The sequence below is a fragment of the Schistocerca piceifrons genome, chromosome 3 (genome assembly GCF_021461385.2).
Source record: "Schistocerca piceifrons isolate TAMUIC-IGC-003096 chromosome 3, iqSchPice1.1, whole genome shotgun sequence".
Lineage (NCBI taxonomy): Eukaryota > Metazoa > Arthropoda > Insecta > Orthoptera > Acrididae > Schistocerca > Schistocerca piceifrons.
Window position 1 is genome coordinate 275,583,972 of NC_060140.1, and position 104,382 is coordinate 275,688,353.

General features: G+C 37.8%; 1 protein-coding gene across 1 annotated transcript; it reads right to left on the minus strand.

Annotated features, from left to right (window-relative positions):
* Positions 1-6,990: 6,990 nt before the first annotated feature.
* Positions 6,991-80,426, minus strand: LOC124789712 (BUB3-interacting and GLEBS motif-containing protein ZNF207-like). The gene is made up of 11 exons (XM_047257163.1): positions 80,274-80,426; positions 72,112-72,238; positions 65,119-65,260; positions 44,560-44,803; positions 44,346-44,469; positions 41,174-41,271; positions 40,880-41,009; positions 33,413-33,505; positions 25,297-25,510; positions 17,127-17,240; positions 6,991-7,984 (listed from the first exon to the last, which is right to left on the minus strand). The coding sequence occupies exons 1-10, from the start codon at positions 80,312-80,314 to the stop codon at positions 17,131-17,133; spliced, it is 1,323 nt and encodes a 440-aa protein (XP_047113119.1). The 5' UTR covers positions 80,315-80,426; the 3' UTR covers positions 6,991-7,984; positions 17,127-17,130.
* Between the last annotated feature and the right edge of the window lie 23,956 nt (positions 80,427-104,382).

Here is a 104,382-nt window from a genome sequence, read left to right on the forward strand (position 1 = left end):
GAAATTATTCACAGATAGAGAAAGAAGCTTTGGCTCTCGTGTTTGGTGTTACTAAGTTCCATGATTTCTTGTATGGTCGTCACTTCCATCATCACAGACCACAAACCGTTGACATCGCTTTTTCATCCGACCAAGCCTGTACCTCCACGTACAGCGCAGAAATTCATTCGCTGGTCTATTTTCCTCTCGCAGTACCGCTACGATATATTGTATCGGTCCACTGCTAAGCACGGAAACGCCGATGCGTTGTCCCGTTTGCCTGTTGCTGAGGATAAAGCATTCGATTCTTCCGAACTTGCTTGCATGTTCATTGATTCGGAAACCGATGAAGTGGTCGAATCGTTTCCGATTGATTTTCGTCGTGTAGCTACAGCCACAGCTGCTGACCCTGTCCTTGCTACTGTTTTACGTTTTGTTGCTACGCAATGGCCTTTGTCAAAGTCTCGGATCGAGGATCCGTTGGTTCGCCGATTTTTTGCTCACAAGGAGAGACTTTTTGTTCGACGTGGTGTTTTGTTGTTGCGTTCTGATAATGATCAGTCCAGAGTCGTGGTCCCACGTTCGTTACAGTCCTCTGTTTTACGGCTTCTTCACCTAGGACATTGGGGTATAGTGCGAACGAAACAACTTGCTCGTCAGCACTGTACTTGGTTCGGAATCGATGCTGCGATTACGCATATGTGTTCTTCGTGCCCGGCGTGTGCCGAACAACAGTCCGCACCGCCGCGGAAAGTCTTTGCGTGGCCAAAAGCCACTTCCCCTTGGCAACGCTTGCACATTGATTTTGCTGGTCCATTCTGGAATGCTCGATGGTTGGTTCTGGTCGACGCCTTCAGTAATTTTCCTTTTGTTGTCCGGATGTCTTCCACGACGTCCTCCGCCACCATCCAAGCGTTGTCTGCTATCTTTTGCATTGAAGGTCTTCCGCAGACTATTGTTTCCGACAATGGCCCACAATTCATGTCCGCAGAATTTCAGTCATTCTGCCAGGCCAATGGTATTCAACATCTGACATCCGCGCCGTTTTCGCCTCAGTCCAACGGTGCCGCTGAACGATTGGTCCGGACTTTCAAGTCACAGATGTTGAAATTGAAAGAGTCGCATTCTCGGGAGGACGCATTGTTGCTCTTTTTGTCTTCGTATCGCTCTCAGCCCCGAGATGGGCGCTCGCCGGCTGAGTTGCTCCACGGTCGTCCTCATCGCACCTTGATGTCTTTGCTGCATCCGCCGCATCAGGTTCCTGTGCAGCGGCAGACTCCTGCTTTTGCTCCAGGCGACGTTGTATTTTATCGCAACTATCGAGGTTCACGGCGTTGGCTCGCAGGGCGCATTCTTAGCTGCCTCGGCCGCGCGATGTATTTGGTTTTGGGGGCCTCTGGTGAGGTGCGTCGGCATCTCAATCAGCTGCGCCTCTGTCGTCGCTCGGGTTCTGCCGCTCCCCGTCTGCTTTCAGCGACGGTGCCGTCCGGTCGGCGCCCTGGGGACCCATCTACTGGCTCGCCTCATCCCCAGGTGTTACCGACGATGCCATCCATTTTGCCCGATGGCGCCGCGCCGCCGCCGCTGCAAAAGCAGCAGCCGCCGCCGCCGCCGCCGCTGCTTGTTCTCCCGCCGCCGGCGCCCGCGTTCGACGCTTCCTTGCAGCCGCCAGGCGCCTCCCAGGGTCACGCGCCGCCGTTCGCTTCCCGTGACCAGCTGTCCTCCGCCATGGAACTCCCGCCCGCTCCGGACCACATGCCGTCATCGCGCGTCGGCTACCCCGACGCCATGGACGTCGACCCTTCTGTACCTCCTGTCTCTTTACGGGCGCATACACCGCATGTTGACGTGCACCCTGGACTAGTTTTGCAGGCGTTTCCTAGCTCCCCTCGGACCGGATGGCCGGGTGCGGGTGGCACAGCCTCGCCTGTTGTTAGGCTCCCCACCTCATCGCATACGTCAACATGTGGTCCTCCCCACGGCGGGCGGAAGCCTTATCTCACGACCGTTCGCCGATTTGCGGGGGAGGAATGTGGTGTCACCGCCAGACACCACACTTGCTAGGTGGTAACTTAAATCGGCCGCGGTCCATGTAGTACATGTCGGACCCGCGTGTCGCCACTGTGATCGCAGACCTAGCGCCACCACCTAGGCAGGTCTCGTGATACGAGAGTGGACTCGCCCCAGTTGTACGAGAACCAAGCTACCGGCCCGTTGTACGCGAACCTAGCTATCGCCCAGTTGTACGAAGCCTTTCTCTCTCATTAGCCGAGAGACACAATAGCCATCAGAAGTTAATGGCTACGAACTAGCAAGGAGCCATTTGTATCAGTGCCTATAGCGTACGAGTATTCCAGAGAGATGTATTCCAAGGATAAATAAAAGTTAAGTAAAAAGCATCTACATACTTTTCGTCTTATTCATTCATAAGTTTTTCTGTTCCAGACTTCACGCCCGTATGTTTATTGCCGTTCGTGCACTATCGGCCACAGCGTTAGTTTAGCATTCCTTTTCAGCTATCAATATCACGGTGTCGGTCCAGCAACCGATACCACAACACTTTCCATGGTGGTGGCACTGTCCACTAGCTTAATCTATCCCTGCATGTCAAGGCGAAGGCACACAAGAAAATTTTCCAATATGAAGACACATTCAATCTTCAGCAGGGTAATTACATAATTAGAACATGTAGTTACTGGATCCTAAGCTTTTCCCACCAAATAAACGTGAGATCAAGCCCCTGCAGATTAAATTTTGTAAATGAACAGTATAGCCTATGCTATATAATTGAAATTCTTGTCATGAGATCCTCTCTCTCCAACAGAGATAGTAACTTAGAGCCCATGGCGGAATCCAACCTTAGTCAGGAATCTGTCTTGGCAAGAGTTCCCGCATGCATTGGTATTCAACAGGGCACATGTTTCGACAGGAATTTCTCAAGTACTTTTGTTCCGGGATTAGCGTGGCATCCAGTGTGTCAGTCGCAGGGCCCAAGCACGCTCTCGCTTGGGTTGCGAGGTCCGGCAACATGCACGGGTGGTGGTGTCGTGCAGTGGACGGTGAATGCTTCGTGATCGAACAGTTTTTAAAAGTTTAATTATGTGTGATGTGTGTTTCATGATGGTATTCCTTGCACTGTGCGATTGGAATGAAAAAAGCGATCGATTTAATTATTTCTCTACAAGTCCTGCATCTTCCCAAACAGCAGAGAATGATGAGCAAGAGAAATCCAACCCCCACAAACTGATTTTTTTAAAATAAATAAACACTATGCTTTCTGCTACATAATTGAATTTCTTGTCGTGAGATCCTTCCTCTACAACATGGAGCCGCCGATTTCCAGATCGGGGAGGGGAGAGGAGGGTTTACCAAAGGGGTGTGATTAATTCATCGATCAATTTAATTAAGCAGTCAATAAAATTGATTAAGTGAGGGACTATTCAAATAACCAAGCTATGGAAGTTTACCTGTATCAGCGAGAGAGAGTTGGAGGTTCCCTGAGGGGTTGGGACGAAGGAGAGGGGGAGGGGTGGGGCAGCAGTACGTTAAGGACCTGGCACTCAAAAGGATTATCACCAGGGGTATGAAGTACCTGGCAGCACAATGCACCTAATATGAAAAACGTATATTTTTTGGGGTGTCCGGATACTTTTGATCACATAGTGTATATACGCAGTCGAGTGCGGCAGCCACCAAGCGAATTTTGCAGCTGCTTCGTTTGACGCTGAGCTAAAAAACAAAAAAAACGTAACCTTTGGGACCGAGAATCAGAGCAGTGTCTTAGGGGGTCCCTTGCGCCTTATCCAGCATTAAGGCAGACTGTTACTGAGAAACTGACGTAGTTTTTAGTGCCAGTCTGTATGGTTTTACACCAAACGACGCCTAACACTCGCCAGATGGTCGTATGAGGCATTGCCATCTCTCTGCTTGCGCAACGAGTATACTTTTTTTCATGGACTCCGCTCAACCATTTGCCGAATTCTTTCCACGATGTCATCAGACGTGCGAGCTGACCTTTGCGCAAGCATCCTGTCTCTTAAAATTGGCGATACCAACGACGTATGTTTTTTTATGCAGACGGGTCAATACAGAAACGCCAATGAAAACCACAGAAATCACTGACTCACTCTTTGCGAGCTGCAGTACACCATAACGTCCTCTGCTGAGCGGACGGCCTTTCTTCTGACAGACTGCAAACTGGGGGGAGGCATTGACTGACATCTAAAGGCGAGTTTCTGAATCTCTAAGCCACGCCCATTCAACATTCCACTTCCTTACTGGCATGTCCCGTGTTTCGTAACTATTACCGTCCAAAATCAGGTAATTCTTTTTGAAACACCCTGCAATTTGATTATTAACTGTGTCTGTGCACTGTCCTGAATACGCCACAATGTTAGTCGCGATCATATCAGTGTTCTCTATGTCGAAGCTAAGTGAATCTGAACGGGAGTAACTTGATTGTACTCGTATGTCGAGTAACCAAGGGAGCCGAGGTCTTTGGTGGAGAAAGCGTCATCCAGTAGAGTACGACGCGGACGAAAGTGTGTGTTGAGTGATCCTGACAGCCACTGAAGAGGGCTGCAACGAGAAAAGACGACGACAGCTGCTAAAAGTCACTGCAGAACCGAATGTTGCACTATCAAACCGTGTGAGCACCAAAAACGTCATAAAGGAAGCTTCAAGCAGGGAATTCAGAACGAGCTGGAATTCCAAAATCACTCACTAATGATGCTAATGGCCATTTACAGGAAAACATGGCGCCAACGCCATAAAAATTAAACTATGGAGCAATGGAATAAAGTCATTCGGTCGAATGAGTCTTGTTTCACACCGTTTCCAAGTTCTGGCTGAGTTTGCGTAAAACATCTCACGGTTTCATTGATAATTCGTGAAACATCGCAGGTTTTCATTGATAATTTGGGCTACCATATCACTGTATTCCATGGGTCCCATGGTCACTCCTGCAAGGTCGCATTAGTACCCAAGGATTATGTGAGCATTTTCATTCATGAGATCTGTCCCATGGTACAAAGTTTGTCACAATGGTTACCCTGTGTTCCAAGATGACAGGACCCCTGACCACAAAGCTTGCATCATTCAGGGCTCATTTTGTCAGCACAAGGATGAATTGTCACATCTTCCATGCCCACCAGTCATCAAATATCAAAATTATTAAGCCTTTATGATCTACTTTGGAGGAAAGGCTGGGTGAAACATCATCGCTACCAGAACTTGCCACTGTTTCGCAGGAAGACTGGTATGAGATTCCCTTGAAAACCATACAGGACATGTATTTATCCATTCTGAGATGAGTGGAAGCTGTTTTGAATACCAACAGGTTTCCTATGCTACAGTACACATGATAATGTGTTGTGTTTTTGGTGTTTCCATATTTTTGTCCAACCCCTGTACTTTCATTTTTTGCAATCAAATGGGGGCCTACTATTGCAGTCACAGTAATGTGTTATTCTGCAGTGCATCCCAAGCCATAACACGACAAATAATTCATAACTGGAAGAGAGATAAAATGAAAGAGAGAGAAAACAAAGGAATGAATATATTGCCATCCAGTTAATACTAAAATACTTTTATCTCAGATACAGATATAATTACAGTTCACTTTCCAACAGAGCCAGTCTTTTCAACTGCTCGTGGATAGAGTAGTACATTGACACAGCAGCCACTACAGCTAAGCTTTCTGGGAAAGAGGAAAGGAAAAAGTCTTAATTGTGATGCTAGTCAGCCTGCAAAAGTATAGTTTCATCACATCCGTCTAAACATTATCCTAACTAGCCTAAAACTGCACTGTGCAAGCAAATCTCAGCCTCTCTCTTTTTCCCTTAATGGTAAATGATAGACTGGCATCTACTGTACCACTAAAATATTTTCACCATATTTTGACACCCACGCTCCACTTAATAAAATAATTGTAGCTGAACACTTACCTTACTGCAATTTTTTCCCTTTAAATGTGGAATTATGGAGCCACAGTAGATACCACAGTGCCTACACATGCTGGGGCAACCACTGCAACCACCATCATCCCACTATTGATGAAAAAAGTGTGAAAGAGACTGCAAACCGATACTTTAACTCCCTATCCTGGAGTTTTTGTTGTTATGAAACTGCCAAATAATTATAACGTCATGTGCATGTTTTGTATGTCTGATGAAGGACTTAGTTTAGTAGCAGAATGTATCTAGCATTATTTTTCATTACACCTGTCTGTAACTCAACACCTTTTATGAAAGAGTTAAAGCACTGCCTTATTGTGGTTTTCTACTATGTAATACGAGTACATATCTAACTTTACTTTCAAGGATTTCACTGTCAACAGTGTAACTCCATCCCTTGTTATTTCATTTTCTTAGAATAAGCTTGTGGCCCCCCTTAATGAAATGCTTTTGGCAAAACTGTTCTGTCACTTATAGACTGTTACTGTACTTTTGACAGATGTCAATTCTTCACAATAAAAGTTTAAAAATAGGAAATATTAAATGTTACAGCATGATTTGATTTGTATGTAGCAAAGCTTTTTAGTATATAAAGATGTCACCAACACATTATAGTGATATTAAAACAACTCACAAGTGACAATTTTGCATGTGCTAAAAGGAGTGTTAATGCCACCACATCACACATTTACCACTGATGCTGGACATCATATGCTTCTATGTACTGATGGCATGACTACTACAGGATCCACCAACCAACCAAGCTATTTGTGGTGTGAAGGGACAGTTTATTCACCACTGACAGCAGAGAGAAATTCTGTCATCTCCTCTCTAGGGAAGTAAATGTCCATTTGGCAAGTTATTTTAATAACACTATAAACATTAGTGTCCTATTGGATCACAAATTTGCACACTGATATAATTGTAAGATTTTTGTCCACATAAACAACCAGGTAATACGACCTTCTGACAAAACATCTACTCTGCAAACCATCATGAAGTACATGGCAGAGGAACAGATAGGGGGAAAAAAACACATAACGGACAAACAGATTTCTGAGTTTCTAACAAAATTTATTTAGAAACAGTGTTTCTACAAGTCTTATACAATGAATATGCACAACAGTGAAAACTGAATATTGTTTTGAAATGACTGACAGCAGCAATTAAATTATAAATATGTACTTGCCTTTCATTTTGGCAGTTAACACACATCTTCTTTTCTTAACTTTTCAAATCAAAATCATTTAATACAAACTATCAATCGCCTGTCATGAGACAGGGGACTTAATAGTCCAACAGCACTCAGCTGTGATTGGTCAAAAGCAATCGCCTGTTCATAACAGGGGACATTTCTGTCCAACAGCTGTGAGCTGTGATTGGTTAGATAATATGAAAATAATCACCTGTCGGAAAGCAGGGGGCAATGTCCATTAGCACTTTAGCTGACAATTATAACTGAATGAAAGATAATAAAGACAATCGCCTGCCTAAATAAGGCAGGGGACTTGGAGTCCAACAGCTTACAGTGCTGTGATTGTTGCTACTACCTTGTGAGTGGAATGTCTGATCTTTGCCACCACCACCATTATATTACTATTTAAATAATTATTCCCTCTAACAGGGAATAGGACTCCTCAATCTTATTTTTCAGCACAGTACAATTTCACAAACGTGAAACATTAAGTTAATAAAATTTAGTTCACACCACAAAGGTTTCAATCCAATTTGATCAAAAACAGTGTTTACTGGAACATAAATGCCGCAGTAGATGAATTTCCAGTAAACTGAGTGATACACTTAACAATACAAAAATAGTGTACAGTGATTTACATATGAGCTACACTGTATATGATAATTAGGTAACAAAGGCTGCTTATTTGATACTAACATCACACTATAGTACACGGAGTGCTTCTAATATTTCACAAACACACAACAAATAAGATAAAATGGATTTCCTGGTGGCTAGATGCTTGAAGATGTAAGTTGGATTAAGTTGATCGTTTATTCTTTTTATTGTTAAATCTCCAGGACTAAGTTTGGCTTGGCTGGAAAAAAATGGTAAGATAGCATTTGAAGTTAGCTTATCAGTTTTTAAGGGATGTTAAAACAGAAACACAATATGTTTTTGAAAATGAGTAAATATATTTCAGTCTTTGAGAAAATAGAGGAAATTTGTTATTGACGTGTAAGCTGTTAAAGAATTACTTGAAAACTGTTTGGTGCTGGCAAAAGTAAAAACTTATTGCAAATGCAAGTGAGAACCTACCACAGTGTTACAAAATAAAATTTGGAAGTAAGAAACAATAAAGCTAAACAAAACAGAGTGTCCTATTCCCTTAGTATATATAATGGCAGTCCAAAGTGTCAAAAAATTAAAAATGATTCATAAACATGTAGCATGACAAGAATAAAAAATAACAACAATACAGATGGGTCCATCCATGTTACACTGAAATTTTTACTATTATGAAATTTTCCTCTTTATACACACACAAATTAGTCTTAACATTAATTATATTTTTCAGTTATCACTCAGTGGGTGACAATTGCCTACTTTTTGGAGGTACAGTGACAAAACTGCAAATTTCATGAACAATTTGAAACTCTATAACTCAATTTATATTTTATGACACAAAGGACCCCAATATCTAGATAAATGATATACACGAGCAGTAATGTAAGCTTACCTCAACAGTGGAGATAGCTGAGGTTTTGTTTACTGTTTTGTAAACTAAAAATACAGAAATTTACTATAGTGCAACAAAAGCTCTCAAACAACTGCAGTAATAACAGAGACAGAATACAAAATATTACTTCAAAAATTTTAAATGCTGTCTAAAAATGGCTGTTGGGTGATGTTACTGCAATTGAGTACAACACACAACTTACTCATACACGAGGACACAAACAAGGAGAAGTAAGCAGCTTCAGACAAGTGTCAGCCACAACAGAATTTAACATATACAGGAAACTAAAAAGAGCTCATCATCTGCTTTAACCAGTTTCAACAATGCATCAGACTTTATTTTCAACAGGAAAGGAGGGCACTTTGATGAGTCTTGATAACAGTCTCTCATAATTCAGCTATGTAACAGATCAATAGCCCCTACTGTAATGACATCAAAAGCTATGAAGTTCTACACTAACACTTTAGGGTAATGCTTTGCTACAAAGAACTATGACCAAAACACCTATATGTTGACAAACATATGGTTGATTTCTGTAGCCCTCTGTTTTTGAATTCCACCCGTTTCTAACAAAACCACATAAGCTTCCTCAATTGCACATTACACATAGGAATAATGTCATACAAGATCTGGACTGATCATTATTAATCTCTTGTTAGCTATGAAAGATTTACTCCTCTGCAATTAATATCTGTTACTTATCCTTTTCTTCTCACTACTCTGTCAAAATGAAAACTACATTCTTCATTTCTGCTTCAGCAGAGCTAAAATGATTTCTTCTTTTGCCTTGCTGCTTGCAGAAATTATCCAAACACTAATGTCACAATTTTTATCACGTATCAACTTCTTGCTTACAGTGAAAAAAAGTTTTTCTACTTAACATATGATAACTGACAAGAAATAGGTCAACAGTTCTGTAGTTAGTACTACAAAAAAATCAATTCCTATGCACATTTAAAAGAAGCTGCTATAGACACATATTACAATGCTAACTAGTGAGTGTATGGATAGTAAATACTACCCACGGTCAATAGTGATGACAATCAGTAACAAAACTCCCAAAAAATTCTTCATATTCTGCATTAATCAAGTCATTAAATATGATCCTTGTTGTTGTTCTGTGGACTACCTGATAAAGGGCTAGGAGATGGAAGTCAATTCTCCAAACCTTAAAATTCACTTCTCTGTAAATGCCAATAAGAAACCTATTTTTCAAGTTTTACTATAAATGCTTGTGTTGTCATTTTCACTGTAGCTATCACACAAGCAAAGTGCTAAATATGGACACCTATTGCTAATGTGGTTTAAGTGGCTTCACTGTGCTTTATGCACACAGCTGCTGCGCCATGCCTCACTTGTTGCTTATAAAAGAAATTGGACTGTATTTGTGCCAAGGTTGTAACTGACATGCAGAGCAATATACTTAAATGTTTCATATACCTGAAGTCGAATTTGCTTTATAAATTGACAGATGTGCAAAAGTAGTGGTTTTGCTATGACATACAATAGAGTTCTCACAAAAATACAAAATTAAAAACGGTAAGGATCAACAAAGAAGCTTTAGCTACTACTATGCTAAGAGTATTGATCCTTTGTAAAGACTAGCAGGTGCTATATCAAATATACTATGTACCCGGTGGCCTCTTCTTTCAACTCAAAGGCTTGAGATAAGAATGTGACAATGTAAGAAGTATGCAGGAGAGAGGCAGGTGAACTCTCTTTTACTTGCCTCTCCAACAATCCCCTCCACTGCTGCTTGTACCAGGAGATAGTGCTCATGAGTATGGTGTAACAGTGTGTGTGTGGGGGGGTGTGGGGGGGGGGGGTGGGGGGGGGGGGGGGAGGATCAGCAAGAGGGAGAGTAGACAGTGTACAGGGTCAGCCAACAATGGACTGAACAGGTAATAAAATAATAGGACCCTAAATCCCAAATAATTCCCATGGGTAGGAAATTTAACACTTAGCATGCAGTTGCATAACCGCAAATTACATTACAACTATTCAATTAAATCTGTATAACAAAACATGCCTCTTACATTATGGAAATTTAAAAGAAAAAAAAAAAGGTTAAATGCAGAGCTCACACACACCTCACAGGAGGCTCAAGAACAAATGAAGCAGAAAATTTGTGACTTTGCAATGAGAATATCTGTGGGGTACAGCCAATTCATCAAAGTTACACTGATCAACATACGCACACTAGTTTCCATCTCAATAAGCAGAAAGGGAAATATTTGTCACTAACTGGAATTGAAGCTTGTAGGACAACTCAAATTATGACCAAGGACCCCGTTTTTTTAAGTGCTCAACCATGCTTGAATAGAGGGAGAGAAGTAGCGAAGGAAACAAACGCTATACACCTCCCTTAAACTAATTAATAACTACTTCATCCCATCACAGTATTTCCCTTCAGTCCACTGTGACAGTGCACTGTATAAATTATCTGATACAAACCCCGGTAGTAGAGTTTTGAAAGAAATACATATAGTGACACAATTTGTTCCTTTTTGCAAAAGCATAACAATGATAGTGATCGGATAAAACAAAGCAGTAATGTGATAGTGGAAAGAGAGAAACATGTAGTCAGAAGAGACACTGGTTGGAGGGAAAGCGGCGTGTGTGTGTGTGTGTGTGTGTGTGCGCGCGTGTGCGCGCCCACGCGCTCGTTTAATCACTAAAGCTATCCAATATGTGGTTTCTAAGTGTAATGCAAAATCCTTACTAGCGGTCTTGCTCTATTTTTACACGCAGGGAGCCAATTTAAGCAGAATCAAGGGTTTCCCATTAGAAATCCCACCAAACGGAGGAGACAACTGACCAACCCTAGCATTATGTTTTCCTTCTTTTGTCCAGTTCCTTTCTTCCTGGAATTTGATTCAAACTCTGTTCTTATTCTCTCCCGTTCTTCACTCTATGCAAACACTACTTCCATTTTCACCTCTTATGTTTTCAGCACATTTGTATATTCTGTATGTACTGTCTTCCCGTAATACAGAATTCACACACATCTCATAGGAGGCTCAAGAACGAATGATGTACGTAACTTATGTCTTTATAATGAGAGTATTTATGGAGCATTTCATGACTGTCCTTCACACGGAAATACCTGTTTATATAATTCCTTACACTACACAGTTTTCATATACTGGCTGTTACAAAACTCACTCACACACAGACTGAATTTTCACTCTGCAGCAGAATGTACACTGATTTGAAACTATCTGGCAGATTAAAACTGTGTGTTGGCACATGGTTTTCAAATGCCAGGAAATTTCAGATCGGCACACACTCCATTGCCAAATGAAAATTCATTCTGGAAACAATCCCTTCAACTGTGTCTAAGTCGTATCCACAATAACTTCTGAGAAATTTGGAAGGTACGATCTGAGGTACTCTCACGGCTGTAAAGCTGGGAGGGCAGATCATGTGTCATGCTTGAATAGTTCAGTTGATTACGTACTAGTGCGCGAAAGGCAAAGGTCCTGGGTTTGAATCCTAATACGGCACACAGTTTCAATCTGCCAGAAAGTATCCCCTCACCCCTAGCCCTCAACATGTATCTCCTCTGTGTGAACACACACACACACACACACACACACACACACACACACACACACACACACACACACACACACAAGGGGGGGGGGTGTATTAATGGTTTACATACATTAAGAGACCCCCTAAAAAAAATCTTGACTACTGTGCATGTAGATGTATGCTATAATGTACGAACAACAGATCACGTAAATGCATCATGGATACATCAGCAGCCACCTTATTTCACTTCTGCAGTCAACTCTTGCAGGTGACTGGCTGATACTTGGAGGAACTTTTTTCTGTGGATGACTGACTGAAGTGCATAACAAAACAATGTCAAAACTTGAAGGAAAGATGTGCATTCGACGAATTTTTCTAGCTGTTTTCTAGCAGCAATAACAACCAGGATAATCACTTCTTACATCAATATCTGATAGTCAAATATGTGGACCTAAACCAAAGTGAACTTACAAAAAGTTGATGAAGGAAAATCATATTGTAAATGCCATACAATGAGATATCATTTAAAAACAAACCTATTATCAATATAACTTGGGGGTCCAAGATTAATAATGGTCACATAATGTTTTTGTGTTTTCATGCTGTAGATAAGATACCCGTCATTCTTCATTCTATGCATCAATGAGAGTGAGGTCGGTGTCTGCTTTATTGCTTTGCTCTTTTTTAAAGTATAACATCAGGACGTATGATTAACAATAAAAATAAGTATACATAATATACTGATAGTTGTTTTCATTGAGATACATAACACGCTAGGATAAGACTCTTCTAGATGATGATGCTCAACTGACCTGCATCGTGAAAGTAATGCCACTGAAATGTACCTAGATTTATTTGTTTCTGACAGCAATAGAATTTCACTGCACGACTTCAAAATTATGCTATGTCACAGCAGAGCACAGAATTACAAGACAGAGTGGATGGCATCAAAATTCATGCACTGTCTGTGTCTATCTACAAGACAAACTCTCACAAATAGATGATCAGTTAGGATCACACAATAATATACTTATGGCCTATTTTTATACTAGGTATCATAATGAAAGTAACTGTCAATACATTGCGTACACTTTAAAAATACTGATGAAAATATAGCGACGACCAAGAATCAGACACTGATCAATGATTTGGTAGTCGAATGCCTTGACTACTCGACGGCCGAGCTTGCTCTTGTACATGCCTAAGAGTGATGCTTACCCTATATACAGTATCAAAACACAAAAGTGTTAATGACTCTAGATTATTAACTTTGGAGCCCATATAACATTAATAAAAATTGTTTTTTGACAATCTTGCAATGTACTGCACTGAAAATACAATTTTCTGCCATCAAATTTGACCTCGTTTTGTTCAAAAACTAGAATGTCTTACCAAAAAATCAAAACACGTGTCCCTCATTTTCAATACAGATCGTCCTTGCAAATCTTGATCAAAATCGCTGATACACGTCAGTCTCTCCCCTTGTCAGTAATGCACAATTTCTTGTAAACTATAAACAGTAGTATGTAATAAGCACCATAATCTGATAGGTTACATTTGGAATAAACTATTTATGAATCTTATACCATTGCTGTAACAATAATTTTCCTATTATTGGTTGACTTTGTTATTTGTTGTCTTGTTTCTTGGAAATGCACTGCTAAACTGTTTCTAAGTAGTCAGAAAACGAGGCAAAAGGTAAAGTTCTTTACATAGTGACAGTCAACTTTTATTTTGTTGTTAAATTCGTAACTATTTTACAAGGTGAAAGTAGGTGTGTGTGTGTGTGTTTTGGGATATAAGAAAGATCTCAAAATCATGGACTCAGTCCAATATATGATGAGCACATCTTATGGACTTGCATCTGTATTTGTATCTGAAGTATTTGGGGTGGGGGATGGGGGGGGGGGGGGGGGGGAGGAGAACAGCTACAGAAAAAGGAGATCCCTAAGGAATGCAACAATTAATTTTACCACAAAACTTAACTCTGTCAAAGGAGATACACATGTTATTTTGAGTGAAATTCCTCACAGGCCAACAGTGTTGGAAGTAAACGTTCATGAGAGGTTACAACTTTCTGCCAGGCTGGGACTTGAAGCAGTCTCTCTAAGACATGATAAGCATTATCACTATGCCTACCTTTACGCACTTAAGCTTCCTCATTTTCATGTTAACCAATAGAATGAGAAATATACGCAAATAACGGCAGGCTCTATTCAAGACGCTTCATTAATTTCAAGCATGTAAGGTGGTACGCAATGCCCGCAAATTTCTTTTCAAGTTCCAGTCCAGCACATGGTTTAAACCTGTCCTGAAGATTCAAAACCTTGATATTTCTAAACGTGATAGGATATTCAATGCGTATTCCAACTGCCAATAATTATAGTAAATAATTGAATTATTGCAAATGAAGTAGAGAAGTAAGTTTACTGGCTGAAAACATAAACTAGTATCTTTGACATTGTTTGTACATATGACTATGGATCTCCCTAATTGTATTTGATCTTCAAGGTATATACAGTTAACTATTAGATTTATATACTTAATTAATACACAGGTTTTCCTTGTCTTCAACTTCTTTAGTTATTACTCATTATAACACAAATGATAAAGGCCATTTCTGGGATTTATAATAAATGAACAGAAAAATTACACAGGGTTTTAAAGAAAAGTGGCCCTTACCTGATCCGTTTTCATTTAAACTTGCAGCTTGCAGACTGTATAAAAACAATGTTACATTTGTTACCTGATATAATTTCTCCACAGTGAAGACAAGAGAACCATGGATTCTACATGCGGCTCTCCCTTCAACACACAAAACTCGTGCGTACATGCCCACACTACAGTTGCTGGGGCAGCTAATATATCAGATTATTCTCTTTCAGCATATGGATGATTTTTTAAGATTTCATGATGCAATGCCAATACAAAATGCAAATGGTGCAAGCGCACAACAGTAAAGCAAGTGAGGGCTTATTTTTTTTAATCAATAATCTTCTCGTGGCATAGCTTCTGCTGTATGATTACAGACCAAGTTTCTAAACATGAAACAAATTTACACTGTTTTTGTTTCAACTGCTTAAGAATTGCCATACTTTGAACAGTTTATGAACTTCTTTTGTGTCTTAAACACATTATCTCTGGGATTTACTGAACTCTTCTGTAGCTGAAATACTTCAAAATTCACATGCACAACATGCACATGGCTAACCAATACAGAGTTGCTTCAAGGATTTCCAAATCTGTTAGATATGTGTACTCTAGAAGTCACCCTTGTGTATCTAAGTAGCAACAATACATACAAACACTCCATAAAAACTGTGCAAGATAATTCTTGAAAAAACATTTCAATGATTACAGATTCAACATTTTAAAATTTTTCAGAAAATTAAGGTACATAGCTATATTACAAAATGTAAGAAAGTTTTACAATACCAATCAAACATTGTCAAAATAGTAAAAATTTCTTGCATCACTGAAGAGTTCAATAAATATAAAATAGTTTTACTGGAAAACAGTGCAGTCAAAGGAAAGGACCAATACAACCACCAATTTCTATGGAGTTTTTCAGACAGTTGTTCCATCTAAGCAAATAAAAAGAAAGAAAAAAAAAGGCACAGCAAATTCACAGCTGATACCGGCGCGTGTGTGTGTGTGTGTGTGTGTGTGTGTGTGTGTGTGTGTGTGTGCGCGCGCGCGCGCGCGCATATGACGCATGCGTGAGTGAATAAACATTTTGGTACAACAGAAACATATGGATAAACTGTTACCCTAACAATAATGACGTAGTTTACAAGAGTTCCATTTCTTTCCCTCAATTAAACATGCAGAGAGGCTCAGATGGGAATAGTTACACTTTCTTGAAGCTCTACTCATGATGAAACAGGGAAGTTTTAAACCACCACAAATTATGATGGAAAAACAAACCACTTTAATGGAATATTTTTGGGCTATTTTTAACAGTCTGCACTGTATCCTTTCTTCTTACAATTAAGAGAGGATTGGTAGATTTTGACATAGTGTCGACATGGGAAGGTATGCAGATGAAGTTACTCAAATCTGTATGTGAGAGACTAGAGACCGTAATCACCTTAATGGCAGCACTGAAGCCTTAGTCTCTCCTTGTAGCTATCATAAATGATTTATAGGCTTCATCAGCAACTTCGTGAATTATACATTTTATGCAGTTTTTGTGAATCTCTTTCTGGCATAACTACAAGCAAAATTATTGAATTTCAAAATTTCAGTGCATATGTCTATTTCATTATTTACTGCTATAAAACAGATACACGTTTTGAAATCATGGCAATTATACACCAAGCACTGTACAGGTTTTAAAGCATCATTGGCTACAAAGTATTCAGTGACAGCAATAGAATAATCTTACCTCCTCTTTACAATATTCAATAAGATAACTCGAAAAAATTGTTACACTGATAGTGTACGTGAAAATGCTCCCATCATCAATTTGTACCATATACTATGACACAATTATGCAATTACCTTATTAAAAAAGTGAGCTCGCGTTCTAGCATTGCCAAATGTTTTTAGTTCACAAAATGGACTAATGAAATCAGACTTTCCTTCTACATATCCTGGAAATATAAAATAGATTACATGGTATTTCACAATGAAAGGACACACACACACACACACACACACACACACACACACACACACACACACACACACACACACATTGTGCCATGTTACATTTACCTTGCCTAGATGGACAACAAGTTTATGGAATGTATTAATTGGTCCATTCCTTATGTGCAATAAGATTTACAACTCGTGACAGGAAAGAGAAAAAAATGCATATAATTATGCCTTTCATTTCTGGTGGCTAGCATGCTGTTATCTGCTTACAGGTGGTTTCTTTCAACAGGCACACAAATGAGCTGAAGGGAGGGGTGAACCTAAAGGCCACCAGACCACAGAAGCCAGAGCCCCCCCAACAAACCTGATCATCTGAAGCGTGGATGCATCATCGGAGTCAGCATAGGTGGACCAGGAAATGCCATAGGTGGCGTTGCATATGGGTGCATTGCTCCCGGTGGAAGTGCTCCAATGATGCCTTTAAAATGTGCACAGAAAATACTATTACTTACACTGTTAATGAGAAAAGTGCTAAAGTAAGCATATTCAAGTCAATAAAATACACTGCTGAAAGTGACAAGAGAATGAATCTGGAAATAAGTCTTTGAACAACCATAATATACGCAAAACTTTAAATAAGCTCTCATGAAAGATTCACACTGCTTTTGCTGAATGAGTACGTCTAAAAATATTCTGTTGTTACTGGATACACGATGAATCTCCTGACAAATTAGATCTTAAAAAAATGTTACTTTAAACCAGAACCTTAATTTAAAGCACTATACATCATTGCACAAGTCTTCACCACAAATCAACAAAATTAGTTGCATTTACTTTGCACAATCTTTCTGTGAATTTCATTATTACAGACTGTACAAAATGAATTTTTTACAGAGGAATCTGGTTAGTTCGTTCCTCATTACCATGTTTTTCCACATAGTAAGTCCATTTTTGGAAGTTCCAATCCCAGTTACATTAAGTGCATGTTAATATGGTTGGTTGATTTGTGCGGAGGTTGAAGGGACCAGACTACATGTTAATATGACTCATTTATATGTTCAGCCTTCCCATTTAGGATGTTGAAATTCAGTGTTCTTTTTTTTTCAGTGTTGGCAACTGTGCACATCGTAAGTTATGGTAAACATGACAAATTTGGCACATAGAAGTATAGTGCAGTACTGTAGTTCAGATAGGCTGGCAGCAGCACCAAAGACTTGCAACCTATCGACAAGTGCAGGTCGGAGGCAGGAGTGATGTTGCAGCGGCCATATATAAACGATAAACCACATATAAATCAGTTGCTGGTTGTTCTTTGGTTATGTATGGTATACCGTGAATGGATGTTTGGTTACCTCTCAGTGTGCGATTTTCTTTTTTGTGTCAGAAAGTGTACGGATACATCATGGATAAGAAGATAGTGAGGCGATTCATTAATGAAGAGAACTGGAACATTATTCAGAAAGTGGACAAAACTATATACATGAAGCATGTTGATATTCCTCCGTCAACATTAAACTAAAATAGTGAGCAAGCAAATAATAATTGAAGCTGCATAGTCGGAAGGAGGAAACAACAAAAGAAAACGAGCACAATTATCAGTTTCCAGAACTGGGAACTGCCATACTGAAGTGGTTTAAACAAGCTGGCACAGCAAAACATACTAGTTGATGGTACTATGGTTTTTGCTAAAGCTACATATCAAGGCATCCAATGGTTGGGTCGAAAGGTTTAAGAGCCGACACAATTGAGCCTGTAAATGTGATCGAGGTGAGGCTGGAAGCGTGAATATTGAAACTATTGAGTCACAGAAAAATATTCTTCCATGTATCATTGAGAGATACAGTTCCATTGATATTTTTAATGTAGACAAAACGAGCTTATATTTTTGCCTTTTGCCCAACAAAACTGACGAGTTCAGAGAATAGAAATGCCACAGTGGAAAATTAACCAAAGGCAGGCTGACTGTTCCATAATGTTGCAATGCATGTGGAACAGGAAAGTTGGCGCCACTAATAATTGGCATGGTGGGAAGTCCACTATGTTTCAAAAATGTGCTGACATTCCCATGCAAATATACATCTAATACAAAATCTCAGTTAACGACAAGTATATTTGAATGATATTTGTGCTTTTGCGATGCAAGGTTGGGAGTCAAAAAACAGGAAAATCATCCTCTTTATTGAGTACTGTGAAGCTCATCCTCAAGATATGTTGTATCTTTGTAATATAAATGTAGTGTTTTTTTCCTACCAATTGCACAAGACACCTTCAGCCACTCGACCAAGGCATGAAATAAAAACACAGAAAATTCTTCTACAGAAGAGGCTCGCATATTTTCATAATAACAAGTAAAAAGAGACAATCTCAGATGCTAAGCATTTTGTAAGAAACGCATAGGATTCCGTGCTAGAACTGTTTTCAGAGGGCTAGCTTTAATGGATACTGGCACTCACAGGAGGGATCACATCATAAAACAATGAAATCGCAGAAGAAGACATCAGGTCAGAAAACAATGAAACTGCAGCTGAACAGTGGCAGCAAATAACGTGGCAAGAAGGAAATACTGTGAGCCTCTTGCCATCTGTCATTCCATAACGAAGTTTTACAGTTGCAGATGGCAGAGAAATGAGAGGTAAAGATAGATATGAAACAGAACCTTCACCAGTTCCTACACTGTCAAAAGCCATTGACGCCGTGGACACAAACATCATGAGTTAAGCTTTGAAATTGATGAAGTTGTGGTGAATGCATTAATGATGGACAATATGGTATCAAAATCAGTAATGACTGGCATGTTCTTCAAACACCTGTAAAGACAGGGCAGTGTAGTGTAGTATAGTTAGGTTAATATGTACAGTGTACCAATAGTTTTATCAATGACTATCTATATTATCAGTGGTGATTCACTAATGGCAAGAAGTGAAATGAACGACTTTTCTTTCTGTTAAGAAAATCTGTGTAAACTCTGCCTGACTGTGTATAAATTCATATTTTGTATTTATTTATTCAAACTGTTTTGGGTGATGGTATTTTTATACATAGTGTTATGTATTATGAGACACAGATAGGTATTGGTGTTACTATCCACAGTAAAACTGAAATTGGATGTTAATGTGTTACTGTATACTAAGGGCAAATATTCACATATAAACAATCGACTCACATAATATATACACAGATACATATTCACATATAGACAATCAATTCAAATTGAAATTAAATGTTGATATATAAGTCTTTTAGATAAGTTCCTAAAATATAGGTTTGTATTTTGGAGACTAGAGGCTATGATCTCAGTCACATGCATCCCGATTGGCTGTTAGCTTAAGTATACATGTCCGGCAGCTTGGATGTCGCCAATGTCACTATATTTAAAACATTTTTGGTTCTTGTATACTAATGGCTTGAGTTTCTTGGTGTGATATTCCAAATATATTCTCGAAAAAGAGTGTTTAAAATTATAATAGAATTATAATTTATGGATCTAGCATGTCAGGGAGTGTGCTGTTATGGGATTGCACATTACCCCAAATTACGCATTTTCAGTCTCGAAAAAAATCAAATTGTTACCAAATCAGGTATTATTTTTGTAGTACGTCTTCCCACTTATGACATTCAGGGCATGTGGTTCTTTTAAAAACATATTAACGAGACACCACTATATTCTTGATACTTAACAGAATGTAGCAATACTGATATTCAAGTATTTCTACAGGATGCTACATCTATTCACCCACTTATCAATATTTGGAACACGTGGACTGTAATCTTCTTCAGTAAGATTTCTTTCGTTTTGGGGAGAACATTTGAACATTCAGCTAAAGCAACTGAAGAGTATATACACATCAAATATCAAACATCTCCGCAATCTATAACCTCTGTGGTCTCTTGATGAATGCATTCTACATTTACTGTAGATAAGCAGCAGTCTAGTGACCCTGTTCAAACTTTAAAGTTCTACAGAATACCCACCAAACCAGGCATAAAAATTAGAAACAATTGCTGATACAACATTTGAAACCAAGAGTGCCAAAATGTAATGCTGTGTCAGTAGTTAAAATTAAATTCCACAGTGCAAATAGACTTCACACAGATCTAAGAAATAAGCTGCATTTCATCAAGAAAGTACTGTCTCCAGTTATGCCATTTTCGTTGTGCCACTTGCAAGTGAGTATAGTGACTATTTACTTGAAACATATATGCTTGAAAATATCCCCTTAGTAACTAACTCTTATTCTTAAAGAATCTTTGGTGTGCCTTTTCCCTCCCAAACACAATGTCTTCAATTAGCATTGTAATGATTATGTCATGCTGACTGAAATGGAAGAATTTCTCTCTGCTTTTAGGTACCCTGAATTGAAATGATCATTTCAGAATTTTACATTTATTCACAACAAGGCATGGAGTGAAATGACAAATAAAACCTGAATAAACTCAAAATGAATGCAAGGTGAATTCAAGGGCAAGTTTTTTGGTTCCCAATTTGACAGATAACCATAAGATAACACATCATCATGTAAAGACAGTATAAAAATTAAGATACACCACCTTCCCACTACTCTCCTTTCCACTACTCTCAACAGTGATTGTACTGACACATACAGATAATAACAACACGAAGGCCAAAACACTTAGTTCAGTCCCATTGTTTCACAATGGATGATAAGTTTTCTATCACTACACATATTCCAAAAGACAGATGTCGAGATACGAGCCTGAAGAATTGAAAATAAAATAAAAATACTAAACTAGAAAGAACAACCGGACTTTTCACAAGATAGTACGCATGAGAATTTGTTTATAACACAAAGTGCATCAACATGACCTATCAGTGCACTCGATCATGTCAGTTGCTAGTGGCTGAGTGGTCTCTTATGATCACTGGTCTCTATACATGCCATGTAAAGCAATGTAGGACTCAGCCATGGGACCTAGCACCTTAGAACAAAGAAACACATATTTGCCTGCTAGTTTAGTTTCAAAAGTTCGTGCAATCACTATCCATGATCAACAAGCACAATGAGTGCGACATCTGGAAGGTGAAAACTGAATTTTGGGAACGTTTATTACTGTCATGTATACATGTTATGGGCTGAAATAGTTTTTGTCAGACCATTCAATTATTGCATCCACAAATCAACTGTTCCAGTTTTTGATTTAGTCAGCACAGTGGCTGATTCTCTTCAATTAAATATTGGATGTAGACAACTTTATACTCAGTCTAATATATTTACTTCTTCTTCACAGCACAAGTCACTCCCTCCACATTAGCTGAAAATTTTAAGCAACAAGAAGTAACCTGACAAACCAAGTATGTTTCAAGAATGTTTGTGTGTTTAAAAACCCAGCATGGGAGCAAAAGTCATTACCGAATGCTTCGTGTTGTGTGATGCTCATTTTTTCATTTCTTATTTTAAAAACAGTGAAAAAACTGCTCCTAGTCCATCAAAAAGTTAGATTAGGGCCCCCCCACAACACCAGAAATTATCGGTAACCTCTATGACCATCCCCTCTGGCTGCCATAATTATAGTTTGTTTGCACTCGTGACTAACTGCTGGTTTATACTGTCTGCAATATACAGCCTGGAAAACAAAACCTTGCAATGTATTTTATTCAAGCTGAAAGTCTTATTCTGACACATGAACGGAATTAATTTGGTCCTACTTCGACACTAAGTACTTTTACCACTTCTATAAGCAGTGTACAGTAGAGATCAGACGGCTATGAACTGCCACAAAGTGAAATAAATATTCTCTCTATTTCATAATTATCAAATTAGGTGGAAAAGAAAAAATACTGTCAAGAGACACATTAAATCAAAAAATTACTACATTCACCAGCAGGAAAATGTTGCTGACTCTCAACCTAAACAATCATTTGTTGGAAGCTTAAGAAAAGCCAAAAGAAGAGAAAAAGCATTGACTATTTTTGAAAAAAACTGTTGAAGTTTTTGCAAAAGCAAACATTCCAGTCAAAAAGCTTCCCAATCGTGACTCATTTTAATAGTAAATTTCAATACAATAAGGCTGGCTCCTCGAACACGTAGCATGATCTCCTTTAATAAGTTAGCATACTCAGCTCGTACAGCCCCATTTAATAAATTCAAGAGTGTATTGCAAAAGTGGTTAAAATGCAGTGAATTCTATAAAGTTGAAGAATTCCTAGGAGATACTCATTATAATATAAGCTTTTAATGGGTGATAAAGAGATGTTTTCAATTCTTAAATAAGCTGAATAATTCTGTGTATGTAAATGTTTATTGTGCTTAACTGTACTCCATTGCAAACTTTGACGAAGCCAATTGTATGAAAAATACTGAAAGGCAAATAAAAATATTCTCTTCTTTGAATCTATGGATATAATTGTTTACAATAAATAAATAGATTAGAATTTTACCAAAAATAGGTGCTAACTTTGGAAAACACAGATGCTACATCTTCAGGTCCCTATCATGGGTTATCAAGAGTTCTGCGCGACTGGAGAAAGGTGCAGGCTCTCTTGGTGCTTAAGAAGGGTTGTCAGGCAGAGGCACATAATTACAGGTCTATGCCGCAAACATTTCTTTTTTTTTTTTTTAATTATGGAACATTTTGTGCTCATATACTATTACTTGAAATACAAAGAAAGTCTTGGAAGATGTTTAATAGTTATGCACTGTTGCCTCGAGAACAAAATACGAGATTGTGGAACACTCTGCCACCTCTACGACTGCGCAGAGGGCTTCCTAGCATTTTATTCTCAAATGAGTCAAATCAACACATGTAACATTAACTCAAGGTGCTCCCCAGTGGAGTGTGATGGTAACCTTAGCTATTCATGCCAGATACAATCTGGTGTATACAATTGGAAGCTCTATGAAAATGTTTGCAGACTGCCAGGATCCATAGCATTAAAATTAAACATTCAATTTTAATAATAATGCACCCTGTATTTTTTTATACTCCTCAATGAATTACTTTCTTTATTGCATTCAATAGAGACAAGTCACTTTTGTCCCATATAAATTTCTATTCAATCTCTGCAAAGGAAAATAAAAGGAACTATAAAACATTGTGGTTTGTGGGCCTTTTTCCATTTGTGCTTAGTGCATTGGTAGCTTCTCCTTTCGCTAACTCTAAACAGTTCTCCACACAAATCGTTACGAAACACACACTTTGGTTGGTCAAATACCATACGCTCTTGCTTCTCGAAGCTACAGAAAAAGCCCTTGGCTACTGTTATCTGTCACTGTCCTGTGCTTACGCATATGATGAATCTCAGAAAAACATACTTCAAACTGCTGTCATTGGAATGCAACATCAACAGACTGCAGGATCATGCTTTAAAACCAGGTGTTCGACATGATGTGATCATCGGTTACTTGAAAGGAAGGTCATTAAAGATTGAACACTATTTAAGATTAGGGAGGGACGGGGAACTAAATCAGCCATACTTTCTCAATGGAACCATTTCGGCAACAGCTTTAAGCAATTTATACCAAAATCACACAAAACCTGCACAGCTGGATGTCCTCACTAATTCAAGTCAAGTGTGTTAAGCACTGCACTGCCTTGTTCGGTGGTCGGCTGAAGTATGGCACAAACAGAAACACAGCAAATTACTAGTTCATATTGTTATTAAAATATTTATTGCTGAATAACCACTGCTGATCAATAACATTTCCAACTTAACTTTTATGCAAACGAGGAAATTATCTACGGGACAAATTCTGTTATGCATGTTACACACACAATTACACAATGTACAACAGATGGGGCTGCCAAATAACCATTACTTCCAAGGCAAGCATGCACAGCAGAGGCAACTGCACTCTAGCAACAAACACAATAACAGCTTGTGCACTACTTCGCCTTATCGTAAGTAAAGACTCCAGAACCAATTTTAACAAAATCGTTAAATACCTCTGCTTCAGTCAAAAAACAGTTGAAATCAGTGGTGAATTTACAAATATTTTATGCCACTGAGATTTCTCAAAGTAATTCAGAAGACTCTGAGATTTTTTGTGCCTGTTCCAGGTAAAATCAATTTTTAACTACAAATTTCCCAGACAAATTACCACTCCTTTAGCCATTCTATACAGTGTAATTCTCTTGAAGTAATTGTTCTCTACAGAATACAGTCAACCTCTCCGAACAAACCAGGCAAATATGACAACTTGCGTAACTGCTAATTTTGTAAAACCTTAAGAGTATATAACACAAAAAGTTAACGCTGTAACTCTATATGGTTTTCTTGGACAATCAGAACTATTCATTTCACATTACTAATAGAACAACATTGGTTAATGACATTCAACACAGATTTCCAAATAACTGTGGTAGTGTGAGGAGGTTAAGGAACTAAGATACTTTTAATATAAAAATTGTTCCACTTTCTACATGCATTACAAGCACAATAACACAACTGCCCATAATACATTCGATTGTTTTCAGATATTTAAAATTACACACCTTACCTTACCAAAATTATTAATCCACAGAAAACAAGCTGAATTAAGACATTTGGAAAAGAAAATGGAATCAAAATGAATTACCTGGAGGGAGCCCCATGGGGGGTGGTCGCATCATGTTCATGTTACCTCCAATCATTGTTGGGGGACCTAGGGGCACAGCGGGCCTCATTATAGGTGGTCCAGCCATTGGGGACATTATAGCAACACTGCTCACTGGAGGAGCTATTGATACAGGTACAGCTGCCACAGCCATTGGCGGACGCTGAAAGCGAGGCATAACTGTAGGTCGTTCAGCCTGAAAACAGAATGGGCTCGTTATAATTTAATAATAATGAAGGTATGGCAAACATTTAATTTTATAATAAATTCGTATGTTTTAACATATATTTTAAATACTGTATACTTCACATCTAAAAGTAGATGATTCTTTCTTTGAATTAAAATTTGATTTTAGGGTTTTATTTAGTCACTTAAAATGACAATTCTTGTTCAGTGTTTATCTGCATTTCCAAAGAGATCATGAAGCAATCAGATTTTTGTATGTTTTTCTGATATTCAAAACTCAGATATCTATCTTCAAAAGTATTTTGATGTAACTCTCAAAAATTTTCAAGAAAACTGACTTCTAAGTTTTCTAAGGAACTTTAATTCACTAAAATTAGGACAATTTTTTATCACAGACCGCATGGTTCAATCAGTAACACTTGAGACGGGCAATCATTAGAGCGCTGGTTAGAGTCTTGTTTTGGTTGTTATTATCATTATATATTTTTCAAATTTATCCCATTCAATTCAAATACCTATTTCATTTAAATATGGAAGTCCTCAACATTATGCTAATTAATAGATATATATCATTTTTTATGAAAAATGGACGTCGTCTTATTTCTAATTACACACTGCACAGCTATTTCCTTCACTTACTGTGCCGTAACTCTGTAAGTCTACATAAAATGTATAAATAAAGGAAACCATCGCCAATTAATAGTAAAGCATGTATTGTATGGTTTGTAAACACACACAGATAGCAAGTACTGTTCCCTTGAACTCTCATGTTTTTTCATAAAGAAAATTATAATCAGATGTGTTACTTAGCACGTACTTGACGTACTTCATATTTAAATGACATAGGTATCTGAAATAAACATAAAAACTAATCAGGCTGCCCTCCATGGGGTGGGTGCACGCAACAACAATAAAAACTAATAATTGAAATGAGACTCAAATCAGCGGTTTCTAACTATTACAAGTCTTGAGTGCTATCAACTGAACCACAAGGCCCATTGAAAAGTCATCCTCACTTTAGTGAGTTAAGGTTGCTTGAAAAACCTCAGAAGTCAATTTTGAGCAGAATTTTTGAGAGTTGCATTGAACTGCTTTGAGAAATTTATATTTGAGTTCTGAACTTCAGACACCTAAATACAAAAAATTACAAAAGTTTGATTGTGGTGTGACGATCTTGCTAATTCCCCATGTTCTGATTCATTACAATATATTCTTTGCCTGCTCCCACCTCTTCCACTAACAAGTTCTCAGTTCTTCAAATCTTGTCAATACCAGCAATATTTTATTTCTTCTCCTTTCGCTCAATAAGTCTCTGCAGTATAGGGTGAGTTTTCCTACGATGATACTTGTCCCCGTTCCTCCATCCTCATACCTTCTTCTGATAGAAGCAATCCTCAGGTCCACAAGTTATCATCAGTACGACTAACATTTCCCATCTAAAGTCAACTGAGCAAACTTTTCTGTGCATATCAAGGCCTCAACAATAACTTCTAAGCAGAAATATTCTATATCTTGAGAACAGCCCAGTTGCAAGCTTATAAATTAATATTGGCCTCAGATATCTTTATGTTGCGACACAAGCTTTAGGAAAATAGTGCCAATGAGAAGTAAATCATATAATGAATGGCAATGTTGGTGTATCATCTTCTCCCTTTGAACATTATATTTACTGTGCCTGAGCAACTAATAGTACTAATTAGTTTAAAAACTACATTCAGCAATGTAGAGGTTTAAATGAATTATCCAAAAGCAAAAACTGTATCCGCCCCCCCCCCCCTTTCTTACTACTTGTCACTATAGAATTTTTCCTCTATTGATGGTACTTTCGAATGTCGAACTGCTTGCTGACGCTCATTTAGGTAAGGCGCAGGATTTTTCAGAAACCAGCATTACAGTGAAATGTACATGAGTTGTTAGACGAATTCCTTTGTTGTGACCCAATAAAAAATTGTGCCATTTTATTTCCTCACCAATCGAAAATGCATTGAAACCTCAAAACATTCATTTAAATAGTTTTTCTGCCATTTTCCATATGACCTTTAAGATGTATTCTACCTATAAACGAATTACACATTGAATAATGGTATGGAGCTTTCTTACTTGTTTCCATTCCTGTAACATCTGAATCCATGCAAAAGATAAACCAAACCAACAACTGATTCTTGTTTGTTGACTTAATTTGTGCTATTGTAGGTAAACGAGAAGCAAATTACAAGCTCACATATCTTCAGCATCACATTTTTTAGAGCATTCACCTACTATTCCCCAAATAATCTAATAATTTGCCAAAAAGGTAATGATTTTTGTGAAAAAGTGAAAATTTTGTATTCTCCGTACTTGTGTTACCGACCTACTGTGTATTAAGTTTCATGGTCAGCATTGGTTTACTTCATGAGATATAAAAATTCCAAATTTGCTCTTTTTTCATTCCACGATTTTCACGTCCAATTTTGATTCAAATTATTTAGCATTGTTAGTCTGCGAGAACAATGAAATTTTTTTGGTAGTTACAACCATGGTCTTTCTAATGAGACAAGTTTGAAAAGTTACACAAAACAGTATTTTTTTTTTTTAAAATGCGGTTAATTTGTCTTTTTGCATCATCACTATCCTTGCACTTCATTTACATTATTTACCCGATTATAAATCAAAGCTTTTTCCGACACTCGTTATTCAAAAAAATATGAGGTCATATTATATTCACAGATTAAATCACTGCTACTCAGGTCAACATTTTTAAACTGTCCACCAGATACAGGTCATCTTACATTTAGAAATGAAGCTTTCACTATTGAGGTTTCATACAAATTTAATTTGAAGAATTGTGAAGAGTGGGGCTTAGCAAACAACACTTATGTCTGAATAGGCTTGGGATTTCACGATATGTTGAAGCGCTTGAGTCAGTATCGACCTCGCTTGAGCCAGTACTGACCACACTTGAAAAACCACATGACATTTGACTAGCAGCAATAGCGCACGGGATGGATACATGAGAAACTACGAATTAGCCACAGCAACAATCTAATGCTCTGCTTAAAAACTGACAATATTGTGAAACACAGGAGGAAACAGCATTAAATTCTATCCACTTATAAGCTTTTGCTCTATTTGAAGAGGTCTGCAATAAAAGTTATCATACATGTATGAACACCATATACCTGTGTTTATGCTTTTTTTAAACATTAAGGTAACATCGAAGGCGAAAACCTTGTCATTCAAAAACCAATGCATCATTCTGAACCAAAGTTAGTATTTCATTTGGTTATGAAAAACTAATGATTTATCAAGTGCATTGCTAATGAGAAATTCTGCCACGGTTCAAGATTACAGAGGAAAAATGTTACCAGCTTTTAATCAGTTTTCACCAACAGCCATGACCAAATCGAGAGACGATCGAAAGTTCGAGAATTGCACTGAATTGTCATTACAATCTCATATTTCTGCATTAGTTGCTGTTGTTACATGTGACCTACACCCAAGAAGATATTGCATCTGTGTTTCACTGTTGCTCAAACTTAGCATTACAGAACATTGAAGGGGAAACAGTGACACCATCTTAACTGAGTTGAGTGCAGGGAGCCAAGTGTTGAGTAGGCAGAAATTTTGTCATGCTGCCAACCTCAGGAATTTATACTGTGTACTTTGAGATTTTATGAATGTCTACTATGTTTAAATTGCAGTTTGCCTCAATCAATTTGTACATGGAATTGAATTGACTTTAAAATTGGACAAATACTCATATTCCGCAGGAAATGCTGCAAGTTTGGATTGGGGCCAGTGGAATACTTACATGTTTCCTGCAGCAATCTTGTCAATGCTCACCGTAAGGTACGACGGGAACGTTTGGGGTTATATCAGTTGCTGGTTTTATACAGCCAATGACAGCACGGCAGGCAGACAGGGAGTATGGAAGTAAGAGACATTTTAACATTCCCACATCAGTATGGGAATGGAATCAGCTGTGTGTTTACAAAAAAAAAAAAAACAGCAGTAGGTCCCTCTGTAACAACCACCTGAGAAATCACAACACATTCGGAAGAAATAGCCAAATATTTGTGACAATGAAGATTTCAATTTCACAGCTGTCCTGGTAGGATGATAAAAGTAGTGATACCACATACAATAGGCTAAGTAAACGAAAAAGCCAGTGAGCATAAAAATTAATGTGATCAACTTCTTTTTGTTTCTTTCATTTCTCCTTGTATTATCAAATTGCAAACAATAAATACATGGCATAAGTTTAGAGTATGTGTAATGTTAAATTTTTGGAAGATATTTTATGTCAATAAAAGTTCGTAATTTTGATTAGTAAGAATAATTCAGGGTTGTCTTATACTAGGATAAATACAGTATTCACTATTGGCATGTGGCACATAAATGAGACAGAGAGCCTTGTGTTAGGTTACTACATGCTGAGGTATAAGATGCCAAACTTTGAAATCTTTTTGGGACAAATTTTTTTGGACAATTTGTCTAAAACTTTCTGGCCGACTATGATTCGTAAAATTCTTTCCAGTATTATTCCTAAGAGAACGCAAAAAGTTGTACAAAATGGCCAAATTTAATTTCTTTCAATGAAACATTGTCCAAAATACAACAGCTCAAATTTTCCAGAAATTCATGTTCCCTCTGCACATGGTATCAAACAAGTTACTACATCATTGCCAATATTATCTTGATGTACGTTAAACTTTACTGATGTTCATTGGGGACATGTGTGAATGTTTACACAAAATTTCATCAAAATCCATGATGGCAGAACAGGGAGGCCTATACCCAGGTTGCTGACACTTTGCACTTGACGTATGCGTTTCAAGCTGGCAAAGAAACACGTTGACAAGTGAAGAACGAGAAGCAAGGGGCACTAGGTGTGGGATGTGAACCAATCTCAGCATGGTAATCACTGCCAGTCGTGATGTCAAAGCTCCCATGTGGCTGGTTTTGTTTGGTGTGAACATAAACAATGTGCATTGCATATCGCTTCTACCATGTGCTTGCGTTGCGCTGTGCTTTCATACATGGTGGTTCAGCAAATTCTGATAAAACTCTCGAGTCTTACGAGAAGGAGAAAGAATACCCAAGTAATAATGGGAAGCCATCAGTTCCTGCCAATAAAGTTGTGGAATGGACATCAAAAAGTTCTTGGAAGAGTAGTAAGCAAGGGTGTGTTATTGCAAAAGTTGAAAGATGTAGACATGAGCCCTAACAATTCGGAGCCATATGAATCATATAATGTATTTTTAGTGACTCTTGGAAAGAGGAAAAGCAGTCTCACACTGTCATCGACTTGGATTCTTTTAAGACTGGTCCAATTCAGAGACATACTTACAGTTACTACAGCTGGAAAGAGAATCCTATGACAGTGTCACTAAAAGAAAGTGAACTTCTCAGGGGTGAGAACGTCACTAAAAATAATGCTGAGAAGTACGGGTTTCCCTTACAAATCACTACATGAATGCAAAGTCCTGTTAGAAAATGTGCATGATGTCGTGGCTCGTTATTTGTTTTTGTGATGAAAATCATGAAGCTGGTTTTGGCGTTGATTCCATCTATAGTAACAATGGGGAGCTGGATCGAATTGTACCATTGTTGCCATAAAATGGTGAGTGAAAAGCTAGGAATATCAATTATTTATTGCATCATCATCATCATCATCATCATCATCATCATCATCAACATCATCATAAGATGTAGAGCAAGCAGTTACAGTTTCAGTTATTACATATTTTGTAAATTTTGTACTGCATGGTTTTCAAAATATGGGTCATAACAAAATGCTTATTTTCTGTATTTCTTTGCTCCATTATCGAAAGCACGTGTTTCGTTATAATTATATAGACATTATTACGTGGTCGTTTATTTGCTCTTATTGTGGTAGCAAGCCAAAAATGAATTCTTATATATAATGTTATTTCTCAATAGCTTACAATTACAAGATGGAACAGAAAACTTATTGTCTGCTATGTGTGTAGAGACCACTGTTGCAACATCGCTATTGCAATGTAGTCAACTTCACTCGATGTAATGCAAACTGTGTAGTGCCATGTTTTGTTGGCGCAGGTACAGATGAGTTGACACGGCCCCATAGCTGTGTTAGATACCATCATAATGCACAATAGTGTGCAAAATTAGAGACAGAAGTAACTTTCTCATGATGTGTCACTGCCAAATAACATAGCCCAATGAAACTTGGACCTTAGATGAAACTCAAACCATACATAGAACTGCTACAGTACAGAAGATAATTCGAAGAAATAAGCAGGACTGGATACATGTGAATAATGGAAAATCAATTTTCCATAATGTTATTAATTTCTACAGCCTGTTCTAAGTACTTTGATATATATGTTATTGTATTTGGAATGAGGAATGTCCCCTATATACTAAATTTCAGAGTTGACACCATGTACGCTGCTATGCCCCTTATTTCAATTAATGAAAATTCATTACTATTTCTCACAAGAACTGAAAAATGTTTGCTTCCAGTGTTTCTGTTTGATAGTGTATAGTGGTTACACTGCTAGATTCCTAAACCTGTAAATGTTATATTAACAGTGATGCTGTCTGTAGTGGAGTTGTTATTGCTGATGTGGGCATCTTATTTCTGATATAGGAAATAATGAAATGTAAACAATGTGATGGTGTAGACCGCCTGCGAGTAACTAAAAAAAAAAAGGGTTGAATATCAAAATTAGTTGTTCTGCACAGATCCTGCAATAACAATGGAAGCGAAGTGCATGCAATGTGCGCAATAGGGAAAGGGAAAGAAAGAAAAGCTTCTCCCCCCCCCCCCCCCCACTCTTTCTCACTCTCTCTCTCTCTCAGCTATTTGAGACCTTACCAAAAAACTTAGCATTTCACATGGGTCCGTGCAAAGCATTTTAACCAACTGTCTGCGAATGTGATGAGTGCAAAATTTGTTCCCAGCCTTTTTAGTGATGAACAAAAGGAAAATTGAGTATTAATTTGCACGAAGTTGAAGGATCATCTTCATTCAAATCCAGACTTCCTGTCCAAAACATTAACAGCAGATGAAACATGGGTCTATGTGTGTGACGCTGAGACAAAAATTTCCAGTTCCCAACAGAAAACCCCCAAATCTCCTTGCCCTGTATAGGCATGTCGGTCAAAATCAAATATAAGAATCATACTCTCTCTGTTTCTCCAATACTGTAATACTGACGGCACAGTGCGATCAAATTTCGTTTCAAGGGTAACAACTGTAAATGGCAAATTTCACAAGGGTGCATGCAACATCTGTGAATGTGAAACTATGTACAACGTACGAGACCTGAAAAATTGGTTAATGGATTCCTCCTCTATCATGATTACGTGCCGTGCCACACTTTATTTTTGAATCACGAGTTTTTGGCCAGGAAAAGTGTTTGTCTGTCTGTCTGTCTGTCCGCATCCACCTTACTCATCAAATTTAGCACCATGCATCTTCTGGCTCTTCCAAAAAATTAAAAGCATATTTGAAGGAAAATGTTTTGACACCATTCCTGACACTAAGAGGGCCATGACAGAGCAGCTGAATGCCCTTCCAAAATAAGCCTTCCAGAAATGCTTCCAACCAAGGATTCACCTCTGAGCTAAGAGCTTTGCAGCCAAGGAAAGTACTTTGAAGAAGACAATTTCAAATTCCATGTAAGCTCATTACATTGTTTATAATAAAATTAGTCACTATATTTTTTAATCACACCCTGTAGGTGGTTTCCTACAGGGAAACCCCTGAGCCTCATAGCCTCACTGAAACTAAAGTTTATAGCCCGTAAAAAAAAAAAAAAAAAAAAAAGGCGGGGTGGGGGGTGGATAGGAGGAGGAGGAGGAGGAGGAGGAGGAGAAGGAGGAGGAGGAGGAGAAGTTTCATAGTAGAATCATAATCTTTGTGTTAACTATATGTAGCAATTACCTCTGCACTTGTCTGTGGAGTAGATGTTGACGTATCTACAGTCTTGGGTGGTGGTTGACGTTGATACTTAGGCAGCCTTGCACGGTATTCCTCCTGCAATCCAACAGCAAGATAACATTTATACACGCATATAAAGTGAAACAAGTTATATTTACATAATAATATAGTTATTCATAAATCTGCAGTTATTATTTGCTACGCTGTCAGAAAATACATTTCAGAAACTTTCTTTTTATCAATCTTTCTAATGGTCTGACACTTTCCTCCATATTTCCCAATCTTCTGTGAATCTTATAATCTCCACATAATTACATCAAATTTCTTCAATAATTTTTCTGCTTACACTATTGTTGGTGTGTCAATACTGCTTTACCTACTACCAACACCATGTTAACTATTCCCAGATGCCACAGTAACTGCCTTTTCTTCTGGAACATGTCTTCCACACAGATTTCTTTCCTTGCATATTCTTTTCAGTATTTTGTATTTTATCTGTTCACTGGATTTGTAAAATTCTTTATTTCAAATGTTTCAAATTTCTTCTTTGGATTTCTGAGGATTAATGTTTCACTTCTATGGAATGTTACAAAAGACGTTCGATTTCAGGAACTACTTTTGCTAATTTGATACTTAACCTCTTCAAAACTATTCAGTCTACACCTTACTGGAAGCAGCCGATGTATTCAACTTTGATTCCACAATCATCAAAACAGGTTACTGGAAGCAATAATATATAGTGGGTCCCAAGAGCAATGGTCAATATGAAGGGATACGAACGCTAATTCGAAACGAAATAGTCCAGTAATGATGGGCTCTAAAATAGATCCCTGAAGAGTTACAAGCACTTGCCCATCACTGCTATTGTGAAAAATCTTTTCTACTGAACAAGTGATTGTAGCTCTTAAGGCATGCATTTTAGAGCCCATTTTCACTAGACATTTTTTGTTGTTTTGGTCCATACTACTTCCTCCCAAAATATGTAAAACATAGAGCTTGCAGTAAGTGATTTGTTTCATAGTTTCAAAGAAGTAGTAGTGTTCATAGCTCTTCACGCATACATTTTTGAGCACATTTTATGAGATTATTTTGCTTTGAATGATCGTTCCTATCATATGCTTGGGTGTTGACCGTTCCTCTTGGTACACCCTGTATAACCTGAGAGAAGTTGGGACAGTAGACTGTTGCTTCTGACAAGAGAGCCATAAAGTTTGGAAGCAGCTTTTGGTAAACATGCATAGCTAAAAGCTATTTCTACTAAAGGAACATTTAGCAACACTCATGAAATGTTTCTTAGTGTTGCGCTATATTTCAGCATGTTGCTGTTTATTTTGCTAACAAAAAGAAAAGGGGGAAAAAAAAGATTCTTTTGCATGTTTTCTGTGGAAGCAATTAAGTATCAACATACCTCAGATACTGTTTGTTTCTGTGATGGAAACTATCCATCTTTGTAGACCTCTTTTTGATAGTAATGAAATGCAGTATAACCCTGATTTCACATTCCCAGAATTAACGTTTTCCTGCCATTTACAACTTTTTTTATCACACCTGTTAAATTTCTTATGTTTACAATGTCAATTTGCACCTGTTTTTGCATCTGCGTTTATTATTTTTTTCCACGATTTACGCTTAATGAAGCAATTTCCCTGTAGAAAAAACTGATGAAATTGACATAAAATGACACTAGTATGGCATTGACCTTCAAGCACTGTTTACAAATGTTACACGGTGAAGTTTATTGCTGCCAGTATTTCGCATTTGTTGTCGTTTGGCCACTAGTAGCACTAGGTGACACCTTTGCTCTCTTTAGAATCCACATGGCTTCTGGTGTAAATAATGAAACACTGCACCAGTTAAGTATTTTTTCATGCTTAGCATAACACATTTCGATAATTTATTCTCATTGTCAAGTACAAATATTTACATAAATATTTATTTTTTTTACATTCCATATACTGTGTGTGTGTGTGTGTGTGTGTGTGTGTGTGTGTGTGTGTGTGTGTGTGCCAATGAAGATACATTTTTCACTTAATGCAGCATGTACTTGTTAATACAATTATGTGAACCAAACATAGATTCTGGGGATCCACGGAAAACTAATATCCTTCCGTACAAACGCAAAATCAAACGATGTAAGTTCAGGTGTTGTGCCTGTCTGTGATTCAATGCCACCTATATGTGGTAAGTAGCACCCCATCCTTTCAATAGTGTAGTTATTCAATAAAACACAAAAAAAATTAGCCAAGATGCAGATCTAAGAAGAATTAGAAAACAAAGAAGAAGAAAGAATTAGGCTTTGGAAAGATATTTAACATGAGCATTTTTTCTTGAAACAGTCTAATTATAAGAGCATGCTATTTTTGCTTACATGTCGAGCCACATCTCTGCAGAAAGTTGAATACACGAAAAAGAGACAAGTTATATACAAATTAATTTTTTCTAGATATATCTAAAATTTCAGTGATTACTTTGGTAAGAAATTGTTTGATTTGCTATTAAATACTCCCACTTCAAATAGCTTAGAAGCTGTAATGTCCGACAATTCTAGCAACTGGAGATTTAAAAGCTGTGCACTGTTCTTGCTTTAATTTTTCCTTAAGTGCTTCTGTTTGGCTAAGTTCATGCGTATTTGACTTTGTAGTGCATCACCAGATTTGATATCAAACAGTGAATGTTAAAAACTGTCAGTAGTGCTTCAGATCCCATTGCATCAGCACTATGTACAGTGACATTAGTAGCAGCAAGCTTAAAATCAGACAAACAAAATACGAAAGAAATATTTTAAACCTTTTTGAGAGCGTCACCATTGAGAGAGGGATTATTATTCACAATGCTATTACAGGAACAATGACCGCAAAAGATAAAGGGTCATCATGAATGCCAGGATAGGACTGGTTTTACAACAGGCACAAATAGCTTATTAATCAGAGGATAAAAAAACATTGCTGATTAGTGGGTTATCTTGGAGCTTGGTTCAGCAAATTTTAATGGAATATTTGGAAAAGAAAAGGGTTGCTGCCAAGTTCATTCCTTGGGTTCAGAGTGACAATCAGAAGGAATGTTGAGTTCAAACATGTCCTGCTTTAAAACAACAGCTTGATCCAGATTTTCTGTCAAAGGTCATTACTGGTGATGAGCCATGATGCTATGGTTACGACCCAGTAACAAAGCAACGGTCAAAGCCACTGGCAGACATCATCACCCTGTCCAAAAAAATTCCATTCAAATATCAAAACAATGATTATTTGCTTTTTTTATGTCAAGGACATAGTTCATTAAGAGTTTGTTCTCCCAGTCAGCCCGTCAATCAAACCTTTTTATTTGTAAATTTTAAGAAGAGCGTGCAACAGTGTTCATAAAAAAAAAGACCTGATTTGTGGCAGACAGGAGACTGGTTCTTCTGCTACGACAACACACATGCACACACAACCATTACTGTTAGACAGTTTCTGGCTAAAAATTTGCGCGTTTCTGCTGCCCCATGCACCTTACTTGCCTGACCTGGCTCCGTGGAACTTTTTCTTATTTCCATGCATGAAAAGGGACATGAAAGGACACCAATTTGACAACACTGCAGAAGTCAAGATAAAATGAGGGAGGAGCTGACAGACATTTCTAAATATGACTATACAAAAATGTTTTGAACAGTGGAAGCATCAGAGGGACAAATGGATTAGTTGTAATCAAAAGTATTTTGAGGTGGATAAGGATGTTTTGTAAAAAAAACTGAAAACATAGATTTTAAAAAATAATTCAGGTTTTCTGGGTACCCCCTTGTAAAAGATAAGCCATAAACACAAAATCATTGTGGTTGAAGCTGAGAGAAGTTACAAACTGCACTACCAATACATAAACACCATGTAAAGGAATGAAAGAGGGCAAAGACCACCTTAGCTTAATGGTACCACTGTGGAGAAAATTGTGAGAACATGACTGCTACACTTTCACTATGATAGACACTGGTAATACAGAAAACACAGTAGCAACTCATGAATTAATAGGGGCTGTGTGTGAAACGTACAATAATTTTCACTGCATAAGCCTCACAAAAGATCTATCCGAAAATCCTAAGAAGTGCTGGTCCATTGTATCTGTAGTGGCTTCATCTGCTGTTGAAACTGAAGACAGTCAACGAAAAGCAAAAATATTAAATTCCACATTTCAAACTGTATTTACGTATGAGGATACTGCTGTACCAATATTTCAGCACTTCACTGACTCACAAAGGAGAAATATTGATACTAGCACCCTCATACTCAAAATCAATTAAAACTACTCAAAACAACCCCATGATCAAGTCATGACAGGATTCCAGTTAGATTTACAGATGTTGCAGAATTAGTTCTTTTCATAGCTCATATTCATCAAGATTTTCCTAAGCAGCAGAGTCATTGGAAAATAATACAAAAAGGGTAACAGATTGGATGTACAGAATTATATATCAATATTGCTGAAGTCCACCTGCTGCAGGATCCTAGAGCTTATTCTAAGATCAAAAACTACAATGTTCCAGAACAAAAATAAGCTTCTCTTAAAGTATCAGCATAGATTCAGAAAACACCTTTTGAATGAGACAACTTGTTTTATTCATAGACAATATCAAATGCTCATGAACCGGTAGACTGTAATATGGTGTTGAACACTGTACCACATTGTTGACTAGTAATGGTGATATAATCATGAAGAGTATCTTTATAGATATATGACTGGTGTGATGGATATTTGAATATGTACATGACAGTGGCTGGTGAATGTTAAACATGTAAAAGTAACATCAGATGTTCTCCCCGGAAGTGTAACTAGATTTCTAATTTTCTCAATATGCATTCATAATATTCAGAAATGATCAGCACCACTGTAAGACTGTTCAGTGATGATGTTGCTATCTTTAAGGAAGTACTGTCTCGTATGACTGTAAGGAAATGCAGAAAGATTTGGACAAAATTTTCACTTAGAGTGTAATGAATAGGAGCATTCTAAATATGGATAAATGCAAGATAAAGCCATCTGCAAAGACAAGGAACTCAATAGTGTCTACTTACAAGATAAATGGTGAACATTTTCAGCACATCATATTTTGCAAATATTAAGGGGTAATACTAAGAAGTGATGTCATGGGTTTTCAGGTAAAATCAGAATTGTGGAAGGCAAATGGAAGACAGAATGGTTAGAAAGGTTCTGGGAAAGTGCTGTGCACCTCTATAGGAAACTACGAACAAGACACCAGTGTGACCAATTTCACCAGTGTGACCAATTTTAGAGTCCTTATCAAATATGCACGACAGCCAATACCAAACACATTCAAAGACATGTAGCTAGGTTAAAAACAATTCAGTGCAGGTGATATGAAAGTGTATTAGAGATGCTTGGAGAAATTATACAAGAATCCTTGGTAGAAAGCCAACAGTTTTCACAAAACCATATTGGATGAATTTAGGAAACCTGTATATGAGGAAGACTGGGTGACTATTCTGCTGCCACCATCACTCTTCTCACACAGGGAGCTTGTAATTATGATTAGGAAGATTAGGCTTATAGAGAGACATGGGACAACTAATTTTCCTACATCAATACACAAATGAAAAACAACACTAACACTGGTACAAAGTATCTCACACATGCACTGAACAATGGCCTGCTGATGAGACATGTGCACTATGTGATCAAAAGTACCCGCACACCTGACTGAAAATTACTTACAAGTTTGTGGCGCCCTCCACTGGTAATACTGGAATTCAATATGGTGTTCGCACACCCTTAGCCTTTGTTCAATCAGGTGCTGGAGGGTTTCTTGGGGAATGGCAGCCCATTCTTCACAGAGTGCTGCACTGAGGAGAGGTGTCGATGTCTGTCAGTGAGGCTTGGCACAAAGTCAGCATTCCAAAACACCCCAAAGGTGTTCTATAGGATTCAGGTCAGGACTCCGTGCAGGCCAGTCCATCACAGGGATGTTATTGTCGTGTAACTACTCCACCACAGGCCCTGCATTATGAGCATGTGCTCAATCGTGTTGAACGATGCAATTGCCATCACCAAACTACTACTCAACAGTGAGAAGCAAAAATGTGTTTAAAACATCAATGTAGGCCTGTGCTGTGATAGTGTCACGCAAAACAACAAGGGGTGCAAGCCCTCTCCATGAAAAACACGACCACAACATAACACCAATGCCTCCAAATTTTATTGTTGGCACTACACATGCTGGCAGACGACGTTTACTGGGCATTCGCCATACCCACACCCTGCCATTGGATCGTCACATTGTGTACCGTGATTTGTCACTCTACGTAACATTTTTCCACTGTTCAATAGTCCATACACTCCTTATATCAAGTGAGGCGTCATTTGGCATTTACCGGCGTGATGTGTAACTTATGAGCAATCTCTTGACCATGAAATCCAAGTTTACTCACCTCCCGCCTAACTGTCTTAGTATTTGCAGTGGATCCCGATGCAGTTTGGAATTCCTGTGCGATGGTCTGGATAGATGTCTGCCTATTACACATTATGACTCTGCCAGTCAACAGACGAGGTCGGCGTGTACACTTTTGTGCTGTACGTGTCCCTTCATGTTTCCACTTCACTATCACATCGAAAACAGTGGACCTGGGGATGTTTAGGAGTATGGAAATCTCGCGTACAGATGTGTGACAAAAGTGACAGCCAATCACCTGACAACGTTCGAAGTCTGCGATTTCAACGGAACCATTCTGTTCTGTCATGATGTCTGATGACTACTGAGGTCGCTGATATGGAGTACCTGGCAGCACAATGAACCTAATATGAAAAACATGTTTTTGGGGATTACTGGATACTTTTGATCACATAGTGTATATGTACTGATATCTCACTTGAAGACTGGGCAAATCCAATTTAAGTGCCCCCTCCCTCCTTTCCCTCAATTTGATTTAAGCTGCTCCTGCTGACTAATCTGAAAAACATTAGCTTTGTGAAACAGAGTCACAGTTCACTAGTTCTCTGACCTATTACACTACAATATTTTCAATTACAGATCACAGACTAGCAGATGCTATTCCAGATGCATGTATGCAGATATGGTGAAAATGTCAACAGAATTTTACTTGTCTATGCAATTTCTATTTGTAACCACCAACATTTAAAAATGACATGATAACTTTAAAGCATCTGAATGAACACATACTTTTACATGACAGGACAACAAAAGCAAATGTATGAATTGAGGTTGCCCCCAACCTTCTTACAGAAGTTGCGACAAATAATGTATGAGTTTCTGTCTCTGTAAAAATGGCTCAACACACTTGTGTGAGACTGTTACATACTAAAGCAAAGCTGAAATATCGACAGAAACACTCCGCAAAAATGTACAAAAAACAATCACACAATTAGCCACAGAATAATGATTTAATCCCTTCCTGGAACAGCTATATCCCGTGCCCAATTTTCATTACCCATAAATGCAAATTACACCTTAATCACTGTGCTACTTACAAGGGAAATATCCTCTTGTGGATGGATAATTTTGCTTGAGGCACCAGTTGTGTTGATAAGAGCAACCTTTTGTGGGCTCTCATTAACAGCAGGTGAAGCCGTAGTTTGACTGCTCTGAGTCGTTGCCGTACTGCAGAGAGAAAATTCTGTATACATTACCAGTAATAATGACAAGCAGATAATTTCTGAATACAAATTACCAAGACAGTCACACTGATGCAATTTGCAATTATAAACTGCATCATATAGTTTGTGTACCACGATACTAACTACAAACTTATATTAACTGTTTACCTGTAGGCTGGAAATGTGGGTTTCACAGGGCCTATGGGTGCATTAGCTGTGGTGGTAGTTCCTCCAGGTGTAGCAGTCGTGGTAACTGAAGTTGTTGGCTAATGAGGAAGGTTTATAAAGAAAACATTTACAAGTTGTTTACTGGCATCAGAAATTAGTTATGTTACTGTAGACAATGTTTGATTAAAAACATAAATATTCAAAAAAAATCATTATTTCATATGTATTCAACATATTTTAGAACACTAACAGAAGTTTTGGGAAAAAAATATTATTCTTGATAGTGATTATATATAAACACAAAGATGAGGTGACTTACCGAACAAAAGCGCTGGCAGGTCGATAGACACACAAACAAACACAAACATACACACAAAATTCAAGCTTTCGCAACAAACTGTTGCCTCATCAGGAAAGAGGGAAGGAGAGGGGAAGACGAAAGGAAGTGGGTTTTAAAGGAGAGGGTAAGGAGTCATTCCAATCCCGGGAGCGGAAAGACTTACCTTAGGGGCACACACGCACATATCCATCCACACATACAGACACAAGCAGACATATGTCTGCTTGTGTCTGTATGTGTGGATGGATATGTGCGTGTGTGCGAGTGTATACCTGTCCCTTTTTCCCCCTAAGGTAAGTCTTTCCGCTCCCGGGATTGGAATGACTCCTTACCCTCTCCTTTAAAACCCACTTCCTTTCGTCTTCCCCTCTCCTTCCCTCTTTCCTGATGAGGCAACAGTTTGTTGCGAAAGCTTGAATTTTGTGTGTATGTTTGTGTTTGTTTGTGTGTCTATCGACCTGCCAGCGCTTTTGTTCGGTAAGTCACCTCATCTTTGTTTTTATATATAATTTTTCCCACGTGGAATGTTTCCTTCCATTATATTGATATCATTCTTGATAGTGAGTAACGTAAAGGTTTGTACAATAAGAAAAACCACATCAATAAAAGTTACCAATATTTATAATCAAACACATAAATTTATACATATAATGATTTGTTGTATCAATATACAATTTACCTGACAACTATCAATAAGTTAAAAATTATGCTTATCCATAATTAAACATACTCCATCCAAGCGTTTTCCAACAATGCAATACACGAAGTTTTCTTCACTGGAATCGTTGTCTATCTTTCTAATGAAGTTTACAGCAATAAAATACCAAGTCGACACAGCTGCTGTTCTCAAACACTTCACATCTGCTGTATGTAAACATGTCACTGTCCTTTGTCACGATCCATACATACAGGGGTTTTCTCAATTACATAATAAATAATTCAGTCATTTTCTCTATGGAGTTCATTCATGTGTATCAGCAGTACTGATCTGTGTGCCACCAGTTATAAAATGCCTATCTTTATAGAATTCCCATTCTTCTTATTGTCACTCAGATTTTGTGACCACTTTTACAAACCTGGTTGGTCTCTCTAATCATGTTACTCAAAAGAGTTACGAAAAGGTGGGAGGGATAAAAAGGGTGGTAAGTGCCATTTGGGAGCATTACATCAGATGCAAATCTACTTGACATAACAAACAAATAGAGTATATAATGTAGACAAAAGAACACCACGAGAGAGGGAGTGTTAAAGTTAATGGAAATCTTGAGAAGGTGTAACAGGTAACAAATACAGCAAAGAAGACTGTGTGTGAGTGTGTGTGTGGCCAAAACATCCTATATCACAAGAGTTTTGAGATACATCTGATGTAAAAAACACCTCAGGTGAGTCAGGCATTCATGTATATTTTTGTACTACCTGCGGAGATAACATGGACAAAAAATCTACAATACGGAAAGTGGAGAATATTTCAATCCACAATTATTTGCTTACATCAATGCTCAAGTTTCTAATAAGGTGAGTCACTGATTACTGATTAAAGACTTGTGTATGACACAAACAGCCTTTCTTGTCCCTAAAATATTTTAGAGAGACAGCAAAATCTTTTATACTTGTTTCTGAATACACTCAAAAATTATCTATGGTAAGTTGATCTTACTTCCAACAATTCTCTTTTAGGATCTGGATATTTCCCATCCATCAAACTGATGAAACTAGCCCATTACAATAGTAGTACTATATCTCCTGTTTCATGCAATGGACCAATCCTGTGAGAATTCTAGAGCTATCACTGTTTAAGAACAAATTGCAATCACCATCTCCCAATGGCATAGACTGCAAAGTAAAGAAGGTGTAGTCATTTACAATGGTAGTGTCTAAAATGTTGGCAAGTTGCTGTGAATGATGGTATTGGGGAGGGGGGGGGGGTGCAGTGATATTTAGTATGTAGCACTTTCTTGATTCTGTTGTTTATTATTCATATGGTCACAAACCAGCTCTCAGCTTCAAAGCCATCATCAGGTGGCAACTGAATGTCACAACCACATGTAACATGATGTGTGACTTATGCAGATGCTGTATTACTTACACAGATACAGAAGATACATAAAACAATGAGATAGAGAGTGTTTCCAAAAGAAATTATTAAAAAAATCATTACAGAAATCATAACCTTCCAATTACAACAAAAAAGTTTTATGAGGATCTTGTCACCTGTAATAAGTCGCACACGATTTGATATGTGGTTGTGATGTTCTGTTGTGGTTACCCAAGAAGCCGAAAACCCGTTCCTGACCAAATAAATAATATTTTGCCACCTGCACTAGTATGTCTATTACTAAGCTTTCGAGACACAAGAAAGCCAAAGGAGCACTACACTGTCATGACCAACACAACAGCAATGCCTCAAAAGTGCATTCTGTCACTTGCATTACAAGTGTATTTCCTCTGACAAATCCTTGCTTCAGAACTGTTGATGAAGAAAGAAATCCTCTTCAACACTTCACAACTTTTAATTCAATAATTCTTAAGCTACATATTTTTGGTTTTGCTTCAATGGAAAGGAACATCTCCCTTGCCATTACATTATTTAGAACATTATTATCTTTATTTGCAACTGAGGCTGACGTGTTATATGTATATGTTTATTATCTTGTTACCACAGCTTGTCCTCTTCCTCCATTATTGATTTTATTGTACTGTCTCTCATAACGGCGTAAGTATCAATGCCATGATCACCCATCCCCACTCGCTACGGTACCTTTCTCTCATTTAAAACTATTTCCCTGAAATGTTATATACCTATCAGAGTAACATAATAACAAATATACTTACAGTGGCAGTACTTGGAAACAGTGGTTTGTTCTGAGCTGCTTGAGTTGTTGTTACTGATGCATTCATACCCATGTTCACTGGAGGAGGTGCCATGGACCCCATGGGTCCCATCACTGGCATACCACTAAAAATGTAACAATGAAAGAAGGTAGATAGAATACCAACAACTAAAACAAGCATCAATTGGAAAGAAAAAGAAAGATAGTCATCTTACCCTGGTCCCATAAATGGTGGTGCCATATGAGGTGCCATAGGTCCCATCATATGATGTCCCATGGGAGGTCCAAATTGTCCCATAGGTCCCATATGTGGTGGCATAGGGGCCTGAGGGTGTGGTGTCATCATACCTGGCATTACAGATCCAGGAGGAAGAGCTCCTGGTCCATTACCAAGCAGGCCTTCTGGCTTTGCCTTCTTTGGTGGTGGTTCTTCCTCACCGCTGCTTGGTGACGTCCTCCCTAAACAATTATTTAAGCACTCCTTGGCACATAAATCTTTTTATTTTAGATGGCTTAGAATGTTTGGAAGAAGGAATCAGAAATTGAGGGAAGTGGGGAGGGTTCAGCCACTAATCACTGTAAAACAACTGATAAAGATGTTTATGTTAACAATGAAGTGATCCTATAATGTTGCAACTTCGCCAAAAATTATGGTGGTGCTCTTCTAACATGTTATGTATTTTGTGTGTGTGTGTGTGTGTGTACAGCACCCACAAAAACCTAAGAAACCTATAAATATTTCATGCTAACTTGGTTTTGAAACGGAATTCAGCTATTTCAGACGACAAAAAATATGAACTGTATTCAATTTTTCGCCACATTTTTCCATGAATGTGTTTCTTTAGAAACAATGGCAAACCTTTTGCTGAATGACACTAATTACAAAGTACCATTCTAATATATGTGACAAATGTCTAAATAATACATTCATCTAAATATTTTATACTGATTGTTGCAGAAAATGAAGGAGATCTATAACTGTTTTGCTGATATATAAGCATAATGATGCATAATTTCTTGAAGGATGCTATTATGAAAATGCCGATCAATTACATTGAACATTGGCAACAACGCCTCATTAGCACAAAATGCGACTGCAACAGTAGCCCACAGCACGTGTGCGCTGCAAATGTACATGTTGGATAATTCATGTTCACATACCACAATAACAACATGGAAAAATCGAGGTCTTATGCTTTAAAACAATAGCTTTGCTTTATCCACAGTAATACTTCATTCATGTCTGAGAACTGTTTCAAACCCACAGATACGCCTTTTTATGAGGGATGGGAGGGGAAAACTGGTGGCACCCAGTAGGGTACTCAGTACAATTAGTTATGAAACAGTCCATTTTATTTTACTTTGGGGAGATGGAATACAAATATTCAAATAACTAAGGTACCTTAAGAGTACTAACAGCAACTGAGAATATTATTTACCAACAAATTCAAACACACACACACACACACACACACACACACACACACACACACACAGATACACTGAAAAACAGCTTTATACTAGTTGCTTCAAAACTTGCTCTTTCGCCTTCAGCGATTTCTAATTATCGACCGAACAAGATTGTACTGACCAACTCACACCACTATTTAAGAAAATGTGCTCGTTATTCCAAGTGAACTCTACAGTTTCATTTATATGTTAGACCACAGTTCAGCTCCCTTTCTTGCTTTGTGTTTGATTTATTTATTTAGTGATGTCACTTCACCAGCCCTTTGTCACACTTTCCTTATAATTAATGATATGAATATAATACAAGGAAACATTCCACGTGGGAAAAAATATATCTAAAAACAAAGATGATGTGACTTACCAAATGAAAGCGCTGGCACGTCGATAGACACACAAACAAACACAAACACACACACAAAATTCTAGCTTTCGCAACCAACGGTTGCCTCGTCAGGAAAGAGGGAAGGAGAGGGGAAAGACGAAAGGATTTGGGTTTTAAGGGAGAGGGTAAGGAGTCATTCCAATCCCGGGAGTGGAAAGACTTACCTTAGGGGGAAAAAAGGACGGGTATACACTTGCACACACACACACACACATATCCATCCACACATATACAGACACAAGCAGACATATACAGAGGCCTATGTATATGTCTGCTTGTGTCTGTATATGTGTGTGTGTGTGTGTGTGTGTGTGTGTGTGTGTGTGTGTGTGTGTGTGCGCGCGCGAGTGTATACCCGTCCTTTTTTCCCCCTAAGGTAAGTCTCTCCGCTCCCGGGATTGGAATGACTCCTTACCCTCTCCCTTAAAACCCAAATCATTTTGTTTTTCCCTCTCCTTCCCTCTTTCCTGACGAGGCAACCGTTGGTTGCGAAAGCTAGAATTTTGTGTGTATGTTTGATTGTGTGTCTATCGACGTGCCAGCGCTTTCTTTTGGTAAGTCACATCATCTTTGTTTTTAGATATATTTTTTCCTTATAATTAAGTATATACTTTCTCAGAGTACGGTAAAATAAAGCGAATATGATCAGGTGGCACGAATCCGATATTTTACCTATTTTTCAAGATTTGGGTATCTTAGTGAGGTATCTTAACAAGAACACCAATGACCACTGTTGTGAATTCTTGACTGATTTGTCTACAACAATGGCATGTTGGGGCATGCGATACAGACTAATGGCACCGTCAGTATATATGTAATTCATGTCCTGCACTTGTGAAGTAAACATATCAGCATGAAAACTTCTGCTGGCATCATGTAGTTCTGGTAAGCAGTATTATTTTTACTCGCATATGAACATCAAGTGCTCCTGCTTTTTTTTTTTTTGTTCATTATTGATACAAGTTAGACACTATTCATGCCGAATTACAAAATTACATTTTTGTAGGGTGAATTTTATAATGTGAGTATACAAGACGGTTCAAGAATCTAACTGGAAATCCAACAACAACCCAGAATTTCTTCTAAATACTACAAAGTCTGTCAAATCAGGAATATTAAGTGCTTACTAAGCTTTAGTCCAGCATTCAGTTCCTTATACATCACATGACAAACTCAAGAACACACAAGAAAAATCTAATTGAAGGCACATTGTGTTGTGTAAAACGGGGGTTTCTTTTGAGGAATAATTATGTTAGGGACATCACATAGCATCTTTAAATTGAGCAAGGTGGACTGAAAAAAGATTTCGTGACAACTGATGTGGTTGCAAGTGAGTATAAAGTTTTCTGAAAAGAAATAAGGAACAAATGGTTAGAGTAACTGAAAATTCAAGGAGGGCGAGGGGCAGCAGTTACTTGAGAAACCTCGAGTAATTATTTTAAGAACCTTTAAGTGTCCTTGAATGGTGTTCCTCCTTCCAACATCATAAAGTATGATGAGACCAATTTTTGCAATGGTCCTGGACAAGTAAAGGTAATAGTGAAGTGAGGTACAATACATTCCAAAAGAACTGTGGCTGGCTTTAAGTCAAGCATCACTGTAATCATAACAGTGCTGGTGATGGGGCAGTCATCCCACCACACACAGTTTATGGGGCAAAATACCTCTACGGTACTTGGACTGAAGGAGGTTAGGTGGTGCAGGTTATAACAGGAATCAAAGTGGTTGGTGTACCCTAATAACATATGAAGCCTGGTTTATTCAAGTGTTGTGTACATAGTTTCGCGTAGTCAGCGCGTACACAACTTTCTCCCTAGAGCGCGCCCCGCTAAGCACAACAGCACAGGCGCAGCGCTCATCTGTCTCTGCACTACGAGATGGCGCTGTCTTAGAGACGGACCAAATTCTGCTTCCGCCGATCCGCGTATTAATATGTAACGCAGCCAATGAGATTGCTGCTAACGTAGAACCTTTTCTCCTCGCGGATCACGCTCGCGCAGTGATACCTGAATGCGCGAGGTATTATAACGAGTGTACAGACCTCCGATTAGTCAGTCTGCACCTGTCCGTACCAGTCTGCATTTGTCTGTACCAGTCTATAGTCAAGTTTCAGTCTGCGCCTAATAAGATTATCATATTCCTGTACATAGCCATGAAGAGAAATGTACAGCCACTTTGTCAAGTATCAGAGATATGTGAGAATAAGATTAACGTACCAAGACCAAAGGAACTTCGGATTGTCAGTTGTAAACAACATCCAGAATCAAGTTACGTAATGTCTATATTTTTTATTATTTTAATAAATGTGTGTGAAAATTAATCAAGTTCTGTTTGAAGTTGGTCACCGTCAATCTGCTACTCTAAGCGTGCAAGTGGCATTTCTATCGTCTGACCTAACGGCAGAAGATAAACACGCCACGATAAGACCACGAGACATATTGCTGACACTCGCCTACTTCGTTAGAGCGACAAGTCAAGTAATCTGCGGGTGTGTGTACGGAAGGTCATACAGTACACACACCACATGAAGTCATCTCTTATGCCCGACATTTAAAAGGACAATCTCTCGAGTCATCCATCAGTTAACGTAATTAAACTGTGCCAAGAACATTACATTCAATACACCAAGCGCTATGTATCGGTGTCAGCCACTTGATGTGGGCTTTTTTCAGGCCACTAAAACTTGCCTGGAGAAAAATGCTACACGACCAGAAAAGGAAGAACAGAGGGGTTGTAGCAAAATCCAAATTTCCTAGGTGGTTGAAAGCAGCCTTTGAAAAGGCAACTATCACTTAGATTAATGTTATATCTGAGTTCAGAAGAGTAGGAATTTTTCCTTTCTTCCCTGATAAAGTAATTTCACATTATCCAGAAAGAATAGACACATGTAACACCGATTCACCAAAAGTTTCTTTGACAACAGCCGTCACAATGCAACTGAAACAGGCTTGTTCTAATGAAACGAAAGGACTCTGGCGCCGGGTAAAGTGCTTAGAGTTAAATTCAGGAAAAGGTATTGTTATCACAGACTTTCAAAGTGGCAGTGCCAGTGCTGTGAAAACCCATTGTTCCATTTCTTCCTCACATCAGAAGAAAGTGTTAATATAAAGCTATTTTTAGATAGTTCACAGGTACAGAATTTTTACACTGTGGGCGTTTTGATACTTGTTTTTGCAGATGATGGTCATTTATACTTTGGCATCACAGTTTGGCAGTATTTTGGAAGGCAAGAGCAAGTACCTCTGTTGACAACGTAAAGACAGTTGAAGATACTTAACAAAATATTTCACTAACTCTATACTAGTCCACTATGAGAGTGGTTTCGCACTGAGAAACAGTTCAAGCATATAAGTTAATAAGAGATTTGTCCCCTAGCATTGTAAATCATGGACACAGAAGTGATTACACAATTTCTTAGCTAATTTATATAATTTGAACCTCTCTTACAGCCCTCAACACACTGTAAGCAGCAAAGAAGTCCCATGGCACAATTAGAGACACAGCACAGCAAGTACACTGCATCAAGAAAACATGAGAAGGTGACTGTAAGAAAAAAATCAAAGTAAAAGTTCTCATGAGAGAATTAGGATGACAGATCATTACTGAAGTTGTTCGTTTAGTTACATTATGTGAGGCCTTTTTTTTTAACGTTACATTTTGGCAACTGTGACAGGACACGGATGAGGTGCTGACAGAGTTTTGTAGTTATCAATAGAATTTCCAAAAAAGTAACACACGAAAATACGATGTAGCCTAGAACAACCTATTTAAACAGCAATAATAAGCACACACTGTACTGTAGTCCAATGCGAAAATATTTAAGAAGAATAAGTAATTCAACCAAGTAAGTGTTAATTATTACAACAGAATAGAGAAATGAGATTAGTTGACTTCAGGAATCAGGTCAAGAAATATTTGTGTGTTGAAATATATATAAGTGTTAATTATTACAACAGAATAGAGAAATGAGATTAGTTGACTTCAGGAATCAGGTCAAGAAATATTTGTGTGTTGAAATATATATATATATATATATATATATATATATATATAATTTACGTCGACAAAATATAAGACCTCTGTGTCCTGATTCTGAGTCTACAAGGGCAGCTGCAACTTCTGGCACCAGTCAATCAACACGACGGCAGCACAGCATCACTTGGGAGCGCAGTGGTTGGTCAGTTGACTATAGAGATATTGCTGTGCACATGAACAACACAATAGCAATGCAGTGCAACTACTAATACGAGGGTGGTTTGAAAAGTTCTCAGAATCACCATGAGAGGTCAGCACTAGAGCAACAAGTTGTTCACGTGATATTCATTGGACTGTTGCCTGAAAACATGTGCCACATTAGTGCTCTTGGGAGAGCTGTGGCAGTGACGTGGCTCTGTTGTTGTTCCCACGTAGTGATTTGCAAAGAGGTGTGTGTGTGTGTGTGTGTGTGTGTGTGTGTGTGTGTGTGTGTGTGTGTGGGGGGGGGGGGGGGATTAAAAAAATTGCAATAAGGGAAATTAGAAGAATTACTAGAAAATAGTAAGAAAGTAGACAAAGTGATTAAAAGTGTGATAAATCTTATAAGCCAAACACACTCCCATGAAGAAAGACAGAATAACTTCAATGAAGTATGTCTGATTTAAAGGAACAAGAACACGAAGTATCTTCTAAGATACACTCTTTTGAATAATATATATACTTTCTGATGCAGAAACACACTAAGTAAACTTACCTAAGAAGTTAAAAATTGAGCTGGACAACTTGGAGGGCGAAAGAATACGGTAACCAAATCTCAGGTACACGTGGATATGTAAACACATTAAAGAATTTAGTGAAGCAGATGTTGTTGTGGTCCTCAGTTCAGAGGCTAGTTTGATGCAGCTCTCCATGCTACTCTATCCTGTACAAGCTTCTTCATCTCCCAGTACCCACTGCAACCTACATCCTTCTGAATCTGTTTAGTGTATTCATCTCTTGGTCTCCCTCTACGATTTTTACCCGCCACGCTGCACTCCAATACTAAATTGGTGATCCCTTGATGCCTCAGAATATGTCCTACCAACCGATCCCTTCTTCTAGTCAAGTTGTGCCACAAACTCCTCTTCTCCCCAATTCTATTCAATACCTCCTCATTAGTTACGTGATCTACACATATAATCTTCAGCATTCTTCTGTAGCACCACATTTCAAAAGCTTCTGCTCTCTTCTTGTCCAAACTATTTATTGTCCACATTTCACTTCCATACACGGCTACATTCCTTACAAATACTTTCAGAAACGGCTTCCTGACACTTAAATCTATACTCGATGTTAACAAATTTCTCTTCTTCAGAAACGCTTTCCTTCCCATTGCCAGTCTACATTTTATATCCTCTCTACTTCGACCATCATCAGTTATTTTGCTCCCCAAATAGCAAAACTCTCTTCCTATTTTAAGTGTCTCATTTCCTAATCTAATTCCCGCAGCATCACCCAATTTAATTCAACTACATTCCATTATTCTCGTTTTGCTTTTGTTGATGTTCATCTTATATCCTCCTTTCAAGACACTGTCCATTCAGTTCAGCTGCTCTTCCAGGGCCTTTGCTGTCTCTGACAGAATTACAATGTCATCGGCGAACCTCAAAGTTTTTATTTCTTCTCCATGGATTTTAGCACCTACTCCAAATTTTTCTTTTGTTTCCTTTACTGCTTGCTCAATATACAGATTGAATAACATCAGGGATAGGCTACAACCCTGCCTCACTCCCTTCCCAACCACTGCTTCCCTTTCATGTCCCTCGACTCTTATAACTGCCATCTGTTTTCTGTACAAATTGTAAATGGCCTTTCGCTCCCTGTATTTTACCCCTGCTACCTTACCCCTGCTACCTACAGAATTTGAAACAGAGTATTCCCGTCAACATTGTCAAAGGCTTTCTCTAAGTCTACAAATGCTAGAAATGTAGGTTTGCCTTTCCTTAATCTATTCTCTAAGATAAGTTGTAGGGTCAGTATTGCCTCATGTGTTCCAACATTTCTACGGAATCCAAACTGGTCTTCCCCGAGGTCGGCTTCTACCAGTTTTTCCATTCATCTGTAAAGAATTCGTGTTAATATTTTGCAGCTGTGGCTTATTAAACTGATAGTTCGGTAATTTTCACATCTGTCAACACCTGCTGTCTTTGGGATTGGAATTATTATATTCTTCTTGAAGTCTGACGGTATTTCCATACACCTTGTTCACCAGTAGGTAGAGTTTCGTCAGGCTACTCCTGGGGCCTTGTTTCGACTTAGGTGTTTCAGTGCTCTGTCAAACTCTACACGCATTATCATTTTTTATTTATAACCCTATATTCACCAGAGCAGAAGTCTTGTTCATTCTGCCACCGAACTTCACTAATTCCCACTATATCTAACTTTAACCTACCCATTTCCCTTTTTAAATTTTCTAACCTAACTGCCCGATTAAGGGATCTGACATTCCACGCTCCGATCCGTAGAAAGCCAGCTTTCTTTCTTCTGATAACGACGTCCTCTTGAGTAGTCCCCACCTGGAGATTCGAATGGGGGACTATTTTACCTCCGGAATGTTTTACCCAAGAGGACGCCATCATCATTTAACCATACAGTAAAGCTGCATGCCCTTGGGAAAAATTACGGCTGCAGTTTCCCCTTGCTGTCAGCCGTTCGCAGTACCAGCACAGCAAGGCCATTTTGGTTAGTGTTACAAGGCCAGATTAATCAATAATCCAGACTGTTGCCCCTGCAACTACTGAAAAGGCTGCTGCCCCTCTTCAGGAACCACATGTTTGTCTGGCCTCTCAACACATACCCCTCCGTTGTGGTTGCACATACGGTACGGCAACCTGTATTGCTGAGGCACGCAAGCCCCCCCACCAACGGCAAAGTCCATGGTTCATGGAGGGGGTGGGGGGTTGGGGGGGGGGGGGGTAGATTGTGAGACTAATACTTGACTAGTTTGGAGGAATGGACACCCCCATAATGGAATAGAAAGTACAACAAGATGAATCTGTCATTGTAACACTTAGTTCTCTATGCAATACCACAGCAACCTAAACAAAAGTTAGATTAAAACGGTGCATCGGACCGATACTCGAACAGGAGACCTAGGCAAAGTTTTTACATGTTCTGTTATTGTAACTACTTTTTCAAGTTAACTGTTATGGTATTTCACTTTCCATTTTCCCTGTAGCTGTTTCTACTACCTTCACTATACTGTAGTCTTTAATTCTACATTAATCTCTTCCTGTCCCACACTAGATTGATACGAAAATAAAAATACAAACAGAACATGTCTGATCTTCTTTGACATAAAGGAAATAGAATTAACATCACAGACCAAAACAAATATTTACCCATTGTTAATGATTAAATTGTGTTGCTTAGATGTGCACATAAGCAATGAAACAATTTGCCATACCAGTGTACGTCTCACGGTTGTTATTCCTTCTGGATTTATTGTTATACAGATGTTCACCTGAAGATAAGGTTTTTAGTGCCATGAAAACAATAGTGATCCAATAATAAAGGACTAAATACAGCTGAAGCAGTTATTAATACACAAAGTGACTACTCATAGCTGTGGTTGCACCACCTACAAGGTTGTCTGCAATAATTACAATCCTTTTATAACCTCTATGAAATTACCTTTGAATAAAAATAATGAACCAAGGATTGAGCAGAATCAACCACGAATTTTTTTTTTTTTTTTTTTTTTTTTTTTTTTTATGAGAATGCACTGATTGGCTGTTAACAATAATTTGGTAGAATTACGAAGGACATAATCATTAGTTAGATTATAATAACAAAAACAACCACACATCTGAATCAGTTTTTACTATTAATCTGAAAAAGTTCAGGTAAAAAAAAAAAAGAATGGACATATTAAAATGATGTGATATTCTTTTCTGTCAATGAAGCTGAATACCATAAACAACTATCCAAAAATTGAAACATAAACTACGCCTTACTCTAGGTAAACCAAGCGATTACTAATTAAAAATGACTGACTTAAGAGGTGTGTTCATACACGTTCTGTTGTGTAGAGAAATAAAACTGAATTCAGTCTCATGAGACATTAATTTTAGTAATCATAATTTATCAAAAGGTGGATGTTATAAAAGGATTGTAATTAGTTAAGTAAGTTATTTTACACCACATCTTTTATCTTAGCAGCGAGGCCTGTGGTGTAACATGTTGTTCCACTTCTTCCTCACAATCGGATGATAGATGATCATGCAAAAACATTATTTAGGTAGATAATCGTTAACTGTATGAGCTTTTATTTTGGTTTGTGCAGTTACAATGGGAAGCAGATGAAGAGTACAGAACACTGGTAAGGCATGATGCTGTTAATACTCTCCACCAGCTACGGAGGTGGCATTTATACTATAGTGTCAGCGGTGACGCTGTTTTGGAAGGGACAGAGTAAACAAGGGACAATGTAAACGTCGGCATAAAACAGTTGAAGAGACTTCACGAAGAACGTCAATATAACTCTGAAATAGTCTAGTACGAGATTCGTTCGATACTGAGATGCTGTTCATAGATTGAGTTAATACGAGATTCGTCACCTAATGCTTCAAATGTTAAATACAAGAAACACAATACTAAAAAGTGCTGCAGAAGTGGTTACATGATTTTGTTCAAGTTTATATAGTTTGAAGCTTCTTACAGCCCTCAACCCTCCACAGACTGCAAAGAAGTCCCACTGTACAATTAGTGGCACTGCACAGTAGGTCCACTGCGTCAAGGAAGAACTAGAAAGCAACCATTAGAAAATAATCAAGGTAGGAGTTATCACAAAGGCCATTAGAGTGACAGACTGTTAGTGAAGTTGATGGTACAGTGCTATTTTCTAACACGTCAGCTGAAAGAGTGTCCCTACCTTATTATTCTGATTCAGTCTCCAGAACACCTTAACAATGATGTAGGACAGCACGAGTCAAATGAAAATGAAGGATTCAATAAAAATTATTTTGCCTTAGAGGAATTTAATATAAAAAAAAGGTTCAAGTTTTTTATCGGTGAAACTGACAAGTCTTTAAAAACACTTATGAAATAACATTTATGAGAAAGAAAGTTCTCAGTTGTAATAGTTATTTTGTCTTTCTGGAAAATGAAGACGCAACTGAGGTAGCAAGAGCTCAAATTATTAAGATTGCGATTACTGAATAAATATCTTTCACATTGACAGAATCTTTGTCACCTTTCTTGAACGCATGTGTTTTATAGCAGCAATATTGGAATTTAATCCACCTATAAAAACTTGTTTAGGTTACAAATGTCGTATGCCGTTGAAAATGCACCAATATATTTTATTAAAATCCAAATAGTGATCAGATTCACTGCACTGGAAGCTGATTCTATTTTTGTGCACCCCACTTTGCAAGGCGAAACCGATCAATAATTAAAATAATGAGTGCAATTGTGGATTAAAAATAAATTAATATGTAAACCAAGAATGTACTGTTAACCAACACTTCAAATTTGTACTGCAGTATCACTACAGTATATGGACGACATGTTGGAAAAATGCTGTTTTTGACTGGTAATTCTTCCCAGCTTACCGTACCTCTTCTTCCTTCATCACATAAGAAATGCTTCTACCATATTCGTTACAGCAACAGGTCCAAAACTGATACTTCATGTGGGATTTGACAACTGGACCGTGGAATTCATTAATCTTCTGTTTCGTTCTGCAGAACCCAAGTTGGTAGTGTTAATTTCTAGGGTGATAAGAAAGGAGGCTCTCTACCACTGCTGGGGATTAACCACACAGGTTTTCCCCTTACTGAAAACTAGGTCCCCTTTGACAAGTAGAACACATAGGGAACAGAGAACGGTTCTCCTACTTAACTGACTTTTCTGTTTTTAATTGCTGATGAAAAAGAACACGACTAAGTTTGAGGTTTAGCTTTAGGGGTAGCAGTTTCTTTTATTATTTTTTTTATTGTTGTAAATTACTTATCTTAAAACATGAAATAAACACTCCTAACTGCAATTTTTCTGTATTTTTTTCAGAACTGGCATCTTTTGTAGCACTTTCTTCTTCCACACCTTTAGCTCATGACAATAATTTTTTACCCAATTTTTGAGACCCACAGCTGAATGTATTTTGACCTGATAGTTTCTTATGGAGGACATCATCCAGAAGTTTGGTTTTTGAAATATAGTAAGACTGACAGGAATATCACACTGGATTTTGAGTGAACTGTTATGTAGAGAAATTTTTTCTGAAAATTTGCATTGTCTAATGAAAAACAAATGCTTTTAATCATTTCAATCATCACTAATAAACTGCAGATATTGACACTATTTCCGACAGTAGTAATTCAAGTTTCATTTACATTTGTTTGGCAGAATATCATAAAATGTCCACTTGCTGGCAATATCAAAATGAGGCGGTGGCAAAGAAAACATTTTACTACCAAGACCGGGTCAGAGCAAAACACAATATCGGCTTTTCTGGTGAGCCAGGCAACAGAATTCAGTGCAATGTAGTGGACCAGAGCAGCCAAACAGTGTCGTGTCACCTTCATTATGTGATGAAAGAAAGGCTAGGGCAATTGCAACAAATAGTACCAAGAGCTCTTACAAACCGGTTCTATGTTATAACAAACTCGTTAAGCAAGAACTGCAGAAGAGAAACTGCTGATACCTTCATATTAGTAAGCCCTATGCGGTCATGACAAATGATGTCAGGTAAACACTGGCTACTACTTTGCTCCATGAACACCGCAGTGGTTTAGCTCATAAGTAAGTCAGTCAGATGGATCGAGGGGGTAAATGATGTTCACACTCAATTCCATTATTGCAGCGAAGTGACGTCTGGCACAAGTCTGTTTTAGATTTCTTCCACGCTATGGACACAGCCACTACTGGGTGAGAGGGCTACTTCGCCATAATCACCAGGCACAGAGTTCAGCACCAAAGTTTGCCTCTGTCACAGGTGGGAGCACCTGGAGGTCTTTCAGTCCCACCAGGGTCATGACACCAGCATCCCTGACCTTCCAGTGGACTGAATGTGACCTAACTGGACGGCAGGCCATTATCACCAGAATTGCATGGCTACATGGCAACCGCCATCATGGTACAATGAATGATGACCAAGGGTGGTGAGTGGGAGGGGACAGAGCACCTCTGAAGTCAGCATGTGTTAAGTTCAATATACACATTGCCATCACTCGATGCCACAACATCATGGTACAGACGGAGCTGTGCCACTGCAAACAGCACGGCACACCACCAGTGCAGCAACCAGCTAGAATGAAGGGTGCAGCATCAGCTGCCGTGATCTGGCTGAAGGCCACTTATGATGTCATTCCTCGGCGGGCATTGACAGACAATGCCAACCACAAGTCAAGGCACTATCCGTATTTTTATGGAAGTAAATAAAGAATTCTGAATCTTCTTTCAATGTGCCTACTGGAGACCACAGGTCACTATCATCTTTCTGAGGAAAATGGGCAAGGAGTGAACAGGGAGAGTGCGTCCTGACACAGAACCATGCCCTCCCAACAGTCACCTCTTGCAAAATTGGTAACAGAAAGTGGTCAAGCTTCTGATGCTTGCAGCATGTACATCAGGAGGCTGTATGAAACGTTTTGTACAGAAGAACACCAGCAGTTACAACTGTTGGGCAAGTCGCTGAGAAGCTTTTTCTCTCTCAGAAGTACGTTTTGGTGGCGGTCACGTTCGGAAAATGATACAGTGAGTTCAGAGTTACTTTTCAGGAAATTGCAGTAAAGTGTATTCTGTATCGGTGGATTATAAAGTTTATAATTTGTATAGCCATAGAGCACCTCGTGACAGGTTTATTCCACTAACGGTATGGTCATGCACAAGAGAGCTTTGTGAAGTGTCACTTACTGTGATAGACACGGAAACTGCACAGATATGGCACAAATGCGAGCAGCTTCTACAGCATACACTGTGTCAGCTTTGACGGAACACAAGAAATTATTAAAAGAACAGAACTGGGAGATGAAGAAGCTTGCACAGGATAGAGTAGCATGGATAGCTGCATCAAACCAGTCTCAGGACTGAAGACAACAACAACAACAACAACAACAACAACAACAAGAGTAAATGTCACAACAGTTACGTAGCCAAATGGGAGATCCTTCATAATCAGGTATCAGTAAAGTCAAATCAATACTGGCAGTACCTTCCACATCCATGAATTCTGTAACCGCTTGTCTTATTTTGCTTTTTTCTGGCGAAACATCGGAAGATACCACTATTTTTATTCAGGAAGTGTTATCCACAGCCAGCTTGTGCAACTGGTCTGAACAAACATCACTGTGGGTGGGCAAATTGCGCTTGGTGGGTGAGGCTAAGACGTACATCACGTACCGTGAGGTTTTAAGCAAATTAACCACATTTACAGAGTTGGCAAATGGCTTAAGGTAATAGTACAGAAAAATAAATAATACTCATTTCTTTAGAGAAAAGTTAAGTAATTTGAGACAATTGCCAAATGAGACTGTAGAAGGATTTTCAGACAGGATACACAAGTTGAGCACCCAACCTTATGAGCTGGGTAACAAACCAGATGTTGACGCAGTCTTGTTGAGGAAGGCTGAGGATAGTGCTGGATGTTTTCCTAAGGGGGATTACTCCAGAATTTTCTTGCAATGAGAATGGAAAATCCACGCAATGTAGAAGAATCACTGCACATAGCCAATTATCTGCAAGAGATAGATAGTGCTGCTAAGTCTCGGAATGATCGGAAAATATTTGTGTCGAACAAAGAATGTTATCGTTTGGAAGAAAGGATGATTTTAAAGCACAGTGTTTTCAACAGCATTGTTTTAACTGTCAATGTATTGGTCTTAAGACATACGAGTGTAGGTCACGAAACAGGGCATAATGGGAGGAAGAAATCGTTAAATAACAGGAATCTTCCTTCCATTGAGAAACATTCCTATTAAATAGAAGTGCATTGAATGCACACTTGGAGACGAATCGTTTGTAGCTTGTTTGAAAGGGAAATAATATGAATTTTTGGTAGATGCAAGGGTACACACATCGGTTGTTAGTCTGGAACTCGTGGATAAGAGCTGACTACAGGAACCAAGATACAGGTTGTGCGCAACAGGCAGCAATGCAGTTGATTCTGACGGGACAATATTGCTTGGGTTTCAAGAGCAAATGGAAGAGTTCCCAACTGTTGGACAAGATGTCACTGCAATACTTGAGTTAGATTTTCTGGTTAGGCATCACGCAGAATCAACCTTGGGCGATGGAACGACTGAACTCAATGGTAAGTATTTCTGTTGGATACAACAGCTGCAAATGTTTCTATATCACAAGATGGACCCATTGCAAAGGTGGCATTGAATAAACTGTTTATAAGTGCATTACAAGTTGTTCTACATGGCAAGAGTACCAGCAGGAACAGGAACACTATTCTGGGTACCAGTATTAGACAGTAACATTCCACAGGGTGCAGTGTGCTTGGGAGAACCACTACCAAGTAATGACATGTTGGATGAGCTACATTGTTTCTTACATAGATGTATAACACGCAGAAGGGGTATTAATGGTCAGGTTATGGTGCCAATATGCCTGGATAATTTTGGGGGAGATGAAGTGAGTCTTCCAAAAGGATTACTGGCAGCCACATTAGATGTTTTCAAAGATGAAGACATTGAGGACTGTAGGGTACAAGGTAGAACAGAAAAAACCGTCGACATACCTACATGGCAAAAGAATGTTAAATGCCTTTCGCGTAAAGACAGGGCATTAATGGAATCAGTGGTACTATGGTATAACAGTTTGTTCAGTCCACAAGGAGTGTTACATGCTACACCAATCACACGACATAGAATACCGACAGACAATAGTCTGCCTGTATTTAGAAAACAGGATCAGCTACCTAAGCATTTACAGCCTTCAGTAAAGGAAAGGGTGAATCAGCAGTTATCTAATGGAATTATAGACCATAGTGATAGTCCAAGGTCAGCAAGTATCGTGACTGTGGGTATGAAACCATCAAATGGAACAAAGAAATAGCAGTTTTGTTGAGACTGTAAATTTTTAACTGAAAAAACAGTAACAGATGTGTACCCGATCCCAAATATTATTGACACATTAGATAATCTGGGTCAATGCAAATTCTTTTCAACCCTAGATTTACGAAATGGATATCATCACTGTGAGGTACACCCCGAGGACAGACCTAAAAAAAAATAGATACAAAACAGCACTCACCACAAATTCTGGTCACTACCATAATTGTAGGATGGCTTTTGGGTTGAAAAATGCACCAGCTACATTTCAAAATTTATTAGATGGAGTCCTCAGAGGTTTAAAACCAAACAAATGCATGGTGTATCACGACTATATAATTATATTCGCGAATGCCTTGGAAGAGCATGTTTAGCGCTTGGAGATGGTATTAGACAGGTTGAGACAGGCTTGCCTTATGCTTACCATTGATAAGTGTCATTATGCAAGATCAAAAGTAAACTACCTGGGGCATATAATAAGCCAAGATGGTTTAAGGGCAGATCCACACCTTACTTCAGTAATATATGACTTTCTGGTCCCTCAGACCGTTAAACAATTACAGTATTTCCTTGGATTAGCAAATTACTATAGAAAATTCGTGAAGGGGGGTTTGCTGAAGTGGCACAACCCCTAACAAAATCATTGCAGAAAGGTATTACATTTAACTGGACACCCGAGTGTCAGACATTTCAAAATTTAAGAAATATATTAACTTCAGATCCAGTTTTGATTTTTCCTGATTTCACAAAGGAATTCGTATTGTCATGTGATAAATAGGGCACATCACATTGTCATGTGATAAATGTGGTACAGCTTTGGAGTGGTTTTAGGGAAAAATCACTGATGGGAATGAACACCCAGTTCCACATGCATCTTGTCAGCTTAATAAGGCTGAACTAAATTATTCTACCAGTGAAAAGGAGATGTTAGCATTATTAGAGGGTATTTCATATTTTAGATGGTATGTTTATGGACTTAAGTTCACAGCGATTACTGATCATGCAGCTTTAAAATGGCTACTACGAATAAAAGAGCCTGCAAGTCATCTAATGAGGTGGGCTTTGAAACTCAGTGAATTTCAATATTATGTGATTCACAAACTGGGTGTTAAACACAGCAATGTAGACACATTTAGTAGTGACCAATTAGGAAGCTGGGAAAGAAAGAAAGAAAGAAAGAAAGAGAGAGAGAGAGAGAGAGAGAGAGAGAGAGAGAGAGAGAGAGAGAGCAGGCTTCTTATAAAACTCTGAGCTGCACCCAAAATTAGTAAAACTGGTGAAACTCACTTAAAGCGACACAAGGTCTTGGACATTAGTTCTACCTGATACACTCAACTCCCCCCCTTGCAGCCCCAGAATATCTCATGCCTCCTAAAGTTTGTTTCTTTTTATTTTATTTGACCTTACTCTTCTCCTCCACAGCATTCAAGAAAATCAAGTTAAATCACTAAAGAAATGGTACAGAAAATAAACCCAACAATGTCATTTGCAAATACAGAAATTATACTAACTGATGCAACACTTGCAAACAAAACCACAACAGAATAACAGGAAATCAAAACTGTGACAACAGCAGAACAGAAAACATGCAACAAAAGAGACCTGTCAGTATACACATACTTAAAATGCTACAAAGCAGATACACATTCAAAAATAACACATTCAAGTGAAACAACTTACACTGCAGAAACAGACTGAATAATCCACTTACAGAGAAATCTAATGCATAAACAAAAGATACCAAGAAAATGGACTGGCGACTAAATTCTAATGAAGAAAACAAGGAAATGGAACTGGTAATGAGCACAATCAGGAATAAATATATTTTGATCTTTGGACATCCGATCAGGTTACTAGAAAAAAGAGTCATCACAAAAATAACAGATTTTATGGGACAGTAAGTGCAACATTGGATGGATTACGGAAATCAAGGTAAACATGAGAGAACTAGAAATTACAATGAAGATTTAAAAAACAAAAGAGACAAGATAAGGAAGTCAAACAAACAATTATTCAGATGAATAAATTGAGATCCAAGAGAACAAAAATGTACCGGACCAAAAGGAAAATGAAAAACCTGTTTTTATAAATTAACTAAAGCTGTCCAATAAAGGCCATGAAGTGTAAACAAAGGTGTTGAAGATGCATTCAAGGCATCACTACAGAAACCAATACGTATGACACACGCTATTAAGGCTCATGTGACAAACCGGATTAATTTAGTAACACAAACACCTTCTATATAAGAGTGTGATATTTAAGGTTGGTGCAGAGGCAGTGGCAAACAACCTCCACTATACTTCTACCCTACAGTTTTCACTTACACACTCTGCCAAAATGCCTTCATGTGAAAAGCAGGAGATCCAGATACGAAGACCTGAAGTGATTAACAAATATCGAATACTACACTGAGGTGACAAGAGTCAGGGATAGCCACATATACCAGTAACAGTAGTATTGTGTACACAAGTTTTTTTTTTTTTTTTTTTTTTTTTTGGTGGGGTTTAAGGGCGCTCAACTACTGAGGTCATTAGCGCCCAATGTGTACACAAGGTATTAAAGAGCAGTACATTGGCAGAGCTAACACTGTACTCAAGTGAATCATATGAAAAGGTTTCCAATGTGGTTAGGGCTGCACAATGGGAATTAACAGGCTTTGAATGTGGAATGATAGTAGGAGCTAGATGCATGGGACATTCCATTTCAGAAATCATTAAGGAATTCAATATTCCAAGATCCACAATGTCAAGAGTGAGCCGAGAAAACCTATTTCAGGCATTACCTCTCACTACAGACAACGCAGAGGCTGACAGCCTTCACTTAACGACCAAGAGCAGTAGTATTTGCATAGTGTTGTCAGTGCTAACAGTCAGCAACAATGAGTGAAATAACCACAGAAATCAATGTGGGACGTATGACAAACATATACATTAGGACACCGCAGCAGAATGTGGTATTAATGTGCTATGGCAACAGACAATCGACAGGAAAACTGTGGCCTGGTCTGATGAGGCCCGATTTCAGTTGTTATGAGATGATAGTAGGGATCGAGTGTGGCGTGGAGCCCACAATGCCATGGACTCAAGTTGTCAACAAGGCACTGTGGAAGCTGCTGTTGGCTCCATAATGGTGTGGGCTGTGTTTACATGGAATGGACAATGTCCTCTGGTCCAACTGAATCAATCATTGACTGGAAATGGTTATGACCTGCTACCTGAAGACCATTAGCAGCCATCCATGTACTTCATGTTACCTTGACAATACGTCATGTCACCGAGTCACACTTGTGCACAATTGGTTCGAAGAGCATTCAAGAAAATTCGAGCAAATGATTTGGCCACCCACCAAACATTTATACAACTTAATCAAGAGGTCAGTTTGTGCACAAACTCCTAAACCACAATACTTTTGCAAGTATGGACAGCTATAGAGGCAGCATGGCTCAATACTTCTGCAGGAGACTTCTAACAACTTATAAAGTACACGCCACATTAAGTTGTTTAATTGTGCCGGGCAAAACTAGGTGATCCAATATTAGACTTTTGTCACCTCAGTGCATCTACCCTTTCAAACAAGAGGTGAAGATAACCTCAGCTCGCTGTAGCCACAGTTTGGCTTATTAATTAAATGGCAGCTACTCACTTTAGTGTGTCATGTGGCAGCCTTACAACAGAAGCAGGGTGTGCATTATGCCTTTTGCAATTACCTAGTTTCACAAACAAATAGTTCACCTACAATGTGAAAACTAAATAATAATGAGCAGAACTTTGGGTGCGTAAAAAACTGGCCACAGCAAGTAGCACACGAAATACAGATGCATATCATCTTAGGAAAAGGGATAACACTTATTACTTCAAAACTGGACACAAAAATTCTCTTTAATGTCAATGAGTATTAATTCTGTACAACTACAATAAAGAAGCATACAAAAATGAATAATGTAAGAAACGAAAAGCATATGAAAATTAATAATGCAGAAAAGGGAAGTGTGATGTTTCTATTCACATCAGTTTCCTTTTCTTTTGTTTCCACAGTGTTCCCTTACAATTTATTTAGTACTGTTGCTTGTGTGAAGTGTGACTCTCATAATTTTGGTTGGTACAGAGAGACAGGATATCTGATCATTATAATCACAGAAACTTTTACTGCTACCACCAGAGAAAACAGCAATGTACAAACATTTTGTGCCAAACCTGTGTACTTTCTTTGTTACCTGATAATTTCCAGGTAAGACAAATGGAATTTTCATTTCGTTTGTATCAATCGATGAGTTAGTCAATACCTGAAAACAAAATAACATGCACAACAAGCAAATAAGATGAAGTCATATAGTCATTAGTACTTTTTACAGACTGAACTGTAACCAATGGTCAGAAGTACATACATAGGACACTTACACAACCATAAGTCTACCACTGAATCAGTATTGTGAAGTATAGATACATCTCCCTATCCACCAAATCCATGTTGCTACCTGGTGCGAGACAAACACAAATGATCTCAATCTGCAGGAATAACATGACGTAGGCATGAGGATCTGCTGCCGTCTACATACAGCCCTTGCCACAAAACTTTAAAATTAATGTTACTGTACATCTGAGAATTAAGCTTTTTTACAGTTATTGTAATATTATATTAGGAACAGACTCACATTACAGTAAAGATAACTGGAAACATGCACATGCATGCAATCCCCCCCCCCCCCCCACTCTCTCTCTCTCTCTCACACACACACACACACACACACACACACACACAGAGAGAGAGAGAGAGAGAGAGAGAGAGAGAGAGAGAGAGAGAGAGAGAGAGAGAGAGAGAGAGAGAGAGAGGGGGGGGGGGGTTGCAGGATTCACATTATTAAAACGATTTTAGGGTAAATAAAAGTGGATACAGACAAAAGTACTTACCACCAGATGTTTTCCCTTGCTTCTGCCTCTCGTGTTCTTTAATGTCCTCTGGTGGTATGCCTTCCATACCATAAATTTCGATTTCTATGTTAGATCTATTTGGTAATGAATTTGGTACTTTATCAATAGTTTCTTTATGGACCTACAACAGAAAATTGCAGTTGGCAAACATGCACACGAAGTAAATTAGAACTCCCTAAGAGTGGAGGTTAAGAAACCACTACTCAGAAACACTGTATTACGCATGCAAACAATTAAGGCACACCCTGAAAGTTAGCAAACATTAATCCCACTGCGACACCAAGAAAGAAATTATACGCCCAAGAAAATCCAAACATACACAATTTTCTACAGAATTCTGCTCAAAAATAAATGTTTACAATTTCCAGACGTGTATAAATGACAAATTTTTATACCACTAAGTATATGTATAATAAATGCATGGGTTCAAGGTAATATATACCAACAAAATTTGAGCTTCCATCTGGATCAAGTGGATCAATGTTCACTTGAGAGCAGCCGGAAGCTTGAGACAATTTTATTATAATGTATAACAGGTCTTCAATATGCTGGACACACAGAATATACTGTTTATAAAGACCTTGAACTGCTTAGTTCGAGCAATATTTTACTTTCATTTATTGTGGACACAAAGAAAATTCTGTTATATAGCAGGTTTTGATTAAATTTCATTATGCACAAAGAACTCTTCTCATAATTTATACACTCAATAAATGTACAATGAGTTGGTGGAATTATAAAAAATGGAGTAGCAAAAAGAAAACGGGTACAAAAAGGAAAATGTGACCAAGAAACCCATATTCCAAGACAACAATAAACATTCTTAACATAAAAATGTAGCCAAATATTTTATATTAAACCAGTTTGACCATTTAGTTATCATATACTGCCAAATTTATCATATACTATGATACTGCACAACACAGTTACGATTTGTAACACTTGAGATACAAAACAGTAAACATAAAATTTGAATGTAAAGTATAATATTAATTCATACATCTAAAAGTGATCTACAGCTCTGCTGAAATTAAGGGCAGTATATATACACAGAAAATATTTTATGACAATGTTCTGTTCATGACTGTGCAGCAAAATTATCAAATTATTTGCCTGTAATCTAATCTATTACACTGAATTCAATGGACATAGACATAAATGCAATATTAATCCTATACATTGTGTGTTTCCATAAGATTTGCTAGTTTACTTTCCAAAATGGCTATCAGAAATTTAAAAAAAAAAATTACACTAAATCAAAGTAATCCCAATTTTCCTAATTTACTCACAGTAAACCCCACCAAGCAGAAAAACATCTATAGTGCCTAAAATGTTACAATGTTCTTAATACAAAAAAGCGGTGTGATTCAAACAAAGCCATAAACAATACAAGTCACATAAATTCTTAATATCATGCTTAAAAATTCTTGGTAATAATAGCTAAAAGTTTCTCAAAAATATGAACTTTCTCGTCAAACCTGCGTGGCAACAGCAAGTTATAGAGTGATAATTCTGGGTGGTGTGCTAGATGACGTTCTAACCCCTGTAAAAAAGAGGCCAAAAGTGAATTTATTCAACTTTGGCATAAGGTGTTTAATATTATTTGCCATATTTTTTCAGTAACTACTTTCAATGAAGATGAACAACGGTTAAAAACTTGCACGAAAGGGAACCCTCAATTGTCACATACCTTACCTTTACCAACCTGCACTACTAAATGTGCTCTTATTCCATTAAGTGGAGCTTTTGTCCCCTACTAAAACAATGTAATTCTAAAACATAGGCACATGTTTTCCTGAACAAAACATATTTTAGTCAAAATGAACATTAGCTGAAAAGTGACTTAGCACAGTATTTGAAATTATGTTTATACAGCTGCACTTTGCAACCAATATGAATTAACATTTCATAAACATAAATTGTGCCACAAACATTCAATGACAACAAACACATCCAACAAACTCTAATGCCCAAAAAGACTGCTTTATAAATGCAAGTGTTGATACAAATTGCTGATGCCAACATATAACTGATCAAAATTTTATGTTCCCAGTAACCAGTTCCAAAACATCAACAGATGCCAAATAATTGTCACCCCACAATGGACAGGTAAACAAGGCAGTGTACAATCATACAGGGTAAACAACATACTCCGATGATATGAGACAATCCACATTATAAAATGAGGGTGGGGGGAGAGGAGCAAACTTTTGAGGCACTGACTTTGCAAATGTTTGTAGTACTTATTAAATGAACCACAAAGAAAACACTGCAAGAATTCAATGGAGACTGTTGGTAATGAAGACCAGTTACATAAAATGTTACTTTGCAATAGCATGCACACTGATCACCCACAGTCCATGATACATCTGAAATGAGCACTTCATTTTTTCCCCTCTTTACTATGGATTGCACAGCCTAACAAATAGTAGTATGTTCCTGTCTCTCAAGGTTGCACTAGGCTGTGTTGTGTTGAAAAATGGAAACAGGTAGAGCTATTTCAGTACTCACAGTAAATGGAAAATTGAGCACAGTCCATGCAAGCAGCCTCCTACAGAAAAATGCAATAGGAGATAAAGAGGCCTGGATAGACTACTACAGGTACTTAATATTCCAAAAGTACACTCACTATTGCCCCCAAATTCACACTTTGCCCTATTGAATTAGTCAAAATTCTTCACGAAATGTTCATTCATAGTAATTCATAATCATATTGCCAACTGAAAAAAACCTGTTTAAAGCATCAACTGGGAAACATTAAAAAGAGCATGTCTCACTCAGGTCACTACAAACTCAATGTTCTGTACACTATAAAATATTGGCGATCATGAGTAACTCCAGGTTTAAAGAAAGATAACTTGGTATGTAACTACCACCAAAATAACGAAAGGCTGCAGTGTAGAACCAACAGTACCACCTGGGATGAGATAGTCTTGCTGTGTAACATTTTAAAATATAATTTTTTCCTGACAAAGTTGGTAAGAAAATATTGATTTACTAGGTTGTCTTTCATTTTAAAATGAATGTTGGTCATATAACAACAACTATTTAAATTTTAGGAGACTTCATGAAAGGCAGCACTAGTGTGTTTTGGCTTGATAGTTTTTCATTGCAAGAAAAGCACCAGAGGTGAGATCTCATATGTATGATCCAGAAGATGTGACGTGTTAAGCATTGACTGCTTAATAGTGCATTCAAGTGCCAGTTTGCATATTAATAATCTACTCTAATAATGTTTCTCTAATAACTGACAGGTAATTAAGAGCCTCCAAGCTATTTCAGGAACATGAAGAGTTGGCACGTCATGCTACAGGAGATGCCTTTCTACAATACTCACAAGAGAAATGTTACAACCCGAATTCCTTTTCCTGGCGAGCAAAGAAGCAGCAGCTAAGTGCACCTGCTGGGCAGGGTATTACTGTTGATGATTTGAGGAAATGTTTGAAGGAGGTATGCCAAAGAAGCATGCTGGACATTTAAAGAAAGCTGTGATCTTTAATCACAATTATTAATTAACTGAAGTACAAGAACTGAAACTGGGATCTGATTACCAGAGTGGGTTCTTCAGTTATGTATAAAGTGAAAAATCAGCAAATAATGTTGATGCATCTAAACTTATAAAATATAAAATTGTTCTTGCAAGAACATAAATTTAGTTCAGGAGCTCAAGCCCATTCCTTTCTCTGCAACAAACTGACTGCAGACAATTCATGGCACCTTTTCATTTGCAGATGTATTTAGTCATTTCTTTATTGTGTCTTGTCTACAAATTAATTTCTTCTGTTGTGTTTATCACTGATCTTAAGAGTTAATGCAACCCACTAACACTAATAAACAATAGTTATTACAATTTCTTAACTAGATCTTTTCATATTGCATTACTTCTATTTTACATTAGATAAATCAGGACTCAATTACAGTGAATGCCATTATGTATAGTATGTGGGGGATTTGGCACTGTCCTGCCTGGCTGTAACAATGTCTACAAAAGTGTATGTCAATGTAGCAGCACTAAACTGAAAACACATTAGAATTAAACGAAGAGAACTTTGACTATTTAGAGAACTGTTTGCCTCTACACTCAAATACAGGTGAAAGCTGTGGCCCGAAAGTCTAAAATACTGTTATCGAAGGGTCAAAAATAACTAATCTCTCAGCAACATGTCCAAGTTCTATAATAGTCGAGGTTTCCATCATGATTAGTGTCCAGTATCTAGATACCTTTTTTGATTGTGTGCGTAACAATGTTATCTTTTTCCTACATCATAGCAGAGGTTTTTTAAACTACCAATCTTTGACAGTTGTCAAATTTGTTCTAATGCACATCAGGGGGTAATGAATGATTTCACAGCCGGAACAACTGAAGCTAGTTGACACAACTACTTTTCACACTATACTGGACAATACCACAATTAAAACTATGGTATCGTACTTTAAGGTTTTTGTATCATTTACACGCTAGCAAAATATACTACTCTGAGCTCCTGGCATGTTACAGATATCAAGAAAAACAATTTTTGGTACAAATTTTTACAATAAAATGTCTGGGTCAGGTGTGTCACCTACAGTAAATATGGGTTTCTAAATTTAAACCACAGCCACTTTCACTTCCAGATTTAGGCTACACTTTAATGTATAGCAGGAAAGCTGAGAAACTGAATGTATAGCAGGAAAGCTGAGAAACTGTGTTAGAAGGCTATGCCTGTTACTACATGATAAATATATAATATGAACATACCAACAGGTAGCTATTTCAGAGAGTTAAAACTGTGTTCCAAGACCTTAATGTTTCTTTATATCACTGAAATGAATTTATTGTAGCACCTTGTCAATACCCCAAATTTTTTAGAGTGTGTTTCTGTAACGTAGCTAACTATTGATGAAATTTGCTACATCCTCAGCTATAATGTTTATGTTCTTTCACAAAGTCATTAGTGCACACTAGTACAAAGGTAATCATTAACCCACTATTATGAAAAGTATAGACTGCTACTCACAGTAAGAATGACATGTTGAGTTGCAGACAAGCACAACGAAAAGACTATTACACATTGAGCTTTCGGCCAAAGCCTTCTTTTAAAAAAAACCCACCCACCCACACCCACACCCACACCCCCACACACACACACACACACACACACACACAAGCAAGCAAGGACACATCATGCACAAGTAACTGCTGCCACCAGCTACTCGGGCCAGAGATGGAGATCATCCGTGCATGCTTTTGTGAATGTGTGCGTGTTTTTCTTTTCGTTTCCAAAGAAGGCTTTGGGCAAAAGGCCAATGTGTAACATTTTTTTCTTTGTGCCTGTCTGCAACTCAACATGTCACCTGTACGGTGAGTTGCAATCTATCCTCTTCAAGGTAATGGTTAAGTAGATAAGGGAATAAGTGTTTACGAAAGATATTAAACAATACACCAAACAACGCAATGTTGTGTAAAAGAACACAATATGGTATCAATCAATCATTTTGAAACAATGAATTCAGATATAATAAATTGAGGCATATTGGCAAACATTAAGAAATAAAATGTGACACAGCTAGAATGTTCTACAAGATCTTAATGCTTGCTCCCCTCATAAAATGGTAATTAACAACAGATTAGTAAACTCTCGTAAAATTTACAATTGCAGTTGGTACAAATTCATGGTTCCCCAGTCTGGTATTTTCGGTATAGGATGTAAAGCAAGACATTTTGTACCTATTTTGTATGTTACATGCCGTTGGAGGCCTTATAATTGTATTTAATTAGTGCATAAACTATAAATTATGGCTTCCTTTGAGTAAAATATGGAGTAGTACAATTAACGACAGTTTAGTAACTATGTAATGTTCCTCCTTAGTGTTCTAGGGTAAAATGAGGAAAGTCTAATTCTGACAATTTTCAACTAGTCAATAACAATTTGAGTGGCTGCACTAAAAGCTTCATTAGTTGCAAACTTTACTATGCCACATTCATTCCGAGCACCAACTGCTCGCAGGTGACAATTTACACAGCTCTAATATCTTTCATGATTACAATGGTGAAAAGAAAAAAAGAAAATTATCTTAAATCGTCCCATAATCTAGTAGAGCTTGAACCTAACCAGTATTACAGGACTTCAAACAATGTTCTAACTATTCAAATCACGTTCCACTCTGAAAGGTTATGCTGAGGAACACAGTAACTGCAACATTATTTTCCGTATCTCTGGACTACTGACAGCCTATCACACAAAACCAATTGTTATGCCATGGGCATGACACTGTACATACTATGAACAAAACTTTCAAAGCACCATCTTCAATTAAGTAGCTTACAGAATTGTTTAATACTGTTTACTGATGCTATCATCACACATTTGCCCTCTTTACATCTGTATAATATCATTTACACAGGTCTTCAGGTAACTGAACGAAACAAATGAATAACTGAATCTTTTGCTAACAAAAGGCCTTATGTTTATAATCCTTGTTTCTCTAGTCTACATTTAATTTAACAAGATTAAAATGAATTTCACATCTACCAAGGAAATGACTGCCCTCAGAAGATAGAAATTTTGTCTAGCATGCTCTGATCAACATTTCTTAAAAGTTTGTTTTGAAATTTTGAACAAAAATTTTAACATAAGTGAGTTTCTATTAAGCAGTACAAGCACCTTTAGACAAAAGCCAATTATTTGAGAAGCCAACATAATCTGCACCCAAAATGTCACATTGAATGAATTAATTCTGTAATAACCAGTTTCCTTTGTGAAAAATCAAGCTAGGAAATCATCTTAAACTTTAAACTGACAATGTATGTTCCAACGTCCACTGTGCAACACATTTATTACCGTAACAGCCTACTGCCATATTGCATGACGATACTGATAAAATTTGATAGCATAATGAAAAAGCACATACATCTCTCAAAAATATACAGATAGTGTCCACACAGAGTGCGACAGTACTCTTTTCTTTCCAAATGCTCACAAAATTTCTTACCTGCATGCAATGTATCGATAATCCGGGTCCAGTATAGAGTTTCTTGTGACAAATGTGACATTTAAAATGCTTTGCCTTTTGATGCTGGATGAGAATTTTTTCATCATCAAATTCTCGGTTACAATACCAAAGTTATTAAGGAAATAACATAAAAAAAGTTTACAGAGCAAAACAACATTCTTAAGCTGAAGACAGCACTGTGACATTACAATTAATAAAACCTACATGTAATAATAATAATAATAACAATAATAATATGGGAAGGATGGACTAGTTCTTACCACACAGAGTAAGCATTAAGTATTTATTATACAACATCTTAACATCCTACATGCTAGAAGGTGATCAAACTGAATTTTTATGGAAAACCTTTCATTTGCATAAACAAATACACACTAGCACATAATAAATTATTAGTTGAGTTTTAATTTCCTGTGAGCAACGGCTTGGCATTTCTGTCACTGCCATATATACTGCAGGATTCTGGAGCAAGTAAACAGAAAATATTGGAAAATGAAGCTATTAGCTTCTGGACAAAAAAAGACCTCTGGCTACACTACACATCAGTCCATCGCCTCAACGACAATTTCACATTCACATTCATTGGCTTCGGCAACAGCCAACCTAGTTGTCACTTTCCAACCTAACCTATACCTGGAACAGAACAACAAAGTAACTGTATGTTGAGCACATTAGTGAGCTCATGGTCTGTTCACCATTATGCACAAATCTAATATGGCTTCAGAACAGCACATGTGTGTTTCTATACCAATTATGTTCAAGTGTCCCCTGTTAACGTGCAATATTAAGTTCACTTCAAATGGTACTAATAGAAGTGCCACATACCTAAACACTTTCAGTTGGCTTAGCACGTTCAGTAAACAGAACATACTGTAAAGAGAAACTAAGCCAGTACAAAAAGAAAAATTGTGTTGAAGATTGTAATTGTCATTCCCAGCTGACTAATAATTGGCAAATGAGGTAGCCAACTCATGTTCTGATTGGTTGCTGCACTGGTAGATGTCCTGTGAACAGCTAGCTCGGATCTGGTCTAGACCTCAAACTACACTACAATTATACTCCGATAAAAATAATTTTGTGAGTAATTTTTCAGTGAGCTGAATGGTAAGAGCCAAGTGTTGTTCTTTCTCTAGAGCCACGTACTTTGTGTTTTGCCTGTAAATAAAGAGCATTATCTAGCATGGCTGAATGCTTGCCAGATCGTGTCATCACCCCCCTCCCCCTCCACAATACAATACACATTTATACTCTGTAAACTACTGTTAAGTGCATGGCAGGTGTATGTTCCATTGGACCAGTTACTAGGTATTTCCCCTGTGCAATTTGTGTGTGCAGTGTGGGAAGAATGGTTATTTAAATGTCTGTGTGCATGCTGTAATTAATCCAATCTCATCCTCATGATCCTTATGGGAGCAATACATAGGGGGCTGCAGTATATTCATAGAGTCATAATATAAAGCCAGTTCTTGAAAACTTTGTTAGTAGGCTTTCTCAGGATTTGTTACATCTACCTTCAAAGAGTCTGCCAGTTCAGTTTCTTTAGTCTCTGTGACTCTCCTATGGGTGAAACAAACATGTGATAATTCATGCTGGCCTTCTTTAAGCAATATTCTAATGTACGTGACTTTTCTATTCCACAATCTTAAGATATCACGTTCTTTTCATTTTGTGAATTGCACAATTTTATATTTCTGAACATCTAAGAAAGTTGCCAATCTTTTGCAACTCTTTGAAATATGACAGAATATTTATGCAATTTCTTTCAGACAGTACATCATTATAGATAACTGCATCATCTGTGAAGTGTCCAAGATTATCAATATTGTTCACAAGGTCATTAACATAAAATGTGAACAGTAAACATCCCAACACACTTCCCTGGGGCACACCCGATGTTACGTCTACAGTCTATATGTGAACAAGAAAAAATATTTCCCACGTAAAAAAAACTTTTTGACAGGCAACTGGTTGGTTTGAGGGAGGGGACCAAACAGAACTGTCATCCTCCTGGCACCACCTCATTCGGTTTGTCGGATGAAAATATACTTTTTTCCAGGTGAAAATACACTACACCCCTGGGGAAAATACTTTTCTTCTGTGTCGAGCGACAGAAAATATCCCCGTAAAACTTACACATCCTTTGAGTTGTAAAGATTTTATACACTGGCATAGAGCTTCCTGGCACTTTCGGAAATGAAACCCAGCAAAAAACGAGGAAAAGATCTTTGATGTGTGGCAACATTTCCACAGCATATTTTCGTATTATGAAAGTATACACATCAATTCCATGAAATACAATACGATAACTTCCGAGGCACTGTAATCTATATTGCCATATGTTTTTGTCAGCCAATCATAGCTCATGTCACGTGATCTCACCATCCAGCAGCAACATCATTGTTAAGCAGCACCAACACTAAATGGGCAAAGTTAATTGTTTAAATATATAAACATACAGCACAGCTACAAGAGAAGCTAAGCTTTCACATATGATATGGATCATCAAAAAGTTTTTGTAGTTTTTTTCCCTGAGGGTGTGGATAGGCAGTATCCCAAGAGCACAGCTTCAATTGAAGTTGAAAATCTCTGAGAAGCGGGATTATAAATTTCACTGCAGTGCACTTAGGATTTCATGGGTTACCGGGCTGAATACATTTTCCATTGACCACTTCAACTTTTCCATGGGAAAACCAATCGTGTGAAATTGTTCAAAAACTCACTTCATGCTTCTAATATTCAGCATTCTTCTGTAGCACCATATTTCAATGGCTTCTATTCTCTTCTTATCTATACTTTTTATTGTCCGTGTTTCACTTCCATACCTGACTACACTCCATACAAATACTTTTAGAAAAGACTTTTTAACACTTAAATCTACATTCGATGTTAGCAAATTTCTCTTCTTCAGAAACATTTTTCTTGCAACTGCCAATCTACATTTTATATCCTCCCTACTTTGGCCATCATCAGTTATCCTGCTAACCAGATAATACAACTCATCTATTATTATAAGGATCTCATTTCCTAATCTGATTCCCTCAGCGTCACCTGATTTAACTCTGTTACATTTGTCATCCTTGTTTTGCATTTGTTGATGTTCATCTTATATCCTTTCAAGACACTGTCAATTCTGTTCAATTGCTCTTACAAGTCCTTTGCTGCCTCTGACAGTATAACAATGTCATCAGCAAACTTCAAAGTTTTTATTTCTTGTCCCTGAACTTTAATTCCTTCTCCAAATTTTTCTTGGGTTTCCTTTAGTACTCGCTCAATGCACAGATTGAATAACTTCAGGGATAAGCTATAACCCTGTCTCACCCCCTTCTCAATCAATCATTGCTTCCTTTCCACGCCTCTCCAGTCTCATTTCTACAGTCTGATTTCCGTACAAGTTGTAAGTGGCATTTTGTTCTATGTATTTTACTCCTGCTACCTTCAGAATTTGAAACAGAGTATTCAAGTCAACTGACAAAAGCCTTCTCCAAGTCTACAAATGCTATAAACACAGATTTACTTTTCCATAACCTATCTTCTAAGATAAGCCATAGAGTCAGAACTCCCTCGTGTTGCTACATTTCTCCAAATCAAAACTGATCTTCCAGTCTTCTGTAAAGAATTCGTATTAGTATTTCCTGTTCTCTTCCACGTATACAATGTTTTTCATGACTCCTAAAACGAGAGGTAGTAATGTTAATTATACTCTGTACAAGATTCTACCATGTGGTTTCCTCTTCTTTCCATTCTCCCACTCCATTTTCATCTCCTATTTTTCCTTCTCTTCCTTTTTCTATTATTGAATTCCAGTCCCCCCATCACAAATTTTTGTCTCCCTTAACTACCTGAATGACTTCTTTTATCTGATCATACATTTATTCAATCTCCTCATCATATGTGGAGATAGATGGTACATAAACTTATACCACTGTGGTCAGTGTGGGCTTTCTGTATATCTTGGCTAAGATGAAGTAGTCACTACTGTTCATAGCAGCTTACCCACATTCCTGTTTTCTTATTCATTATCAAAATTACTCCAGCATTATCCCTATTTGATCTTGTATTTATAACCCTGAATTCACTTGATCAGAAATTCTGTTCCTCCTGCCACCAGACTAATTCCCCCAATATCTAACTTTAAACCTATCACTTTCCTTTTTTAAATTATCTAGCCTACCTACCCAATTAAGGGCTCTAACATTCCACTTTCCAATTTATAGAATCCCAGTTTTCTATCTCCTGATGAGAACATCCTCGAGAGTAGACCCCACTCGAAGCTCCAAATGCGGGACTATTTTACCTCCAGAATATTATACCCTAGACGATGCCACCATCGTTTAACCAGGCAGTAGAGCTGCATATCCTCAGGAAAAATTATAGCTGTAGCTTCCCCTTGCATTCAGCTGTTTATTTAAGATATAACAAACACAAATAAGCCAAAAATTTTAAGTAATGCCGTACATGACTGGTCTTATGGGTTCAAAATTTTTCCAAGTGTCTGGCCCCCAGTGTTTAGTTTTGCATGAAAGTCTAACGCTCCGTGGTTTAAAAAATTAATCATTCATTCTCAAATGTAACATAATTCATCTGTCATAAAAGGAAATTTACTTTGAAAGTAACACTTCTCAAACCACTATTACAATATTTTCCTGCAAACTGTTGAAAATGTAAACATTTGCGACATCACACTCATTGAAACGAGGCACTGAAAGCAGTTTGTTGTTACAAAGTATTTCATATCATTTTACACATTTTGCTGTCACCAGACACTTTTATCTCCACCGCATTTTGTTGTTGTAAATGGTGCATTTTCTTTGCAACGAAAGTTTTATTTTGCTGTTATTCTCTCATTTGTGTTTTATTGCTGCAGTATTATTCTGCAGTAGTGGGCTAAAGCAAAACTGTTAAGAGTACCAGTTCTTACCAGTCAAAATTACAAAAATTTAACTGGAAACCAAACCAATCAGAAATTCCCAGGTCTTTCCCAGACGAAAAAATGAATGGGATTTTTCTCAGATTTCCCAGTTGTCCCGGAGCATATACACCTTGTTCTACGCCTGTTGGTGGGTCTCCAATATAACTTGTAGCGTCCTCCATACAAAAAAATCCTCAATCTAGTAACAAATATTGCTTGTTACTCCATACAATCGTACTTTTGATGAAAAGCATAAATGTGATATTGACTCAGATGCTTTTTGGATATAGAGAAATACTGCCTCTACCTGACTGTCTTCATGTATGGCTTTCAGTACGGCATGCGAGGAAAGTGCGAGTTGGGTTTCAAATGATTGATGTTTTTAGAATCCATGTTAACTCGCCAGGAGGAGGTCATTCTGTTTGACATACCATACCTCAGCATGTTTGAGCTCAGAACATGTTCTCAGAATCTACAACAACAAACTAATGTCAAGGATGTAGGACAGTAGTTCCAGGGGTCATTTCTGCTACTCTTGTTGTAGACATGTCTGAACAGTGCTTTCTTTCACTTACTGGGTACTGTTTAATGTTCCAGGAGTTTACGATACATTATAGTTATTTTATTCCAGTTACAGTCTGTCACCAGAACATGAATTTGGTAATCATATCTGTTGTCTTCTCCAACTCACAGCGAAACACTCACCTTTCAACATAACCCAGATCTCTAGCTATGGTACAGATCATTGTCACAACAACGTACATTCCACCTCTGAGAGAAAATCATTTATTTATTTCAATGCAGGCTGTGCAGCAGTACTGAATACATCAATCAAAGGAACTCCTGCACATAGCAAAATCAGAAATAAAGAATGGCTGTCCATGCAATGCGAGTAAATCATAATTTCGTCACCACAACAAAGATTCTCATATTTCAGACAAATTCATTTACAATATTTCAACATACCAAGTGAATATCTTAATTTTTTACATTTGTATACAGGGTAAAAGCAGTGTGTGATAAAAGATTATCCACAAAATGAGATTAATTTGTATGTCTGAGGCATGAAGACATATATCGTTAACAGATGTTGATTGGCTACCTCCAACCAGATGCATTAGCAACATCTGCTCGATACCACCAAGAAATGGAGCTCTTTGTGAAGTTCACCCAAAAATGTATCACAAATTGGATATCAGAAGAGGCCTGCCTACTGACAGTAAAAATCTATAATTATAAACTTTCCTTATGTTTGAACCCACACTTACAAATCAGTTTAACATATTTGAGAAGTATTTGTTACATGACAAAGTACAGTGCCCACTATCTAAAACAACAATACTTTCCTCTGAAATACTTAGTATATTACCACTTCATCCAGTGTGCACAGTGGTTAACTGTTAGATTTCAGCAACATAGATCCAAGCTTCGGGCCAAGAAAAACAACAAGAAAAGGATCATCAGCTTTGCCTAATGACATAATGCTAATGATTGCTGTGAAGTCACATTTTGGTGTGTGTATTAGCAGTTTTGTTATTAGTTGGCAAATCAAACAACTGAGAAATTAAAAAAACCTTGTTTTGGTGAAAGACTTATCTGTAGCTTTGCTTGAGGTCTAGGTTAAGTTGGTAAGTTGTTGGTGGTGTTAGTGAAGCCACTGAATGTGATACTAAAAAACCTGGTTGCTGTGCAGACTGATATGTAGCTTAGCCCATTTGGAAAATCATCACTGGTATGTTTAGTCGCCACGTTGTTTATGACATTTGCTGCATGTTTCCTACGTCAATGGTCAGGAACAAAAGTTTCAATCCCTAGTCAACGCTAGGATGTTTCCTGTCACTCACTGCTTCTTTCACACATGACAATGAAAAATGCAAAGTTGAACCAGGGTTCAGAGTCCACTTTAAACAACAGAGCTTTCACAAATGGGCACATCAGACACTTCCAGGCAAGGGCATACCACAACCGATGATACCATCTGTAGAAGATTCTGGTGATCCTGTTAACTATCAGGTAAAAAGTAGTGCTCCCATTTAAAGACATTTAATCACTGTTTTAATTTTTCAAATTTGGTTGCCCCAGTAAATAATACCAAACATTTAAAGCCAAAAATAACAGTTTAAAGGTAATGTGTATAACAAACAAAAAACTCCTTTCCTCAACCCATATTTCCAGCAAATTGTCATGAACTACTTAAAAATACTTTTAGTCAAGAGGTGAAATATAGTGAAAAATCTGCTCTACTTCAGTCAAATGGTTTGCATTCTTTGAATATCCTAGATATTTAATTTTCGGCCAGAGTCTGAAAGGTATGGAAACTTGACCCGTAAAACTCATGTCTTTGACAGAATCCACTAAAACAATTTCATATTGCATCCTATGCAACCTTCAAATAAAAAATGACTTCCCTCTCAAAATATATTAGCAAAATTCTACACTTCTAAATACCAATCACTCAAAGAATGAGCAATGTATGTACAGGTCCTGCTATTAACTACAGGCCAGCAGCATCTAGTGATGTCACACAAAGAACTGCTTTACTCATCGTGTCATCAAAATTGTACACATAATTTGCCTTACAACTAAACAAAATAGTCGAATTGCATCTCTGTCCACAAGAGTTTGTGCAACATAACTACTTTCTTTGTCAATAACAAAATTGATCACATCAATCACAAACTCTATAATAAATGTTTCTTATATTTACAGTTCATCAACCATCTGAATTGACTAATACCCATTAGCAGAGATAAAATTATAATTTCGAGATAATCACTTTATAACTCCAATATTCCACTTATACCAACCAACAATGCCTCTGTCATAAACATTCTACACCACTAGTACGTAAGAATCCATTAGGCCTACTATATGCCAGACAGCACAAAACCACTGAGATGAACTCTGACAACTTTAATTCAGCTTGAGCTCCACAAAACCAATGGGATGAACACACAAAATTTAAATACAGCTTTAGCTCTCAAAATAAATAGTTATACAACACAAACACTGTCTATGATAGTAAATAATACCCTCCTTCAAAACTACACATATTAGCACTCAAAAACTTTGCAACGGATGCACAGGTGTTGATTATTAATTTGAAACATCCCAGTCTACAAACTACCTCAACTTGATTACACATAGTTCTATTTACTAATACTAAAATTGGAGCTAATTCGGAACAAATACGCAATTACAATAAACATGTATAACTTCTGCTAAAGGATACCAGCACCAAGGTTTGGACAGCTTCTTCTTCTTGCGACCCATATCAGAAAAAGTTAAATTTTTACACTTTATGAAACTATATTAAACTAAATCTGTTAACAACGGCACCCAATATTCCTGAGTAACATGGCGTCCAGGATATACTTAATTTCGCATCTTTGACGTATGCCTAAACATCCAAAGATAAAAATTATACACTCAAGGTTTTTAGCGTTGACACGTTTCAGCAGGCATTGTAAACTTGCACATGCATACGCAACAACTACTTGTTCCAGACTTATTGCCTGGCGTCTCATTACATTCAACGATCTATTCGTGTACATAACGTCTCCGCAGACAGATTGTTGCATATGAACAGGAGATTTGCGCAGATACGAGTTGTGTGCAAACTTGGAAAACTGCACAAATCTGTGGACATTAGTCACATAAACGTTGCATGTCAGCATAATGAAAGAGATTTCAAAATACATAACTAACATAGATAAATAACATACATAACAAAAATACATAACTAACAGGAGATCTCCAGAGATCTGGTGTGCGAGTTGCGTTCGAGTGAGTTATTTGTCCAGCCTAGCGTCACTTGTCTGTATGTGAGCAGTGGATTTTAAAATGGCGGATACATGTCACTGTTCTACAGAGTTTAAGCTAAATTTATTGAACTGTATAGCTGAATTCTTATAGATCAGAAAGACATCTGCCTTATAGAGAGCTTACATTGGAATCAGGTGCCACATTTTAAGTTAGATAATGAGCTCACCGACTTGATAAATATCTGTAGAACTGTCCTACAAGCACACATCAATTTGTCCCGAGAGAGATTTTTCAAGAAGCATTTGACGATATAGGAAAAGGGGAAAATGTTAACGGAGTCTTCATCAACAGCATTCGCTATCCTGACGATATAGTATTTGTTTCTGATTGTTTAAATGAACTTCAACAACTAGTCTAGTAGGACATCAGGGCTACAGCAATGTTATAGGTTACAATATTACCACCAAAAAGACGAATATTGTGAATGTCACACGGCAGCCTGGCTCCTCTACTAATGCAAATCTGCGATTCAACGACTCCTTAATACAAAGAGTAGACGAGTTTAAGTAACCTGGAACGTCGCTCTGTGAGGACTTCAGATCAGAAAAATGGAGAGAAAGTGCTACATAGAGAACACGCATAAGCCATTAATAAATTTTCAGAAAATTCTTACAAGTACATACTTTGACCTAAATCTTACATTACAATGTGTAAGGTGCTACATCTGGTCTGTGCTGCACTTCGACGTATTTCTAAAGGACCGACACTAAATATGATAATGGTAAGGCAGATAAAGGCTTTTCTTGTGAATTTACCACAGAACACCTAAAATAGCATGGACAGCAAGAGTAACCATCACCAAAGCATCGCAAAGAAAATGCAAACAGAGAGAAATATTAACAGCATTTAAAAGAAGAAAAACTGCATACATACGACATACCTTTTTTAACATCAAATACACGTTTACGCCGTCGATAATAGACGAGGTGATTGAGGAAAAAAGAAGAAAAGCGCTAAGAAGAATATCTTAGTTAGATAACATAAAGTAGTGAATAGGATTATCAAGTGCAGATCGACTAATACATACTGTGGTTCATAGAACAAATAAAAATAAATGCATCATATCGTCGCTATCTTCTATTGATGGATAAGGAGAAGGAGGAAGAAGATAGCAGTCACACGTTAATGAGAAACTAAAAGCAAGGATGAGGGAAATGGCTGGAGGCATCAACACAGAGCTTTATCCAATTCCTCTTTCAATGCTACTGATAGAAATCTCTTTATAACTGAGGTGACAGCACATACATAACTGAAGCAAAATTCTCAATGCTCCTTGCTTTGTATTTTGAAATCTCTCTCATTATTCTGACATGCAAAAGAAGTTGCTAGCATAATTTCCCTCAGTACTGTCCTGTGACACAATCTTACATAACAGTATTGAAAAAATTACTAGGCCCTGCTATAAAGAATGTTTCCCAGCACACACTGTTTCGAATTGACAAGCCAACAAAAAATGTTCAACCAAGTTTACTAGAAGTCCACGACTGGAGCATGTAAGTTGCTGGAATCACATCAGATCAAGAACATAATGCTTACTATGATACAACACTCCACTGTTTTCTCGTAAAACTCCTAAACCCTGCGTTGCTAGAAAGGATTCTGCTTACACATGGAAGAAAGATTCCGTCAACGCAAGGTCCCTGTGAGCAAGATTTCAAAGGCTGACATAGGGCACAAAAATGTACACGCATTTAATCTACCTCCTATAGTTGAGAATAGTTACCATACTTAAAAGAGGTTTTAACCAATTATGGAGAAATGTAACAAATCTGTGATTAATGCTGGTACAGGCAACATAAATTTCAAACTTTTGGCGGTATCAGGTCGGCTGAAACGCATGTCAGGCAAAATGTTCACTGTCATCTATTTGCTTGTTATACAAGGTGCTTCTTACTTATGAATGACAGATAAACACATGTTTTATCTATAATGAAAGTGGTCATGAAAGAACTAATTGCCCCAGACGAGTTCTCGTTTTAGAAAAAAATCGTTACAGCAATGCAACATACTGACGCTAGCTGATCTCGTGATGGTGAACCAAGTGGTAAATAAGGAAGGGTCAAGTCCTAGTGCAGCAGTACAACAGGAGCCAATATTACCACCTGCATGTTTTCCTCTGTTATTCTCCAATCCAGAAGCAGAAAAGCCACTCTTTATACCTGATGCAGAACTGCTTGAAAACAAGAGGCGTCGAGCATATGACATAAGCAGAACGGACAACGACTTACCCAATTTAGAACAGATCATGCAGCAACAGAGTCCAAAACTAGTCCATGAAATGAACGGATAAAAACCTATGGTAGTGACAAGGGAGGCAACAGCTCAGGACACCACACTGACCAATCCACAGGCAGGTGTTGCGCCATAATAGGTCAGTTTGAAGCTGCACATGCAACTGCAAGTCGCCAAACCAAAAAAAGCACAACCGCAAGTACGATCCCTATAGAAGCAAAACAAAGATATCAGTGCTTGTGCACTAATAGAAAAGTGTCCCTTCCAAACCCATAACCACCATGACAAAAGATTTAGTGAAAACAAACAAGAAGGAAACGAAAGGGAAAGTGTAAGCAGATTACCTGTTGAGGAAAATACATGTGTGATGATTACACAAGAAAAGATTCGAGAACAAATGGATTCTAACATTGGTCAAGGCCCTCTGACACCTCCACCTGCTGAGAAGTTCATGAATGGTGGGTGGTGTAAAACAAATACAGCCACTTGTCAAAGTAGTACAGAAGAAAACAAAAACAAAGACTCTAAAGATGTTAGTACTGCAATTCACAGAAGAGAATTCCAGTCTGAAACTCAAATGGATATGAATTGAGAGAACGATCGATTAGTCAACATTACTGAGCTTCTCTGTGACTATGAGTCAAGCTTATGAAATACTCTCCCTGAATATTAATAGAATTAAAAACTGCATGTTTACAATAGTTCATTTATGATTTAGAAGCTGATATAGTTATATTAAACGAAGTTACTATTTTCCATTTATCAATACTTGGTTTTAAAACAATATCGATTGCAGCACTTGAACACTGCACATTTATCAATACTTGGTTTTAAAACAATATCGAATGCAGCACTTCAACACTGCACAGGTACAGTTATCTTATCAAGAGATGGAATTCCAGTATACATTATCAGGACTTTATATTCAGGTCGAGTGTTAGATTGTTCTGTTTATGATGTCCCCTTAACAAACATGTACATGTCATCTATTGACAGCAAAAGGTTAGAGAAACTCACTTTTTTACAAAGAAGATATTATTTATCTTGGAGAAGAAACCCCCAAAACCTTTTAATAGCCAGCGATTTTTACTATGTATTAAACAAAAAGGACCAGTCTGTGAACTTAAACTTTTTCAAGGAGCTGCGTCACCTAGTTACCTACATGAAACTGAATGACACTTGGGAACTGAAGAATCTCACCTTAGTGAAATACACGTTTTTGAAGCATCTCACCTTAGTGAAATATAGGTTTTTCACTTCAACTTCGTGCAGCCAGCTAGTCAGAATGTATGCATTCTAAATTACATGTGAAAGAATCCTTGCAGCTTGTTTCTCTGACCATTGGGACTTAAAACCATTGGAAGCCTAAACAAGTCTGTATTTGCAATCATAATGATGTCAGATATAGGAAATACAAAACAAAAAAACCTTGCAAACTTTGCTTACTATCATTCTATTACATCATATGGGATCATATTCCGGTGTAACTCATCAAACAAAGCAAAAGCATTTAGTATGGAAAAGTGTGTAATAAGATCCATTTGTGGTGTAAATTCAAGGATACCATGCAGAAACCTGCTCAAGGAACTCGGTATTCTAACCACAGCTTTTCAGTACTTTTTTTCATGAATTAAATTTGTTACAAGTGATAAATCTCTATTTCCAACCAATTCTGCAGTCCATAATGGCATTACTAGGAACAAGAACAACCTACATTAAGACTTAAAATCACTTACCTTGGTCCAAAAAGGGGTTCAGTATTCAGGAACACACATTTCCAATAAACTGACAGCAACCATTAAAAGTTTACTTTCAGATAAAGCATAGTTTCAATAGAGTTTGAAAGACTTTTGGTTAGAAAACTCCTACTACCTCTAGAGACGACTATCTTAACACGGACTGTTAGAACCGTTTAAGTAACAATGTCTTTGATTTCAGTTTTCAGAGCACTTAGTCACAACAGTGAAGATAAGGTATTTTGTGTATGATAAATTTATTAAAGTTCTTGCTGTAAATATTAGCAGTTCCAGTTTACAGTAATGTATTCACGTATTTTGACAGTCTCATGATAAATAATCCAGATAGTGAGTATTATATTCAAATGTTTTATGTTTTTTATGTTATACTTTCTGACTTGTTCCACACCCACAATAATCATCTCATTTTTGGGTCTATGGAATGAAGACTGAATCTAATTTATCTAATCTAAAAGTAAATGCAAACTTAGAGAAATAGCCCACCAAAATGTGTAAGTCCTACTGGATGCTCAACATTTCGCATTTGGAAGACAGCGAAGTAGTCGAATTTATAGCGAAACATTGTGGATTACGTCAGTTCAAACCAACATCTGGCCATTTTGATTCAGGTTCCTCTAAATTGCTTCTGATAGAATCCGGGATGGTTCCTTTGAAAGGTGACTGCCGATTTCCTTCCCCATCCTTCCCTGATCTGAGCTTGGGTTCTGTCTCTAATGACTTAATTGCTGATGGGACGTTAAAGACTAATTTCCTCTTCCCGTTAGCGAAATATGGGATGCCTGTTTACACTTAGTAAATAAATATTCTACTAAAGCAGAATGTTGCACCAGTTTAGCCAAATCAAAATTAAGACAAAGAGAGATAAAGAGGACATTTGTGCTCTACTGCACGTACTGAGGGACTATATGACAAATTCAATGTGACAGACACACTCATTCAGGAAGTATAACAAATAAATTCTAAACTGGTGAGTATTAAATGGAAACAAATGGAAGGTACCAAGATCCAATGAAACACCAAATCAATTATTAAAGACGAACTGACATAAGTATACCATTTGTTCAGGTACCAGAAAAATTTCAGTTTAACAGTTTCTGAAGGCCTGGAAACAGGCAGTGGGAGGTTACTCACAAACCAAAACGAAATTGTTTGCAAAAACCTATAAAATTTATGAACAATATCTAATGAAACAATTGCAGCTTAGATAGGTGAAATGATTCAAGTTTTTAACGGGGAGCTCACAAATAATGATAATATTTGATTTCAGCTGATTTTAGTACAGTGGCAATCACCTGGACAGAATTGCCTCCCAAAGGAATTTTATCCTAAATTCTAGAATATCATCAGATCTACTTTTAGTGACATCTTAAATGAAATAATGAGATATGGTACTATTACCAGAGATTTCACAGTAAGATGAATTGTTCTAGTGCCTAAGGGAAAAGGCCAGATGAAAATAGATAACCCTACTAAATACTAAATACTAAACAGATAACTTCACTATATTTCGATTATAAAACAATTACCAAGTCAGTTAACAGCAGAATGAGAAAATTATAAAGAAACATCAATTCTGCCTTCTGGGTTGCTATGTCATGATGCCATTCTCAGTAACGATTTGTAGGCTTCTGCAAAATTTTTGACTGAATAAATCACCACTATCTAGAACAATTAATGAAACAAATAGGACTCAAAGAAAGGACTGTACAAGAAATCAAGACTATGATAACAGCATTCACGGCGAAGATCACCATGAACAGACAAATGACAATGACCATCAAAATACAGAGAGCTATACCATAAGCTACTCGGCTTTCCACATTGCTTTTTGTGTTGTCAGTGGGGCCACTTCTCTGGAGACTGGATGTAAAACAAATTTTACTGGCCATTTCGGGAGCGAACCTCACTTTAGGAACTGACACCAATGATGTTCTGAATCTCTTATGTTATGAAAGTGACATACACACATTGAAAACTTAAATTGACGAATACAGTGCAGTCTCAGTTTTCTGCAGAACGATGAAGAGACATTTCCAGATGGCCCCCTGCTGTGGTCGTGTAGTGCAAAACACATTAGCTTTGGCGCCAGATATCCAGGCATACGGCCTAGCGTCGAAATGTCGCCGACAGCGCACTGTAGGCCTTGTTAGCGAGCAAGCCGCCAATAGAAATGCAAACGTTCTGCAAATGTCCGTGGGACAGGAAAACTGGCGCCCAGACGTGCAGACTCTGTTTCAAAACATGTTTTGTCATTGCTAGTTTATGGCCATTCTTTGCAAACTATGAAATGGATGCAACAGGGGAGATAACAAGCTGTTTGTGGAGGTCTGTGCTTCCACCCTGTATTGTGTTAGCAAAAGACACGGCAAACGTGTGGGAAAGAGGCCACGAAGCTGAATTTTTATCCGTTTTCTGCCAGTTAACTTTAAGTCTCTGATTGGTCAAATTGGTTTGCAGTGCAAAGACCATTCACTGAGCTTAGGATGCCGGGCTCCAGCTCGTGATTGGCTTGTGCGAAATTGGGGGAAGTCAGAAAAGAGAAATGTGTTTTTGTAACCGAGCTGAGGAGGCAACACAGAGAAAGGGAGATCATCACTCACTCTTGTACAAGTCTCTTGTACTGGCGCTTAGGTAGTGAAGAACTGTAGGTCTCTACCTAAATGGTGAGACTTGTGTCCTTTGCTAGGGAGCGACTTAGAGCCTGTGCCAGTCACCTTCTGAACCGTCAGAGGTACTGCTTATATCATCACAGTCACAACGAGTGACGCGTGGGTGTACTTACTTCTTTTGAGTCGGCCGTCTAAACATTTGACGTGTTCCGACACGCACAGTCGTGGCATGGAGTCAAATTAGTTTGGCAGACCAGCAATCAGGTCCACCAGCACACTGGAATACGTTGGGGTTTCAGATGCTCTTAGGGAAGTACCTGCGTCCTGAATTAACCGAACGCAACGCCGCGTATTTGCATTTTTCGGGAACGCGCATTTAATATCAGATTGCCGCCGTCTATGACTTCAGTCGCCAAACGCATCGTAGTGTGGCGCCTTGACCAGTAGGATGGTAAAGTATTCGATGCTGCAAAGTGAGGCTATAACATCTATTTCTCAGAACCCCATTCTTTCGAAACATATTCTTCCTTTTTTTTTGTACGGTAGAATATAGGTGCTTGGTGGTGGCGTCGTTTGATGCCATAACCTTGATTCACGTGTATGAAGTGAGATAGAGCGAGTAGTGTTCTGATTAGTGTCGTGTGTCGATCCCCAACAGATCACTTTGTCCACCATAGATCCCATTTTTATAAGGCTTTAGTTAAATAAATATTTTTGTATGACGTTTCTGTAATAATTTTGTTGTCTTGTCATGTTTAAGATCAGTAAATCAATTGTGAATTAGACTACAATTTCTCCCTGAGTTCTGATTAACAGTTCCTTGGCATTTTTATGGCAGTCTAGTTCAAAAACATAAGGAGTAGCTTTTTCATTTGGTGTCCACTGCGAGGATCTTTTACTTCATTAACAGTAATCTTCTCTCATGTGTATCATAAGTGAAGATGGAGGAAAACTACAAAAATTAGTAATTGTAATAGACAGATTTCCATTAAAATGGCCATGAAAAACTGGAAGCAGACTATAGACAATGTACAAGGTGTCATAACCGAAAACTTCTGGAGGTCCAAGAATCTCATCCAAAAAAATAAAGAATTTTCACACCTTTGTATTCAGCAAAACAGATACTTCCGATTCAAAAATGAAAGCCAAAAGGATAATGCAACTGTCCAGCAGGACTGGGTGGAAAGACATTATCTTCAAATTAAACTATGTCATGCTCACAAAATCAAGACACCAGGAGGAAGGCGAACATATTATTCACAAGAAGAACACCCATGATAATTAACAATGAGACTGACACCATCAGTTCAAAGCTATTCAACACTGCATAGGCAAGATATGCATCCATCAATAAATTTAGGCAAGTTAAACATTAAACTGAAACTCATCAGAGAGTTTTTACTTTGAACTAATTTACGTAGGTTAAAATGTGTTATGAAAGACCATTTTAACAAATAATGAGTTGGTTGATGCACTAAAGAAGACTGACAGTCCAAACCAAATTAAGTTGAAGGACCCAAGTATAATATGGAAGACTGTTTGGGACAAAATTAGTTTACAAATTCATCCATCAGGAGTAGTTTCAACATTATATAACATTGTGAACAACACAGTTGCAACAAATGAAAAGCTATTGGGTCGTATTAAGTGACACTGACAAACACCTCAGATACGGTCAAGTGGATACGCTGCAACATATATTCTCTTACTGTTGATATGTTATGAACTGCAAAAGAGTCAGGAAGAGAATAGCATTCCTTGCAAGAAGCCTAGAAACCAACTGCAACACTGACATACTCCTTTGCCCTCACTCAAAGTTTTTGCACATACGCACATGGTGATGACAACAGTATCACATTCCAAGGGGCCTATTGGCAAATGAAAGGATTCCCAGACCTGAAAACGAATTGAACAGACATGTTGACAATTACATTTGAAAAAAATGGAACCAGATGAAATTTGTCTTTTTGTGCGTCTTTTCCCCCCAAAGCCAAGATGTTGGTTTTTGGACGTTCAGCTGATAAGGCAAGATCATTGCATGAAGTCATACCGAAGCCCCAAAACTTACGCTATGGAATTTTATTTAGGGGAAAGCTCCTTACTCTGCAGTTTTGAGTTTGTCATGTACTACCAGATTAGAAATCACTGGAAAGCAGTTTGAATTTTTTAAATGATGTTGATAATGAGATTAAATTTTTGGTTCACTTTTTGTCATGAGATGAATGAAACATTTACAAATGTTGTAATTGTTTTTGACATCTGTATATTGTACACCAGTGTGTAATGTGTGTGAAATATGAACTGTAGATGTTCATGGATTATAATAGCAAACTTTTTCAATAAAGTGGTTTAATGTGCTCAGTGGTAATTTGTGGATCTAAATTCGATTCCTGCCATTACCAACATTTTTTCATTTTATTTTGCAGTGTTACACTACTAATAATAAATTTGAAATGTATTTAAACAGTTTAGTTTATATGCATAAAATTAGCATATTGACTTTAGATATGATTGCTACCCTTGTGAAACAAAAGTCAACAGGCCAGATTGTAGAAAAAAAAGCGCGAATACCCGTATATGAGGAAATTTAGTATGAATGTGTTTCCTATAGATGATTTGCTAAAAGGCCCTTTTTCAGTTGGTAATTGGAGGAGAATGTAAGATTTAAAGAGTTAGGGAGATGTACGTCAAATGTAAATTTAACAGAGGAGCATGGGACAAGGTTTGTCAATTTAGATTACATAAGACTTAAATTCGGAAATACTTGAAAAACATTTGGGTCAGCTTCTTAATTGTCCAGAACCAATCTGTAAACTAGAATACTCCAACACTCATGAAGACCTAGAAGAAGATTTATCACCAACTACCAAATAAATTGAAGAAATCTTATAAAGCTAGCAGAGAAGACTCTGTTATACCAGAACTTTTGAAATAATCTCAAACCAAAAAAATTAGCTAAAATTAATCTTAGAGAAAACACGGAAAGCAGAAAATTTTCTGGGAGAGTGGATGGTGGCCTTTATACATCCACTACATAAGAAGGTCAATAAATAAAATGTTTACAAACTGCAGAGGAATTTCTTTGGAACCAGTTGCATATAGCATATTTTGCAAGATTGTGCTAAACAGAGCAGAAGGAACACTGGACAGTAATTTACATGAATATCGAGATTGCTTTAGGAAGGGCAGACCATATTCTAAAAATATATTAATATGAAGTCAACCTTTTGCTACAGATTACTGAATTCAAAAGACGTTTGTTGATTTCCAAAAGGCTATTAATTTCATTGCCAGACACTGCAGATAAAGTAAAACTACGTGAATAGAACCAGGTAGATGGCTCTTTCAAGTTTCTAGAATATTTCGCCTGAGTGGGCCATAGAAAAACGTAGAACGCTCTCTAAAGATTAACTCATAGATTATGAGGGGTGTTTGATTAGCTTTTGTCATAACGGCACAGTGGCCGAGTAATCTAATGTATACAATAGCAATTCATGGACCTGAATGTGATTCCCTCTGGTACTGACATAATTTTGTCGTTTCTTTTTATTCCTTGCAGTTTAAACTATTAATTATAAAACTCAAACATACTTAAACGGTTCAGTTTTATATGTAAAATTAATAAGTTCAATTCTGTTACGATTACTACCCCTGTAAGTCCAAAAACTGCCGGTCATCACACTAACAATTCAGAACTCGTGTTACTGAATGGACAAATGCAGAATGAGAGGTTGAGAATAGATCTACCCAGCCATTGCTGAAATTCTTGGCAGTAGTATAGAAAGTTGCACGAGGCTAATAAAGCCTTCTACTGCAATGACAGATGGCATGAAAGTGAGACTGTATGGTATTTTCACTGGTTGACTGCAATGTTGGGGTGGTGCATGTACAAGTTTTCGTTGGTTGTGGACACATGACTTCATACTAGTTACGAAATGTTTATATTTAATAAGGAAAAACGGTGGGAATAATATGACCATATGCCACCCAGTAATAAGATAAGAAAGTCAAAAGAATTTTATGTCTATATCGGTATGTTGTGAAATGACGAGTTTAATGCTTTGCTTATGTAGTGTGATCTGGTTAGTGGCAGACTGTGAATATAGCTATACTTCTTATAGTGAGAAAACGGCTCTGATAACTGTCAGCGCTTCAGGTGTAAAGCAAAAAGTGTAAACTGCCGAAGCAAGTACCGAAATTATGTGTTTATTGATAAAATGTTCATGTGCTAGCACTGTTTGGCACACTGTCTTCCACACACCCGTGAGTACAGTGCCAACTCAGTCACAGCTGCTGTGTTCATCGAGTGATGAAGAAACCACTGTATTTAATAATGTCTTATCTCTTATACCCTCTTCATTCCAATAGTAGTTCACAGTCTTTTTTTCATTTCTCTGGAGTTATTGGCTTGTCAAACTCGTTCATGAATTTCTCTATGTGCTGCGATGGAAATGTTTCTCACCTTGTAACATCTGCTATAGCTGAGTGCAGACACGTTGAGTGTCACTGATGTGGCAGTAACAGTACAGACAAAGACTTATAACTGTATGACTGTCGTTCTGTGCTTATCAATCAGTTACATACTGTAGTTGCTGTTTTTTTTAATAAATCTATCACTTCTAAACATTATGCGTTTAGCATGTTCTGATCAAAGTCTCATTACTTTGCTTCGGTCAGATTAAAATTTTGCCCTTCATTGTGGCCACAGGTTGTGCTTTATTGAGCTGAACTGAATGATACGGCGAATTATCCGTTACCAAAACACTATGTATAAAGACGACCGGAAGCAACATAGAAATGAACTTTCTTTAAATTAACCAGTATTTTTACTGAAAAATCAAAATAGATGTCAGAAAATTCTTCATGGAGGTAATATGTATAAATAATCAGTTCCTCAACTTTCTCTGTTGGTATACTCCTTGTTCTATGGCGCGTTTTGCCTGTTAACAGAAGTGATTGTACACACCGTATGACACATGGTACTGCAATCAATATTATATTTTCCAGATTCTCTGTTAGCATTTCAGGGAGCAAACGACGTTTCTTTCTCTAAGGTAACCCCTATGTCCCTGAAAAACATTTACAACTGGGGCCAATTTTCTTTAAAAGTATGTCACTGCATGTCATTCTCCCATTCTGACAATGATGAACCAATTTCCAAAGTGTTGGGTACTCTTTCCTGCTGTATTATGTATATATGTGCTACCTACTTTAATTTTCATCAAAACTGTTCATCTTTATTATATGGTACGATCTCTTCTTTCTCTTTCTGAAAGTCACAAGAAGAGGGCTTTAAGTTCAATGTGCAGTCTTCTCCCATTCGTCATCTCTGTGGAGATATTTAATGCTTCTGTTTTTTTTTTATTATTTTACTGATTGCTGTCAAAGAACCACCATTAAACCTTAGCCTTACAATGTTTACCATAATCCAATAAAATTTTATCTGCTTGATCTTTCAGTGAATCCCCATTGCCAAAATTAGTTTTCCTAGTATTATAACAAGCCATTGCCATATAAATGTCAGGATTCACTTACAGAATCTGTGAAATATGTACACACAAACCTCTTGGGCAAAATGCACCTCAATACTACTGGAAACCATAATCACCTAAAACTGTGATGATACTGAGGCACTAGCATGGAAAAGCAAACAAAATCATGTTACACATTTGGTTATGGCATAAGTGCAAAGACACTGCACCAAGTCCATATTAATTGTCGAGATTTTCTCTCGCTGTATAAACTGTACTGCTACACTGAAATTAAATCAAAATCGCTTTATCATCTCAATATAATTTCAAGTGATTTGAACAACAGGACAAAAATACTCAAACCAATCAATAATGTAACATCAATGATTTCTTTATTGCATGCTTGCAAGAACATCAAAATATTTTAGTCAGGATTGGGAGAAGTACTTAGAATTACATAAAGCTGTTTGGCTTTGACTACTTTACCAAGATGTTCTCTTGTGTTAAGCCTCTACAAGATCAGGAGGGAACATGTCATACTAAAAAAATTGTGAGTATGATGAGAGCCTGTGCTATAGGATCAGATATAAATGTGAAACAATAGGGGAAGAAATCTAATGAGTTAAATACCAAAACATAGTGCTTTGGAAAATAATCTGATAAATAATGATAAACTGATAAGTAATCAATCTAGATGGCAGAACTCATACGTTAACATGTGCAAAAGGTATTACAGTCCTTGAAGATTAAGGGGATGAGATGGTTGATACTGCAAGAAATATGCATAAAAAGCAACAAAGCCAGCCTGAAAAATTAATGTTTGGAAGACATAAGTCATGTTGGTTTCCAGGAGAACAAGGAAAATTAGGGTTTAACAGCCCTTAGGTGATGAAGTCATTAGAAGAAAAGAATATCAGTGTCACTGGAGATGAAACACAAGCTCAGACTGCAGAGGGGTGGGGAAGGAAATCAACCAAATCCTTGCAAAGGAACCATCCACGTATTTATTTTAAATGATTTAGGCAAATGACGGAAAACCAAAAGCTTTAATTCCCCCTACTGAGATTTGAATTTCAGTCATCCCAAATGCTTTTGAAAGACCAATGCAGAGTGCACCACTGTGCCTTGGAGATTTGAGATTTTCTAAAATAAAAAACTTAAGATATCTTGGCATCTAATTCGACTATCACAACATCTCAATGCTGAATGTAAAACAGTAGAAGTGCATATAATGCAGTAATTTTTCCATCGTTCCTGAGACATATTGAGGCCTTGTGTGTAATAATCATGACTAGAGACTTTTAATTTATAGTGTAAGGTATTGTGGAAAATCTTTGGTCCAGGGCAATATACTGATGATTTGAGAAGAATAAGAACCCATAGCTATCAGAAGAGATGAAAATATTTTAACATTGGTGAAAAATTATAACTAAGAAGACTCTGGTGGTCAGAAAATGTGACTGTGATTGTGTGAGGGCTGGAGGACGATTCCACATCACAGACCATGGAAATGAAGAGTGAATGGTGTCATGAAGCTCCTACAACAGTTTGGCTTAAAAGATAAACAAACAGAAAAAAACCTAATAACATGGTTACTCAAGACAGATTGTGAAATTGGTGCCAATCTTAATGGTATGTAAATGCTGTGAAGTAAGGTAGTAGGAATTTTAATGCTGATTTGACAATACGTTTTGAGCTTAACTGACAACAAAAGGTGATTACTTGACAGGATATGGACTGAAAATATTAAAGCCAGGTTTTTTCACGTATCCATCCCCAGAGTATTCACTCACCCTTAGTAGGCTTGTTGGAGTTCCAATTCATAGCAAATAAATTTTTACTATAACATCTTCATTATAGCCAAAAATTGAGTTAGAAGCATAAGAAGATTAAGAAAGAGACAATGGACCCATTTACATAATCCAGGTATTTTCTGTTGAAATGTTATGTACAGTGGATCACATGTCAGTAGAGATTTTGATTCAAATTCCTTGCAGAAATAAAGATACAACCCAAACAGCTCATAGACATTTATGTTATATAGAAATGGAACCACTCAGTGACTGAACTCAAAATATGGAATTTATTGCATATGTAGGAGTCTTTGAGTAATGATTGATGCTAGAAACTGTTGTATTAGCTTGGTGCACAAGTTCGTATCATTCTTGTTTTGCATTTTGGTTGTCTGGTTACCTCTTCAAAGAACTGGGTGTACTAACTACTGCCTCTCAGTATATTTACTCCTTAATGACATTTGTCCTAAATAATATATCTCTTTTTCCAACAAACAGCTCAGTTCATACGTACAATACCAGGAACAAAAATGATCTCCACAAGGACTTGAAAGCACTTACTTTAGTTCAAAAAGGGTTCCACTACTCAGGAACACTCATCTTCAATAATTTGCCAGCAAACATAAAACATTTAGTTACAAATAAAGATCACTTTAAAAGGAGCCTGAAAGACTTCTACTCCATTGACGAATTTCTTAATAGAAACAAATAATGTATTGTCTATATTCACACTATTAGCATTGTTATTTCAGCTAAAAAAAAGAAAAAAAGATATTGACATATTCTACATCCAAGAGGATCTCCTCAGCACGGTTCTTTGGAACGAAAAACTAATCTAATCTAATCTAATTTATCGATTGTTATTTTTTGTTTGTAGTTCAGTGTTGTTGTTTGAGTTTACATGTTATCATTTTGTCATTTGGAAATAGTGAATAGAGCTCTGGACTCCAGGAAGTGGAGAGTCAAGTGTGACACTGGAACATTTTCAACATTTTTTTCTCTTTGAGTTCAGTTGAGAAGTGACAGTAGCGAAGTCAGTCAGAAACATTTGCGCCGCCTAATAGGATAATGCCATTGAACAGAGTGTGACAAAAAATGGTTTTCGCATTTTAAGGAGGGTCGGTTTTGACATTGGTGACTCTCCACCTTCAGGAAGACCTTCGGTGTGTCTTGCAGATCATTTAAATGCATTAATTGACAATGATCCATCTCAGTGTACTCGAGAACTGGTGAATGTGATGAACTGTGATCGTTTCACCATCGTGTGACATTTTCATGCCATGGGGAAGGTTCAAAAATCGGATGTAAGGGTACCACATGCTCTGAGACACAATCACAAAAATTAGAGGGGAACATTAAGTGCATATCTGCTTGCACATTATCAATTGACTTGTGAACAACAGTGATCAGTCCTACCCTTATCGTTACTGGTGCTAAGAAACGGTGTCTTCATGCTAACATATAGTTGAGCCCAAACAAAGAAGCAACCTCCCCATACAAAGACCTGCTTGCAGCTTAAAAATATAATGTTATGTATCTGGCGGAACAGTGATGATTACTGCGAATTGCTTCTCCAAGGTATAACCTTCCCTGCTGACATTTACTGTCAGCAGCTGAGACATCTTGCAGACAATCCAAAAATAATGACCAAGAAAACTGTGGAACGATGATGCTCCTTGATAACGCCCAGCTGCATGCTGCTAGACTGAAAAAAAACCCTGTATGGTAGTTGGGTTGGGAAGTAATTCGTCACCATGTTCTTCGACTGACCTTGCGCTCTCAGGTTTTCGCCTTTTGCGCTCACTGCCAAACAACATTCAAGAAATTTCCTTACTGGATGAAAATGAGCTCCAAACATGACTCGACAAATTCTTTGCCTCAAAATCACGTGATTTCTACAGTTGCAAAATCCGATAGGTTGGTTGATTTGGGGGAGAGGGCCAAACAGCGAGATCATTGCTCCCACCGTATTAGGGAAGGATGGGGAAGGAAGTTGGACATGGCCTTTCATAGGAAACATCCTGGCATTTACATGAAGCGATTTAAGGAAATCATGGAAAACCTAAATCAGGATGCCTGGACACGAGTTTGAACTGTCACTCTTCTGAATGTGATCCCAGAGTGCTAACCACTGTGCCACTTCTCTCAGTCCCTGCATTGGCAGACTATTGTTAATAGTGAAGAAGATATTATTGATGACTAATATCTCTGTTGTGTATATCGTTTTTGTGTTATAAATTTATGGAAAAACTATGAATTTTTCATGCTTTAAAATAAAGCACTTAATAGTATTACCCTTATTTGGCAATTAAATGGATCAATTTGCAGTTTGACAAAATAATTGCATGTATATAGTTCCAAGTATCCCATTATTTGATTAATATTATTGCTACAATTTTGTATAGTTCCTCTGATTAAAGAAAACAATGTCTCATGTAATACCAACAAATTCTTTACAATAAATTCTATTCAGGAGACAAAGAAGTACACAGAACCAAATGAGCTAGAAGATGGAACACTTACGCTGGTTGCAGTAATGCTATATGTTATAGAAATAGCTTGTGAGCACTAACACACAGGTATAGTAATGTACATTACGTTGCACTTGTCAACCATGTTGAGAAACAATATGTATTTTTTATTTACTGTATATCAAGTTTCTATGTACATCATTTCACTTTCATGGGGAGTGACAAAAATTTGGAACTTCTTATACCAATGATGAAAATAATTTGAAAAGGAAATCAAATCTCACCTTTGCTGCTGTGCCATATATATGAGTTATTTATCAGCTTTATTCTCTATATAAGCAATGATAATAATACACTTCCTTGGTTACTTTCTCAATTGGTTTTGATGTCATCACCCTCAAAATCGCATTTCATGTACGACTCACACTTCGTTTTCGACCTATTCATTACTCCCCATCTCAATTCAGTTTGTTCTTTATTGTGGTGATACTGATGCAGTGTTTCGTGACAGTTTAAGGAAGGGCTAGTTTTCGTTTATCTCAAAACTTTATTACTTAGTGAGCAATTTTGTTTGTCTTTCTATGTTGTAGGTACTCACAACGCCATGGTGTCACTGTCAGAAATGCTTTGTCCTTTGACTTGTTGAACTTACATCATTGAAAAATGGAAATTAAATGAAGTCCCATGCTTCTTTACAGAGTGTAGGGGAATGAGGCGGGAGACCCGCACCGCCTTACTAGGCAAGGTCGTAATGGAGGTGGTTTGCCATTGCCTTCCTCCGACCATAATGGGGAACATCATTGAAAAGGTTCTGATATTTGACTGATTGTATCAGGTTTGACAAAATCCATATGAGGGAAGAAAAAAAAAGCTCAAGATAATCTTGCTGGCATAAGATCCATTCTTAATGTGTTTGTCTCCAACTGCAGTGCACATGTTGCTCTGTCAGAAAATGTTACTTCGGACGAAATGCTCGTTCCATACATAGGCAGATGCAGGTACAGGATGTATATCCCAAATAAAACTTCAAAATATGGGATCAAGGTTTTCATCCCGGCTTATGCTAAAAGGTTCTATGTAAAGCATTTGGAAGTCTATACAGGTGCACAACCGCAAAGAGCATACAGAGGCAGTAATAAGCAGACGATGTTGTTTTGCATCTTGTAGACCCAGGAAAAGAGTCTGGAACCATTCTGACAATAGACAATGGGTTTACGTCTTGCTGAAGCGTCAAAAAAAGAAAAGTACGTTACTATTGTTGGTATGTCAAAAAAATAAGCTTGAAATTTCAGTTGAATTTTTACCCAAAAAATCGAAAAAAGAGTGCTAAAATATGTTTGGATTTCAGGAAGACATGACGTTCCTTTCATATGTAGCAAAATGAAACAAATCAGTACTATTTATTTCGTCAGTGGATGATGATGAACCAGACAGCGACAGAGGCGAAAAGAAAAGTGCAAGTATAATAAAGCAATATACCAAAACAAATAGTGGCGAAGTTATCGTTGACACAATCTATGCTGAATATACTGTTGCTAGATGGACTAGACAATGCCGCCGCTGTCTGCTTTTTCAGTTGTTGAACATTGCAGCTCTCAATGGATAAATTGTATTCAAAACAAACAAAAACGTTTTAGTTAGAAGAGAATACCTCAGAACTCTAGGAAAGTCTCTCATAACACCATATTCGACAATGTGTGCAACTCATCCCAACCTTCCACACGAGATTCACAGGCTTTCTCTAAGCTCTCAGGCACCTAAGGACGAGGAACAGTTGAATATCCAGTATCAGGGAAAAGGGGAAGTTGCGAGAAATGCAAGGACAGTGCAACTAAATAGTTTCGCATCGTTTCCAAGGTGTGGTTATGCTTTGCAAGTGCTGAAATGATTTGCAGTGACTGTTTCGAAAATTGATAATTTTAGAGGACTATGTCTCACAAACTATTCATTATATTCACAATTTCTATTTGCATAATGGGGATTCAGAATTTTTGCTTCTTAGTTACAAATCTTATTTACATTTGTATTTCAATCAAATTTATTTGTGTTATCAAATTTACTTGTATTTTCAGTTCACTTATATTTAGTTCTACAAAGAAATACGTTTTCAGTTTTTTACAATTATTGTATAATTCATAACGTAAAAATGAAGTCACTATAACATTTAATACTACCTGAAGGAAATAAAAATACATCATTTGTTGTCAATACACTGTTTGTCATTGGTTATAAGTGTTTTATTTATTGGGTCCCACAAACCTGCCCAACCATTCTTTAAAGTATTTTTCGCCTGACCTTTCTAGGGTTAGAAAAAGCTGGTACTCACATTAGAGATGCAGTAGTTACTCAAATGAAATGGCAAGTGACACTTTGATATGATAATCTGTTATATCACCAACATTTATACCATATTATCAACACTACAATTGGCGTGTTTTGTTTGTGGTGCTATTTACAGTGCCCTCAAGACTCATTTAAAAGATAATATTTTCACTCTTACACCCAAGATCACTTAAATAAGACAAAATATAAACATTATTCTCAGATTTTGGAGCTATTTTGGAGCTATGGAACAATATAGTTTATTTCCTTTTACAGAACCGACACTGAATCTGAAATTGTACTGCCACCAAAAACCTAGCTACGTTCTTTCTCAAATCCAGATGTTAAAGAGCACTGAAGTTGGCAGAAAGGCTACTAGAATCTGAATATACCGTCACTATTGCATTAACTCCTACCCCCATGAACCATGGACCTTGCCATTGGTGGGGAGGCTGTGTGCCTCAGTGATACAGATGGCCTTACCGTATGTGCAAACACAACGGAGGGGTATCTGTTGAGAGGCCAGACAAACGTGTGGTTCCTGAAGAGGGGTAGCAGCCTTTTCAGTAGTTGCAGGGGCAACAGTCTGGATGATTGACTGATATGGCCTTGCAACACTAACCAAAATGGCCTTGCTGTGCTGGTACTGCGAATGGCTGAAAACAAGGGGAAACTACAGCTGTAATTTTTCCCGAGGGCATGCAGCTTTACTGTATGGTTAAATGATGATGGCGTCCTCTTGGGTAAAATATTCTAGAGGTAAAATAGTCCCCCGTTTGGATCTCCGGGGGAGGACTACTCAAGAGGAAGTCGTTGTCAGGAGAAAGAAAACTGGTGTTCTACAGATCGGAACGTGGAATGTCAGATCCCTTAATCGGGCAGGTAGGTTAGAAAATTGAAAAAGGGAAATGGATAAGTTAAAGTTAGATATAGTGGGAATTAGTGAAGTTCGGTAGCAGGAGGAACAAGACTTTTGGTCAGGTGAATACAGGGTTATAAATACAAAATCAAATAGGGGAAATGCAGGAGTAGGCTTAATAATGAATAAAAAAATAGGAGTGCACGTAAGCTACTACCAACTGCATAGTGAACGCAATATTGTGGCCAAGATAGACACGAAGCCCATGCCTACTACAGTAGTACAAGTTTATATGCCGACTAGCTCTGCAGATGGTGACGAAATGTATGACGAGATAAAAGAAATTATTCAGGTAGTGAAGGGAAACGAAAATTTAATAGTCATGGGTGACTGGAATTCGAGAGTAGGAAAAGGGAGAGAAGGAAACATAGTGGGTGAAAATGGATTGGGGGTAGAGAAATGAAAGAGGAAGCCATCTGGTAGAATTTTGCACAGAGCATAACTTAATCATAGCTAACACTTGGTTCAAGAATCATAAAAGAAGGTTGTATGCATGGAAGAATCCTGGAGATACTAGAAGGTATCAGATTGATTATATAATGGTAAGACAGAGATTTAGGAACCAGGTTTTAAATTGTAAGACATTTCCAGGGGCAGATGCGGACTCTGACCACACCCTATTGTTTATGAACTATAGATTAAACCTGAAGAAACTGCAAAAAGGTGAGAATTTAAGGAGATGGGACGTGGATAAACTGACTAAACCAGAGGTTGTACAGAGTTTCAGGGAGAGCATAAGGGAACAATTGACAGGAATGGGGCAAAGAAATACAGTAGAAGAAGAACGGGTAGCTTTGAGGGATGAAGTAGTGAAGGCAGCAGAGGATGAAGTAGGTAAAAAGACGAGGGCTAGTAGAAATCCTTGGGTAACAGAAGAAATACTGAATTTAATTGATGAAAGGAGAAAATATAAAAATGCAGTAAATGAAGCAGGCAAAAGGGAATACAAACGTCTCAAAAATGAGATCGACAGGAAGTGCAAAATGGCTAAGCAGGGATGGCTAGAGCAGGAGTAGTAGTAGAGGGGTTTTTTGGGCGCACGACAGCAAGGTCTTCAGCGGCCGGGATGGGCGAAAGGAGAAAATATAAAAATGCAGTAAATGAAGCAGGCAAAAAGGAATACAAACATCTCAAAAATGAGATCGACAGGAAGTGCAAAATGGCTAAGCAGGGATGGCTGGAGGACAAATGTAAGGATGTAGAGGCTTATCTCACTAGGGGTAGGATAGATACTGCCTACAGGAAAATTAAAGAGACCTTTGGAGAAAAGAGAGCCACTTGTATAAATATCAAGAGCTCAGAAAGCAGAAAGGTGGATGGAGTATATAGAGGGCGATGTACTTGAGGACAATATTATTGAAACGGAAGAGGATATAGATGAAGATGAAATGGGAGATACGATACTGCGTGAAGAGTTTGTCAGAGCACTGAAAGACCTGAGTTGAAACAAGGCACCGGGAGTGGACAACATTCCATTGCAACTACTGACAGCCTCGGGAGAGGCAGTCCTGACGAAACTCTACCATCTGGTGAGCAAGATGTATGAGGCAGGCGAAATACCCTCAAGCTTCAAGAAGAATATAATAATTCCAATCCCAAAGAAAGTAGGTGATGACAGATGTGAAAATTACCGAACTATCAGTTTAATAAGTCACAGCTGCAAAATACTAGCGCTAATTCTTTATAGACGAATGGAAAAACTGGTAGAAGCCGACCTCGGTGAGGATCAGTTTGGATTCCACAGAAATGTTGGAACACGTGAGGCAATAGTGACCCTACGACGTATCTTAGAAAACAGATTAAGGAAAGGCAAACCTACATTTCTAGCATTTGTAGACTTAGATAAAGCTTTTGACAATGTTAACTGGAATACTGTCTTTCAAATTCTAAAGGTGGCTGGGGTAAAATACAGGGAGTGAAAGGCTATTTACAATCTGTACAGAAACCAGATGGCAGTTATAAGAGTCTAGGGGCATGAAAGGGAAGCAGCGGTTGGGAAGGGAGTGAGACAGGGTAGTAGCCTGTCCCTGATGTTATTCAATCTGTACATTGGGCAAGCAGTAAAGGAAACAAAAGAAAATTTCGGAGTAGGTATTAAAGTCCATGGAGAAGAAATAAAAACTTTGAGTTTCGCTGATGACATTGTAATTCTGTCAGATACAGCAAAGGACTTGGAAGAGCAGTTGAATGGAATGGATAGTGTCTTGAAAGGAGGATATAAGATGAACATCAACAAAAGCAAAACGAGGAAAATGGAATGTAGCCGAATTAAGTCGGGTGATGCTGAGGGAATTAGATTAGGAAATGAGACACTTAAAGTAGTAAAGGAGTTTTGCTATTTGGGGAGCAAAATACCTGATGATGGTCGAAGTACAGAGGATATAAAATGTAGACTGGCAATGGCAAGGAAAGCGTTTCTGAAGAAGAGAAATTTGTTAACATCGAGTATAGATTTAAGTGTCAGGAAGCCGTTTCTGAAAGTATTTGTATGGAGTGTAGCCATGTATGGAAGTGAAACATGGACGATAAATAGTTTGGACAAGAAGAGAATAGAAGCTTTCGAAATGTGGTGCTACAGTAGAATGCTGAAGATTAGATGGGTAGATCATATAACTAATGAGGAGGTATTGAATAGGATTGGCGAGAAGAGAAGTTTGTGGCACAACTTGACTAGAAGAAGGGATCGGTTGGTAGGACATATTCTGAGGCATCAGGGGATCACCAATTTAGTATTGGATGGCAGCGTGGAGGGTAAAAATTGTAGAGGGAGACCAAGAGATGAATACACTAAGCAGATTCAGAAGGATGTAGGTTGCAGTAAGTACTGGGAGATGAAGAAGCTTGCACAGGATAGAGTAGCATGGAGAGCTGCATCAAAACAGTCTCAGGACTGAAGACAACAACAACAACATTGCATTAACTTACACCATTGGTAGAATTAAGTTAGCTGCTGTGAAACTGCAAATTCCTTTCACTAATTATTCAGTGAAACACTTGCTCACTTACACACAAATCTTGTATACATGAATTCTGTAATATATTTCCGTCACATAAATCAACAATTGTGTGCCCATGAAGGTTTTACATACTTAAGTCACACTTCCTTCCTCTGTAGTACAGCAAACCATATTAAAAACGACCCATTTTGGAGAGATCTTTAAGGTGGTGCATCATTGAATCAGCATTTATCACAATATGAAAGTTTTCCTTTGTGAACACTGAAATGAAGGTGGTGGCTGTTCTATTTGCTTCTGACGCTGATTAGTGGTGTGAGAAGGAAAGTGGCCTCACAAGTTAAAACGACTATTGTAGTAAGGCTATAAATGTCACAACGGGATTACTCAACTTCACCACTCGAGTGGTGCCCAAGTGGCGTCACTTTTGTTACTTGTGAAACAAGGCTTAAGTTCGTCGACTGAAAGCTGCACAAGCATGTCAACTCTTGTACGAGGGGAGAAGTGAGTGTCACCCAAAAATTACTTCTAAGGATTGCTTACTTGTGTGTAAGGGTAGTGCTGGAGGCATGCCGATGGGGGCAAAACTGCACTTTGGATCAAAAAAAGTTATAATTCCAATACGTTTGTCTCAGAGGGGTACATCCAATGATACCACACTCGAATTGCCACCCCATCCCATGTGTGGGAAGTGAGGGGCAACTATGAAATCTTCAGTGGGAACCGCCAGTTTTTATTGCACATTACGATGCTACAAAAATATATACGTATGTTTTGCCTGAAGCATTTTCTTCGTTTCACCACAGACTATGCTGTTATCTGAGGAATAGAAATAGTACACAATCATAATTTTCGACATGCCACTCAGTGGCCCTTGAATAGCCAATGATCCTTGGGATCCCACCTCCATGCTGCGACGATGTCTTTACAGCTTGTTGGCACTTGAGCAATCGCTGGTACACCTTATCTTTTAAATATCCCCACAGAA

Coding starts and splice junctions, on each gene's coding strand:
- LOC124789712 (XM_047257163.1), bottom strand. CDS start 80,314: ATGGGTCGCAAGAAGAAGAAGCTGTCCAAACCTTGGTGCTG. Junction 65,261..72,111: donor TATCGATACATTGCATGCAG/GTAAGAAATTTT, acceptor TTTCTGTTGTAG/GTCCATAAAGAAACTATTGA. Junction 33,506..40,879: donor CACAAGAGGATATTTCCCTT/GTAAGTAGCACA, acceptor GTTGGATTGCAG/GAGGAATACCGTGCAAGGCT.